Raw genomic sequence first — 121,896 nt, forward strand, 5'->3', positions numbered from 1 at the left:
TCCACGTGTCAGCGTCAGGCACTGTAAATTGCTAGGAAATACCAGCCCAGATGCCCAGCAAAGAGATGCTGTTTCCTTGTGTGATGACAGCCATTCTCAAAGTGGCACCATTGGGACGTGACACCACTGAAGCACACCTGGCTGATGAGCATTTGTGATGAATTAAACTCCCACTGCCCTCCTGTTTTCTCTACAAATGCCCCATTAGGATTTAAGCAACAGTCAGAGTCAAGAATGCAAAGACAATTATGCACTGGAATTTAAACAAACCATTAATTACCAAGATACTCTGGCAGATGATGGCTCCAACAATGCTTATTACAAGAACCTTCATCCAGTTATCTGCTTTTTCATGTAAGCAGAGGTAACGATCTTAACTGAGATGAGAAAAATAATTAAAAACCATATAACAAGATGTTTTATTAATGACACGCACATCTCCATCACTCTAAGAAAATTGGGCAATCTGTTCCTACACCACAGCTCTCCATCAAGGGTTTATATTTACCATCACTTTAATAATGACTTGTTAAAGTGCTATCTCATTCCCTTGGGTTGGCTTGAAGGAGGAGGGGAAAAAGGAAGCATTTATTTATTAATGGCACCCATTGAGGAGCAGTTCTATGGCACAAAGTGGGGCAAAAGAGGAAGAGAAAAAAGCATTGCAAAGAGGATCCCTGCTTAGATCGTAGGTCTGTTCTTACAATGAGGGTGGTGAGACACTGGCCCAGGTTGCCCAGAGAGGTTTTAGATGTTCCATCCCTGGAAACATTTGAGGTCAGGTTGGACGGGGCTCTGAGTAACCTGGTCTAGTTGAAGATGTCCCTACCCGTGGCAGGGGGATTGGACTAGATGACTGTAAAGGTCCCTTCCAACCCAAACTATTCTATGATTCTATTCTGTTTTTAAAGAAAGGCTTCAGCAATGCAATAACAAAATACAAATTACTCGAAAAAAAATCTCTAGGAAAAATACTTCCTCCCCCCAGAAAACCCACCTTGCTTTCTCTTTACTATTCTAGGTTTGTTCTCAGTTGAGCTGGTGTAAAAGGTCTCCAGTGGGAGCAGGAGCAGACCCATCAGGGAATTTGCAAGGTTTGGTGAACCTGAGCTCAGCAATGGGACCACAGAGCAGAGCCCTGGGACGTGAAACTTATTTTCGTTGCCCTTCATAGAAAGCATGAGGTTGGTGTGTTTGAAAATTGAGGTCCTCTCTTGATCTCTCACCAAACTCTCAACAGGACAAGGTTTTCTAGACTGCTCCATCAGGTCGTCTCGGTGCTGCCCCCAAGGACTGCACACAGGAGCATCTCCTCCTCCCGTCCTTGGGCTGGCACTGACAGTGGAGCCACCAGGGAGATGACTCACCAAGGTGCTGAGCACCTTCCTGTTCCTACCGAGCCCTAATTTACTTAATCACCACAGATTAAAGCGTGCCTCATTAAGGTCAGGTGTTAGATCTGACGGGGATCGGGTTCCTGTTCTGTTCACACACTATCTGGCTGGGCAACTCCAATGTCCCTCACCTACTTTCAGGTTTCAAACTGAAATGTTTTCTTCCTTTCCCAACAGAAGTTCCAAGTGTACATTTCACCTAAAAGATGGGGGTATAGAAGAACCCAGTTTTCAGACCCATGAAAATATTTTAGGGGAAACTTTCTCTCTATCCCAGGTATTTACATGAATGTGCTGGGTCCCAGCAGGGATTCAATTATGAGTGCTTATGAGTGGGCTGAAGAAGCAACAAAATATTGTTACGAGTCATACAGAAGGAAGCTGACTCGCCACAGGCTCACGGCCCAGCACGACCATAGCTCTGCATGGAGACCAGGAGGGACTAGGGCCCTTCTCTGTAAGGACTGCTTTGCTCTGCTAACGATCTTTACTGAAGGCGCAGCCTCAAGCGACGTGGCACTGAAATCAGTCCCACCTCTTCCACGCATCCCTGCATAGCCTTGAGTGAGTCACTTAACCTCCCCCAGATGCACATTGAACAGCTAGGGAGGGATGGATACTCCCTTTCTGTCATCGCTTGGCTGATGGGATTGTCAGGTCTTTATGGTGGCATCCATCTACTACTAGGTGTGGACACATTTCTGACATTGGAATAAATAATAATAGCAATATTTGGCTTCCCTAAGGCACTTAGCACAAGCAGATCTTGAAGTGCTTTCTAAAAGGCGCAAAACTTCATTATTCTTGATTGGGAAATGGGTCCTTAACCCTTGCAGGAGTGTCTAGAGACTACCGCAGTGCCTTTCATCCAGTGCTGTCTTTGAAACCCGGTAAGCAACTGAATTGCCTTGTAGGATCACCCAGGGCTGAGGGCCACTGGTGGTTCACGACTCTCATTCATCAGAGCGCTTTCACAGACATGTCTCCCGGACCTCCAGGAGAGCCATGCGCCCGCTTAGTTTACAAACAAGATTCAGAAGGCGTCTGCTGGGCTGGCAAGCTGGGGAAGCTCAAGTTTCACTTCCCAAAACGATGAAGCACTTGTTTAGCCCTCCTTTGGTTGGATGGTACAGTGAAGTTATTTAACCCTGCCAAGGTTTCACTATGAGAAAAGACAAAATAGTTGAGGTCTAGTATGATCAGGGCTTTTTTGGCATTTAAATGTAAATAATTCCAACAGAAGAAGCACTTGCCTAACGCTGAGATGAATCAGGGCATGCACAGGACTGTGCAGCACAGTGAGCATCGCAGCCGCCCACCCTGACACCACCGTTGTGTGGCCGACACAGCCCTGAAGACCTGCAGAGGGTCTCCAGTAATAGGTCACAACATGGATGTGCCAAGGGCTTCCCAAGGGTCTCGCAGGGCTGGGTTTGTAGGATGCAGAGCGACCGGCAGAGTCAACTTTCTAGTTAGAGGAGAAGAGACTGCTGCAAGGTCAGGCTGGGAGGGCAGGGTGCTGCCGGCACCATCTGTGTTGTGAACGCAGCGATGCCGAGGGAGCGAGAAGCGGTCTATCAGCAGGGAAGAACACGAGCCCAAGGCCAGAAGCAGGGATATCTGCCCAAGAAGTGTCAAGAAACCTCTCCCCCAGGAGACCCTGCGGGCTCCCAGCCTCTAACAGCTGGCGATTTGGACCGTGCAGACACCCAGTGCCGGCAGTGCCCTGAGCCACGCACAGAGGTGGCCACCGCGGCAGCAGGGACATTCGTTCCTCCCCGAGCCCAGCAGCCCACACACGCTACGGCGAGGCCCCAGCTCTGCGGGCACCTCATTGGGATGCCAGGCGACGCCGAAACTGCATCCTTTCAAAGCGGAGAAGGAAACAGCAGGGAGTACACGTCTGCCTGTGACCTGGGTGACACAAGCCGGCAGGCCCAAATTACATACTTTACAAGTGACATTTGCTGTCATGGGGGGAGGTTTGAGTGAAGCTGTTTAAAATTCAACTAAACTCTGGCTGGAAAGAGGACGGCACATGGTCTTTTCTTTTTCACTCCCCTGGGTAACACTGTGATGTTTCTGGCACCGAAATCCCTCTCCTGCTCCCAGATTTGGCAGTGGGTTTTGCCCCAGGCATGGGATTCACATGTTGCATGTAAATCTCTGGCTGCTTTGCAAGCTCCAGGCCAGAATCCCTGTCAGAAATCCCCACAGGAACTGATGTACGCCATCAGAGGGTCTGAGTTAGACCAGCTAGAGCTACACAGCTCAGGAGATACACGGTAGATTTGTCCTGCCAGCTCCACTGCGCCGATGGAGAAACTGAGGCACAGCGACTCCATGTGCCTTTCCAGTGCATGCAGTCGTAACAAGGGGTCATAACACAGACCTGCTCACCTTGTTCACGTCATCTGGAATGGCACCCTCTTCTACACTACCTGCAGTGAGAGTGATGAAATAATGGTATCCGTGCCCAGAGGTTCCACCTGCGATCAGAGGCACTAGGTGAGAGCGAGTAGTGGGTGCCTTAGCACTCTTCTGGGTTGTTGTTCAGGTTTTCTCTTGCTTGAAGTACAATACCCGGCATCAAGGGACTTCTCTCTCACTCAGCCTTGAATCCTACTGGTTTCAAGTACCCTATATACCTATCTTCTTAGCATCTCTCCCATGGGATATGAGGCCAAGATCATGAGCAGTGAAGTTAGTCACAGTGCCGGGACCCATTCTGAAGGAGACGAGACCACCTGCTAGCGACGCAATTACATTCAGCCTTCCCTCCTCTGAACTTTTCCCATTGCTTCTTCTAAGCTGTTGTGCAGTTTCGAGGAGGGAGACAGAGAAGACTCAACATCCTGTTCCAAAATCTGGGATAAAAGAAGGCATTCTGAAGAAAATAGTCAGAACGCTTCAGGAAAGGCATCTCTTCTGGGTTATGCTGAAGCAGCTGTCAAAATTCAGAGTTGCTTCCACCAGGAGAAATTATTGTAGGATCAAGGCCTCCGCAGTCCAATCCTGTTCATTGAGAAAGTCCTTTTTTTTCTCTAGAAACGGTGGAAAAGCACTGAAAGGTTTTTTTTCAGTTCACAGCTCCAATCCATTTTCCAGACAACTCAAGACAAGAAAGTCAAATGTATTATCGTTCTCCTTCCCTCCATCTTCTCAGCGTTCCTGTGACTACGTCCGTTGGATATTCTCTCTACAGTTTTCTGGTCTTTCTGACTCTCTTTGGACATAGGCACTTTGATACACAGTTAAACTCTCCCATTCATATGTGACTTGCACATAGCTTTACTCAGATTTGTCGCAGATGGCTGTATCACGATGATGTTATTAAGTCAGCTATCTCGTAACACGGAATTACTTAATAATTTTCTCCATTTGTCCTCACTGACAGAAACAATGTGTTCAGCCATGTGTTATCTCAGTTCTTAGGAATTTTAAGCAAACTTGCAAGGCCTTGAGCAGCTCCAGCTCTTTGTTTTATCAATGGGATGATGAGAACATACAACTCGCTGCAGTGCTAAAGGATCCTTCAATCTACTAAAGAGAAGCAGGACATAAACTGAAGCTAGAAGTTCAAACCAGGCAAATTCAAATGAGACGATTACCAGTCACAGGGAAAATCTATCAAAGGAATTGGTGGACTGCCTATCTCCTGAAGATGCAACTCTTCCGATTAAATAACTGTATCCACAGGGAAAAGCCAACGCTGACTCCTATCTTGCTATGCACTTTTTAGACCCTCTAGAGATCTAGTTTATGTGGTCAGGAGAACCAAAGGGTTATTCTTGTCTTCCTAGAGAAGATATCTAAAATTGGGCAGATGAATCATGCCCTTGGAGTGCACATTTCCTACCACCTATGGTAAAGGGAGCCAGGAGCAGCCATATTAGATATAGCTGTCTATATTATGAACGTCTAGTTAGGAGAGAAGAGCTCCAATTTTGGTGCTCAGTTTAGTTTCCAAACAGGCTTGTCTAGCGCTCTTTGGACAGGTTAGGTATCTGCACATGTATCTGTTGGCAGATACAGAGACCTATGGAGACCTGCACCTCTCTGGAATTTGATGTCATCCAGACTTGTGTCTCCTTTAATCCTTTGTCATGTCTGCCACTGCAGATGCCATAGGTATCCTGGGTATCAGCTGTCTGGGATAATCCAGAGCATCTCACATAGCAAAAGGTGCCAATGCTTAGAAAACTGAGTCCCTCCTCATGCAGCCAACAGAGTTATTCATCTGACCAAATCAATCACTCTCTGGGATCCATTGACTAGATGGACAAGATCTCCACTGGCTGTGACTCAGACGCTCCATGCTCATGTGGACACCATTCTGCAGACACTTGAATTTAGGTGTCTCTGTCTGTCGGCTGAACCCTACCCTTCATATCATGCAGGGACCTCAAGTCTGTTGACAACGTAGATACCTCACACCTCTTGAGGGTCTTGGGGGTATCTTGCCCAACTTCCAGCAGCTGCTCCAAGAGGGAGGGAGCCTGTAGGCCTGCATCGTTTCCTACCAGACCCGTGTGAATGCCTCAGATTCCCACAGCATCTCAAAAAAAATCCCGCACACCTCCATTTAAGCAACTGAACAGTTCCCTGTATGTTTTCCAGGAACAGACGCATTACTCAGGAATGCATTGCTGGACACAGTGCAGAAATACGTGGGTGAATTTTTATGGCGTGTGTGTACAAGTGCTGAGTCTCAAAGTTCAAATAGTGTTTCTGGCCATAAAGTTTCTAAATGCTCCTTACCTATCTTACAGGATGTTTGCTTTGCTCAGTTCATTGGTGTGGGCAAGGCACTTTTACCGTGCTTTATCGCAGGATCTCAAAATGTAAGTGATTTATATGAATACCGATGTTTATTCTATCAATGGGAACGCTCAGTGAAGTTAAAATATAGTCAAACAAGATGCACTGGGACAGAAAACCACAAGTTGCATTTCATGCATGTCCATAAACAAGATAAGCTTATCAGCAAAACAGGTCCAAATGGGTAGGGGGGCCAAAGCAATCTCTTGATTACACAGCTTTGAGTCTGTAGCCAATGTGACTATTAGACTCTTTTCGGACGAGCAAGTTATAATCCATGTTGGCTTGTGTGAAATAAGGAATTGGCAGCACTTGTTAAGAAAGAAAAGAAATAGAAAAACATGAAAAAGAAAGTAGCTTTACAAGTGTTTCCAGTGTTGAATCATTGGCATTTAGGGCTGTGGCCGGGCTAGGGTGAGAAGGCATCTAATTTGGGTACCCAACACTGACGTGTGCTACTAGTGAAAAATGCTAACCCTCTTCCCATGGAAGCAGAGGGTAAAGGAGGGTTACAGCTCCGTCGCTGCAAGGGATTCCCTTTCTCCACCCTCCCCAGAAAGACCATCCCCCTTTCGAGCTCCTCACTCCAGCCTGGCCAGAGCCCAGCACTCTGCTCCCAGCCCCACTGTCTTCAGCCTCATCCATAAAGGCTGCTCTTAAGATGTTCAACCCCTCCTTTCCCAGTAGAGAGGGAAAATCCTGGCTCTTTGGAAACCAATGGCAATATACTCAACAGACTGCAGGGAAAGAAGAGGGCTTTTTCCCCATCTTCTTGTGTCCAAGCCCTTACTGGTGCAGACTGGGAGCAAACTCTGGCCCCTCTCTCCAGCAGCCCTTTCCCTATAAAAATAGGAGTTTCCAACAGAACGAGTTTTCCCTAATCATCCCTGGCAGGCGTTTCACCATCAGCCTCTCCGTGGGCAAACTGGCTACCGGTCCCTCCACTAAAACCACGGCAAACGAGGTCTGGAGAACAAAACTCGAGATGACAGGGAGAGCCTTAATTAAAAAGGAAGGAAGGAAATAAAAAAAAATTTTAAAAAAAGCTGTGTCAGGCGCATAATCAAGCGAACCAAAATGCTTGTCACACTATCGGTTGACAAATCTGCCTGGCTGTGGTGCGAGGGGCAGAGCAAGTGTCTCAGCAAACCATCCAGGGGGTGAAATCCAGCACCCTATGATGAGTCGCTGGGGCCAGGACTTGAGTTTGGGGTGGCCGGGAGTGGAGAGGACAACCTAGTGCTGCCTGAGGCACCGGCTTTCTCCGGGGAGATGCCTGTCACCCGCCTGGTCCAGCACTAGAGGGTAACAGTGAGTCAGCTGCTGGAGCCACATGGCTGGGACAGGTCTTGCTGGTGGAGATGGCGGGGGTGGAAGTGATGAAGAGCAGGCAAGAGCGAATGAAGGGGCAGGTTGGGGCTGGGCTGCACCGAGGAGAGAGCAGCGGGTGTGCTGGGAGGGTGTCCCTGTGCGCTGGTGGGAGAAGAAATGAGGTGGCATCAGAAATGGGTCGCTGAGCTTCGTACAGGGCTGTGGGGCAGGAGTCCAGGGAAGGGGATGAGGAGCCCGGTGGAAGGCACTTTCTGCCCCACGCACAGGGTGATTTTGGGCAAAGAGTCAACTTACTGCTCTGCTTCTACACGTGGAGCAGGAGGTGCATCCACCAAACTCTGCGTGTTATTCTCAAAGCCCAGGTCGCTTGTATTTAGCAGCTCAATTACAGGCTTTTGAGCACATAACGCAACAGAAGCCCAGCGTGAGGTGTAAGAAAACACAGCTTGCTGCTTCTTCAGTTCAGGACCTCATCTTCTGGCCATGCAAAGCCCTGCCAGCCACCTGAGCTGCCCGCGATGGCAGGAGCCAGACCTGCTGCCCGTGTCAGTTGGCATCGAGCCCGAGACCTCATGCGTATGCAGAGCATACAGCCCATCGGCTCTTCTTAAATAGCGCTTGTATTCCCAGAGGGGCTGTGCCCGGTCACGCATCGCTTGGTAAAGTTGTAGTGAATTATTTTTTTCCTTTGAATCTCCAATATTTTTTGAATCTTTAATCAAAATTGTAAAGCCTAAGAGCAGGTTCTCCAGCAATTGGTGTTAGGTATCTGGTGGTTAGAAAGGACCCGCAGTCAGGACTCCTGGGTCCCATTTTCAGATCTCCCACTGACTCTTTGAGTGACCTTGAAGAAGTCAATTAATTCCTGTGTCATTTTCCAGACAGGTAAAAATGAGGAGATAATTCTTCCCCAGCTCGCTGGGGGATTGTGAGACTTAATTGTTTGCAGGGCACTTTGCTCTCCTTGGACGAGAGGTAAAGGACTGTTCCTATACCATAGCTGGAGGAAGGCTGAAGCTCAGCATGGGAAGCCATGAATAGTTCAGGACCGAGCCTGCAGCGCTCGGAGGGCACCTCTGTCTTTGCTGCAAGGAGGCAGAACCTCTCAGCCCTGCATCCCGTGCCCTGCACATGCAGATAGCAATGTGCAGGGCAGAGAAAACCAGCAGTGTTCTGCACCCCAGAAGAAGCTGCCCCCATCAGCTGCCCCAAGGCTGCCTTGCCCCAGGGCAGGAGGTTGATGGCTCCTTGCCGTCGTGTTATGGAGATAGAGGCGATGAGAAGGAACCAGCTGCCTCCATCCAGAGCCACTCGCACACGTGTGTCTCACATCCCCGCAGGCTGCCGGCTTTGGCACGTTGGCTGATCCTCACCGGTAACGTGCTGATACCTCACCAACAGGGATGCGTCACCAGCTGGCAGCCTCTCAGCATCCAGCCACAGCTACGATGTCCCATCTGGGCTATCAGCTGCTTTGTGGAGCCTACCAAAAAAAATCCTTTAGGGCCTCAGCTTTGCTGGAAAATTGACTATTTCCACATATGGAACGAGGTGGTCCTTTTGCTGGGGTGCTCTGTTGAGGTCAGTGGAGCTGTGTCAGGCCACCCCAACCTGCCCTGGGGTGTAAATGACCCCTGTAGGGAAGGACCTCTGAGTTTATACACGTGTACGTTGATTTTTGCCTTGAAGGGAAGGTTGTCACTGCCCTGCCTGCAGAGCTGATCGCTGCACAGGTTTCCCCAGGCAGAAGAGAGGAAGAGGAGCTGCCACCGGGGAACCCCATCCAAATTAACCTACTTACCAGGCGGCTCTCCTATCTGCAGCCTGTTTGTTTGCTTTAGGCCATTTCTGTGCAAGGAGTAACTAGAGATGAGCAAAACGCAGAAAATTTCTGCTCCCACGGGAAATTTCAGCATTTCAGAGGTCGGTTTGCATCCCAAATCAGGCCAGTTCAGCAAAATGAAATTCTGGTTGAACTCACTCGAAACAGTTGGATTCTCCCCAGTGAAAAACTGGAATCTGGGGAAAGAAGAAGGGGGAGCAATGGGGGAAATTTTCTTTTACTTACAGGAAACTTCCCTTTTAGAGAAATTGTATTTTTCACTCGTTCCAATCCCAAACTACTCCAGAGCTAATGCCAGGAATTCCCTCATCTATTTATACGCAGTTTTGCTGTCTGGGTCTTATTGTACCTGGCATTTGCTGTGACATATGACTGTGTTGCAAATAATGCCGAGAACATTTACCTTGTGGAAATATCGTGGAGGGAAGGTTTCCAAGAGCCCTTTGTTAACCTGCTGTCACCAACCTGCAGGGACCGTCCCCGGTCCCTCCCACCCTGCCAGCCAGGGTCCAAACCCCTGTGGATTGTTGAACGCTGCAGCTGCAACAGCGTGGGCGTATTTTTGGGGGGCTAAATGCTCTTTCTGGCAGGGGGAAAAAAAAAGAAAAAAAAAAAAAGCAGCAACACTGTGAACTTCTGTCAGTCTTGCCAAACGAATTCGCTCAGAATTAAAAAACATAAGTTGCTTGAGATGGATTTCACTATGAAATGTCTCTTTGTTCAGAGATTTCCTTTCACTCTGTTTTTCTTCTTAACGCGAAAAATGCTTAAAAGCGAACTGAAATGTTTTCTCTGGGATCGAGTGAAACTTTTTTTTTTATTAGATCAGGAACAATATAGATGTGTGTAATTATCTTTCAGCATTTCCAGCAAACCAAAACATCTCTCACTCACCTCGTTGTAATTGAAAGCATCGTGGGACACCCCGTTAAAATTGAAGCCGTTTGCAATTGGCTTGAAGCCAAACAAATAACTCTTAACTGAAACTCTTGTTTTTACACAAGGAGCCATGAAAACATTACCATAATGAATATCTGTCAGAGCTTACTTTGGGGGACAACTGCCAAATGGTGGTTCTGAATCTAATCTCATCAACGCTGCTGTAATTACAAGTAAAATCAGGTCTGTGGATTGCTGTTTTCTTGGTATTAAGCTAATGCCAACGTGAGACAGACCAGATCTGGGATGAGGTTCACCTGATTGCTTGTAAAATGTCTATATTTGAGTTCCCTTTGCAGTCACAGAAATCTAGTTACGACAGTCTGTGGTGTCTAGGGAACAACTCGCCTCCTCCTGAAACAGGTGTCTAAAACAGTTTGGCCAAACCACACCTCAAAAACACTTATGTCTCTGCGCCAACTGCAAAAACAGCCCAGGGTGACCAGCTCTGACGGAGACACTCAGGGTGTAGATGTTCAGGAAGCAATGCAGGTGCCTAACCACATGCCTTTGAGATGCCCTGGTGTATCTCACCCGGCTTCCAGTTGCCACTCAAGAAGGGCACAGGTCTCACACAGGTCCCGTCTCCTCTCTGCCAGCCTCATGCAGGTGTCTCTGATAATGTGGGGCATCTAAAGCGGTGCTTGATGCCTGATTCATTCCCCTGAAGTTGCATGAGACAAAAATCATTCCCAGAGTCCTCAGGAGGGTAGGACTTGGAAACGGACAATTTGGAAGCACTGCTGATGGGACGGTATTTCCAAAGACGGATCACGTAACGGCAGCCTGCAGCGTGACAGCCCTGCCCGGATCTTCAGGAGGTTCCCCAGCCCAGTAAGTCAGTCTCTCGTTACCTCATGTAAGACACACGGCGAGACGAGGAATTGCCGTGGAGACAGCATGGTGCCTTCTTGGAAGGTCCCTGCATTAACTTCCGACCTTTTGTCACCTTCCGTATAATCGCTTCCGTGATTTTCCTGCTGACAGGTCACACCTCCTGCTCAGGGCGGGCAGCACCATGCCAGACTGCCCTCCCTCTTTGCAGCGGCGGAGCGTGCTTGCGTCAGGTTAGGAAGCAGGAGATTTAACACCAGTGGGATTGCACAATCGCCCCAGATAAGAGGAATGTAACATGTCAGCAGTGTCCATGTCTTTATCTCTGTCGGAAAGACATATAGGAACACGCAGATCTTTGTGGGGTTGATGATAGAAAATAAATGTCCTTCCCCTGCAGCTTGTCTGAATGTGAGTGGTGTAGAGTGGAGAGCACCACTGGACCAACAGCACCGGTGCTGTTTATCTGCTATTAGACCAGAGCTGGCGCTGCTTTAAATCACGCATTTCCCTTTCACTGTCACTTATAATCAATAGAGATATTTTGTGTTTATATAGCTTCTTTCATCCTAAGGATCCCACGGTGTGTTACAAGGCATGATCCGGATGCAGGTCTCCTGTTCTGCAAGTAGGTTGGCTCAGGAGGACGTCACGATGGGCTTTGTCCAGGGGGAGTCCCTCTGGGCTTTCTGCCTTGGCGGCTTTTTCACTCGTGGGTGTTCTGGTCAGTGGTGGTTTCCCAAGTAAGTAATGGAAAGAAGCACAACTATCCCGTTCAGATTCCTCTGTTACAAAATACTTCCTAGAGGAAGGTTTGAAAGAGAGGTGTGCCCCAGGCCAAGAAACTCATGAAAGCACGATTTCTGCAAAGGGACCTATGTGCAGATGGCTTAGGGACCAAATTCACATCGTATCTTGGAAAGAGGGCAAATCCGTCCCCAGAAATGACTGACTGAAGTGAAAATAGACTGAACAGAGGTTTGATTTTAAATCCCTGAGATCCAGTGAAAACTAGGCTGTAAATCTGAGGCTCTCTAACTAGATCTGGATACATCAGCTGTAGAGGTCTGTCTCTGAGCTTATTGCCTAGACCCCATTAAGGTCCATGAAGACAACCAGGGTCTTTTAGGGCATAACCCAGTAGGGCATGTCTTGCAAACATCTCCTTTAGGATGAGGTAAATTGCTGGACTGTAAAGCGGGTCCAGGATGACTACTCAGAAGTAAATGGCCACATTGCAGATGTCGAAAGTTAAGAGAGCTGAATCTTAGCAGTCTGTATCTTGTAGCAGCACCTGTGAGCCCGAAAAAGAGCAAGGGATCTAAACAGAAAACAAGAGTCCTGCTTTCATCTTGACCAACACCTTGGTGTTCTCTGCCCTACACCTTTCAGAGCAGTGGAGGAGATCTGGCAAACACCACTGGGTTCTTTGTTGCTTTGGATCCATACGACAAGGCAGTGAAACAGGACTGGCCAGACAATCCCTCCAAAAGTAGTCAAAAGGGCACTTAGTTTAATTACCCAGGCCAGAAGGTGGTACAGAAATCAGCAAGTGCAGAAGCTCTGATTCACACATACCCAGAAATAACAATCTTGATATTTAGACGACTGAAATAAAGAGAGTGGGCTGAAGATGGGACGAGTTATAGTAGTCTTTAAAACACGACCCATTTTAATGTTTCTTTGGAGATTATAATGCGAATTGTGAAATTACAGGATGAGACGTACGTTTCCTATTTAGCAAATTAAAGAGAGCTTTCTAAGCTTTCTAGGAGCTTCAGCCAGCTTCAAAACAGAGTGGACCAAAACTAAACATCACTCAGAGTAATCACAGTCCTGGTCAGAAGAACAGGTCTAAGAAAACTCTCTCTGAGCGCCTGATTCACAACTGATGGGAGTTTTTCCACTGACTTCTCTGGGTTTTGGACGCACGCGGAGCTTCTTCCCCTTAGACGCAGATGATCTTAGACCCGTGCCTACAGCTGCTAACCGAGGCCGTGTTTGCCTGTCTGCATTCCAGAGCTAATGCACATTCCAGCCCGTGCAGAGGACTTTGCCTCACCTCCGATGCACAAGGTCACCTCACCTTTGATCCTCTGCGTTGGTGTAAGGCTAACCGAGGAGGGCTGTGTGATGACTCAGCAGCTCCCTGCCTGCTGTGTTTCTCCCTTTAACTGGATTTTTTGCTCCAGTGAAGCTGTTCTCAGAATGGCTGAAGCCCACATGCCCGATCTTGAAGCTAGCGAGAGCGCAATTATTCAGCAGGTGTAAAGCCGGCTAATGCCAGCCCGGCGCGGCTCAGGCATGCGTCAGGCAGGATGATGTGTCAAATCATTGTTGTCGTTGCCACGGGAATAACAACAAAGGGGAAGAGCATCACGTAACATCGAGGCAAACTGTCACATGTCAGCCAGGCATCCACCTTCACCTGCTTCCCCTCTGCTGGAGAAGGGGACCGTGATTTGGAGACACTGCGTGCGTTTGGGAGAAGTTTTCATATGAACTCGATGACCCCTATTTGTGCTGCTAAACCCCTGCAGTGACTGATACTCCTGAGCTCATGAGACATGTACCAGAATCTTAAAATGGCCAAAAGCCACAGGACAAGTGACCAATGGAAAGATAAATTGAGGGGAGGGCTTAAGAAGTAGCATGTAGACCAGATATGTCAACTGCTTCTTAGCTTCCCTCTGTCCCTTGTAGGAAGGGGTCTGGCCATCTGTTTTGGTCTCAGGATGGACTCATGATGTCAGCCTGGGCAACCTTGCCACCTCCACTCTTTTCTCAACTGAAAGCCTTAATCACACAGCTGCCTCAACACCAGCGAAGCCTGAGAGGTCTCCACATAACCTAGACCAGAAGGGGAGATGTACACGAGTCAACATGCAGCTCAACAGCTCTAGTTGGGCCGCGCTAGAGATTTCAGTAGAAAACTTGCCTAGAGTCTTGCCTAGTTTTCCTTCACCCCATATCACTGGCGCTCCTACAATCACTACTGCTAGTAAAGTCCCACCAATTGCTGGCCAACATACCACCACATCACACAGCTCCCTTCAAACACCTTTAAAAGGACATGGCGGCTCTGAAGACACCACAAGTACCCCCAACACACTAAATTTCATCCATCTTTAATGTACATTAATTAGTACTTTGAGGAACTCTTGAGAAAAGTATGGACAAATACTGAGAAACTACTTAATGCCAAAAAGCCTAAAATATCCTGGCTTTACCTAGTTTATACTGTGTTGTAGCATCCAACTTACAGCACAGGGTACAAAAATAGCTTCCAACGATATTATCACTTTGTTATAATGGGCTAAATTCAGCCCTGAGGGGCTGTAGAAATTAATGGAGTTTGGCCCAACGTGTGGTTAATGAGGATGGTCTATTTCAAGCCCATAAGGTACCACACTCTTCTGCCACTACAGCTTGTCTGGGAATAACTCACCTCTTCAGAGACACTGTATTCACTTCCAGCCCTGGCTATGTTTGCTCTAAATAGAGGCAGCAAAAATAGACATCAAAACCAAAAACATTTCTTTCAAACTCCAAATGCCTCTGGCTCTGATTTTGATCTCGCATGCAGTAGAAGCTCAAGTGAGTGGAGAAGTTTATTTCTCATTTGTGCCAGTAAAAATGAAATGGGCCCACTATGTTTAACATTGCTTTAGAATGCAGAATATTTTAGACAGTATCTAAACACTTAGTAAATGTTAACCCTGATTAAACAAGGCTAACCTTTACTTCTTCAGATCTCTTCCTATGGCTAATCTCTTTGCATCTTTTGATTTCTGTAACCACCTAGTTACTAACTTCCCTGCCCATACAGCTAAATCCACCTCCCCAGAAGTCCCTTCTCGGAAATTTCAGAATCAAACTCAACCAGCATCAGATTCCTAGTGCTGCACGACACCGTCCTCATCTCTAGAAAGCACGTAAGCCCATGTTCGCCCATTCAGACCAATATGTAAGTGTTTATCTGTATGAAGAGGTGCGTAAGGATGCTTTCTTGGAGTCTGCACATTTGCATCTCAGTCTTAGTCCCCAGTTTGAACTTGGCCTTCTTGTCTTGCTGCTGTTTGTTTGTTTTGAAACAGGGCATGGCCACAGAGGCTCAAAATATACCCTCCATTCTTGTATCCAAATTCTCCATCGTGCCCTCTATTTTCCACAAACACCGAAAACCTCCAAAAAAGCAGAATGCTCCAGAAAGTACCAAACTGCAATTCAAGTGGTGTCAGGTCTTCCGAACAGTCTTGTCATTTTTAATGTGATTTGTGTAAAAGATCTCATATATTCCCTCTTTCTCTTACAACTTGTCTCAGCTATTCTTAGCTGAAGAGGTAACTGAGGAAGGATCTCCCCTGAATATTTTAACATAGCCTAACAAGTTTCAGCTACACCTCTTCCAGTGGACTAAACTGTGCCAGGGAGCATTTTATGGACCAGAGGCCAACTACCACAGTCTGGCTGTGTCCACACCACCACAGGCCTCCAGCCTCCAGAAAAGGGTGACCTCATCCAAACTGCCTATGGGGAAAGGTCCCTCATCCATGTAAACTTCCAAACAGTGTCTGGAGATTGTTTGGCCCAGTGCTAGGTGGCCTGGGCCAAAAAATTATGCCAGGGATCATTCTAATAACCTGAAAGAAACAGAAGGCAAATTCTACAGGGTCAACACTGTTTGTTTCGCTATTGTAGATGTATCCTTTAAAACATTCCTATCATCACCAAAAAAAAAAAAAAAATTTATTAGGTTTTTCTGGACTCCTTGCTTTTAGCTTACAGGTTGTTCTCCTTTTCCCAGAAAGAAAAAAAAAATGTTCACTGCTGACAAAAGCTGGGCTGAAGTGGAGAACATTCATGTCTTTCCTTTTGGGGTAAGATTACGATTTCATTCCTATGGCTCACAACCTTAGTTCCCCAAACTTCTTGGCTTCCAGCAAGCTAGCCAAAGGTGGGACTTGGTAAGTATGGACTCACGTAGACTACAGCTTTGTAGATTTCCTTTCCAAGGAGGCTAAAGAACTAAGTGCCCAGCTCCCTTCGAACCCAAAGGCTCTACCTGGTCTCCACTGATACAGACGGTACCTCCCAACAGGACCACTCTCTGCTCCAGCAGAGATGAAGGGGAGGATAGCTAGGGAACTACGTTTGGTCCTTCACCACCTCCAAGTATACTCCGTTAATTACTTGGATCACAATGAAATAAAGAGCTGATTTGAGACTCCCATCTACTCAGTCATTTATTAACTTCTAATAAAACTGAGCTTTGTCTTCTTATCTCTCCTGGCCAAACAAAGAGGCCAAGGCCAGCAAGTGAACCTCATCTTTCACACTACTCACCTGATTCAATCAGTCACATATTGTAGTTGATCATTACATTTTCTAGATAACTACTTGCCCTCCATTCTGTGATGTAAAAAGTGTTTGGTGCACTAACCAGCATTAAATGGGAAGGAGGAGAGAAGCCAAATCTCCACTGATATCACATTTTTGTCATCAATTTCATTGGTGTGAAACCGGCAATAATTTAGCAATGTGTTTAGTTCATAATCAGCAGCAATAACTCGTCTCTCTAGAATGAAAACATAATCTTTACGCTCAATATACAGCCAATATAACTCATTGTCCATGCAGCATTGTAATGCAAAAGTTTCCCAATGAACAAACTTCATCACCTTATTTTTTATCATTATGATTTCTGAATCATCAAAACATGAGCCTAGTCTCCCTTCAGGGAGCTTTGACCTCATTCACTCCATTATACAATTCAGGTTAGAGGCTTAGCCCTTACTCATGGGTGCTCCATGTTTCTTGGGAACTACCTCTCAAATACAACTGCTATCAGCTTCACTTTTCTGGCTGACATATCTGCTCATAACTATCAGGCCTCTCACTTGGAACGTATCGTGACTTTCTTGGGAACAGGCTGAAGTCTCTAGCCTACAGCCTTGAAAGTCACAATTCCTAATTTGTCACCAAATCTAAGGGAAAACAGAAACTACAAAAACTTTGAAAATCGACTTTTGAAGCTTCACCATCGGTTCTGAAAATCTCAACTTTGGACTGATGCTCTCCTGGTGAAAAGAGATCTGTATTCATTTGGTACTAGTGATATAATTTTGCTCTCCTTTATCACAGCATAATTCTGGAAGAAGATTTAGTTAGTCCCTATGACCATTTCCTTTGGCTAAAGATAGATTTACACATATGTAGCAGATTATGACCTTTCTCCCACCTTCTCCAAAGCTTTGGCACCACACGTGCTTGTAGCATCATGCATACAGTAAGCAATCGCCCTGTAAAATAGGAAAGCAGCTCCAGAGTCGTTGCCAATAGCAAAGAACTGGTTAGTTAAAAGGCTGGTTAATGTTCTGAAATACTGAGTGGTTAACAACACATCAAGTGGCAGTTGAGAGAATGCTCGTATTTACTCAGAGGTCAATTATTCACTCATAAATTTCTTGGTTTAATTTCCTTGTAGTCTATTTCCTCTATTACATATTCATAATCATCTTCTCATAAGTTCTCCTCCTACAGCTACTAATTATTCTCTATGTTCACCACATACCCTTTTGTGCCATATAGATGGCGAATATTAATTTCCGTAGAGCAGATTTTTTTTTTTAATTAAAGCAATGTTCTTTAGAAATAAATGCAATAATCATCAATTAAATTTAACAAATAAGGAAAAGTCATTAAACAAGAATGCCAATCAAGATGCTGAGCTGAAATTCAAACAACATCAGTCATACTTCTGTTGTTCCAAAGGGTTGATTTAATCAACACAAAGTCCCCAGGGTTTCAGTGAGGGAACCATTCACACACATTACTTTTTGTTTCTCGGGAAGATGCAGTCACCAGCTCTGTACCTGGGGCAACCAAACAGCATCTCAGCTACTCTGGAGAAAAGGTGTGCAAAAGGTGTGCTCCATGTAATGTGCTCTGAGAAATCAACAGAGATGACATCTCAGACTTTGCACGGCGTCTTCGCTCCTCCACGTGAACAAGGTCAGGTACAACGAACCGAAGCATTTGAAATACACCACTGAAAAGAGGGGCTCACGTTCTCTGGGGACTCAAAACTACAGGAGACAGGTGTCGTTCCTTTTTCAATGAGGATCTTCCAAAAAAAGCCCAGATGTACGAGCCTTTTAAGGTCTGCAAAGGAGTTTTTCTGCACCAACACTTCCCTATTCTGTTTAGTCAAGGTAGCTGAGAGGGAAGGACACAGTCACCAAGAAACTAGAACCACTTTAAGAAAAGTAGCCTGGTGGGTCTTACAAAATTCAGAGCTTTGGATCTTGGCTTCAAGTGAATAGGACAGGAAACCTGCAGCTCTGGAACTGGATATCATCAAGCATTTATTGCATACAGCTACATGTTACACAGGACTGAGCAGTTACACCCGGTCATTCATGCTGTAGTTACACATAAGAACAAAAAAAAAGCATACCGTAATGTGCATCTTGCCGATTGTGTTTAAAATACCTATTTGGCCCTGAGCAAGACAGAAATAGTAACTTCTGCGGTAGAGCAGTCTCTTGGTCCAGAAGCTGGATTATGTCCTAGAGCTATCTCATAGATCTGCTTTCCAGAATTGCAGGCAGACACACACAACTCCCATTAAAGTAATTGATTGCTCTGTGAGCTTTATACTTCAATATCCCAGGATCTATAGATTACAATGCAATACGCTATATCATAATATATAGCAAATAGCATTGAAGGCAGCTGGCAGCGGCTAAGTTAAGACCGAACAGAAGATGGATATTAGCGTCCAGAAAGAGACACGAGGGATGCGTTAGAAGCCAGGAGCCAGCTGGGCAGAGTTTAACCTGCCCGTGATATTTCTGTGAAGGCTGCAAGCAGAAAATCCCATCCCATTATCTCCAGAGGAGGAAGAAGGATCGCGAAGAGAGACGGGTGAATTATTAAAGGCTAGGCCAAGTATGACTGAGAGCTTATTAAAAAGGGAGGAGGATGGGTAAGCGGAGAAACAGCTTGCTAGGCTGGTTCTATTAAAATCTAAGGCCAGATCCTCCGTGTAAATTAGCATAGCTCCATTGACTCGGGTTGACTGGTTGACTTCTCCAGCTTTATGGCAGTTTACCAGCTGACATTTTAGCCCATTAACTTGAAGCATTGCGTGTTTTCCTGTGAGCTTGGTCTTTGTTTGTTCTGCCCCCCACCCCTTTTTTTTTTTTTTTTTTTTCCTGCCAGAACTGACAAAATTCTTCAGCTGAAACATCTGAGGAACGACATCTCATCAAAGATGGACGTTTCCATGGAAATATCTGTTTCAGATGAAATTTTTTGAGTCTTTCACAGATAAAATATAAATAACTGGTTGGACAAGTTTTCAATAAATCAAAATAGAAACTTTGCTGGAGAAGCTGAAATGTTGTTTGGGTTGCATTTTTCCTTTCTTTTCTCTAATAAAGAACTTACAATGCCTGAAGAAAAGAAATGACCAAAATGAAAATTTGCTGAAAACTTCCAAGAGGAGACAAAACCATTTATCAGGTTATTCTCCCCTCCGGATGCCCACATTTATAGCCCTGAGGGCAGAAAGAGATGATGAAGAGCTGGTAGCAGTGAATGCAAGGCAGAGGAGGGAGAGGGAGAGAAAAGCGCTCCTGGCTTCTCTCTAAATTAGGGTCTTTTCCTTTTTCTCCCTCTTTTCCCTGTTCCTCCCTTCCCACTCATTGCAGCTAGTGCCTCAGCCCGTAATCTGCTGGAAAAAAACCCAGAGCAAGCTGTGCCTCCCCTGCACCAGCCGTTGCCGATAGAGAGATCCTCTGACATGAATCTAGAGGGTTTTTTCTTCCTCTTTTTGAGCACTGATTTACCCATACGAATGTACTGACATTTAATCATATGGGGAAATACATTCCAGGGGTGAAACTGCTGTGACTGTTTCCCAAAATATGATCCCAAAGAAGAAGAACTGGTTGTGGAAGTCAATGCACTGAAAATGATTTTACAAATGAATATGTAAACCAAAATGCCGAGTTCTGTTCAAACACAGAGAGGAGTCTGACCACAATGGAAGTTGGTGACTACATCCCTGAGAGTCTCCACTGGGAGTCTCAGCCCGAGAATACCAGAGGGAGCAGGAATGCACCCAGGATCCTGGACATATCCCACCACCTCCACATCTGCTAGTAGTCCCATGCCCAAACATAGCGCTGGAGAACCACTCTTGGAGATCTTACCCAATATGTGCAATGACAGCCAAGGCTGTGCTTTCCAATGCAAAGATAGTATTAAAGATAAAAGATTCAGCTGAGTATTTCCAGGGCTTTACCTTACCACTGCTACCCAGAAAGCTCTCCGTAAATGAAACGTTCCAACTTAATCAATCCCTGCTTCTGGAAATGCAGTACCAGCTTCCTTGGCACGGTTCAGAATAGCAAAAAATGTAAGAAGCCTCCTACGACTAGGGAAGAGAGCTAGAGCTACCAGCTGCTTTGAACATTTGTAGAGGAATACTTGGGGACTGGGTTGCAAATACAGCAATATATTCCCCTTTCCCGGAGCCTGAAGTATGTTTGGCAACATAGAGGAGAGAAATGCTGTTGGTGCGAAACCTCAGCTGGGAGGCTGACTAGAACAGTGCTCCTACACATGGATGAATGTGGTCGTGCTACTTCATTGCTGTGCATAAGGTCCCATAAAGAATGTGTCACTTGACTTACTTTTCCCACATAAAGAATAAAAAATACGTTTAAATAACTGCTTAGCTCCAGGCAGCGCTTAGCTGCTGACCGGTGTGGATATCACATCTGACGGAGCTAAGGAAAAGACATGCAGATTTGTCATCACTGCCAAAGCAGTTTTGTACAGCAAGTGCTAATGCAGAACAAGACAAGAACTACTTATTTTGGTGGAGGCAAACTCCAGCTTTTCCTGTGAGCTAGTTAGGTGAGGTCAGCCAGATTTAAAAAAGAAAAAAAACAACATAAATTAGTTCGTTAAGCCATAAATGCAATTAAACCCAAAGAGACTGCACTGGGGATAGGTGTTATTCAGCGTGTGTGAGGGGATGCCAGAATCTCGCTCTGAATAGTTTTGATTAACAAACCTGAGTCTGAACTGTTAGAGAACTGTTCATTTCGCTAAGCCATTATTCATGGCCTGTGACTGGTCATAAGTAATGTTCTGCATCCTGATGAGAGGATTGAAGCTTACACCGGAATGATGAATGCCTGACAGCAGATAATGAATAGTGTACTTCCCTCACAATTCACAACTGCTCTAGGGTTTCTGAATTGTAAACTCCCAGGCCAACTCACCGAGCAAGTACATTGAAATAACATTCCCAAAAGCAGCAGGATTTCAGCTCTTTCTCTATGGGGTTGAGTTTAATTTCCCTAAATCAAAGCAGTTCAGGTCAGGCAGGTGTCCTAGAGCTGCTTGTTGGGTTTGTCTGCAGCCCAGGCAGTCTGCAAATACAACCCGACCCATCGGCCACAAATTCCTTCTTCAGGAGAGCGCTGGGGAGTTCCCCGTGAGGTCAAACCCCAACTCTCCCCGAAAGTACTATCCCTCCATGAGCCAGGCACTTCCACTTGTAGTGGGAGCTGCATGAATACTTGCAAGCAATAACGCGCACAGTCACATAAATAGCAGCCAGTGGAAGCCAAGTAATTCATTTATCAAGATATTGGCCAACAGGCTGTCTTAATTATTTAACTATTCTGGTAAAAGCTAATGCATAAAGAACTTAAATGGTGCATGGATCTTGCATAGGGCCTTTGGCCAAGGGGAAATTTCAGGCAAAACACCCAGCAGTTCAAAGTCTTCTCCGCATGCAAATGGAACAGAAAATGCTTCGGCTACATGGAGCTGCAGGATGACCAGCCAGGGGCAAAGCATTGCAAACGATGCGTGGACCAAGAGACTGCGATACTGTTCTCCAGTTTTATTATAGTGTCTAAACACCAGTTTCGCTTGTAGCCACGTAATGCAGGAATGCAAGGAAAATGTTTCATTTACTGGCCCAAGGGGAAATGAAATGTAGAATAGCTGTCAAGTGAAGCTTGGAGAACATCACCTGAGAACATCAAGATGCACGCGTTGCATCTGAACATTCAACAGACAATCACGTGCAGAACGTTTTACCCACGACAGGCCAGAAAAAAATTGTTTGGCTTGAGATATTTATACTTCACAGGTTGGTCTTTCAACCAAACTGAAGAACCAATTAATTGAATTAACATGGCATATCAGTCTCCGGAGCACTCAACACTTTGCAACAGTGTGAAGTCTGTTGCTGTGGCAGGCCTGCCCACACGTCTTCAGCTAATAGCGCGACAATCTATTTGCTTCCATTTACAGCCATCTCTTTGCTAGCTGTAAATGACAGCAATGGCACTCATTACGTTGGTGGCTTCAGACAGGCTTCAAGTTGGGAATGACTTATGTAAGAACCTCAGTTCAGTGATATCCCGCTGGGATGGCAGCTCCAAAAATAAACAAGCAGAAGCTTCCCACTGACCCAGCGTCGGTTCCATTTTTACACTTGGTTCCTCCATCCCAGCGGGCCACTTGGTGCTTCTGTTTCTGATGGGTGGCTGGTAGGACTGGGAATGATGGACTTTGCCTATCTTCCAGGAGTAGTACACAACTTATCACACTATATTCCTTCCTGCGTCTTTTTCAAGATCTTAAAGATTGATTTTCAAGATCTTAAAGGATAGCTTCAATCTCAGCCGGGAGAGGCAGAAGATTAGGTAGTTCCAACCCTGACAGAAATTGCCCACATAATCTCATTCTATGCTTCAGTTTTCCACATGAAATTATATTTCCTTTTACACTTAAACTGTAAGTTTTTAGGCTATGGGTCACTTCCTACTACTTTTTGTACAAAATCCAACAAAATGAGAGTAATTTTGACAAGATTATTGAGTTATTTTGATCACACCAGGAGATATTTTTATTAACCTCAATTTCATCCTGGTCGTTCTACATAAGTGCATCTTCCTGATGCTTAGACCCTTCTGCTACTTGTAGATATTTATCAGAGAATCTGATTCATGGCCCTTTTACTGGAATACAAATTCTACAGTGAAAAGTGTAGGTTGTTACTCCAAACTACTTGGGGATGGCCAGTGCCTCCAGCTTTGGGAGTCGCCAGGAACCAGTCAAGCAGCAGCACCTCCATAGCTTTGCATATTCAGGAGAGCGAAGTTATGTGTCCACTGGGCTCCTTTTCATTACACAGGCAGCAGAACTGGAGAAGAGAACAATACTATTCCAAAGAACAGCCACATAACTGCTTTAAATTATGTCTGCTTTTCCAGTATCGAAAGCTCCTTTCCCCAACAAATGCCACCAGGTTTCTTTGCAGCTCTCCAGCAACCAGGTGCCGAAGGTCACCCCGCGTTTGGAATGCCCTGCCAGGAAATTCTCCAGGGGAAATCCACCAGGATTGAAATGCTGAGAGCTGTTAGGAGCTTATCTTTAAGGATTTCCCATTTCCTACCCTTTCTGTCGTTCATTTTCTTTTCCTCTGCCTCACCATTCCCTCCAGCTACCCTTCCCCCTCGTAGCTTGAGTACAGAATTCAGAAATGCCTAAGGCTCCCTTTCGTTACATCTACAGATACTCTCTCCTCTTTTCCTCACTCCAGCCTTCCCACTCGGACTCCGATTTCTTCACTTCCAGCCACACGGACCACCCTGCCACACGAGAAATGTTCTTGTGCATTCTTGACACTCTCGTGTTCCACTAACAGCCGTGTGAACAAAACTGCAGTCAAACAAATGGTCAGAGTGGCGAGTAAGCACAGCTCCAGAGACTTCAAAGAGAGCTTGTGGTTTCCATGCTAGCATTTCTTGTGGTAGTCACTCACTGCTAGTTAGGTCTAGTATCAGCCGTAACCCATCGAGCCACTTCACTTTCCACGGCCAGCCCATAATTAAAAAAGAAGGCCAATAGACTCTCAATGATGATGCAATGATGTGTTCTCAGGTGCTCTTCCAGGCACAAGGCCAAAAGCTAAGTTACCATTTATGCAATTTGAAATGAATGGCATAAAATTAGGCGCTGACTAGAATTTCTCATTGCAATTCTTAATCGTTTTGCCTTTATTTTTCCAACAGTCAGCAGGTTTTTCTTCTGAGAAGTCCTTTTAAAAAAAAATCAGATGGCTACTTACCATGACTATCAGTTGACTCAAACGACAGGACATTGCACTTACAAGACCTGTCGTGTTCCTTGCTCCTCCTTCTGTTTCTCAATTAGGCCAAACTCTACAGCCTTTATTCATACCATTGCTTTATTTCATAGCTCGCACTGATGATTTCAGTAGCGACTCCTGGAATAAATTACCACTTCAGTGTGCCAAGATGACCTGAAGTCCTTGCTGAGGGCTGCTTCAGGCCTTTCTCATGCCTTTCTTATTCTGTTTCATCATCTGCAAAGCCAGGACTTTCTCACAGCTCGTCAGCTGGTTCCTCCAGAATTGGTAGACAAATACCTTCCCATCTTTACTGTGCTTACTGGGGAAGCAGAACCGCGTCACTAATGTGGCATGCATCTACCGTCGCTCTTGTTAATTTAGCAATCCAATCATGTGTCTATCAGTAAGAATGGTATTTGTCGTCCTGTTTCAAGGAGGCAAGTTTTATATGCGACAATAGTTGTGTTGGCCAATGCCTCACTGAATCAGGTACTACATTAATATTTCCCACATTTGGGGGATAAAATACACATTTTTAAGAATGGGAATCAGCAGTTGAAATGAGAATTCAGAACAATTAGAAGCATTTAAAAGTATGAACCTCTAAGAGGTAGCGAAACATCGTGTACCTATCCTATTTCCCTCCCGTGAAAGTCCAGCCAATTCAGCAGATCACTTTTAAGCGCTGTGAAGATTCCCACCTGAGCTGGTGCGCAAGACAGAGCCCAGTTATGGAGCCTCTTCTTGGAAATCGGTTGGGACATTCGCAAGTACAAATCACGGAGCAAAATCAATTGCTTACCAATCGCGTCTCAGAAAGAATACCGAGAGTGCAAAGTCAAATCCCCAAAAGATAGGGGATGCCAGAGTTAAGATGATCATGACCTAGTCTGGAAAGGACAAGCTGCTACACTGGATGCTACGTAGCCTCAGGGGAATGTGCAGTAACTGGTTACCCCAGTGCCCTATAAAATCTGCTCCCAGGCTTTCCACAGCTACTATTAATAGGAGTTATAAACAGCCACGGAACCATAACACAAGATTAGCTGTTATTATATCTGTTTCACAGATAAACTATCTGACAACCAGTAAAACTGAAATGGAAACCAAGCCTCTACAGCCGTATGGGCAGGAATGCTACAGCAGGATACGGGAGAACAGAGTGCTCACAATGGGTAACCAGATAAGGGCAAAGCCAACTTTTATCTTATTCCACTGCTGTGCTCAAGTGAAACAGAAGTAGAATCAAAAGTGAAGTCCTGCTACTGTTATCATTTCTCCACTGTGGTCCCTTGATGACACAGAATTCCCACCTCTCATCTCTGTCCAACAGCAGAAAGTAATAGCATGGGTACGTTCTGAGGCTGCAGACAGACTAGCAATTATGCTACTTGAAGTTGCTGTTGCCTCCTAAATGGTTGTTTCTGGCCCGGTGGTATTCCTTCTGTACTTTGAAAGATCCAGAGTAAGCCCTGATCTGGTTTAGGCCAAATTATATAGGTTAAAGAATTTTAATCGTTGCCTTGAGTCAGTTTTGACTAAGTGGGAGCTTTCTTCCGAACGTCTCTGCCAGCTGAATTGCGGTGGCAGCTCACCTCCAGCTCCCAGATGTTCATGGGCACCTTAGGGCAGTAGGAGACTGTTTAAACTTGACCATATGAAGCAGCAGATGCAACGAGCACACCCAGTGAATGGGAGACCTCACCAGTCTTTGAAAAGGCTGGAACCGGTCTTGGTTCCTTGCTCCAAAAAGCAGGTTCTCTTGCAAAGGCAGATCATTCGCAATTAAGGCAGACTCGATATGCCACTTGTAGGTCACCAGGTGACAAGCTCTACGGAGCCTTCCACCTGTTGGTCACCAGTTGAATTTAACCCAGCACCAAAATTACCAAGAGGCATTTTAATTATATGTTTGCTTCACACTGGGTTTAGAGCTTTTCAGGAATCGTTTCTCATGTGGGTGTCATCTTAGTTGTGTTCCTTAATCAAAGTTTCTGGATTAGGAGTCCATAGGAATTTGGGGTTGAACATAAACTGTTTATGTCAGCAAAAAACACATTCACCTTATCATCAGCACTAATTTAACCCAAGATAAGGACCCACATTTTCTGCTATCGTATGTTCATTGAAAAGGAGAATAAAAAAAAAACCAAACAAGAACTCAAAATTTGCAGTGTTTGGGGTCTTTTTTTTTTCCCCCAAAAAGCCCCACTTTTATTGGGGAGCAAGAAGGGAGACAATTTATGTTACACTTTCTGAAAGCGGGTTTCATGAATCTTTCTCAGCTTGACAGTAATACTGATTCCTCCCCAACAACTCAGCCTGAAACAGACAACTCATAATGTTAAAGTTAGGTATAGTTACAGTTGACTGAAAAAGGGAGTTAGAATGGAAATTGTTATGCAACTGCTACTTTATGAATTGCTGCCAGATCTGAAGATAATACTAAAAGCAGCCATTTTCTTCTGATTGATTTGGAACTCTCTTATCCTTCTGCGGAATGACAATAGTATCCTCTAAATGATAATATTGCTTGGAGTTTTCTCATTTCTTTGTGCATAGACAAAAAGAAATAAATCCATTCTGTTCAAAGGCACAAAGTCTTTGGAATTCACACCATTTGGTGAAACTGAAAGTGATCAAATACGTACTACTGTAATAAATTCCGATATGCACATATATTCCAACAGGGAATACAGTATTTTTTACTTCGGCGAAAGCAGAGTCCCAGCACACTTAATGCTCTACTGTTTCCTCATCAAAATCTCTTATGCCATATCAAATAGGTCACTGCGCTGAAATCACAGCTATGTTTTAAGTAGATTGCTTTAACTTTATGAATGCATCATAAAATGGGAACTCCATAACTTTGTATTGACACTGTTTTACTGTTGCAATTTACCATTGTAATGGCACTATTTAGGAAACAATGAATGAACTGCAATGAGATAATTAAGGGATAATCTCCATTACTTCGAAGTATACAAAGCAATAAACAGCTGCCAAAACTGATTAATAGCTGAAGTGAAGTTAAGACATTTAATCAATCTAATAAACCATTTATTACAAGAATATAGTGGCTTGCACTAACTACGAGACATTTATCTTATTGATACACACTGCAGTATTTTCCTTTCTTTAGGATGTAATATCATGAGGCCTTGATTGTTCTCCCATTAAAGTCAAGGATAAAACTCCCATTGTGGGCCCAGGGTCAAGCCTTCACTGAGCTGATACCAATAAAAATAAATGCTTCCTTTTAATGCAGAACAGTTCTGCTAAAAAACATTCCCCCCCCCATTATAAAACATCCTATGGCATTGAAAGGGGGACACGTTTTAGAGGCAAGGACAAATGTCAGGAGTCATGATGAAAATCTGGATCTCCCACTGGCTTGTACTGCAATTTCCTGCAAAGTACTGTTTTGTCTGTAACATTCTATCTGTAACATGGAAATGAAACCATTCACTTGTTCCATGGGATTATTTAGGATTTAGTTCATGCGGCATATAAAGGAACATAGATAGAAGACACTGTACGTGCTTCATAGTGCCTCTGAAGTAAAAGCAGAAAAGAAACAACGTGGATTGCTCTTGATTCTGTTACAACCTGTCTCCTAAACGGTGCAGGAATAGGAGTGAGGGGGGTGGGAGAGGCCCAACAGCCCTGTGTAGAGGAAGGGACAAGTTTCCTACGTTACAGCCGTGCTGCCAGTACAAGTCCAGCTGAGCTTCCTAAACTTCCATTCTGCTTCCCACTGCTCTGCCCGTGGACTTTCTCCAGCTCCTCATGTGCTGTCAGTATCTGACTTTTCTGCTCTCCCCCTTAGACTGGAGGGGTGAGCGAGGCTGCAAGACAGTAGCAAAGGGATGAGTACAGGGAGAGATATCCCCTCTGGCATGTTCTCTCACCCTACTTACACTTTACGTATCACCATAAATAGCAGTTCCCCCTCTAAACCAAATTCCTTAATAAGACGAATAAACAGGTAGCTGTTTGACTGGAGTTTTACAACGCAAATTGCAAAAACCATCTTACCGACATTTAAAACATACATAACACAGTGGCTCAAGGTAAATATCATATTTGTCAAGCCTTGCAAAACGTGCTTTTCATCAGACAAAGACGTTGACATCTCCTCATTCCTGCATAGAAAAGAGGCATTACAGCACATGTTCTCCTACCACACGTTATAATTGCCCTTTCCCTGCAAAGCAGTGGAAGATGTTTTTAGTGCTGGATGACTCTCAAAGTTGCTCTGAAGCAACCCCTTTGTCTTAATGCTAGTAGGAAGCTGCTTTGGTTTTATCCAAATAGAAATGTTGATATAGAAACTCATACCCAATAATAACAGAGGTTTGAATTTATTGTTTCAGCAAAAGCTTCTATGCAAATTAACCCTCGGATAATTAAAAATGCCTCCAGTGCCTGGGCGGGTAAAAGATCAAGCACTTGCTGGATTACAACATAGCGAGTGGTGTGATAAAGCTTCATAATAACTTAGGAGCAGCAGCTCTCGACCTTTACAGGTAGCAAGACTAATTCCACCAGCCAACATGTACTAACTCCTATCCATCTGTGCCAGATCTAACCTGTAAGTGACTGTTGGCAACTGCAACACTCTTGTCTCGAGACGCCAAAGCTGAACAGCAGGTTGGAACTTGCACAATTGGATGCAGCACAAGCAGTGGCATTGCACTCATTCCCTGTGCAAGTGTTTGTCATGGGAGTAGGACGGGCAAACCTAAAATTCAAGTCCCAGAAACTTGCCATACTGGTATCTCTGCATGCACTGCTGCTTAGGGAGTGCTAACTTTGTGAGAGAAAACACAGCTAGGTTTTGAATGACTTTTTCTGCATTAAACAAATGCAGCAATTTTGAAGACTCACAACAAAATGTTTAAATGTGTTGACTGTAGGAATACACTCACTGAGAGGGAAACAAGGCCCCAGAGCTTTAAGTAATCTTCCCCAGAAACTACATGTGGTGCTAGCACAGAGTAGAAATTCCTCGAGGCTGGGCCCATGGTCTCCCTTCATGGTAAAGCACTGCAACGAGAACAGCTGCTTGCTGTTGCTGGAATTAAACACTATGGTCATTTCTGCAACCTAGCTTGATAGTTGAAATGCCGTATTTTTGATAATGTTAAGTAAAACTGTTCAGAGCGACTTACATATTTTTATATATATAAAAAGACACACACTGTGTGCTTTTCACTGTGCCGTTCTCTTTTAGGGACAAAAAAAAATTATACTTGTAACCAATATTACTAAAATTCACATTGCCTGGGTCTATGCCAGTTGCAGAAGGATTTTCCCCATTTAGCTAATGGAATTTTAAATGATCTCTGTCCTTTTTGTAGCAAGGTTGCAACAGAGCCTTGTAAATACATTTAGAAGTACTTTTTATTTTCAGGAGAGAAAGAAGGCTGCAATTCCTTATTTACATTACATACACCAACACGCTTTCTCAAAGGTTTTCTCTTGCAACTTTACCCCCTGACAGCCCCATAAAGGAGCCATTATTCCAGGTGGGCTCCCTCACCCACCTTCCCCACCATGCGCCCGAGGCCTTGGCTAACAGCAGATCCCTGCGGAGGGCAGGAGGAGCAGCGCAGTCACATCTCCTGACAAACCCTCCTAGCCACCAGCAAACAGCAGCACTAGGAATTCCTGGAGAGTCAGACATGCATTTTAAGATGCTCTAGGAAGGAAAAAAAAAAAAAAAAAAAAAAAAAAGAGGTTTTCTCTCAGAGAAACTGCCAAGATGGCCTTCGGTACCTTCTAGTTACACAGTTGCTTCCAAATAAGAAACACCTCACAGCCACCCGCAAAAATATCCCACTCCCCCCACCCACATCCCCTTCTCAGGCGATTTATACCCATTCCCGAAGGAAATCAGCCCCTGTCTTAGCCCAGCAAACGTGGGACAACCCCTTTCCCGCCTGCCGAAACCCTCACGACTCCGAGGGCCCCCTCAGGCGAGGCCGGAGGTCCCTCAGGCGAGGCCCCGCCCCCAGACGAGACCCCGCCCCCGGACTAAGCTCCGCCCCTCAAGCGAAGCCACGCCCCTTCATCTGCGAGACAAGCCCTTTGTGCGCAATAGAAACACCCCTCCCCGTAGCCCCGCCCCGGATAAGCCCCGCCCCCTCGGGCGCCGTAGCCCCGCCTCCTTGTTTACCGCGCGGCGGGCGGCGGGCGCTGCCCCGCTCCCCGCCTCCATGTTGGAGCGCCCCGCGGCGCGGGGGCGGGGCGGGGCGGGCTGACGGGCAGCGAGCGCGGCGGGGACGGGGACGACGGCGGCGGGCGGTTGTGGCGCAGCGCGGGGAGCGCAGAGGCGGCTGGGCTCGGCCCCTTTCCCCTCCCTTCCTCCCCTCGCACCGCGCTTCCCTCCGCGCACGGCGGCGGCCCGTGACCCGGGAAAGGGGGGAGGAGGAGGAGGAGGAGGAGGGGGAGGAGGGGGCGGCCCGGCGTCGCTCCGCCGAGCCCGCGGGGAGGGAGGGCCGGGGCGGGGGTGTGAGGAGGAGGAGAAGCGGGGGGGGCGCGGGGATGAGGAGGAGGGCGGCGGTGGCGGCGGCGGTGGCGGGGGGGGGTATGTAGGGCTCCGGGGTGCCGTGCCGGGGGGGGGGACGCGGTCGGGGTAGGCCCGGTGGATGCGGGGGGCGGCCTGAGGCGGGGGCCGGGCCGCGGGGGGAGGCGCGGAGGGGCCGGCGGCACTTCCCCCGCCTCGGGAGGCGGCGGCGGCTCGGGGGGAGCGCGGCGGAAGGGTGAATTGGGAGTAAATATTATTATTATTAATTATTTTTAAGGGGGGGGGGTTGATTCGCCTCCCCCCCCCCCCTTCCCCCCCCCCGCCTCCTTCTCTGTGGAGAATTGGCGCCGGGAGGCGGCAGCGCGGTGCTCCCCCCCCTTCCCTCCCCCCCCCTCCCAGCTTGGCTTCGCTCCTGGAGGAGTTGGGTTTTTTTTGTTGTTGTTGTTTTTCTTTTCTTCTTTTTTTTTTTTTTTGAATACAAATCTGCATATTGATTTTTAAACAAACAAACAACACCCCCCCAAACCCCCCCGTCGCACGCAAGCCTGCCTCTGGGAGGGAAATAGCCAGGTGAAATCTCACTCTGTTTCCATGGACAACCCGTCCATTATCACCCAGGTGACTAACCCCAAAGAGGAGGAGATCCTGTCCTGCGCTCAGGATAAAGGTGAGCTGCCTTCTCTCTTTTCTCCATGGTTTGCTTTTTATTTATTTATTTTATTATATTTTTTTTTTTTCTGGAATTCTCCTCTTAAAAACGCACGTAGTAACAACTCGCATTCTTCAGCAACCCTATAATCCTCTCCAGGCTGCTGGGAATAGAGGAGGGCTTGTTGGGGTTGGGTTTTTTTTTTTTGGTTTTTCTTTTTTTTTAATGTGGGATGAAGATATTTGCATGAAGGTCTCTGAAACTGCGTGCTGGATACGGCTGGGAACTTGTTACAGTGTTTAAATACTGCGTGGAATGAGTTATTTAAATAAAATGGTCTTGTTCTGTGAGGGTCAGCGAGGTAACTTTGGAAGGTGGTCACTTTACGGTTGGTGCCCAGCTTCAGGGGAAAGATACCTGTGCTGCATGTGTTGGAAGGTTTTGAAATCTCAGCTGTAAAGATATTAATTATTACACTACACACCCCACCCCCCCCCCCAATTTCTTGGAAAAAAAGGATTTCCTGATTTCTCTCTGCTTTCCCGTGTTTCTCCCTGCCTGGCATTTAAGAATCCGTGCAGCTTTCAGGTTTGTTGTTGGAGGAGACTTGAGCTTCTCGGGAAGAAACATGGGTTCCTTTTCAAAGCGGGCTCTATTTACTCTGCCGATAAATAGTTGTTGCTTGCGTAAGGCATCGCACTTAGCCTGCGTTTTAATAAGATGAATCCAGCCTGGCCAGAGGTGCTGCTTCTCCTCAAAAGTCTAGACGTTGATGATTGACCTTAACCTCGTTTCCTTTTGGAAGCTGGGAGGGGTTTTTGGGCTGTAAGTGGTTGTGTCCTTGCGGCTATTGATGAAGAAAGTACGGGTAAGTGGCAGGGTTCGAGTTCTGGGGAGTTGTGTGTGATCGCTCCTGGATTTGGGGAGTTATTTGGATGTTGAGTTTATGCCTTGTTACAGGCAACGCTGGTAAAAAGGGGGAGAGAGGACAGAAATTAGAAGTAGAGTGTGTGGAGATGTTGGTGGGGTAATAGATCTCCGAGCGGTCTTCTAAAAATGGTAGATTGATGATGCATCTCCCCCTAAAATTGATGCTTTTAGTATCCAGAAAGCTGCCATTTTTGTGTGGCTCATCTTGGAACGAGTGAGGGGTCCTGTGGCATTGGGGAAGTTGCTCCCTGTTACTTTTGGAATGAAAGGCTGTACGTGGAAATCCCGGTCTGCTCATCTCACCAATGCTGGCTGCAGAAGAAGCATGGAGGTAGATTTAAAAAAAAAACCAAACCACCCTCAGGTTGGGGGTTTGAGTAAAAAATGATATTTTTGTTGGGTACAGGAGTGCTTACATAACTCCCCAATTCCTATCCCTTGTGAAGTGATACTTCCACCATGAGGCCTTGTTTGTCTCGAGAGATTTCTGCTGTTTTGCTCCGTTTTGGCAATGTGGAGCGTGGGGCAGCTACAGTAAACGAGGTGCTGGTGCTCTGCCTACCGTCTCTCCTAAGACCTGGTCTGGAGGAGATTTAACGTGATACTGTGCTCAGACGTTGTTGTGGTCTTAACAGCCCATATTATTGTACGTACTGGAAGTGCTTCGTCAATACTGTTAGCAGCTGGTTGAAATTTCAGTGTAAAAAAAAAAAAAAAAAAGCCAGTTGAGACAAGCAGAGGAGGATTTGACAGCTCAAAACAAGAGCGAGCATCCACATCAAACAAGTGTCTTTAGAGTCCTCAGTACGGGGAGCTACGCTGCGTAGCAAAAATATGCATATAACTTGCATAACTATGCAGTAACTTGCATAATATGCATTGTGTTCCTGCTGTTGGTTTGTCTTCGGCAGAAAATCACGATGGTCTTAATTGGCGTCGCAGGGGCTCTGCGGGCTGCGTGTGAGCGAGGGCGGGCTGGGGGAGAGCGGACGGAGGGTAGTTGGAGTTCGAGACCAGAAGAAACTTCAGCGTGATCTTAATACAGGAGGTGGATTAATGCTTTTTTCTGTATTTTTTTTTTTTTTAATGTGGTTAAAGTGCATGCTTTGGGTTGACTCTGTGGTGAGACTCTCAAATAACGCCAGAGCAACTTTTGCAGAAGGAGGGTTGCAGGTTTGTCCCTCCTGGGCTCCCTTTTTTTTTTACCAAGCTTGCTCCTACCTCTTCCACCACGGCATTGCCCGCTGCTGGAGGTACGGAGCTTGCGAAAACCCATTGCGCTACCTGCCTTCCTTGCGTGTCTGTGTATCACGTCACCCAATTTTCTGTTAGATTTCTTAACAGTTCTAGCAAAACCTTTAGGTCCGGCGAGCCAGGAGAGAGCCCGAAGCTGCAATGGTGAATACAGACAGGTTCCTGGTGGGAGACTGGTGTTTGAGTGAGTCCTCGCTGCTAATGCAGATTGAACTGAACGTGTTGATACAAAATGGCTAACAAACACGTTAAGGCATAGTGAATTAACTCTTTATTTAACAAACACAAGAATCACCCAAGCCTGTCTTCTGAAATCTTGTAACACAGTGAATTACGTGAATTACAACAGCACTGTACTGCGTGAGCGAGGGCTGTCCACTTTCATGAAAACCTGCGTTTTCCTCCGCATTTAGCCTTTGGCTGCAAAAATATGTTCCAGGGTACTAACTGGCATGTAGTGGCTTTGGGAGTTAGGGTTTTTTTAGGGATTTTGGGACCTTCTGTTGGTGTTTCTCGTGGAAAAAATAGATTTCTTTTTCTTGTTGTTAAGCTGGAGAGAAGCAGTTTTACAGTAGCTGAGCAACTGCTAAATAATGCATGCGTATACCTTCAAGTGTTTGATTTTTTTTCCAAGATTTTTTGAAGCTTTTAATCAGCTGTGAGTCCAGCATTTAGCTTGATTTATTTTTTTTTTTAAATGTATTTATATTTTAAAAGGAGCTTGATGTGCTGTATATGCTTATGCCAAATTTCTCTTGTGCAAGGGAGTGCGATTGGCAAGAAACAGAGCTGTTCTCTGGTCGTGGGGCAGTTATGTTTTTAGGTAAATATTGTGCTTTACAAATAAAAATGCCAGAATATTTTTCTTGCTAATCCGGATGTATTAAAAATGAGCTTTTGAGATAAGTGAAGCTGTGACAACTTGTTAAAGAGGAGCTTATTAATACCAAGATGGAATTGTTAACTTTTAACAAATAGTAAAACATTTTGAAGGTGGAAAAAACCAGCTCTTGGTACATGAACCGTTGCCTAATATGTTGCCACATGGTGGTGCACTGTATTTAGTTGTCTGTCAAAATGAAAGCTGAGCATGGAAAGTTGCTACGATCATGTTTTATTGTAATGTTTGCTCTGAAATGCATGTGGTGTTGGTGCTCCTGGAGAATTTTTGTCCCTATCTATGTCATTAAATGAGTTCTGGGAAATAAAACTTAATGTTCTCCCAATTGGAAGTGATATAGAGGTGATTAAAAAATATTTTGAACTCTAAATTCATGGAGAATTTTAATTCCCTGTTATTTTTTTTTTTTTTTAAGTAATGAAAACAGTTCTGCTTTGCAGAAATATTTTATGTTGTGGCCGTTTGGCACTTCTGGAAATTGGAAGCATTAACAAGACTTCAAATTAAAATGGGAGACACAAGTGTGTGAAAAGAGGTTTGTTGTATCAGTGATAAATGTGAGCAACTAAGAAAAAATATAAATAAAAACTACAAAGAAGAACTGAAAATCTGAATCTCCGTAGAATCAGTTCTATGGATAAAATCAACTGTTTATTTTATAAGGAAAGTATTTATGCGTATTAATTAGTTGAACAGTGACCTCTAATGTGAAATCTATACAGTTAAATCTATAGGAGACAGTGCAATGCTGATGGGTCTTTGCGCGGAGTGTAACTTCGAGAGTGTGATCACGGATGGGTAATAGGCAGACAGTCCAAAGATGTGAATTTCCCTTTTTTTTTTTTTTTTTTTTTTACCTACATGTTTTAATTTGATCCTCATAAATGATGCAAATTCTTGGCAGTTTCCATGTGCCAAGTTAAGTAGTAGCATAATAATAGCCCAGTCCTCCTTCAAGTAACAAATCCTTTGGGCAGGGTTGTTGTGTTTTCTCTCTTCATGTACGTCTTTCCTGACTTCTGTAACATCCATTTTCAGTTATTTAGAGTAACTGCATGTTTTAGTGTCCCTACAGAAGTGTATTTTTTTCTGCAATAAATTATTTTAAAAAGGTTCACAGTGGAACCTAAACCTTTGGTTTTTGTTTTAATGAACAGTTTAATTTCCCAAGGATGTCTTCACAAACAGGCAAACTTTTTTGCCTTCCCTTATTTCAAATAAAATTGGATAAAACAGCAATGAGACCAGTATTCATTTTTCATTTAAAACAACAAGTTCTTAAGATCTCGAGTTAAAAGCCAAAGGAGGTATCTTTAATTCTGTCTTCAGTCTAAAGCATTTTGAAAATATGTGGAAATATTTTGAATATTCTTTTTCGCCATTACATCATCAGGTTTCAGAGTACTCAAACACTTGAACATATGTTAATGTTCCTGAGACATTGTCTCAAGAAATGTTTATAATATTAACTACAGATTTTAAGTTTAAAGTAGCATTTAAAAAAAACAAGGCGGGGGGGTTGGGGGGGGCGGGGATGTGGAAACCACTCCAGCACTGCACTGGAATGTGAATTGCTCGCAGAGGGTAAAATTTTAAATCATTAACTAATGACATAGTTGTTATATGAAACCAGAGTAACCATATAGTGGGGTTTGTGTTCCAGGGAGACTGTAGTAACCTGTAGTAACCCAAGATTTGATTTAGGGTAGCAGTTAACAAGCTGCGGTGTACTGGCAGTAACGTGAATGATAATTTGCGTGAATATCTAATATTTAGTCCGTGTCTTGAAGCTGCAGCATTATCATTTCTTCATAGCGCGTGTCATCTTAAAGTCATACATGTTTCAATGCGGCGATTTAACTAAAGTGTTCAGAAGTTTAAAATGCCTTTAAAAAACTGAAGTTGACCTACATTTTGTCAATTCAGTATTCAGAAATGCAAATAGCATTTTCTGACGTAATCAGTGAAATGTGGTGTGATCGATGCTACACTTCATCTTTCAGAATTTAATCTGAACATTACAAATAAGCCTCTGGATAACGAGTCCAGGTTTGTTTCTTTAAAGGGATACCAAACTAAAATGCTGAGAAAGCGAAGAGAAATGGAACTCACTTATTTGGTCAGTGTTGGTGAAAGACGTTCCCGTTTGCCTGGTAGATAGGTTTAAGCTTATTTTCCTGTCATGGAACACATAATTTACAAGGTTTACTATCTTGTAAAAGTCATCATTCAAGCGTGAAAATGGTTGCAAATTAATTCTAGCCCACAATTTTTATATATGTCGAATCTTAAATATTCACTCTATAAGTAAGCACGCCTTTGTTTTCTGCTAAATTTTGAGTTGGAAGAGTTGTTGGCCGTGACCACCGTGGTTGGTGTTCAGTATTACATTTCCTGTTAAAAAGCCATTTTCAGGCAATCCTGGATATGGAAATGTTAACTCAAGGGGTGAATTTGTCCCTTACTCACCCCTACTGGATGGAGAATTTTGGATGGTTTACTTTGAATTATATTTGAAGTGTTTCTGTCTGCAAGATTTAAGATTTTCTATTTTTTTAAAAATAGGAAAAGCAAAGGTAGGTCTAACTCTCTACATTTTTCCTTATTTTTTTACCCACTGTGTGGGTCAGCCAGGGAAGATGTGGCTCATCACTCCTCCTCCTCCTCCCTGCCCAGGGGATATATCTTGCTGCGAGAGAAGCCAGGCGTGTGGATGTATGTAGGACCAGGAAGGAGACGAGACCTGCCCACGTGCTCCAGCCTCTTTGAGGGACAGAGCCCAGGGGATGATGAGATCCTGGCTCTTGAGAGCTGCTGAGCTCATACTGGGACTGAAAGTGGGAGAGGGAATAGGTTTACGTTCTTCTACGGGCAGTGGCTGCTCTCACGATGAGGTTGGTGGGTCTCTGTCCACCCAGTTGGGTCATTGGCACGTGTTGCCTTAGCCCAGTTAAGAAGTGAATCCAGAAAGGGGCAGGGGTCTTCCAAGCTGAAATAAGAGAATGGCTGATAGACCTAATGAGCAGCCTATTCATAGAATAGTCTAGGTTAGAAGGACCTTTCAGATCATCAAGGCCAATCATCAATCTAACACTGCCAAGTCCACCACATCTGCTCTCCTTTTATATACCTCCAGGGATGGTGATTCCACCACTTCCCTGGCCAGCCTGTTCCAATGCTTGATAACGCTTTTGATGAAAAAAATTTTCCTAATATCCACCCGAGACCTCAAAAACCTATTAGATGTTCCAAGACCTCACACGGATTGCTGGTGAGGGTTGTATACCGTTTGATTCCTCTCAGCAGTGGAGACCTGGCTGGAAAATCTCACAAAACTGCTCAGCAGCATCTCTGAAGTCTTCGTGTGTCTCTTCTATTGAAAGATATTGATATAAGCTGTATTTTTAGTGCTTATCTTCCTGGGCAGGAGGCTCAAACGGGATGAGATGGTGTCAGTGGGTTTAAATTCTTTGCTGAACTTCCAGAGCTTTTTGTAAGGAGCTGTAGGGAAGGACAGAGGAAGGGTGCCTTTTGTGCTGAAATGTAGCCAGAGATGTTTTTAAGAGTTTCATGTTGGAAATGTTAATCTTCTATGAATTCTACTTTTGCCAGAGTTTAACAGGAGCTTCCTTTATTTTTACTTGAAGAGGTTAAGGCGTAAAAGGGACGTAGATATGACAAACAGGGAAGGCGTAAGCAGCATCTAAATAGATCAGAGTAAAAATATGTTCTGCGTGGTCTACTGTGGTATAATTTTGGCCTTTTTTGTATTTCTAGAATGCTTGTTATAAGACAAAAAAAACCCAAAGTGAGTCCTGTATAGTCCAGTCCTTTCAGTACCAGCTACTCCTGTGAAGCATAGATATTAGCAGTAAAATACCAGCTTTAGAAAAATTATCAGAGAAAGTTCTGCACATGGTGTTGAGCCTACGTAAAGTTTGTAGGCTTTATTCGGTGTGTTGTCAAAATGATCACTTGCATAAAAGTACCATTCTTGGGGTTTTTTTTCTACAAGATAATAAAGTATGATTTGTAAAAAAAGAAAAAAAAAAAACCCAAAACATTATTAGAAGTGATTGGTTGTACTAGAATTCTATTACCTAGAAAATTTATTGTGAGTTAAATCTGAATATGTATATGGTAGACTTAGCTTCTGAGGATGTCGGGGTTTTTTAAATGAGATTTTTTTTCTCATTTCTTTTTTCAAGGAAGAACTATTACTCCCTTCTGAATGTTTATTAGTGTATTTAAAGCCTGACAGACAGAGGCAAATAAGATACTGCAGGCTGTATTTTGTACAGAAGAGCAACTCCAAATGAAGGACGTCTGGTCCGTCAAAACCTACTGTGTATGTAACTTTTTAAAATGTCTATAAAAATTCGTGACAATTTTGTAGGGAACAAATTCAGGAGGGGGGGAACGTCAATCTAAAGTTACAGTATATATATATAGATGCTTTTGTTTAAAGTCAAGCCATCTCTCGTGAGTAACCGGTCACTCAGTTCTGTCGACCGTTTCTGCTGCTGTTGCAGGGCCTCCCTGTGTTCTTGGTAGAAAGTGATATATTGATTTTTATTCACTGCCATGCTCTTCCCCCACCCCCACGGCTCTCGTGCTTCCCGACTTGTCCTCCAGGATTCCCAGCAGAATTAGCTGTAAAACTAATCCTGCTCTTTCCTTGTCTGCTGTGGTCAGCAGTAAAATTTTAAACTTTCTTGTTTACTTGATGATTTGCAAAGCTTGGTCGTTTCCTGGGTGTACAGCATTCCTTCTGGCTTCTGGGACTTAGTAAAGGATACTTTTTTAAAGGTAGGAATTTTGTACAAAGTTGTTCGAACCATACATCTAACAATTTGTTTGCAGTGCTGCTTTATTTTTCTCCACAAAAGCTGTTTTCTATATACACGCCTGAATATTTACATACTTGCACTGGTTACCCCTGAATGCACATAAATGTGATTACTGGAGATCTAATTATCTGAGAGCTTTGGTGCGGTTCAGCATGGTGGATGTGGGTTTTGAAGTTGTTTTGCAGTCTAAGGTTTGCTTGAACTGTGACACTGGCAATTTTTCCTGGTGATGGTTCAGCTAGAAGCCCTCTGCGAAGGAGTGGTCAATAGTGACACATACTTAGAAGATACTTAATAATTTATACTTGCTTCAGCCAAGCTCATTGAAAGATGTAATATTTACCACCTGGGGAGAAAGGAACTTTTAAGATTATTAAAGATCTCAATAAACGTTCACAAAAGCCTTACAAATTTAAAAGAAATAGGCTTATGGGACTTCTTGTAAACGGAAATTAAATTTGTTACAGGTACACATTAACAATTTGATGAATGTAGAGTAGAGCATAGCATTTCAGGAAAAACAATTTAAGCATGTATTTTACAGGGATATTTGGAGTGAAGCTTTGACCTTTGGTGTTTTTTAAATTCTCTCCCTTGCTGTACTTTGCTTTCTTGCCTGTTTCTCTTGTCATCACGAGGTTCTGGATTGCAACAGCTGCCTCCTCGTGCTCTGGTGATGCTGAATTTTAAGGGGCTGAGAGGTGTTTGGCAGTGGTGACTGTGTCCAGGGGTAGTGATGGTAGCAGAAGCTCTAGTAGATGTTTGGGGAGTGGGACGGTGCAGGGATGACGAACACTGGACCATACTGCATGGACAGACTGGCCACTGGCAAGTTGGCCATAGTGGCATCGAAGCTGTCTTTTTAGGAGAGACGTTCTCTGTTTCTTACCTCCCTGTTAAATTCGAGGCAGATGCCTTGATGCAGGATCACCACTGATGTATGGCAGCTTTGGTTCCTAAACCCAAGACGTTTATTTCTTCTTCATAACAATTGGTTAAAAACCTTGAGTGAATGTTGTGCTGCTTTTAAAGGGAGGAGGAGCATGAAAAATAACCAATAAAATAGAATAAGTATATAGCATGGCTCCTGAATTGAAGGCAGAATATCCCATTTAGGTTAAAGAAAGCGTTTGCTCGTGCATCGTACGGGTGACCTGCGTAATCCTTGAAGATATGGTTGCCAAAATAGTTTATCTGGCAGTTCCTAAACAGGATTAACTGACAGCAGTTTGCATATATTATAATAAAAGTAATTTTATGAAGGTACTGAAAAATAATATTATGAAGGTACTGATGGTATTTCAGCATATGAATTCCGTATCATCGGTCAGTAGGGGAAGGAAGGGGAAAATACCTTTCCATAGTGACCAGCTGAACACGTCAAGTATCTGTACTTAACATTTATCGTCATCTCTCACCGGCAGTTTTCCTGCGTTGGGTCATGTGTGCTGGAGGATGATTCCCTCTGCCCAGTCGTTTGACAGCCAGCTGCCAATTCTCATGACTTTTTATGACACGAAGCTGATTTTTGTTGAGGATCAGTAAGTTGAAAATGATTTGAGAGTTTTGGAAGCGAGGCGGGGAGGGAGGTTATGTTAGTTGGGGAATTAAAAAAAAAAAAAAGAAAAGGAAAAGAGTACTGAATGTAATCTACAGTGCAATTCATTTGCTAATTACACATTGACATAAATTGAAAAGTCCCAGAAGGAAGGGGTTTACAACATAACTGTAAAACAATTTGCATCTGTATAGAGGTCTGTGCTTATCCACAAAGGAATGAGATTTTAAGTGGATTTGTTTAATCGGGTTTATCGTGAGTACATAGTTGTGGGACTCCTTTTTCCTCACGTTTCAAAGTCTTTCTGGAAGATTCCCTCTTGTGTTGAGATTAAAGATGTCAAGGAAGCATCTCGTGAAGTTTAATGGAGAATGAAAGTGAAACCTAAAAAAAACCCCAAAAACGTCCATTTTAATTTTAGAGAGGATTGATGACTTGAATGTTTCAGGCTTCAGATTATCATGATAAAACTGAGAATTTAGTGCAGTCTGTGCCCTGAAATTCAAATGCCTTTTTTTTTTTTTTTTTTCCCTACCCCATAAGAAATTTGGAACGCTCCAGCAAATTCTTCCTGTCTGTATTGGGAAGGATGCTAACAACTTAGGCACACTAACGACTATTACTCCAATTCACTGTTTGTATTATAGTTTAGGGTGTTTTTTTCTATGTCTGTCAGACTTGTTGGTGCCCAACGTGTTACAGTTGCTTCCACTTTTTCTTTTGTAAACATGTCATGACAGGAAAAAGGATGAAAAATTTGAACAAAACTGGAAATCAAACTTGGCAGTTTTGAAACATGAATCTGTTCAGGTCTCATTCCTGTATTTACTTGTACTATTACTGCTGTGCTTTATTATAAATTACCTGTTTAACATCGTTCTGGCAGGCAAGCGAGCTCTGAGAGCAGAGTGTTTTTAAAAATGTCACTTGTCAGTTGTTTTGGTAGTGATGGGTTGTTTTCAATACCTTTAAATCAAACGGTTGTTTATCTTCAACGTAATAACTAAATAGTGTTACTATCTCATGTTATAAAAACACTAGTAGTATTAAAAGGAGAAAAATGGGCTTTCAGACAAAACCCGCCCCAGATTCGAGAAACAAGTGATAGATTCCTAAGGACCGGGTGCCTCTGGATCCATCAGTAGTGTACCAGGTCCACGAGATGCAGAGGAGCACTTGGTAACTGCAACACCACACCTCAAGAGAAGATGAGATCAGAAGGAGGTTTCGCTTTATAATTTCTTTCAAAGTGTCCTTTCCGGAAACGTCCGAAATAGAAAGAATGAAACTATGCCATTTCATTTTGCCCTGTGTGATATGCTAGATTAAGCCCTGAAGTGCAAAACTTAAGGCTGACCTTGTGGTTCTGTTCAAACGCGATTTCCACAGTGGTTGTGAATTTCAGTTGCACCGGATGGTTCTGATTCTTCCCCCCACAAGTATTTCTTTCGCCAAACTCTGTTCAAGTAACACTTGCAATCTTCCTAAGTTGTATAGCTAAAAATGTTTATTGGAGCTTTGCAACGTAAAAAAATAATTCTCCTGTGCTTCTAAAAGCAAGAAAAGCAAAAAACACACACATACACAAAAAAATCAACCAAGCCAAAACCAAGCAAACAAACCAAAGAATCCCAGCAATATTAGCAGGGATATAAGTTCTGAAAAGGAAACTAATAATAAAAAACAAATCTCAGGAGGCAACCATGTGGTGATGACCAGAAGGGCATGGCAGTGTGATTTACTTATTTATTTATTTATTAGCAAGGTCACCTGGCACTCAGTCTGTACAAAACACACTCCCACCCCTTGAGAAAGCGGCACGTTAGTGTACAAGGGTATGCATTTCTTTGAGTAGTGTTTGTACTAAAACATAGAAGTAACACTGGTTTTGTTTTGGAAACGTCTTCAATGAGTACTAAAGCAAGAGGAGTAGAATAGGGCTGGGCTGTCTCATTGCAGAATAGGCTGAGATAGTCCTAAATTCAACGTGGTAAGGGTAATATCTATTTAGTTTTGGCTTTGTTTATCCTCAGTGCTGTGGATGGGGGATGTTGGAATTCACTTTAAATAATTTTAGAAGTCCATAGGTAAAAATTCATTGTATTTTTCAGCAAACGCTAATGCACCTACAACTTAGCACAATGCTTGATTATTGTTTTTTTTTTTTTCCTTTGCTAATGGTGCAAGGTTGAAGTAGAGTGTTTCTGTTGGCGACTTTCAGTTACCACTTGGAGTCAAGGTGGGAAAACAAAACCAAAATATTTACGGTGGTGTTTTTGAACTGTTTTCAAGTAATTGTCAGCCCAATACCCGCTGCTCCTTTGGGGAAAAAAAAAAAAGGCATTTTTTTATTGTGAAGGTGATTTCTTAAGTCGCACTGTAGGTGGTCTTTGTATGATAGCCTTCAAGTAACAAATGGCTTTATCTTCTCTTCGGCTAATAAGGTGAGTAAAGATTTCTGGTTTAGATAATAATGGCACAGTTTTGAATGGTTAAGAATTCTGACTGGAAAACAGGTTCACAATTTTCACCTTTTTAATAGCTGATTAGGTGATAGTCAGCTAGCTAGCTGTTCGGAAGTATTTTACAGGAGTAAACAGGCTTTCTTGTTTTAATTATGACCATATGCATATGGCAGCTGTGATTGTGTGGGAATCTGTATCCTGTATTTTCAGTTAAACAGCTGATAAAATGTTGCAGTTGTGGAAATGATGACCCAGTCCAGCAGGCAGATGTCTTTGAAAGCAGTTTTGGCTTTTCTTTCTGTTTTATCGTACGAAGCAACCAAACATTTCTTGAGGTTTGATGGTCTTGTGCTGTAACAAAAGAAACACTGGATATTTTTCCATACCTGATAAGGTTACTGCTTGGACCCAGCATTCAGAAACGCTTTTTAAAAATAAATCTCAAGTTTACTAAGTGGCAAAACACCTATAAATTCTTGTGGGTTTGCTGGTTAACTTCTCTGAAAACAGTTGTCTTGCATGTTAAATAATAGCAAAGATGTGTTAAGCAAGAGAGTGGAATATGAACGTGTTAAATTCTTGGTTTGTGTCCTAGTGAAAGGCAGCAGCCAGCATTAACTAGAGAAGTCGCTTTTTAATTCTTCCAGAAATAAAACTAAAACATGTCAACTGAGTGGAGGACTCTGATGCTTAACCTGAAGATTCTTCTTTGCCGATGTTTGGGTAAAACTGACCCCTAGCACCCTTCCCTCTGGAAAACATCCCGTCTATTCATATCACTTCCCAGAGGTTAAATGCAGCCCTTGGAACAGTCACAGGAAATAATACCAATGTGCTTCTAAACCATGACCTGCCTTTTTGGCCAAATATACCACTTTCCGTGCTTACTGGGAGGACCACATATAATTATTCTTGCCCTGCGCGGAGTCAGGAGGTGCCAGGAGATGTCCCAGGGCCCCTGCGCTCACTGCCCATCGCTAACTCCCCTCCCCGCTGGCTGATATATTTAATTTTTTTTGCTATGTTTATTCACAAACACCGCCTCTGTGTTGATTTCAGCGTTTCGATCCTTTTTTGAGGAAAAGTTGAGCCAGATGTTCAGTTGTCCCTCAGCTGAGGATGCGAGACTGAGAGAGCTGCTTGCTTGCAGGACTCCTAAATAATGCTGGGAGAACTTTTTCAGTCAAATACTCGAGCTGTTGCTAGCTGTGCTGGAAATGTTTTCGTGTCTGAAAAATGTACGTGTTGCTGCACCTTGCCAGGTGGTCAGAAACAGGGTAATTTTCCCTGCTTTGGTTGATAAAGTTAAGAGGTCAAGGCGTCTCCCATTTTGTTCAATGTGTTTGGATATTTTTTCTTTTTTGTTTTTTAAATAATCTTTGATACTCTGTATCAAAGTGTGGCTTTGTTGTGTGTACATGTAAATAAGGCGTGTTTGTTTTAATAATTGGTGGAGGAAACTCGTCCGCTGGTAACTGATTGCAGTGGTGTAGTTGTCTGCTTTGGGATGATGTGAATCGAGTCCTGGAGGCTCCGTTAACAGTGAGGGAAGCGTGCACAGTTTTCCTCTGACCTTCGTGCTTGGCTGCGTGCAAAAATAGGCGGAATGGAGTTCAGAATCCTAATTTGACAGTTTTGTCATCAGCCCCGCGCGCTGTACGTGCCGCACTGAGCTGTCACCAGGGAGACGGAGTTGCAGAGTCCCACCATTTATCTTTAGCTTCTCTTCAGAGGAGAAGAGGGAAAACTTGGCAAAAAAAAATAATTTTCAGCAGTTGTTGGTGGTGTTCTGCTTCTCTAAGTTTAGCAGCGTTGGGGGTGGTTGTTAAAACGGGCTCTTGGGTTTTGGAGCCCTCTGTTCTGAGCAGCGTTAGGTAACGTGGTGCTCCAGCGCGCTGGAAGTCCCCCTGGGCGGCAGCTGCCGAACTACCTGGCAGAACTTAATCAGTAATTCAGTAAAAATGGAAGAGATTTTTAAAAACTTCCCGTGTTGCAGACCAGGATTGCGTAGCTTGCTCGCCGATAAACTTCAGGCAGCGTATTTAAATTCCGGTTTGTGGAAGCTCTGTGTCACACTGAAGTCCTGTCGCTTTCCTCCATAGAGGCAAACCTGATCTCAGCATCAGCAGGGGCTTGTTGTTCTGCCACTGTAGAGAAACTTCTTCTGTCTGTTACGCAGCCAGGAGAACAATATAGAGGGTTATGGAAAGGCTGCATTATTCCAGGGGCCTTTCTGACAGTTTTCACAGTTCCTATAGGATGTTAACAAATCTCCCACTGCAAAAAGCTGCAACTGAATTTGATAAAATATCACTACTTCTAATTCCTTCTCTGATGGATTCTGTCAGCTGGCTTCCTGAGTGAGTACCACCAGCGTTTTTACATGCTTACCCTTCAGCGTTTCCACAACATCTGTTTTAATTGTCTGTTTCTGAATTAAATAAGTATACTTGCAAGGTCGTGATCCTTTGCATAGTTACTTACTGAAAGTCTTTGTAAGAAACATTTAATTCCCCGCTCTTCTGAAGTCCGCAGCGTTGAACGGAAATCAATACTTGGTTATGGGAAGGCAAGGGGATTCATCTGGGATGATCACTAATGCTGGCTATAGAAGGAAATGGGATACTGTTGTGGAAGGAAGGGGAGAGATCACATGTACATGAGTATTTTGAGTGGGATTCTGGCTGGATTCATCCCATAGACTTATTGATAGTCCAGGGTACTGCCAAGGGAAAGTCCACAGTCTGCATCCCATTAAGAAACTTGATATATATCTCTTTTAACGTTTGTATTCAGGAAAGATCAATTTACTGCACCAATAGCAAAATTAGATGTTCATAGCTTTTTAGAACTGTTTGTATTTTTTAAATAAATTTCCTTTGACTTCCACTTTCCGTGGTTTGGGTATGGGCTGTGGGACACTCTCATCAGCGGAGGGGAGGAGGAGAGTGATGGAGGAGCTTTCCCAGAGCTATGTGGCCGTGCTGGGGATAGGGGATCTGACCAGTGCTCTGCTCGCAGGGCTTCCCTCTTCCCAGTACCCATCTTCCTCCTTTTGTGAACTTTAAAGCTGTAATATTTTGGAATCCTGTGTCATCCCGCAGGTATGTGTGGCTTGGCACCTGTGCAGGACCTTGTTTGTGTGAGCTTAAGCTCTAGGGTGAGGGGAGTCGTTTTGACGCAGGTACTTGCTGTGTGTTTTGGGTTATGGGGGTTGAATTTACAGCCAACTTTAAACTTCTGTTCTGAAATTGTACTTTGGGACCGGTTTAAATCATTCCGTAAGCTCAGCTGTATGCTTAGTAGTATGATTTCAATGGTGCTGGTCCGTGATACTGAGGATAAAATTTAGCTCCCTGCTGGAGCTTGACTTGGTAAGATTAATGATGAAAGTTTGCAATTCAGTAAATATTTACAAGGCAATTAGTGAGATGCTGACGCTTTTCACCCTTTTTCTGTGATGGGTGATTAGCAAGGTGATATTTTATTTCCACTGGCAGGCTCTGGTATTGCTTCCTCTCCCTCTACTTATCATGTCCCAGGAAATAATTTAAGGGAATAAGGATGCCTTAATAGTAAGGATGTGGAAAAAGGAAGATAGAGTGATATTTCTGGGGTAAACAGAAAAAGGAGAATAAGGTAGCTAACATAAAACTGGAGGGATAATGGATGAAAGCTTTTAAAGAATTCAGTGTGATGTAAATGTCAGTTCAAAAAAAGAACTACCTTTCATATGTCACACATACCCTTTTTAGGTTTTCTTATTTGGCAATATAGTTATTCAGGATAAAAATACTAAGCTTTAATTTTCTGCTACATAAAAGAATTTAAAAGAAAAGGCTTATTGTTCATACAAGGCTGGCAAACTAATGTTAGAAAAGGATGTATTTTTTTTAAGTAGTATTTTTTTTTAACCCATTAGTGGTATTTCAGCCATTGTAAATAGTTGTGTATAATTCTCTAAATAACTGAGAGTGAGGTGTTACCTATGTGTAAGTGAGCCTAAGCTATACATAACTACCTGTTCTTCACCTACAGGTACCAGGGTGTGTTGGTGTGGTGGGTGTTTTCCAGGCCCGTAGCACCGCTCAGTAATTCAGGTCAGAAGGGACATCTGCGGGGACATCTACAGGTCCCCGCTCAGAGCGGGGCTGAGGATGCTCTGAGCGTTGTCAGGTTTTGAGTATCTCCAAGGTCAGTGACTTCACAGCCTGTCTGGGGCCCTCTTCTAGTGTTTGACTACTGTAATTCTGAATACGTAGGAGGGATTTATCCTGCTGCAGCTTGGATCCGTTGCCTTTTCTACTGTTCCTGTGTACCTCCCAAGGGTCTCACTCCATCTTCTTTGTCACCTCCCCCTAGGTAGTTGTATCTGCTTAAAGTATTAATCTAAACGTACACAGGAATAAAAGAAGCGCTCGTTTGTCCGATGTTTCCCTCTTCCTCAAGCAGTTCTCTGTTCACTTGCAGATAATTAATCTGCAAAGAGCTTTTTCTTCCATTGTGTTTTAGCGATTCTCAGTTTAAAACCAGTGCTTCATTCTGTTCTCCCACTTGCCTTGGTCATGTTTTTTTCCTGAAGGTGGGAAGGATAGCGTAGCTATAGGTTCCTCACTTCATGGAATAATAGAATTTTTGTCACGCTCTCATATACTCCTCTAAGCCATTTTTTGGACTGGCATAATCACCTGTTGAAAGTACCTACCCTGCTGTGCATGCACAGCTTTTGAAATTTTCTAGAATAACCAAAATCCTACTTTCAGCGAAGTCATACTGTGTGTCAAAAAACCCTCAAAATCGTTAAGTCACTTAGGAAAATGGAAGCTGAGTACATCTGAAAGGGATACTCCTCTTTTCCAGCACTCTCTCGTCAAGGATTTGACATGCTGGTTCTTGAGACACTGCTCCCAAGGTACTGAGTGTTTCAGTAAATACATACTGTTAATCCAGGAAGTCTTTTTTTAATTGCCCAGTGACATATCCAGAAAAATTATTTGGATAAGGGTGAAGACAAAGGCAGACTCAGGCTGGCAAACACTAGTGCTTTTATGCTTGTGTTGAACAGTGTTTGCCTGAACTATAGTTAACACCCCCCTCCCACACACGCGCCTTTTAATTGGGTTAATTTTCTCCCACGAGAGGAGATGGGAAGGGCTGGTCAGCGGCAAAGAGTTGTGCCAGTTGTAGCAGGGTGTAATTGTGGGTTTACATCTTGAACGTGTTATAGGGTAGGGACTGCTGTGTGTTAGGGTGATAGCGACGGCATAGACGTCGATGTGCAGCACGCTTTTACAGTGTTGGAGTGCTTATACCTGTCGTGCTTTTACAGTGTTACAGTGCTTCTAGCTGCTCGTTACAGTAAAAGCCAAAACAGTTAGAAAGCACGGTCTCTCTGGAAAACTAAAACCAGGTAAGCTCAAGAGATGTTGTTAATAAAAATGTTGCATTGGTTCCTGTTTCAAATAGAGCAACAACATCTGCTTTCTTCAAAACCAAGCAAAACTCCCCAAAAATGAAGAAGGGAAAAGGAAAAACCCAAAAACCTTAGTGGCTTTTTAATCCACTTCATTTGAGGCCACCCTAGAGAGGTGTGTAGCCATGGTTGTAGACAAACTATTTTTTCTGGGTATGTATTTATGCAAAGGTGCTGTCAGCTCACCTTTTCAAAGACGGGAATGTAAGTAATGAGTTGTTGTTGTTGTTATTAAATTTTATGTGTTTTTTCACTCCTTGACAGTCATGGTCCTAACTACATAGTGGTCTCGCTCCTGAGCAGTTTGCTGTTGTTACGCACTTGTATATTCATACTCAATCTTGACATCAATTAAGTTTGTCTGGATTTAAAATTCAGATCCTTTGCCTTTAAAATTCAACTTTCTCTGCATTAAAACTGGGTAGTTCATAATGTCCTGCAGCAATTTTGCTGGCAGTTTGATGTATTTTCTGTAGAACGCACAGAACCTGAGCGTGTATAATCTCAGTGAGTAGGAGTTATGATAATGGCTCTTACATACTATAGTGTGAACGTGAGGAAACTTTGGGCACTAGTGTCACTGCTCTGCCGAAAATTAGACTGAGGACTTCAATGGTACCAGGTAGTTACTGTCTCCCTCCAGAAATGGCATGATGGTGCATAAACAGCTCAGTGTTCCTGAACAAGAAGCTTAAATAATTGGATTAATTTTAAATAAATTGCCATCCAACAGCTTTTTACTTTTTTTTTTCTGCGTTAGTTCTTTTTTCCCCAAATGTATAATGATTTAAAATAGATTTTGAGTTTACAGCGTAAGGTGATACGTGCGTTGACTTCACGTAGAGAAGGAGAAGGTTGGGTTTTGACACAACAGCAGTGTTGCAGACCTTGGTGGTTTGAGGTGCTTTTTCAACGTTTCTTTCACTCTGCCTGTTCTCATTTCCTGTGCCAATTACGTCTTGCTCTACCAGGAAGTTCTGTAGATCACAACAGAAACGTGAACGTCAGCCTGGAGTATCTGTCCTTCAAAATATTCATCTTTACTGCAATAAACTGTAGTATTTGCAGCTGACGTAAGTCCTGTCTTTAGTTCCGTGCTTCCCTCATTTTCCTCCCCGTTAGAAACGAGCCTCAGTCGTGTCCGCACGAGGCTGCGGGAGGAGCAGGGGTTAAAGATTGCAACAAGGGAGAACTTGCCCCTTGCAAAATGCTCTCCTGAGGTTACAGCAAACAACTGTTAAGACTAACTAGGGATTTTTTTTGGTGGTATTAGTGCTGGGGGTACATTGTATTTTTTTTTTTTTTAACTGTTGTGGGTAGGATAATCTTTCTCTGCTGCCTGAGTTTAACTTTCCCAGGACATGTGGGACGACAGTAGTTCAGGTACTGCTTTTTGCCCTAACTTCTTGTTTTGGCCCAGAACCTGCAGAGGTGAAATAGTTTAGTGCTTCGTACAACCTGCTGTTCACACAGCCTCAGGAAGAATGCATATATTTTTTTATTATTATTTTAGCATTTCATCAGAATACCATGAACATTAATTTTCTGTACGGAAGATTAAAAAAAAAAAATACAGGGTAGATATTCCTGTAGAAAATCTGTACCTCATTTAAAAAATCCTTCTGAGGCCTGTCTTCAAAGAAAAAAAAAATTGTATTAAATTCCTTTTGTGTCTCCCAGTAAAATTCTGACATATCCTTTCTTTAGCTTCAGCTTTCCCATTTGCGGTGTCGGGTGTTTTATTGCCACAATACCAACTCGTCCATAAGAAGCCAACTCTCTCCCTTTTTAAAAACTGTGTCATGATAGCAGGTCGCTTATATTCTGCTAATTTTCTCAAATAAAACAATTTGTGCTAATTACGGCTTTGGTTTCTCACATTATTTGGGCGTACAAATGTCACACTCAATAGCACATTTTCTCATTGTTTGTTGGTTTGTTTTGGTGACAATACTGATGTTCCACTTCAGTGTTTCGCTTTAAGATTAACATATCATTAAGCAGTGTAATAATGTCTTTATTCTCAGGCAGTGAAATGGCAAGGGAAAGCAGGGCGTAGTTTTGCAGTTTATTGAAAGGAAGTAAAAAAAAAAAAAAAAAAAATCTCTGAAAGTGGATTAGCCAATTCCTTGGCGCTCTCTGCTATGGGATAGCAAGGCCAAAACTGAAGCATTTACAGTAAAACTCATGTTTGCGGAGGTGGATTATTTTTCCATTTTTGCCAAATGTTGCAAAACACTGAATGTTAGTACCAAAATAATCCATGTAGCTAGTTTTTTTTGCATAATTTGGGGACGAGTCTCTGATTTACCAGCAGTATTTGGTCTCCTTTTATAATAGATTGTGCGGTATGTCTCTGGTATGGATGACTAGAGGTCTCTTTAACAACTGGAGTTTGGCAGATTAACAGTTAAAAGAGTGTCTTTGCTTTTGGAGCAAGAAGTTAATCTTTGACAGCATATTTTTGATGTGTTACTGAAAACCATTTTGTATGCGAGCTCTGCTGCTATTTTCGGTGTTTGTTGTGGGGCTCTTTTCAGCAAAACTGCTGTCAGTGATAGCCCCGTGGAATCCAAAATAGCAGCTAATCAATGGGTGTTTTATCCATGGAGTTAAGTGCTTAACTCAAATGGAAAATAGATTTATAAAGTAAAATAAAAAAAAAAATCTCTCCGGCGTGCTGTGACGCCTCGTCTTCTCTGTTTCCTCGTGTGCGTTTGGCTCCCTTTTTGGATATAAGATTAAACAGAGGTTGTGTTGGGTGGAAGGAAGGTTGTGTGGTTTGCCTTTAAAACGTGCTTTCACGTGGAGTAGGTGGTGGTTGTTTCTCTTCTGGCCTTTCATCAGTGGCGTATGCTCTTCAGTTACGATCTTGACTAGTACCCAAAACGTGTAGGACACCAGGTTATCTACTAGCAGAGCTCCACATAAGGCTTAGTGTAAGAGCGTTTGGAAATCCTGTGCTGGGAAATTTTTCAGAAAAGTTGCTTCAGAAGTCCTTGAACCACCCCAGGGTCCCTCTTAGGAGGGAGACGTGGGATGTGGTCCCAGCAGTTGTCCACCCTGGTCTGTCCCTGGGAATCGATTGGCTTCTCCATTCCTAAGACAGATGGGATGTTTGGAATGTGGTTAATGTTTATTTCTTACATTGCTGCCCATAAAATAAAGCTGTGTTCTTAATGTGCACCTACTTTTTAATAAAACAGCCCTATTCCTTAAAAAAAGGGACCACCAGGTCCCTGCTGGAAGGATATGGAGTCTGTCCTCTTGCTGTTGTCTTCATAAACGACCCTGATTTTCCTTAGGATTCATCCTTCCCACTCTCTTTCTGAATTCATGAGCTACCTGGAGAGACAGATGTGCCAAATGGAGTGTTAATTGTTGCGGTTGCTTTTACTGGCGTCTATAATAGGACATCTCATGATGGAAAGGTGGTTGTACATGTTGAAAACCTGATAGATGAACATGTCACCCTTGACATGAAACATGACAAATGTGCCTGGAGTCGTTTCATTCATCGCTACGAATGGGATTCTCATTATCTGCTTGGCATGCATATGTATGCAGGATGGCTGAGCAGATCTAAGCACGCCCGTGTGTCAAACGAGAGTCTAGATTGAGCACGATGGTAGAAACGTGTGTTTTTAAGAGATGGTTGTAAGTCTGGAGACCTCCTCTCTTAGCTCTGCCGCATGGAGATGATGGTTATGGCTGGAAATGTGATGGGAACCTGTTGGTGTCTGAGCTGTGAGCATCCTTGGTCTTGAACGTTCCGTTTCCTCTCTTATTTGAATTCCTTGAGTTCTGCAGTCATTCGTATTTCTTAATGTTTAAGGTTCTTATTACACTGAACATTTGGACATATAACAATGCTGTTCAGAAGTAGCGTGTTTAAAAGAAAAAAAAAAAAATCCAGGACACCGACAGTCTCATTTTTATCTGTTCTTGTGAGGATGCTTAATACTGATTTGAAGTATTGGTGGTCGGTTTATATTGTACCTGTAAGAAAAACTTTAAGGAAATACATCGGTCTTTCACTGACTGCTGAGCCTGTGGACTTGTGTGTGTTACCAACACTCCATACTGTCTTCAAAGATTAATTTAGAAACAGTACAAAATTACACAAAGTTTCTTGGTTTCTTTTGTTGGGTTTTTTGGTGTTTTTTTTTTTTTTTTTTAATCCTCTCTCCCAGGCACTTGAGTTCAGAATTAATTTAGGAAAAAAGCTTCAAACAAACAAACAAACAAAAAGGCACTGAAAAAAACCCCACCAAACAAAAATACTTTTATTTCGTTGTGGTTGGTCACGGAGGGGAAACACTGGTCTTGGTGACAGCTTTCTTAAAGGGAGCCGGGCAGCTTTGCCACTCAGGCAGAAAACGCTGAGGTCAGGTCCTCATTCAGTCAAAAGGGGAAACGTGTCTCTTGAGAGGTGCTTAGATGGGGATTTGAGCAGAAGTACAGATCTCAAGGGTGGTTAGTGCCTCTCTGGCACTTCTTAATCTCTGAATATACAACCTGGAATTGTCTTGGTAAGAAAGTAACACACCTGCCTTAAGGATTAATGTGCACCTCTCTCAAAATAACTTTCATATTTCATCTTGACGGGAAGATTTGTTGTTACAGCAGTTATTTTTTTAAAAAGGTCTTGAGATGGGTTTGTGAAGAAGGGTCGGTGTGATGGACGTGTTGGGGCAGCTGTGGCAAAAGCTGGGGCTGTGAAAGGTGGGGTCTGCAAAGGGCAGGGAAATGTGGGGGCTGTCGCAGGAGGGGATGTCGGCTTGGACAGGGCCCTTCACCTGTGACGGGTGGCACCTCTTTAACCCACATCAGAACTTTGGAGATGCTGGAAGGTGGAGGAAGAGGCAGTCTGTGGTCTGTGTTCACAGACCTAAGATGTATTTGTGTGAACAGGAGTGGTGGAGATGATACAGGACGCATAAATAATGTTTGCATTTGGCGTTTGAAGACTGCTGTGCTGTACGATGGTACGTCCTAACGATGGACCTTTGGCACTGTCCTTGCTCAGTACCTGTATGGATCAACAGAATCGGCTTCAGGAGCGCTGCCTGTTCCGTGGTGAAGCACCCAGCAGTGCTGTGATGGGTCTTTAGCGCATAGTAATTAAATATTTGAACTTCAGTTATGGAGTTATCAAGAAAGACTGAGATGAAATATTAGAAATAATAAAACTCACTGTAGAATGGTAGCACCAGAAAGCTGGTTTCATGAAAACACGTTTCCTCTTAATGTATTAGGTTGTAAAAGTGAGCGCTACTGATGATGTCACTACAGTCATGTTTTGGTAGATGTTTTTTCTTGGAAGTCTTTCTATCCTTTCTGTGCTTTCCCTCAAGTACCTGATAGCATCTTGCAATTAGCATGTGCCGTATATGCCGGAGGAGACTCACGGAGTGAGTCAAACCACAGGTGATGGTGGTGAAGTGATTTTTGCAAGTAGACACTTGAGGAAGGAGAACGGCAGGAGACGTTGTCCAGAACATCCTCCTGGTCTTCAAACAGGCTTTGGTGTAGGAAGGGCAGCTGGGAGAGATCCTTAAAGGTGTGACGCTGGATCATGGGTAAGGGGGTACTGAGAGCACAGAAGTGGAAGGTGGCTTGGAAAGGGTGACTGAAGTGGTGGCGTCCATCAGGGGATTCAAGGAGGGCAGAGAGAGGTAAGAGAGCAAGAACGTTAAAATCGGTGAGCTACAAGATGGCAAACCTCAAAAAGCTCTGAGAAGTGGGAGAGATGACTCAGAGACTTCTTGCAGATGCAAACCTGAAAGAAAAAGAGGACTTAAGATGAGGTGGCAGTTTAACAGAATTTTTTATTATGGAGACAAGCACGGACTGTCCCAGTTTAAATGAAGGATGGAAAATGTAGTAACTCACTCACTTGATGGGCTTCTCCAGCACAAGAAGGAAGGAAGGAAGCTTGCAGAAAGTCTGACCTAGTTTCCAGTAGAGGTGATTTGAGCAGGGATGAGTATAAAAGAATATTTTTGCTTCTCTGATATTTTTTGTTGTTGTTTTTCATTTTTTTTTAAATTATTTTTTTATGGCTTGTGCCTTGTGCTTGCCAGAACACACGCACCTAGCAGCGGCTGTGGGGAATACGCAGAATCAGCGAGTATTGTAGCAATGAAAGGAAAACAAAGGATTCGGTCTGTCGCTCAGCAGGAAGAGGAAGCTACCAACTTCTGACACTAAAATGTTTTATTAAAATGGGGGAAGGGAAGCTCGTATCAGTCTTTGGCTAAGACTTGAATTGAGAGCAGATGGCAAATTATAAATCACTGGATGCTTAGTGGCTGGTGTGAAACTATACAACTTCAGGGCTGGGAGCTGCTACCTTTGACACCTTGGGAAGAGTAAATAAGCTTAAAAAAAAAAAAGAAAAATGAACATAATACTGAAGCTGCCTTATTCATCGTTTCTAATTTCAGTTTTCAGAAAGGAACACAGAAACATAAGAAATGTTGCAAGAAACCAAGGAAACTGGTAATATCCAGCAGATTTTTCTTTTCGAAACCAAACCACGTCAAAGAAACTGAGCTTATTTCTGTAACTTGGTAACAAGGAATGGAAAAACTAGTAGATTACCATGAGTTGAAGTGAAGCTTTTCAGACTTCAAACCAGAAAAATGTGGTTTGCGTATAAACGGCTATCAAATGGGTGCAGAAATCTTTGCCATAGTGTCTGAATAGTTGAGGGCCTTCAGAGGGGTACGGCAGGAGGGACTGTGCAATGGTCTGTTCTGGGTCTGGTCAGTCTTTAACCACCTGGATGATGCAATGGAGAATGTATTGAATCTGCAGGTAGGGAAATAAAAGACAGAGCAGGTGTTTCCACTAAAAATGGAAAGGGTCTGGATGAGCTAAATGTATGTCCTGTGCTTTGTGTGTTACTTCATCAGACTGTTTCAAGATTTTTGTGGAATAACCCACAGAAGAAAGGACAACTAGTTGTGTTGCTAGTCCATAAAAAATATGGAGATATTTGTAGTAGTCAGATTTGACACGCAGCAGTAAGAAAAAAAAATAAAAAATATTTCTGTTTACACATTCCAATGTGACAGCTGATTTGTAAGAACAGTGGAGTCATCCTGCTGTACCCTGTTTTGGAAAGACAACTTCTGAACTGCTGTGTAAAGCGTTGAGCTCTGGATTTGGATTTGAGAGCCTTCCAAGGAGCAAGGAGAGAGAAAACCAGACTAGAAAAGCTGACCTGCAGTGAAAGGCTGAACAAATTAAGAACTTTTTTGTCCTGGGTGCGGGAATCCTGAATTTTATTTATTCCTTTATATATCTGTCCATAGTTTCTGGGACTGATGTGACTGCAGCATTTCGATAGTTTGCGAACAGAAATCACAATAGTGCTGCTATTGGCGTACATTTCTTAGTAAAGAAAAGGTGTGGTTAATTCTGCATGTAGTTAATCCGTGTATAGTCACTTTTCCTTTCTTCCCACCTCTCCTTGCTATTACAGTATTAAACATTACATGCAGATGGCTGTGGGGTCTCTGTAGTTGAATGAGAAATCCAGGATGAGCGTTTAAAAGCATCAGGTTGACTCACGCCACTGGAAGCGCCTTGAATCAGCAAGTCAAACAACCTGAAAGAAATAAATTCATTTGTCACTCAGAGCAGTAGCCCTTTTTGAGAAAGTACCTTTTCTCTCAGCCATATCAAATGCTTTTTGCAGAGTATCCTGAGGGATTGATGGTGGGGAGGGTTCTCTAACGCATCCTCTCGTGTGGCGGTGCCCTTCGCGCATCCTGCGGTACTTTCGGTGAGTAGCTGGAGTTACTCAGCAGACCGCAGGCGTTAGAAGATCCATCAGCTCCTTTTGATGAGCCCCTCGATAAGACAGTCGGTGCTTAAGTTAACAGTCATTTGCTGCTGTGCTGTCTGCATCTTAAATGCTATAAAATTATTTAGATTAAATCCAGTAAAAACTGTAGTGGAGTTGGCTGCTGATCTTAGTCAGCAACTGAAGGGATGGCGAGTCTGGGCAATCCTGCTCGTCTTAAGTGCTATGTATACAATTAAGCAAATTGCAGATGTCATTATGTATAGTATAGTAGTTTTACATAGAGTCAGTAATTGAGGAAGTGCCGAAATAATTGGGAAAGGGGACAGGAAGGGGTTTTTACTCTTATTTTAGGCCATGAAGTTCAGGAAGAAGGAATTGAGGAAGCTTCTGGGAGGGGGACACACACACACAAATAATGTTACAAAACACTGCATTTCAAGATACAGAAAACGGATGCTTGTTTGTTTGGGTTTTTTACCCCTGGAGTAGACTGGGGTGGTCCTGGTGATGTTGTAATGGCCAAGAGAGAGGACAAGGAGCTTCACCCTTTTAGGCTGAGAAGTATGGAGAAGGTTCTGAGGGTGGAAGGGGCTGACGGTAGAGCCCAGAGAGTGGTGTGGAGCGAGCAGGCAGAGCAGTAGAGGAGATAGATGGAGATAGATAGGAGATAGAAGCACCAGTATAGGTTAGGGGTGGACCTGCTGGGAAGTGATTCTGGGGAGAAGGATCTGGGGGTCCTGGTAGACAGTAAATTATCCATGAGCCAACAATGTGCCCTTGTTGCCAAAAAGGCCAATGGAATCCTGGGCTGCATAGGGAAGAGTGTGGCCAGTAGGTCGAAGGAGGTCATTCTCCCCCTCTACTCTGCACTGGTGAGGCCACAACTGGAATACTGCATCCAGTTTTGGGGTCCCCAGTTCAAGAGGGACAGGGAGCTGCTGGAGTATAGCGGGTCCAGCGTAGGGCAACAAAGATGATTGAGGGATTGGAGCATCTCCCTTAGGAGGAAAGGCTGAGAGAGCTGGGACTCTTTAGCCTGGAGAAGAGAAGGCTGGGGGAGACCTTATTATGGCATACAAGTATCTAAAGGGTGGGTTGAAGGAGGATGGTGCCAGACTCTTTTCAATGGTTCCCAGCGACAGGATGAGGGGCAATGGGCACAAGTTGGAACATAGGAAGTTCCGTTCAAATACACGGAAAAACTTCTTTACGGTGAGGGTGACAGGGCACTGGAATGGGCTGCCCAGGGAGGTTGTGGAGTCCCCTCCTCTGGAGATTTTCAAGACCCGCCTGGATGCGGTCCTGAGTAACGTGCTCTGGGCAGTCCTGCTTTAGCAGGGGAGTTGGACTAGATGAGCTCTAGAGGTCCCTTCCAGCTCTGAAGTTCTGTGATTCTGTGATAGATGCCTCAGTGCAGAGAAACTCAGCTGCTTTCAGGCTAAAAGAAGAGAAATCAGAGTTGTGGGCTCCTCCTTCCTCCCGTCACCCCTTTGATCTGCCACAGTGGGTTCCCAGGCTGCTGTAGCCAAGCAATTCTGGCAACCACATCTTCCCCATCTCCCTGCCCATCTCCCGCAAGCCGCTCTCGCTGCCGCTTCCCGCACAGTGACAGTGCTCGGCTGCGGATGGCTCACACGAAAAAGGGGCTGCAGATAAAAGTAGCATAAAATTCACGGTTAGTTGGTCGTAGTGACGTCACGAGGTTGGTTTGTACCTTTGAGATTCGGATCCTTTCCCCACCCTTTCCCCACCCCGGGAGAATACGTTTCGTAGCGGTAGCTGGAAGAGAACTGAATGTGCAGGATTAAGCTCGGGGCCCCAGTTTCCTGTATAAGGGGAGAGGAGCTCACGAGCCCAAGCTGGCGGCCAAAAGGAAAAGGGTGATGGACAAACGGAGACGGTAGGGTTTGCCGTGCTGCGTGCCAGCTTCTGATGGGGCGGGGAGGCTTCCTGAGGTGGGACACAAGTGACGTTTGGGGCAGCCACTGGCTACACAAAGTCTTGCTGAACGCAGGAGCTGGGTAAGGGCAGTCTGGCAGTTTCTCGTGGTTTTAGCAGTTCAGAAAGCAATAGGGTTTTATTTCTGGGAGGGGTTAGGTAAAAGAGCTCCTCATAGGAGTTGTATTATTTAAGGCTTTCTTGAGAAGGAGGAAAATCCAAGTTCTTGGGAAAAATAACAGAAGGAATTCATCGCTCTTTGGTGGAGGTTTGGAGGAGGCAGCTCCCAGCCCGTCTCTTGGACATGGCGAAACTGAGTGACTCAGAAATGCTGTCTTCAAATCCTTGCTGGGACCTCCCAGCCCTTCGAAAGCTCAGTTAGAAATGTGGTTTTGATAGGGTTTACAGCTCACTGCCCCAGTCTCCGATCTGGGAACTGGCGATCGAACGGTGGTTACAAGCCAGTTCAAAGCAAACCAGGCGCTAGAGAGCTGGTGCTTCCTGTGTCTTGCACCTTGGGTTGCCCTTTCTGTAGGGAATGTGAAGAGCCACCTGAAAATCCAACCCGAACTAAAATCTTTGCCAATAGCTTCATAATAATTTTAAAAGGATTTGTAGTAAATTAGGTAAAGGCCAACGCTTTCCATTTCCTGCGCTCTTGCTACGGTAGCGAGCAGAGTATCTGAGCTCGTGTGGAACACAATAGCTTAAAAAAGGGAAATTAAAAGATACCTTTAAAGGATAACGGGACTGAAAGTTGACTTAAACCTGTAGTTGCAGCCATGCAGTTGAGTCCATAACACTTCTTCCAGTCACCTTAAAAATTACGCTTTTGCCCTTGGCATCACTCCTTCACTCTGCTAATCCTTCCAGCAGAGGCAATGCGTAGAGCTGAAGACAAGAAAGTTTGTTTGTTGTGTTTATTCTGCAGATTGCAGTGTGTGTGTGTGTGTGTGCTCCTTTCTCAAAGGACACCTTGTCCAGTTCCTTAAGTGTCGTTAACGTGCTGGTGGCTTCCTGGAAAAGATACTTGAAGACTCCAGGGAATTGAACTCGGCGATACTGCCTTCTAACACAGGCTTGCCAGACGCAAACACTCACAAACACTTCTAAGGTGGCAGAACAACTGGGCTCGTGCTTTCTGATTTCTGAAACATCTGGGTTCATATTCCAGGGTTTGTTTATTTTTATGAAAGCCTAAGGAAGGATAAGAAGCCCGAGGCGGAGCCATCAGACTGCGGAGTCGAGGCTCAAACAAGCAGCACGAGATCGATGGGGCCATTCTTAGAAGGACTCTGCTCTTCCTAGAAGTCTTCATCCTTTTTAACAGGCAGCTATTTTGCTCCCTTACATAATTTTTTGCTTCTGTAAATGGTTTTGCTTGTGGGATTCGGTTTTATTTACATAGTCTATTAGTAACGTGGATTATAGATGCCTACTCGGAATCGGGATTCTTTCGGCTCTTTCATGCAAACAAACCCGTTTTCATGAAAGGCTGAAAAAATCTGTTCTGCTTCAGATTGTAGCACTGAGTTATGATCCAAAATGTATTGTACTCCTTATTGTGGATACCGTAAGTGATTATCTTTTTTGATGGCAGTCATAAAGCTACACAGTACTGTTTTAGAATTGGTCTGATAAACGGTGAAATATGTTGTTACAGCTTAATTATGGAAAACAGGAGCTTATGGTTTACATTTATTCAAATGTGTACATGAATCTTTTCAAAGTAGTAGGGCAAATATACTACTGTTTCTGGAGGCTTAAAAAGAAGATTTGTTCTCTAATATTAAATTTTTAATGTATTATTCATGAGGAAAGCAAAGCTGAAAGCTTTTTTCTCCTGTCAGTAGAAGTGAACTTGAAGAATACATTTTCTGTATAGGGAAAAAAAAAAAATAATGTAAAGGACTCTAACTCTTCCTAATACGGGAGTGGTGCATGCAAGTACTATTCGAATTTCCTCAAGGAAAAGGAACCAGAATTTTGTTGAAAATAAGCTGATAGGATCATTGAATAATTTGTACAATGTCATTGGAATGTGATTCCTAAAAAAAAAAAAAAAAAAAGGGGGGGGGGACGGGGGGGGCAAAAAAAAAAAAAAGCCAGGGTAATTCTAGTTAGAATATGCTTTTTAGAATGACAGAGTGGCTGTTTATTGAAGTTGCTTTAAACTCCACGTATAAGAATTATTACCTCTCTGGTTTGGATACAGGGCTGGGCTGCATATTTTTATTACTTACACCACTTTCAAGCTCGCTTTTCCAGATGTGTGCATATGCATGCGGTGCATTCATGCGTACATGTACATACTGTTGGTTTATTAAGGCGGGCAGAAAGCGCGTGAGGGTTTTCTGTCTCCGGCATGCGAATGGAATTTGGAAAAACATTTAAAGCTATTTGTCATTATGTAATGCAATAGATTCCTTCAATATGGAATGTTTTAAACCTGGTGCAAGCTTATGTTTGTGATTATATCTTCTGCTGTCCTATCGCTATAAACAAGAAGTGTAAGCCAAGTGACATCATCTTTAGTGAACATTTATGTTTGTACTTTTTAATGTACTTTCTCATTCCTAGACGATGCTTGGTTTAATTGCCTGAAATGACTCAAGAAAAAGAAATACCAAGTTGCATGTTCAGACAAGAGCTCTTAAGATACGTTTTTCCATTGCCTTACTCAAATCTTCTGTAACAATTAGTTTATTAATAGGAAAAGTATCTGTAATTAGTAATAACCAAACACCACAATTATATTTTGTGGAAGGCATAACTTAAGTTGTTAATTAAATCTTAAGGACCTCATCTAGCCATATTTCCTACGTACGGTTAATGTTGCTTCTAGAGTGTGTTGGATGAAACAGTGCGTGGTACCACTGCAGGAATTTATGCCACCTGGGAAAAGAGAATAAAGTTGGGATGTTAGAAGCTCAGTACTCCTCTAGACCTTACTATTAAATTATATGAGCACCTCTCAATTTTTAATATATATTCAGCCCCAAGCTCCAAGTGAAAGGCTGTGTGCGTGCCTTACCTAAGAATGAAAACGAAGCAGGAAGTATTTTGTAGGTGTTTTTGTACCTTCGGTGTAAAAAGTTGTTCTGTAGACAAGGAACCATGGCACAAAACATACGAAGCCGCTTTTCCAAAAGAAGTGGAAATTCAGAGTGGAGCAGAAAAGTGAATCCAGTTCTCTTTAGAGTTTAACTGTGGTTGTCTTAATTGGTGGGGTTGAGCTTTTTTCCTCTTTGCTTTGCAGTACGTATCCTGTTCAGTACAATCCAGTATAGTCTTTTGTCACTTGATCCAAAGTTTTAAGGAAACCTCAACTTGATGTCCCCAGTTGTCACTTGGAGCAGTTGGTACCTCCTGGCACTACTTGGATCTTTGTCTTCCCTTTTAATGGCAGCATCCAAAATTTACGGTTGCAAGAGAAACTGTGTATTTCCAGATCTTTTTTTACATACTCACTTCCAGCTGCATTCCTTCATGTTTGCTATGAATTTTCCAGTGACGTAAAACACAAACTGGTGCTGATCCAGATGTTTGTACCACAAGCGGAAGAACAGGAGGAATGTCGCAGATTAGTAGAACTTGCTTTTTTTTTTTTAATGTTATTCATGAAAATACATCTGTCTTTGGGATTGAAAAGACGACTTAAGGTGGTGGTGGGAAACTTGAAACCTGTGGCCAGAAAGCAGGCACAAACATTGCATGAGCGTTGTAATTACCTCGCATTGTTATCGGGTGGTGGTGAAACATGTTTTAACATGTGGCTCGCCGAAGGTATTTGGAAATTGGGCTTAACCTTCATTAAAGGAAGGGATGAAAAAGCCTCTTCAAGGCTTGGGCTCACCTATAAATGTGCACTAGCTGATGAAATAAGATCTTTGAATAATCAGATTTTCTCAAATGAGAGAAGAACCCCCAAGTTTTGTGGGTAACGTGCTTGCTTAAGTACTGCGTAACTCCGTATCCAAGGCATCTTCTGTATGAAAAAACTTTCCACTTTCACCCTTGGCAAAAGGAGGAAGGAAGAGCAGAGGAAAAAACTGCTGTGAAAGCCCATCCAGCAGCTTTGCCCTGTTTGTGTAAGCTCGCTCCCTTGTGAATTGTGTTGAGGTCTCTGAGTACACACAATACTCTGAGCAAATAATCTTCCATGAAATGTTCTGTCATCAGACTTTTCTGTACCGTGGCATTTTTCTTGCGACATAGCATGGAGAATTCACTGGAGACCCCAGGGGACGTTCAGCAGCTCATTGGGGGTGTAGGAGGTAGCGTTTGGTGTCCAGCGTTCCTGATTCAGCCTTCGTGAGGAACCTCAGGTTAAGCCCTAGACTTGTGTTGCGTTTTGTTTTTCATATGAACAAGATTCTCCGTTTGTATTTTGGGTATACGGGTTAATAGTTTGGAGTGGTTAGCAAATAGTTGCATTGATATGGGTAGAGAGTAGCAGAAGGATTAAACGAAGGGGTTATTTTGCAGCATTTTTAGGATGAGCGAGCTGGATGGATTATTTCTGGTCTTGGCCAACTCTGCTGACTTACAGGAAGGACTAAAGCCGGGATGTGGGGGCTGGTGATCTTTCCCCTAACTGTAAATGTTTGCGATATAAACAGCTGAGCTGTATTCATCAGCAGCTCTCAGTGGAGAGAAGGGAAAAAAAATTGACGTTTTTCGCATGGGTTCTAGTGTAGACAAATGAGATGAATTATGCCCTACAAGCACCTTGTCGGCTTGGCTTTGTGAACGCTGCCTGTGGTCACTTGGGCCGATGGCTGAGCCACCAGGAGGTTAAGGAGAATATCCGCAGAAATTACTTCAGAGCTATAATGGTGTCATTAAAACAAAAAAACCAAAAAATAGTTCTTTTCAAGGTGCAGACCCATTACCATCTAGGAGCTTCCCACCAGCAGCTTCCTGGGGCTTGGCAGGAGAACTTTGGCAGCGGGTGGCTTAAACGCAGGGGACCTTGCTGTGTCTGTTGGGTAGGGCTGGAGTTCCTTGTCGGTGCTGGGACGGTGGGAGGGGACCAGTGCCCGCTACTGGGGTGGAGTTGTGCAGCAGAAAGGAGAATGTCTCCCTGGCATTGCAAGAGTTAGCTCCAGATTTGTACTGTGCATCTTTGTTAAGTTTTGAGCTGGGAAAACCATGTTTGGTCACGTTGTCGTTTTCCCGCATCCCCAAGAAAACTATGGCTGTGTAAGCAAGGCGGTAGTGACACCGGTACGCAGCTATTTGTGGGGGGTCTGTAGGAGTGGGAGAGCTGCCAGGTATTGATGGTGTTCTGCAGCAGGCGTGCGATGGCATACAACGCTTCTCTGCCTGAGCTTCGGGATGTTAACTCAATAAAATCTAAACAGACTTCTGCATTTAATTGATTGAAAGTGCTGGGGCTGGGCCGAGGGAGAGGCTTTGCCCAAACTGATAGCGCTCCACCAGCAGCCAGAAGAAAGCTTTTAAAATTGCCTGTGCTGTGTTACACTACGGCACATAATACTTATTATTTGGGGTTTTTAAATCTGTTGGGATAAACAGGGCACACAGGCGTGATGGTCCCAGGCTCGGCTTTTCTCCCTGCAGGTTTTGCTGCCTGCAGACGGGGTCCCAGCAGCACCCGTCCCCATTTCGGTTAGAAATTGGGGTTGCCGTCCCCTTTTTCCGTCCCAGCTGGAGTTCTCACAGGGGTTCGTTGTGTGAACACCCGCTCGCAGAGCTGATGCCGGCATCTTGGGAGTCCGTACCTCCCGCACCGGGAGCAGGAGGTAACTGGGGAGGAGCGATGCCCAGCGTCAGTGCGGATTGGGGCTCGGTAAGGACAGAGCTGCTTATTTTGGGGTAAATCCTAAAGATGGCCTTCTAAGTGCTTGAGTACATATGTAGGTATAGACTTAACGTGATTTAACATTTATGGGTCCATATGCTTGGGATTTTCCATCTAAGCTAAGTGCAGTAAATGTACTGCATCGGTCATCTGGTCTGGGCTCCCGCATGAGATCATCAACTGCTTCTCTCCCCCGAGCCTAATTGGGACTGCCGCTGTTAGAAGCACTGGTAATAAGACAAGGATCCTACCTCCCTACGAGATGACAAGTAAGTGCTCTGCAAGACTTGGCTTTCTTTAGCGCCGAGGACAACAGGACAGTAAGGTCTGTTTAATGTAAATGGTAAAAGTCTGGTGCTTTTATCCCAAGAAAGAAAAGGATGCAGAGCAGTGGGGATAGTATTTTGTCGTTATGTACTAAATAAGCTACTCACCCTCACCACTGCATCCGCGATGAAGGAAAACAGCTTTTTTTTTTTTCTTTTTTTTTTTTTTCCTCCCCTCTCCAGATTGGGCAGAGCCCAGCTGAACGGGCAGTGTCCTGCAGAAACAGCTTGGGCAAGAAATGTAGGCTGGGAGAGGCTGGGACCTGGGCAGGCTGTAAAATTAGAGTCATCTCTGTTGCATTGTGCCTTGGTTATCCCTTAAAATTAGCACAAAGGCACATCCCAAAGAAATAAGCTAGGAAAGAGTTTTAACTTTGTTAATGGGCGCAGGTGCTATTTTTACTGTCTTCTATTCTGCCTTTGATAACACCAGCATATGGCCTTTGTTTGGGATGACAGAAGTGGATTTTGTAGAAGATATCCACAAAATTACAAATGTCATCGTTTTTGCTCCAGCAAACAACAAAAAGTTACTGTACTGTTCTGTGTTTGGGGTTTTTTGATATTTTTTTTTTTCCTGGTAGAATTAAGGAAATAGTTTATTTTTAACTTCTCCAAACTTGTAGTCTTGAAGACACTGGTTATTTAACATGTCAGTTATTATACAGCAGTTAGTTATTCATGCTTTCTCATGACTTATATGTAAAACAGCAAGCGGCCAGCTTTCTGCTTTACGGGATTGTTAGAAGTTAAAGCATGGGTATTAAATTTTGCGCGTTCCTTGTAGAACAAAGCTTAGGATATTTCAAATAGGTCAAAAGTCCTTGATGTTCTGGGTATTTGGAGAAGCAATTAAACGAGTCTGCAGCTGTTCCAGCCTGCAGCTGAACTGCCAGCTTGGTGCAGACATCGAAGTACTTGTTTAAGGCACCAAAATGCTTATTAAAAATCCCCTCCTGTTAAGCTTAATGGAAAAAGAAAAATTAATTTATTTTCATTTTTTATTATCTGACTTTCTAAACAGGCAATAAAACGTGGCATTGTTCTAGAAAGGAATTGCTGGAAGTTGGGCAAGTTTCACTGTTTTTTTTGTCAGAACTGTAGTAACTTTCTCATACAAAGCTTGCAGTTTCCTGTGTCTTGTGTTTCATTCTTAGTCTAGTTTTAGCTTGCTGAATATCATATTTCCAGGTGGGAATGTGCAGCTTTTAATGGTTTGGGAATGCTGAACGGGTAAAATAGTCTTGAGTCCAAAGTACAATGTCAGGAGAGCTAGGGATGAGTATTTTTCCAATTGATTTCTTGGGATCAGTTGAAAATACACTCAATATTTAGCAGTACTTGCAGTCTGTGCTGTCACAGCCATCGCTGGCATTGGCTGAATTACCTTGTAGACCCATGATAATTACCACTTCAGGCTTTTTAATCTTTAATGTGAAATATTACATTTATCTTTTTTTTTTAATATAAATTACGGACTTGCTGAATGAGGTAAGGTGAACGTTTTCTTAAAGGTGATTGTTGATATTTAGTTCAGCTTCGTGTTTTGGTACAACATACATACCCAGCCAGTAAGGAAATAAAAAACCTCAGCATCAGACTCCTAAACGTTTTAAAATAATGTCAGGTGTATATTGGTTTTGCCTGTTCCTTCCTCTGCAGTTCGGTTGGTTTGGTTTTTTTTCCTAGTTGATCAGGATTCAGATAAACATTTAGATATTTTTAAATTTAATATGAGCACGTTACTCTTGGCTTTCAAAAATGACAGCGTGTATCCTACTGTCCTTTTTAAATACACCGCAGGGAAGAGGAGTTTGAAAGCCAAGGAGAGAGGGCTCGTGCTTCACCAATGCTAGGTTTTTTAGCAAATTATTAATGAGAATTTGCTATACACCTTTGTCCGTGTTTTTTTTGTTTTGTTTTGTTTTTTACTTACCTCTTTACTTAGCAGTATAACGATAGATGCTCTGTTACAGGGAGACAAACTACAGCTTACAATTTTTGTCAGAGATACCTGGCAGTGCGGCTGTTCTGCAGGTGATACTTCCACGGGATTGAAAACCCGCGGCAGTCGATGTTGTAATTGCTTTAGATTTAATAATAATTACCGAGTATGTATAGAACCTACTGAAAACAAGTCCATCAGAATTCTTCGTAGCTTGACTGGTGAGGGTGGATGCAATAATTTGAAGAAAAAAAAGTAGCAAATAAGATTGCAAACATTTTCCTTTCTGTAATATGCGCTTGTATTACGTGTCCCTAAATACTTAAGTACTTCGAAAATATGAATTTATGTGGGGTAATCTGAGTTCGGGTGAAATCTACTTCATGGAAGCTAAAGCTGGAGAAGAAATTACTTTGGCAACAATTCCTCTAAGTCAGATTCTGTCCGAGCAGATACACAGAAGTGTCTCTCAGACTGCTTCTGGAGAAATCCCTGCAACTAATGAGGCAGGAATAAAGTTTGTAATCAATATCTGATGTTTTAATTTTGCTCCCAGAAGCACTGGATTCAAGTAACCTGTTAAAGTGCTACTAGCTGTGCGCTAGCTATAACTTGATTTCCAGAGCGTTTTTAGTTGTTAGAAACAGCAGTTACTTATAGATAATGATGATACAGTGATTTAGAGAAAGTTTTGTTTTCCAAAGGAGCGGGGTTCCTCTTTCTTCCTTTGTGTCTGGATTTCACGATACAGAGAAATGGGGGGGACGACAGGGAGGAACAGGGAAAAACAGTAATTGGTCTGGTGAAGTCAAAGTCTTTTTGAAGTCATGTAACTCCTTTTTTGTTTTGTTTTTTTTTTTTTCTTCAAAAGAAAGATGGTAAATATTTCATAAGTAGTCAGGCATGTTCCTTACTCCATTAAGACAGAGTCTTTTCCAGAAATCGTGTGATTAAAATGGCTTTGGTTCTATAAAACATGTTACCAGAAACGTTTTAAATGTGCATTTTCTCACAGAATGGGTGTTTTATGAGAACAGCTTTTAATATCCACAAAACAGCCACAGGTCGGGAAAAAGAAGTGGACATTGGAAATAGGCAGCCAAAGAGCTAAAAAAAAAAAAAAAAACCAACAGCGTCCTGCTTTGATTTTTACTATTAATGATGTATCGTTCAGGGAGCAAACTTGCAAACTTCAGATGAGCAATTTCCCAGCAGGAAGGAGAACTCCGGGGAGTTACGGAAAAATTCATAAGGCGAAATGGAGAAACAAAACTTTTTCCTTGCAATGGAGCACCCTTTAACAGCATTCTTGCAAGGTGAATCTGGTGGAGAAGCGCTGTTCCTAGGAAAAAGATAAGAAAGCTTGCAAAAATAGACTGATAACTTTAGATTTGATGTCTTACCGAAGTATTTGCTGCAAAAAGTACAGTTGGGAATGTCGCTGTCTCTATGGGAACATCTTACGGCTATATTTAGGAAAAGTAAATTAAGCTTATTCTCTTCAAATGAGCAAGGTTTTGGTATGGCTGTGGTTGGAGGTGTGGTAGTGTTTTTGAGGGGAGACAGAGTAGAAGAATTTCTTCTGCGTTTTATTGTGGTGAATCACTTGTCTCATTTTGCAAGTCAAAAAAAGAGTGCCAGAACCTGTCACCTGTCTTTTGAGTCCACCTGTGTTGGAGCCAGACCTCAAGTTGTGAATTTGGTTGGTGGGGAGGGAGGAAAAAAAAAAAAAAAGAAAAAAAAAAAAAAAAATGAAGCCAGCATCTATTTATTGAACTCAACAAACCTGATAAGGAAATGGGCCGCCCATAGCTATGGTGCCCGGCTCTATTCTCTAGGTTTGGGTCACGCTTGGACTGGAAAAAGTAATTGATTGGGTAAAATCTGTGGGGTAGATGGGTAACCTGGTGCATCACTCGCTGCATGGTGCCCGTGGAGCACAGAAAAAGGGACTTGTGAAGGTCCCTTTGGTAACTTCATACCAGTTTCATGGCGCAAGTCCTCAAGGAACAGGTGGCCTGAGGTGTCCGTCTGTCCATCTGTGCAGGCAGACCGTGGGTGATAAGAAGACGTGCTCTGCAAAGTGCTGTTGTTCAGCTTGTTTTTCACACTTTTCCTTTTAATCAGCATTGATACGATGACTCTTTATTTTATTAGCTTTGAATTAAATTCATGTTTGGGGAGAACTGCGCTGCCTCGGCTGCGTGACGGCATCAGATGCCCCTTTTATCTGCTTTTCCCGAGTTTTCGCTGCTCAGCGTTGGGCGAGTCGTTCTTTTCTGCCTTTCCCACCACATTCCGTGTAAGCACAATCCGAGGCGGAGCAGATCGAATGCTGTACATACTTTTGCTCTGTAAACACATGCTTGTTTACATTTGCTTCATTGCCGTTTTGACTCGAACCCTCTTCCGATGCCAGAGGGCACGGGCCGGGAGGAGCACACCCCGAGGTGCTGCTGTTTTGACCCCGTGGGCTGCTCGTGTTTCCATTTGCTTGTTTCTCCTTTGCTTTCCCTCCCAAATATTTAACAAATTCTTATTAAATATCTTCCAAGATTGAAGAGGCCAAACCGGGAGCAATTCAAAAGAGTCGAGATACACGAGTGTATCTTCTAGTTACTAATTTCTATTTGCTGCTTTAGGGTTGAAATGCTGAGTCCTTGTTCTTCAGTGCTGCCCATAAAATGGAAATAAAACAATCCCCTTTTCTGCAAATAGGTCTTCTTTTGCTGTACAAAGGTCAGTTCTGATCAACTGCTGCAGCTTGATTGGAAGTTGCTACTAATATCTGGCGAAACCTTCTTAAAATAAACCCCCGACATACGCGCAGGGACTGCTCGCTGCTCAGCGTCGCACGTTTTTCCATCTTTTGAACTTGCAGGGCTCTGCTGATCCAGCTTCACAAAACCGTGACGTTCCACCGCCACTGCACAAATGCGTTGAATTCTTTTTATCGGCAGAAAAGGCCGGTTTGGATTCGGGGGCTGCATCTGCTGGTGAACTTTGTGCAGTCTGCCTTTTCTATTTTTTTTTTTTTTCCCCTCCTCTCTTTTTACTAGAAGAAAGGGCGGTTTGTTGGGCCAGGAATGCGATGCATGCACAGACCGCGCAGTATTTCCTCTTCCCCTGCTGCTCCAAACCTCGGCACTGGGAAAAACTCCAGATCGAGCAGCTCGGGCCCGGCTCAAACAACAAAGAAATGCTGCAGCTCCTGAAATGCTTCCTTTTTTATTTTTTTATTAATTTTTTTTAAAGTGAATCTTCGTGGTGCATCATATGTATCAGATTCTATGGATAGTGCTTCTGCACGACGTACAGATTACTGTGCCTGACACAAAACGTTAAACTTAATGAAGCCTATAGGTGAGCTATAGGTACAGAGAGATGCCTCCATAATGTCACTGCAAAAAAAGTTATGTTTATTTTGTAGCGTAATACATCTCCATAACGTTGCCTGCGTGGTTCACTTAGTTTCATTTTCCATCCAGTTAAAAACAGTAGTAATCTTTTGGCACTGGAGCTACTTTTACATTATTTGCTCTATTTTATTTGCCCGTAAACTGTTCTGAAGCATCGCTTTTGCACTGCATGAATTTTACTTCGGAAGTAAAATATTTTCTTACAACAAAAGCAGAAAAAAAGAAAAAACTTTTGAGTTTGGTCACTTCTGCCAGCAAACACTGAACGCCAGTGCTGCAACCTTGCCTTGCGTGTGGTATGAAAGTGAGATATGAGGGTTTATTTCTTGTAATTTTTTATCTTTTTTTTCTTTTTTCTGGTGCTTTGTACATGTGGCAGCTCTGTTACTGTTTCGGACCCCCAGGCTACTGATGGAAGAGTGACTGTGGGGTGTGGCTAGTTATTTATTGTATTTACTAATTGTATTTATTTTTTTAAGCAGAGGTATGTTTTGAGAATTTGTATCCATAGGCTCCTCTGGAACACATCAAGTGCTGTGGCTCTTCTCTAAAAAAGCAAATACTAGGAAAAAGTTCTACTGTGAACTGTGTGTATGTGCGTATATGCATATAGGCATTAAAAAAATGTTGTATATCCTTGTAGCACGTTTTCTAGAGTGTTCAGCAGCTACTTAGTCCTAGGTGAGAAGGAAGCGAGCGAGCCCAGGTCAGCCTCTGAAGACGAGGGCACCCCATTTCGCGCCCTCGGTCCTTGATGCTCTCTCGAGGGTGCCACGTGCTGGGCAGGCGGATGGATGCCAGCACAGGACAGGTACCGAGCACAGCTCGGGCTTTCCTCTAGCTCGGAGGAGAACCCAGGGAAGGCTGGATGGGCACGTTCAGCTCCTGTTTAAACACTCTCCAGCTCTGTACACGGAAGGCAAAGGACCAGCAGCTCCTTGCTGGAGGAGTTACTGGAGCGTCACTGGCGGTGGACGTCTCCTAACTTCTGTTTCATATTCTCATCCATCTTCTGTCCCTGGCTGTTCCAGTGGCAAGCAATACAGGCGCAAAAAAGAAAATTCTAAGTGTTAATTAGTTCCTTCCTGGATCACAAGGAGACCTACTTTTCAACCCTTTGGAGATACAGATCTGCGTGTGCTGCTTCTCAGAATTGGAAGTGGTCTCAGTGCAGCCCTCTCGAGCTTGTCGAGCACTGGAGCGGGAAAGGAGCTGGCCAAAATCTGTGCTGTTTAATTTGAACTTGAAGGTATTTCACTCAGAGCATAGTTCAGCAGGCTAATTAGATTGTTAAAACAGTTCTTAACTTTTCAGCTTCATTACGAAATGTGGATGCCCCTGAAGCAGTGGATCTGCCATGAGTCTTTGAGCTGAATAAATGCGAGGAGTTGGATTTTGACAGATTCATGTCCTTTACCGTAGCATTTCCTAGGAACAACCCTTCTAATTTTTTGAATGCTGCAACACTGCAAGACACCATGGGTTTTTAAATCATGGCTTAGACGAGAAACTGATTCGTGTGATATGAAGGTTATACCATCGTGTGTCTGTCTATCCAACAAAACCTCAGTGTGCAGACTGAACTGAACCAGCTCCTTTATGGTTTTGGAATTTCCCTTGGGATCCGTCAGGTTTATACGCTGCTTTGAGCCTTTTCACAGTTTCTTATCCCTCCTTGTCAGTTAAGAGGCTTCCATGTATAGTTGCTGGTTTTAACATTTACTGGCTGTATCTCATGGTGCATCACAGCCTTGTACAGAGACAGCAGTGCCAAGTTCTCAGTCGTGTATTTAAAAAGTGCCTTCAGAATGTCACTATTTTTGATCCTTAAAAAATGAGCATCCAATGACAATGGCAGGTATTTCATTCACTCAGATTTGAGGACTGCAATAAATAACTTACATAGGGCAAAAGAAGTTTTTTGCTGTAAGCTGCCGCCACAAAAATGCTCCCAAAGCTTTGTTTGGTTAGGTAGAGGTCTTTTTTCTTCGTACAGCTTTAGCTGTCTTGAATTAACATTCATCCCAGTGACTTTTCTCCTTTTGTCCTAGGCGCTGTGTGAAAGTGTATTTTTGTAGGACTTTCGCAGGTACGGAAAGCAAACACTAGATAACTTCTCTTTGAATGAGATAAGCTGTTCGTGTGTAACCGTTTGATCTTAGTGTACAGGCGCAACTTCGGAGCTTGTTTTCCAAAACATCATGGAATGGGTGAATAAGAGTAATGTTCAATTTTTCCTAAAACTCCTAAAAGTTCATAAATTATATTGACCTTTTTTTCGGATCCAAGTGCAGTGGCCTACTTTAGATAGATTAAAGTGTAAGATAAAGATTATCTCAAAAGAAAAAATAAATGACTCGGTTATTTTTCCTCCCATGTCCTCACCTGTCTTACGTGTTTAAGCTTTTATTTCTTGGCCCCCAGCCACGCGATCAGCTCCATCCAGAGCAGACTGCCAAGGCAGCGGGTGGGAAAGGCTTTGGCAGGTGGGGGGTAGTTAAATGTTCTGGAAAGTTTTTTTTGGTTTTGTTTTGTTTTTTTTTTTATTTCACTAAACTGATCTGGGATCCCTCCCTTCTAGGAAGTAATTTCAATGGAAAACCCAAAACCTTAAGTTTATTTAATTACGTTTTTTTTGGGAGGAGAGAGGTTTGCCAGCTTCAGCTGAAATGAAGATAATTCTGGGGTATATCATGCCGAATATGAACAGGGCAATTTGCTACATGTTTGAAGGTTAAACCAGTTGTGGGCGGTTGTTTCAGGTATGTGACAGTGCTGTTACTGCTATATTTTCTGCAAAGCTTACGTGGAAGATTAAGCCTTTCAATGATAAACTGGAACTGGCATTTAAAAGCAAAGTTATGTGGGCCTCACATGCGGATTTGGCACCAAGTATTTTGAAAGAATTTCTATCCTGGTCAATACATCACAAAAATAGGAGCTGTATAAGCAAAGTTAATGGTTTTCTGCTACTTAACTGTTTCTGGTTTGAGTCGTGTAGGATGTAAAATTTTGTTTTCCTAATAAGATCAGATACAGCCTCTTAAGAAGACTGAGAAATTACACATCTCTAATCATGTATGAATTTCGAAACTGCTTCCTTTTGAAGAAAGGCTTTGTTTAATATCACTTTATCCTGACTTGCCTCTTTCCATTTTGTATTATAAACAAACTTGTTAGCGGAGAGCTCACAATACACAGATGTTCGTTTTATTGCATTTAGCAAGTTCGTCTGTCGGCGCACAGAAACTCTCTTCATTACCCGGTTTATATTATTTGAGAGGACTGGCTATTGCATTCATTTAATTAGGAAAAATTCAGCAGGAATTAGCTCACTCATGCTCTGCAGAAGGATGGGCTGGATTAGGAGCCCTCCAGTCTGCCCAGCGAGGGGTTTCTTGTGCGATAGCTGTGCAACAGTCTACTTCTGCAATTTCACACAGCTACAGCAAAACTTGATGGGAGAAGCCCTGAATTAAACTCTTTTAGAATACAGTGCTGGAAGGAAAAGCTTTTTCTTTACTGTGTAACTCATGCTGCTGTTGGAACTACCTCGGTGGGAGAACAGCAGCGCCACCCTTCTGCCTCCAGAGGGTGGTTTGAGTGAAAGGAGGTTTGAGAAGATGCCGTAGAGTCTATCAGCGTGCTCTTGTATTACTTTCTACCACAGCGTTTGTCTGCAACGTTTGGGGTTGGGGTTTGGGGATTTTTTCCTTGCTGTTCTCTTTGTATAACCACCCGGTATGGTGTCTTCTGTTTAAAAGTACGTGATTGCAGGGATTTATTTCAAAACTTGCCTTTATCTTTCCTTGAATCCCTCCCCAGGCTTAGTAACGCTGTGGGTTCGTTAGGGCTTGCCAGAAGACGTCGATAAGCACGGTTCTGTGGACCATCCTTGACTTCCATAAACTTGCAGGGAATTCAAGAATTAACTTCCCGGCAGGCAGCGGGTAGCACACAGGTTACGAGCCGTGAGGCTTGTCCTTAGAAACAGTGCAGGATGATTTCCAGCATCTGGAAATTATAGGTGAGACTTTGCACTTTCAAATCGGGGGAAATCTGGATCAGAGGGACTTCCCTTCTGGCAGGGAGAGCTGCGTTCCTGTTTCTGACCCTGTCTGCAAATAATCTTGTAGAAACTCGGGTAATTTGTCAGAGTGCTTTGCTGAAGGCTCTTGCAGACCTCCGTGGGATCCCTGGGGAAGAAGTTACACAGGGAGCTGTGCAGTCTGCTCTTCAGTGTAGTCTTAAGCTGTATGGAAAAGGAAATTCAGCGACAAAAGTTGTAAGGGAAAAGGGTGCGTATTTGTTTGTGCATCTTTATGAACGTGTGCAGATATAAGTGCATCTGTATATAGATTTAAAACAACTGTGAAGAGTTGTAGAAAAGCAACATGATTTTGAATGGCTGGCCTCTAAAAGAGCAGCTGAAATTAAGTGTAGATACATGTGAAATTTTCTTCATGGGAAGAGATAGGAGTTCTTGACTTGCATTTGCAGTGATGCCTGAAATATCTACTAATGAAGAGATCTTGATGTTATAAGATGATCTTCTGAAAAATCGCGTTAGCCCGATGCTCACTTGTTGTAAAACACAAATAAGAGAATTGTTTAGAAAAGTAAGAGAACACAGCATTGTGTGGGTGTGTAAATTCATGGTGCGCTCTCCTTTCATCCCGGATATTGTGGGTGGTTCAATTCCCCCTCCTCTTGCTCAAAAATGGTACAAAGATAAGAACCAAGGAAGGTCAGAGTTACAACATAGCTAAGCTGTTGGCCGAGCTGTGGACCTTCTTACCCCAGGACGCTTTTGGCACTGAAAGCTGGGGTGGCTTCCAAATGGGGGACAAAGTCATGGAAGAGGAATTAATTGAGGACTGTTACATACACAGTTGATGTCTTTAGGTAAGGAAGTCCTTAAACTGCAGCTGCGACACACCTGGGATGGTGTTAAGGGAAGGCATCACTCTGGACTTGGTGTGGTTCCTTTCTGCAGCTTTTCTGCAGGTACCTGCTGGTTGCAATCTTCTCTGCATTCATGGATAACGTGCTTTCGTATTGTGAAGTTAGTTTCCCTGGGCTTTTTTGGTACGCAGTGTTTTAAGATTGTAAAAGGTCGCTTAAAGTTGTCTTCAGCATTCAGTGGTGATAGGGGTAATGAATATAATATTGCTGTGGGTGCCGTAGGAAATCAGTTCCAGAAATCAAGGTTGTAACTCCTAAGAGAAGAAGGGGAGGAAAAAAAAGGCCTCTAAATTCCATATGCTGGATGCTGCTCAGATGTGGAGTTTGGATGATTCAGCTTACCGCTCCAGTATCCTCACTGCCTGGATTTGCCTGTAGGCTTTTAAGGAACACCAGGCTTTGTTCAGAATACTTAAATTTACAGTGGTGATTCAATATTAATGCTTCTTTACATCTTCAGAGTTACAGTTGTTACCTATATGTGCTGGCATCAGCAAATCCAGCAAACAGCACACCTCTTGCGCTTGGTCCAGTGTAACTAAGGAAGGAGAAGCTGGTTTCTGTGATGCACGACGCTGTCGTCGTTGCTCCGAAGGAGACGGGCTGCAAATCTGTTCTGCGTGTGCCGTAACTGCATGTGTTAATGCTGTGTGGCACTTGAGAACTTCTCTTCCTTACTGCATCTGAAATTATAATTTATTAAGTCACAGTAGAGATTCAATAACATATTAAAAAAAAAAAAAAACCCAGATGTCTCTAACATGATAGCTAAATTAGTGGAAAGACCTATTTGAAAGAGCGCTGTATTATGTATGGCAAAATTGCCAAGCTTAAAACAACATGAAGGTGTATTTTTGCCTAGAACAAATATTTCACTAAGCGAAAAGGAGTGGCCATTTGAAATGTATAATTTGATCAAGAATTCTTAAGTGATTTGGACAAGTTGCTAGCTTTTGTCTGAGATTTTTTTTTTAATATTTATTTAGACTGTTTACTCTGTTTACTGCCTCTTTCAGTCCTGTACATAGAAAAGACAGAAGCGTCAGTTCCTGGGTGGTTATGCTGTTCCTGTTGATCTGCTGTGCAGCTGAGGCTCTTGTGAATTTAGGAAGTTAAAAATGCTTCTGTAATTCCTACCTGATTGAGAGGCTTGATCCGAACAGCAGCTCCGAGCGGCGAGATCCAGACTGATTGGAGGGATGGCTGGAGATGAGAAGTCCCAGCATCTCCTGGCCACACACGCGCCTTTATAAAGCCGGAGCGGTGGGAGCCCCTGCAGCGCCCCTGCTCTCGCTCCTCTCCCTTAAGCGCCGTAGATGTTACTGGGCAGAATTCCTCTTGAAAATTTGGGACTTCATCCTCTATAACCTGTTAATACGGCACGTTGTGTGTCCAGACCATCCATGGTCTGACCTGTAGCGTTCCGAGGTTTGGGGACGAACGTGATGTGGTTTAGGTAAATTTTTGCCTTGGGTGCTGTTTGTATTCATTAACCTCCTGAAGACAAAGCTCAGCGGTGTTCCGCAACATTTCTGGTGCAAACATTTCGTTTTTCTTGCTTAACACTCTCCCTTTTCGTTAACTTCAGAGAAATGGATCTTTTTTTGAAGACCTACCTCTGTCCCAGCCTGCAGCGTAGACCAGACCTTATACAAAATGCAGTCTTGGCTTTGGGGGACTGTTCTATACATAAAAATTGTTTGCAGAATGAAGTTTAGTGGTCTTGTGCTTGTACTTGTGAAGTCCAGGAAAAAACCAAAACCTTATGATAAATGCTGTGTAAGAGCATTTCTATTTTAAGCATTCACACTTGATTAATTGCGGTCATGTATTTAACTAGAGGCTGAAAACAAAATACAAATTATTCGCAAGGTTTCTGTTGTGGTAGCTGTAGGGAACAGGACACAGAGTGCTGTGCTTCCTTTCAAATTTCAGCGTGTTTCAGTGTTTCAGGTCAGAAAGGAGTTTGCCTTTGCCTGGGCGATACTGCAACAAACTTGCTCGTGCCTGCGATACAGATTTTCTTGAGCACTGTTTTGAAAATGTCCTTCCTGGCTGCACGGGCATCACTCGGGGGTTTCTAAACGCCTGTTTCTGCAAATCTGTTGCAAACAGAATGTGGTATTTTGAGCCTTTTACTGTAACATGTACCACCAATGGCTAGAGGATTGCATATGTTTTCTGTTTCACTGGAGTATTGAAAAGCAGTGATTAGATGGGTTTCAGTTTACAAGTGTCTTTAAAGTGATGAAACACTTCCTTAAATACACAGATGCCCACAAATCTCTGCACAATTCTGACTTTATTCTCTTACCTGAGCACTTTTTAAATGGTGAAGTTGTATAAAACCCCTTTAGGTTTTGATACCGCTACACTTTCCTCTTTATAGCAATTAATAACTGCACCCAAGCGTTGCTGACTCCCTTAAGGGGGGAAAATATTTTGGCAAATATGGAAATGCATGCTGCATGGAGAACAGAGTATTACAGCTGGATCTGTTGGACACCTTGGAAGTGCTTTGAGAGGAGAAAATGTTGATGTCTAGCTTATGCTGAGTCTAGGAAAATCAGAAGATTTTGTTTATATTTTCAGAGAGTGCCTGAAAATTCACTCAAAATCTGTACCACGAGGCTTTCTTGTCAAAGCACATGTGTGTACCCACGTGCCTTCCGACCTCAGAGCACAATGGTATCCCTTAATTATTCCAGGGGAGTTTTCTTTATCTATTAACAATTGTATTATTTGTATTTCTGTTGCCGGTTGCCTTGATATATTTGTAATATCAGGAGGAAGGCAGAAGTATGTGGCCGTTCCCTAATAATCTGAGAGACAGAAAGATGAGGAATTACGTATTAATGTGTGTAATGGAACTTACTAAGAATTTAACCCGCCCTCTAACTTTGAACTGGGGGACTGTTCTGTTCCTTCTAATGCAGAGTGCAAATAAACTGTCTGGTTTCTAGATCGCTATTAATCTGCTTCGTGCGGCAACTTTCACAGCATCCTTTTTTTTTCTGAGTGTAATCCACCTTTTATCGTTTCCTACTTTAAGATGTGCTGCTGCATCGCTGTGAAAAAAGAATCAAAAAAAATAACTTGCTGGGGCTTGTTTGCATGTATTTTAAATGAAATCACTTGTTGACGCTGAAAAGGAAGCCATGAATCCCTCTAGTCAAAGATACTCCTCTGCTAAACGGAGAGGGGAGGTCGGTGCTGGTGCAGGTGGGGCAGTGGGGGGGCTCCGGGGGCGGGGGGGAGGTTTGCACAGTGTTCACAGGGATAGTGGTGGTGGAGCAGTTATTTACCAGAGGCACGTGGCATGGTTGTGTCTCATCGTGGTACCCTGAGGTGTTAACGAGTTGTGTATCGATGGCGTTCAGTGCCACACGTTGCGGTGCTATAGATGAACATCAGGGAAAAAGCTCTGCTCCAAAGGCACAAGATGAAAAGGGCGCGAGTGCCTGTCCCTGCCCTGGAAGAGTGCTAAGCCCGCAGGTATTGCGTGCCGGAATAGGAAACAAACACTTCTCGCTAACGGTAGATCATTAAAATAATCGGTGATCAAATTGAGTATTACTTAAAATATTCTAAAACATTTTATTTTTTTTTAATTTCGTGTTCAAGATCTAATTTTCAGGAGTTTGAATCTTAGGGAGATGACTAGGCGTCCGGTGTGCATTTCTTTTCTGCAAACTGCTGCTCTTGGCTACAGTTTTTAGTCTCTAAAAACACTACCCTGGCTTTCATTGAGCTGTACGTAATTTTTCACTCGTTTTTTTTGGGGGGGGGATTGTTTTGGTTTTTCTTGTGTTTTTGAATCCTTTTAGACCAATAAGCAGGTTAAACGGGAGTCCTGACCCTTCTTTCCGCTTAATAACACCCTCTCCAGGCTTGTTCCTGCAGCCGGCGTTGCAGCTCCCAGTGCTGCCCCTGCGCTGTGTCTCCTGTCCTCCAGCAGCGCTGCCAGACAGTAGCGGAGGAAACTCAGAAACATCTCCGATATTTTTCTGACCCTTGCAGGAGTTTAAATGTTCTGTCTGGCTAGAAAATATCCCCAGGCACCAGTAGGCATTTATGGCGTCTCTTCTATTTCAGATCAGTACGGAGACGTATTTTAGCAGCAAGTTATTTCATGTAATTCACAGCGTCTACTTTGGATGTTTCTAGGAAAACTCTCAATGCAGTGGTTTAGTCTGGCGAGACCTTTGATAGTGCAGAGATGCAGGTTGGTTAACAACAGGCTAATGTCACCGTGGGAGTTTGACAAGGGAAAAAAATGCGTTGAAACGGAAGGAAAGGGGGTCTCAATATGATGATGAACCTCCATGAGGTTATCTTAAGACTTGAGAAGGGCTTCTGAGCTAATAACCGCCCATCTTAAATTCGGTCATTGTGGTCTGGAAAACTAGGTCTGTACGACATGAATTTATTTTTCTGCTCTGTTTTTTTTTCCCCTAGTGTCCCAATGTAATATCAGCTTGAAGAAGCAGAGGAGTCGAAGTATCTTTAGCACCTTATTCTGCTGCTTTCGTGACTACAATGTCGAACCACCATCTACCAATAGCACCAGTGCTCTTCCTCCTTTGGTGGAGGAGAATGGAGGACTTCAGAAGGTCAGGCTTTTATCTTATTTTGCTGTCATGTGGGTCTTTTGTAACCAAAGTTTAACTGTGCGCTTCTGAAGCTTTGCCTTAATAGGTTTCCCTCATGGGGAACGGGTTTAAGAGTTACAGAAAAAAAATGAACTGTTTTGCTGGTGAATTGCCAATACTATCTGTTCAGCTGCAATTTAAAACTAACTTTTCCATGAAGGGTATTAGCACTATACATTTTATGAGCAAACAACATTTAAAACCTGAGTAAGACACTAAAAAAATACGGACTTGTCATACGACTTCAAACGACGAGTTGTCTTTAGCTTTGGTTGTCTTTCCCAGCTACAGGAAGGTTAAAATGCGCCCACGGGAGCCTAGTGGAACCGTTCTGAATGTCAGTGGAAAGGGTTTTCAGTGACGTAAACGCAGTTCAAAAAGAGGGAGAACTATAATTGTTTGTACCTTTATTCTAACCATTTCACCCGTATTTAATGCACCCTGAGTCCAGAGGTATCAGCTTAATAACCTTTTTCCAGGTTATTTAAGTTTTGTTTACCTAATAAGTCAAATTAATTGATAAAAACCTTTAGCACTGCAAAGCGTTGTATGTAAGAGCAGCGTGTTCCTTTCATTGAGGTCTAGTAATTACACTGGTTTACCATATTCGTAAAATCACAACACACATAATTTCATATGTTCTTTTCAAATCTGACAACACTGAGAGGATTTGCATTATGTTGCTGAAGGATTTCAGTTCAATATAGCAAACGCAGGGATACTACCCCTTCCGTACCGTGTTGTTTTTCAGCACTCTCAAAAACTCCACCAGTGCTACGCTCTTAATTGAAACACCATTCCCATCGTGTTTTTCCAGGACTTTAAAGGATTGCAAGCATAGGTGTATCCGTGATGGAGGAAGAATAGCAGAAATTCTACTCTTCACACTAATTTTTCACATTTGATGCAGCTGATTTCTTACCTGCCACGTTCAGTGCATTTTATTTTGTTTTAAAATGTGCTCGTTACGTCTGAATTATGAACAGCTCAAGAGAAAGAGCAGAGGAGCTGCTCGGTGAGAGAGAGGAAAGGGAAATAAATTGGAGTGACTGAGACGAAGAACACATTGGGGGCGGGTAGAGTCTGAACTGCAGCAGTTGGTGCTGAAACTGCTCACGCAGGGGTGAAGCGCGCTGAAAATTCCTCTGCCAAGAGGAGAAATCGTATGTGTATTTTTAGATGTCTTTTGCTGGCCAAGGTACGTTTTGACTGAAATGAGGGAAACCCAGGCTGGAAGTGCCGAAGGGAAAGCTGAGTAGCGCGTAGTATGTGTGCGCACGTTCCCCTGGGAAACGAAGGGAATGGGAAGCTGGTAAAGGAGGCAGAGGTGAGGCTACCGGCAAAATGGCAGCTGAGAGAAAATGGGAGTTCATTAGAAAGAAAAACAAAAAGAAGGTTTTTTCTTCTTTTTAGAAAGAAAAACAAAAAGGGTTTTTTTTCCTCTAGAAAACGTGAGTTTAAATGGTCTGGAGTCGGTAGTCTTCAGATGGCATTTTGTAAAACCCTTAATTACTTTCTAAATATATGTTCTGCCTGGAGCGAGTGATCGCCTGTAGGTGCACACGAGTTGCCATCCTCGCTCCGTGCTCCCTTAGTGAGCAGTTCTGAAGTTGTATGTGAGCCGAAGACACAAATCCCACAACTCATGGCATTACCAAGACCATAGCTTAATTGAGTAACAGAGTTCAAGGAACATGTTAAATATAACTATTAAAGAGTGCATTTTTTTTAAAAAACGGAACAAAATGCACTCAAGATGTGCAGAGATCTTTGTAGAAGAGATAAAGTATGGCTAAGCTTTTGGGTAGTTCTAGAGTGAGTGCAAATAAGTCTCTAACATTTCTATTTGAAATGCAATATTGAAGACGAATAAGCTTTGTATGTGTTTTGATATGCTGTTTTTATTTTCAGTGCTACTATGGTTAGTGTAAGTAGGAAATTCTTCTAAAGAAAGAAAAACAGCATTGAAGACTTGGATAGATGTGAACATCGTTGCGCTGTCGGGCTACTTGCTTTTTACCAGGAGAGCTGTGTGTTAGAACCGCGCAGGCTGGTTGGATTTGACCGAGTTACGCTGAGCGTCTTGTCTAGATGCAGAAGGGATATGTAAGTTGAGGGAAAGTACATCCAAGAGTGGGCCTCGGTTTCTAAATTGGTGAAATTAAATGGCTAAGAATGACAAAATTACCCATTTTAGGAAAGGAGAGAAAGCCTGACAACACTCTGCTTAAACTCCTCTGCAGTTTAATTAAAGCCAGCTTAAGAATAGCTTAAATTTTGTTGAGCTGCTGTTCAAATGGTCGCTCGCTTATATCTGCTCTCTCTTTTGTATGTTGTATTAATTATTTAGCACAATCACAGGTGACCCCTGACCATGGCCCAGTCAGTTCCTGTGTTGTGGCCCTTTCCTTCAAAAATTGAAAAAGAAAATTGCACAATAACGATAAATAGTTACTATTAGAAACTGGTATGAAATGGCTTGGATGTACTTCCCTTCCGTCTGTACTGTTCAGTAGGGTTGTTACATGAAAACTGGTGATAAAGACTTCAGAGGGAAGGACAGGAACGGAGAAAGCTGCTGCTGGTTTCACAGGAATTCGGTGTGTGTCCTATGTTGCTTCTGGCGTGTTCTTGCAGTTGAGGTGACACGCTGACTTCCTTCTCCTTAGGAGTCTTGATTCTTTCAGTCCTAACCTGCTGTAAGGGAGGGAGAGCAGGAAGAGCATTTGATAAAGTAAATGAAAACACAGTTCTGAAGTTTTGTTCAGAGTAATTGCCTTGTGTGATTTTTAAATTTTCTATCATTATTATTTTGCCGTATTAGAAAAAATGAAATCAGTGCTTCAGATGAAATCGCTGCTTCGTTTACTATTTTACCAAATGACGTGACGTGACTGTTCTTGGCAAGTCAAGTGTCAGGTCACTTCTTCATAGGATTGGAAGAAACACCAAAATGAGCATGGTTTTAAATAAACGGGGTTTTTCAGCGCTGATTTCTATTCCGTTAGGGGGGGGGAAAAAAAAGCCCAAAAACTTCTTTAAAGTATTGAGTTCACTTTTAAACCTTCTACTCACAGAGCAGCTGCTTGTCCAAGTGTGACTCTAATACTGGTAACGACTGTAGTTCTGTCTCTAAAGTTTCAATACAACATTTTTCAATGATAACTTGTATTTACTGAAACTATTGTGTGTTTGCTTTTCTTAAAATGCTACAGCTTGTTAATGCAGCACAAAGATGTATTCTAAGATGTAATATCTATTACAGTGGGTATATGTCAGCCTCTCTGCAGCTTGGACGCCGAGCCAGATGTGTCATTGGGAGCACACAATGTTCAGCCTCCTGAAATCCTTGCTATTTTTTTCCTGCCTCCTCAGCAGCAGGCAGCTCACCGAGGCCTTCCAGCCAATTTTGGGGGGTTTTTATTTAGAGGCCGGAGTGTTGGGAGAGGGAAGAGGTTTTTTTTGTTTTCTTCTAAACAAATTCAAATGTCAGTTTCTGTTCTTCAGTGAGCAACTTAACTCAATTTGTGTATTTTTCTGGGCATGCTTCTGGGTGTAAGGTTTGGGTTTTTTTTTTTCTGGGTAAGTTTGTTACTTGAGCTTTGAAGTGTTTGCAGCTACAGGTTTCATCTGCAGGCTCCAAGGAGGGATCTAGGTAGAGAAAGGTGAGAAAAGCTAGATGCAAACTGGCTTTCTCTTCCTTTCGCCTTTATTCGTGGTGGGTGAGGGAGCTCTGACAAGTCTATCGGCACTTTGCCGTTTCACTTCCAGCCCACTTCCACCAGAGTCATCTCTGCCTGTGCTTCACAGTTAGATACAGATCGGGCAGATGGCTCGTGTTCAACAAGATGAAGCATGAATGAGGAAAGGCTTTTTTTTTTTTTTACACCTCTTGGATTAGAGGAGAAGGTCTTGATCCACGCTCAACAGGGAAGAGGACAGAATTAGAAGGTGGTTTATTCTGGGGGCAGCAGCTGCCCCCACTGCTTTCCCTCTAAGAGGAATGAAGCCGGAAAGGTCAAGTCCTTGAGTTTCCACCTCATCCATCCTAACCACTACAAAAGTGAGGTCTCCTTCTCCTCACTGCTTTTTGCTCCCATGATGCTATCATTTCCAGGGTGAAGCTGGAAAGCTGTTTTGATGACGTATTGTCATGTCTCCAACACCTTTGTCAGCTTCAGGGATCTCTTTCTCACACACTTGAAAGTGCAGGGGATGGGTTAGTCTCTGTCCGACGAGAAGATGGTTCACCGGAGTGACAAAAACAACTTGTAAGGAGCACGTTCTCGAGGTCAAAAGTAGCATCTCCTTCACCCAAGAGACCTGGAGGAGCCACAAGAACGTGGACTTTTGATGGGGAGTCTATTAACAGCATGTTTTCCAAATAGACATGGAAACCAGTCTCGCTCCCCAGTGTGGAGGAAGATAAGGGAGATCAATGTCAATAATAGTACTCCTTCTCCTGCTTAACCTTTACTGATCAGAGCAAGACAGCTTCTGGTGTTTGGTTCTGTTGGTCACCATCAGCATGCGGTATGGTAGGTCTTTTTAGAAAAAAACCCTCTGCGCAGCAGTGCTTGGTTCCTCTGTCTCTGCCTACTCATTCTGACCTGGGCCTCCCCAAAACGGCTTCTATATTAAGAGACAGAGCTTGAGAATCCAAGTCAATGAAAGAGTCAAATAGCTACTGTATTGTTTTTAGAGAACCTATCACAATCTAGTATAAGCTTTCTGTTAAAGAAACAAATGTGATAAATCTGTTCTTTTGATCAGCTGTTTCTTTTAAGGGATTGTTCTTTACAATGAAACGGCTCCTTATCTTTGAATACAGACTGTTCTCAAAAAAGCAAAATAGTGTGGTCTGTCACTTGATGCTCATTGATCCCATACGCGACCGTAGACAGACAGCATTAATGAACGGACACGGCACTGAAAATGTTGTCTCTCTCAGACTAGAATTACGTAGCTAAGGGAAAAGGTAGGATTTATCGTCTCATCTGTATATATTGTGCCGTGGAAAAAAAAACTGATTTCAGTGGCTGGACAAATCGGTTCCTGGGTTATCTTAGTCATACAGTGGGGAAATTTTGGCATTCTAGGAACAGCTTTGTCCTGTTACCAGTATCAGGGGTTTGTGGAATTACTTCAACAAATGCAGTCATCTGTCATCTATTTCAAACGATAGCGTTATGACCTACTTCCCTTCCTGTTCCAAGGCACCAGGAAATGAGGCAGGACGCTTTTAAAAAGTTTCCCATAGCAGCCTTGTTTTTAGAAAGTATTTGCCCGTTCATGAACACATAGGCTTTACCAGCAGACTCTTGCATTTATCTTTCTGCTTCTTCTTCCAGTTGTCATCATTATCATTTTGATTTTTGCATAGGCATTTTCAGGGTTCCTCTTAGGAAATTCGCTTGTTTCCCTTGTTCTTTGATTTAAGGAATTCCACAAGAAGAATAAAGCGAACAGTAAGGCATGTCCTTTAGCAACTTAGATTCTGGATTCCTATGAAAGTCGGGCTTAAGAGTTGCGGCTCTTGCTGCAAGAGATTGCCACAATGGAAAGCAAGTTACGCCGCGGTGGTGCCTCTTGAAGTCTGTGGGAAAACCTGGTGTGATACACGGCTATATTTGTGTCCAGGAGTAAGATAATCTTGTGCCCTAACTGTGGGTATGCCTCTCCCTCTCATATACTGTTTTCACCTGTTGACAGAAGAGAAGCTCCAGTAGTATTTTATTCTCTACCAGTGAATTCAGAAAATGCCTTTCAAAACAAAACAAAACACGGGTTCGCAATCTGCGCTCCGCCCGCGTAACCGTATCCTCGATAACAATTTGATCTCAAGCCAGCAAATCCGACTGGCACCTACTCAAATTCACCCTTTCCTGAAATGGCCCACAAACTCCAGGTGATATTACACTAACAGGACATGGTGAATTACTTTTTTGTTTTGTTTGTTTGTCCTTTTTTTTTTTTCTTTTTGCCATTATCTTGAGGAAAATTTGGATTCTTACCAATTTTTCTGTGTTTTGTTTTTATAGAGATCAGGTACTTTTTACTAAGTCAAACTTCTTGATAGTTCACGGTGGCTGCTGCGTTCTAGTTCCTTCATCAGCTTCTCTGGATTTTGGTCAAACTTCAGTAAAAATTTCTGCTGCCACAGCAATAAAAAAAGAGGACTTTAAAAATAACATTGAGTTACTTTTGTTTGTGAGTGATGTGTCAGCACTATGTTAGACTCCAAAACAAGTGAGCACAGGACTTTTTCAGCTGGAAGAGGATATTCCAATGTTGAAAACAGCTCTTCCAATAGACAGTCAGTCTGCTGGTAGTCAGAGCCTGTGTTGTCCAAGTAATTAAAGAATAAAACCATGTACCTAAGCAACACCTATACTAGAAAGGTCAGCTTCCTTTTTTTTTTTTTTAAGTGCTGTGCCCACCAGAAAACAAATCCTTGTTTTTGACAGATTAGAAAGATAAGAAAATAAGAGTTCCTATTTCCCAAAATGTCTTGCATGGTGAGTTGGTGGCCCTGTGACCAGCCTTCTCCATTTGGAAGCTGCGAATGGAAGTGTCTTTGTCTCCATGTGTCGGGTCCCAGGATGGAGAAGAAGAAAAGGTCAAGTTGGCCAAGACTGTTTTCCCTTCTCCCAAGTACAATACAAAAGGGAGACCATGGGAAGATCACTGATAGCGTTGCCTCTGTCTGAGTGAAGCAAGTGGGATTCCTTGGATTGGTTTATCATCATCGTGTCCTTCTCAGACTTTTTTTGCTGTTGCCAAAGCGAAAATGCTGTGTTTTCTGAGGCAGTTGTCTCAAGTGGAGTTAACTTCAAGGAGTGGTCTTCTGCCCTGCTCCCAAGGTCTGGCTGAGCCTCTTGTTGCTGCAGTGAAAATAGACGAATATACCCATTAGTAGATCTTAAAGCTGAGAAAGTTACAGTAAATACAGGTACTTTCTTATTATCATCTCTTAATTAATCATAGCATGGATTTTACCAGTCCAGTCTTCTAAAAGTCATAAATGCCAATATACTAACAGATCATTTCAGCAACTAAAATGCAAGATCCTGGTTTTGTTTGTTTTGGTTTTTTTTTTTACCCTGGTTTCTTGAATACTTTAAACTTTTGGTTTAAAATGTTTTGAGTGCTACGTTTACTGCTTCAGACCTTTGTTCTACCCTTTAAAAGCCATTACCCTTACAGTGATTTATTTTTTTTTTTCTTTTTCCCCAGGGTGACCAGATGCAGGTCATGCCTATACCAAGTGTATGTATTTTTATCCCTTTTTCTTTTAATAATTTTCATAACTTTTGCTTTGATTCATCTTATGTTGCGGTCTAACAGGTCTGTTTTGTGTTGCATGTTAACAAAAGGATTTTATGTTCTGTCTGCAATGTTGTATACTCAGAGATGAACTGAACTGCACGTGTTGTACAAGGACTAAAAGAAGGGTTTGGGTTTTACATGGTTTTCATCTTGCATCTTACTTAAATTTGTTTCTGAATTTTTACCATTTTGAAAATGCGTGAAGTAGCCTGAAAGTTGAAGTTACTTCCTTTAATAGAGACAAAAGGTGACTCATCATCATGATGGGGGACACAGTTACAAAAACCTAATTTTTCCCTATATTCCAGTACGAAGAGAAGAGTTAGAAACTGCATAATTTGTTTGAAACAAGCCGCTATAGGAAAACAAAGACCATAGTTGCATTTCTGCACTCGTTCAAGATGATGCTCTCAGGATCAGCTGCTGTTTTATGGGCCTTAATATTTCTGCTTATCTGCCCTGGATTAAACTTGGAATGCCATTTGGCATCTGAGTTATTTTGCAAAACTAAATAAAAGGAAGAAAGAAAAACCTAGCTCTTCAAACTGAAGCTTTTAATTTAATCAGGTTTAAAAGCTGCTCTTTTTCTGCTTGTTTTTCATGTGGATGAGGACATAGACTTTTAAAATCTGGAAATACGGTGATTTTCGAGCTCTTTGCTGTTTATAACGATTTATTAGTGCAGAGTTTTCCAGGAAATGGCAGTGCCTGGTGTGTGGAGTTACTGACACAGCCCTCTTTTTCTCGAGAAATTTGGTAGCCCCTAAAGACCAGAATATTCCCCGAAATACCATTTTTTAACTTTTTCCCTTCCTTCTCATGTAGCCCAACATTACAAAGACCTGTAAGAACCCTGTCCCTGCTGCGGTGCAGTGGTGTGAGGAGATCGCTGTAACTGTGCAGATCACTGCCCTCCTTCACCACTTTTTCTTGGATTTAAGAACTGTTAGAAATTACTCTTTATTGCTTACCTATTATTTCTGATAGGAAATGACTTCTAATATGGCTCATGCATGTTTGTGTGCATGTGTGTATGTATACACACACATGTACGTGCATGTAAGTTGTATATATGCAAGTCTGGGCATAGGAAACTTTGAAACATGTGAAAATACTGATTCCTAAATTACTTTTCCTTTCACGTACCTGCCAGATTCGTTTGGTGACTGTAGTTGCTCTACTAGTAGCTGTTTGAACGTAAAACATGTTCTGGCTGTGCTCTGACCTGGAATAAAATTTTGCCTAAGAGTGAGTGTAGGTATTCATGACATAAGAATTCAAACAGAACAAAATTTTGACGTGACAAAAGAGTACAGGTACGAACACGGAATGAGATGCTTTGCTGGAACACCATCTTTCTGCTGTTAAAGCAGTGCTCTGTTAGGTTTGGGTAGTGGTAGGAAAAGGAATCAGGGTTTGAGGATATTTTTTTCAGGATTTTTTTTTTTTTAATGGTACCTCAACTATTAACTTTGACCTGTATTCCCAGCGCTCTGTTAAGGCAGTAAAATTAACTTTGCAGTCATGATGTAGAGTTCTGAATGAGCGGGTGACCTTAAACACGCCCGTTCCTCTTCTCCAGTGCCATCTGATGCCGTCTTCCATGGGGACATGCACGGGGGGTCAGGCAGCCCTGGCCCCCAGGCACTTGTGTGACATTTGCTGCCCCAGTGTCAGTAGAAGCCGGCGAGCATTAGTACGTAATCTTCTAAATAAAGACAGAAGGGAGCTGCGTGTGGAGAAGGCGGTAGGAACAAAGATGCAAAGCCAGCATTAAATTTGAAAAATACCTAAAATTAAAGCGGTCTTTTTTGCCGATCTTATGAGGGCTGTTTGTCCCGGGGGCTGGAGCCCAGAGGTTCACGCTGCAACAACTCTTCACCGTGTGTTTAAGACCCATTAATGCAGAAGTTCTTGAGGCTCTGCTTCATGGGGTCACGGCTGAGGAACAGGCTGTTTGAACTGCGTAGGTTGTACATACCAGGAGAAAAATCTTCTAAACAGAATGAGCTCGGTCACAATCAAGTTGGACACTTATTTTTTATGGGGCTCACTGCAAATGTAGTCACTTCAAGTGTTCAGTGAATTCCTTAGTGACTCTGAGAAGAGCACTGCCCGCTCCCTGCTCGTTAAACTTTCCAGTTGAAGCCTCCGGTTGAAATATGAGGTTTTTCTGGAGCTTTATCACACGTGTATAAAATCTAGCAGCCTGCTGAGGTTTCACCTGTTGGAAAACTTCCATTGCTTTATGCACATATGTTGCCCAGAGGAGCCGTGGGTGCCCCATCCCTGGAGGTGTTCAAGGCCAGGTTGGATGGGGCTTTGAGCAACCTGGTCTAGTGGGAGGTGTCCCCGCCCATGGCAGGGGGTTGGAACTAGGTGATCTTCAAGGTCCCTTCCAACCCAAACCATTCTGTGATTATGTATCAGTGAAGTACATCTTCTGCTGAGTCAAAATTCTCCTGTATTAATTGCACTTAATTCAAAAATGTGAGTTAATATGAATTTTCACTTCGATATTCATAGAGGTAGCTGATCAGCAAAAAACATTCCGCCTTCAAGTTGGGTTCTTCAGAAAATAGAAACAGTGTGACTTTGTTTTTTTGAAGGTGAACTTTATCCTGTTTGTATCTCATATTCTGAAGCTGTTTCCAGATAAGGCATAGATTAAACAGCAGCGTAATTGATTTTTTTTCCTAATACTGCAAAATGATTTGGTTTTAGGGCTGAAATAAACACACGCAAAACTAGAACAAACGATAGCAGCTGATAGTTGAGTAGAATAGTGACGTGAGGAGTTTTGTGATAGATTTGACTTAAAAATACAGTAAGTGTAGCTCAGAATGCCCGTGCTTTCCTGGATTTTTCTCAGGAATATGGAAAGGAATGTGATCTAGAAATCAAAGTAGGCCCATAGTGACTTCAGCACTTGTTTTCATTCCTTTGGGTGAAAGGGTAGGTGGAAGTACAAAGCCATGCTCATGCACCTGCCTAAATGAGTCCATTTCTTCTGTTCCATTTCAAATCCCGGTGCTGAGGCGTGGTACCAAAAGCAGCCCGCAGCATCCCTGCAGAAGTTAAATCTTGGCACTGGGATATGGCGTTTTCACTTGTCCTCACCTACGTTTAGACAATTTCTTGTAATCGCTTTTTCTAGAAGAAATTTTGTGAACTGCCTGTTTCATAACAGGAGCTGGTGTCTTTTGGCAGCTGTGTGCTAAGTGGCAATAATTTATCTTCTATTAGAGCGTTTCTGTGCGTAACTGCTGGGAGAAGCTGTTAGCTACGCGGAGTGCAGCCCAACGTGTGACCTGAAGGGACGATGAAGAGTGAATTAATGTGCCGCACTTACGCTAGACAACATTTCCAGTGTTCAAAGAAAGGGCTTATTAATTCCGATACTTGTCTCTGTGGGAAATACGGGCCTACAGGGAAGAAAGGTTATGGTTGTTTTATGCAGTAAATTTCTGAAAGGTTTGTGTTGACCGGCTGTTTATGCTTCAACTAAAAGTCCTGTTTTCTTGCCACCACCACCCCCTTTTTTTTCTTTTTTTTTTTGTCTTAGGGAATATACTATTTCCACGGGACTGAAGCAGTGCAGCAGTCGTTTCACTACAAGGTCTGTTAAGCTGATCAGCCGTGAGACCTGGCTGGAATGCATAAATCCCAAACAGTGACTAGTTTAAAAGCTTTAACTTGTATACAATTTATTTCTTGTTGGAATTGAAGACCAAGCTAGGACGTACAGTACTGAGATGCCACATGTTACTTTTCTGCTGAGTTCTGTGGACGTCTGCAGTCTTTTGGAGAGTATTACATAGTAAATATGAGTTGCTGTTAGCCGCAATTAAATACTCTTAATCGTCTTCGATATCTTTAAAGCTGCTATGTTTAAAAAAAGGAATTATCGAAGATCCATAACTATTCACTATTAACTCTGATGGAAATCTGGTAATTACAGCTCTTCTTGGGTATGTCTCCATTAGTGAGGAAATTAAAATACAATATTGAGTAATGCTTGTTTCTGCCTAAAAGCTTTGCCACTCTTGGCATGTGGAAATTGCCTTAGATCAGAAAGCTCGAACAGCAAAACAAATGGGCTGATACCTTTCGTATAAATGCTTTAAGTTCTTAAAGCCTCAAAAATGTCATCCTTGCTCCAAAGTCCTACACCAGATGTTCAGCACTCTCACCACTTGTAGTGCCTTCAGCTTCAGAATAATTTCCTTGTCCCTGGTAAATGTGTTTTCAAAGCTGAGAGTAACAGAGATACAAGTTTTTAAATGGAAAAATGGATTTTTTCTAACCTTCAAATGTGCAGACTGTTGACCAGATGTCTTTGAAAACAGGATCAGATTGAATTCAAGAAGCCAAAGCTTGTAGGAAGGTTGGTGTGTCCTACTGGGAGACGTTTCCCAGGAAAAACCTTGAGGTGTAGTCTTGTTAGGTAAAGTTAGGTCAATAATTACAAATTACCTCCTAAGGCAATACTGAAAAGGGAGAGAAACTCCACAGATGTGGTCACCAGCACATCTGTGTAGATAGGGCGGGTAAGCTTGTTCCTCTCCCAGCCGCTGCGTTTGAGAGATCAGAGCTGCGGTGGGCGAGGAGGATGGGAACAGGCTGGCCCTCGCCTGCGGACAAGGAATTTGGGTTCACAGAGTTGAACTCACACTTTGTAGTCCTTGGGTATATATGTTCATCCTTCTCCTGATGACAGGCGTACTAGTTTCCAGGTAAAAACCAAAGATACCCGTGATGTGACAGTGCTCATATTTTTCATATGCATATTTTGATATGAAGGAAGATCCATTTCCATATATTTTCCATACACATAGATATTTTCAGTTTGAAAAAGGATTCATATAGCAGAAGAAATTGCTGGCTTTGAACTGCTTATGCAGATTAACTTAGTCAAAAATTCAAACTAAATACTAAGAGTCTTAAGAATACAAAAATGAACTGAACTGCTCTTTAAAAAATGCAATTAAGGTTTCTTGGGTTGTTCCTACCTTTTCCTCCTCTTCAAAGACAAGAAATCAGTATCAGAACGCGGGTTCTGAAGATTGTCTCTAAATGGATGTGATTTCCTTTCAATAAGCTTTTAGTCTATTTAGGTTGCAAGTCTGGATCGATCTTACTATGAACAATTGAGGTGGGCCGCCTGCATATCTTTTAGGTTGTGAAATAGGAGGGGAAAACCTAAATTCCGTAGATCTGGTCCTAGTTGCAGACAAGCAAAGGCAGAGCTCAAGCAGTTGTGGAAGCAATGCATACATAGGGCTATAACCTAGAAAGGGTGTCCTATACGTTTCAGTCTGCTTAGGCTCCTCTGACAGACGTGTATGTACAGGCATTAAGCAGTTTTTCCTTAAAGGTCATTTAGATTTGTGCTGAGAGACAGTGTATTAAGACAAGTGGCTTATAAGCAAGGCAGCTTCCATTTTGGTAGCTGAGGAAGCTGCTGTTAATGTTAATTGTAAGGAACTAAATCACTCTGAGCGCTCCTGAAACTCCCCAATAACTTATACTTTAGCTCAAGACACTTTTACTTCAGTCCAGAATCTCATTTGTTAGTTACTTCATTTAAACGAGAACTTACTAGGCATCATTGACCGGTATCTATCAACTTAAGACGATGTCCGAAATCAGTCAGCGGTTAATGAAGAATCTGTCCCCGCTGCCGGAGGGTGTGCGGGGGGGGTCCGACTCTTCGTTTGTCACCTCCCCGCTGCAGAGGGGTCTCTGCAGGCGCCTCTGCAAAACGCTATAGAAAAGAACAAAACCCATGATAGATGCATCCGCACCAGAACAACGTTGTCTGAACAGATAAAAAGATAGCGGCAGAATGAAGCTAGAGTGCTGTATCCAATTCTTAATTAACTTAATTTCCTCTCAGTCTCGAGCTTCTCCCTATTGATACTTTTCTACAGAGCTAGTCCATTTCCTTCATCAAAAAATCCCCTTTTTTAAGCGAGAGGCAGCAACGTTTCAGCTCTAAATGGAAACGTTCTCTCCCATTTCTGATATTTTGGGACGTAGCCAGTGCCGAAGTCTGGCATAACATAACTGTATTGAAGGTTGGGATGTTAAAGTGATAAATGAGCAATCAGACGACTATGTGACTGTCTGCATTGCTTCCAGAAAAATTGTCAATTCCTGTAATTGGTACCATTTTTAGGGAGGGCAGCGTAATGTAGAGAGCCTGCTTTGGCAGGGCTTCCTCTACTGCAGTTTTACTGCCTTGATTGGGAACGTAATTCACATGAAAGCTCATGGCCAGCACCCTCAAAAGTGGTAAAAATGAGAGTGGAGACATGTCCTGGAAGATCACATTATTAACGCTGTCTTCCCTCAGAGTCTGTTTCTCCACTTCAGCGTCTTTCGTAGCAAGCAGAAATAACGATTTGTGTAAATGTCCCTCGGTGTGATACGTCTGGAACTGGCGCTGACTGCGAATAGGATAAAAACAGCATCCAGACCTGAGACATTAGGAATAGGCTCGCTGGAAAAGATACCGTTGTATCAAATGTCCTATTTTCCTCTGTTATTTTTTAGCTAGTGGTGGCGGTTTAGCATTTTCATTTCCAATGCTTTAGAGATCGTTCTGAACAAGTCTCTCATTTAGAAAAGGGGGGGGGGGGGAGAAGTCCATATGGGTATTGCATGAGCCATTAATTTCCATACCTGTACTTGCGATGAGCCCAGAAAAATATTCAACTTCGAGTCATGTATTTTAGTTCCCAGTAACTGCTAGAATAGTAATGTTGGCAGAAGAGTTGCCCCTTCAATAGAAGTTTTACTTTTTTTTTTTGTTGTTGTTGTCTTCCTCTTTTCTTCTTGTTTTTAGCCACCAGCTAAATACCTCCTGCCAGAACTGACAGCATCAGACTATGGGAAGAAGTGTGTGGTCATTGATTTAGATGAAACTTTAGTGCACAGTTCATTTAAGGTAAGTAAATTCAAAAGCCATCTCTTGCAGCTTGAACCCGTCAGTGCGTGTTGTAGGAACTGTTAAGCCTCTTAACACATCAACCAGTCTTACAGGCTCTCCCAGGGCCGCCTGCTAGTTCTCAGTGTTACTCCTATGATTATTCATCCGAATTTAGCTGTAAGAGGAGTAACACGGTAACTGCTATGGTTTTTGATTCTGAGAAAGTCACACCGACTGCGACAAGGCCCGGAATGGTGATTGAATTAACCTGTAAATGGTGATTATTCCAACAAGGACCTGTATATCATCAGGAACAAAACTTGTTGCTCTGAAAATATGGTTTTATTTTTAATGTTTAAATGATGCCGTAGTTAGCCTAGGAGTTCAGCATAGCTTTATGCTGGGTAGATGTACCTTAAAACAGTAGATTTGGGGCACCAGTGTTTGCTGTGCTCTGTTGCCGGAGAAGATCACTTTCCGTGTCAGGCTGCTGTCACGATCGCAGTAGGTATTTTTAAGCATTTAGGTTTCACAACAGGAAAGCAAATAGCATTTAGGAGTTGCTGATGAGTCAGTCATCTTGTAGAAGCAACTTTTATAACCCTTCAGAATTCAGCATGTGGTGGAAGTAGTGGTATTTTTCTATTGTTAAGTAGGGCTAAAGTTAGAATAGGAGAATTCAGAAACACAAATAACCTACGTTGGCTCAGAGCACTGGTCGTGTTTCTGCTTAGCAAATGTCAGACGTGATAAAGCATCAGCCAGTTTTGTACTTTTGATAGTGGAGAATTTATAAGTATCAGCGGTGTGTTTCCTTACTAGCAGCAAGCTAGAGATACCACCAACTTTATGGTCTTCCAGTCTTGATAGCGCTCCATTTTTCACTGCTAGCGTAAACTCACCGTTTTAATCCTGCAATATTTAGTTGCCAGCATTTAAATATGCAAACCATAATTCATGTAGTGGTTAGAATTTGGCAAGGGCCTGTCTTTGTTGACTTAAAGAAGACCTTATATGGAGATGCTAGAACAAATATTCCTGTGCCTCAGACTGAAACTAAGATTCTGCTCTGTCTTTATTGTGCCTAACGGTTTATAACAATTCGTGGTGGCGTACGGGAACCTCTTAACCTCAGTGCCAGGTCCTTGTCTTCTCTACCCGTAATGAACTTGAGAATTTTTCAGGGGGACTGGAAACAGCTGGATCGGGAAGGGCGGGACCGTGCCTTCCTAATTAAACAAAAGTCAAAAATAGGAAGGGAAAGCTGAATTTGAAAGTTAAATTTACATAAAAATAACAAACTATCGGACTTAGTGTTATCTGAAAGTTTGTTTTCTGAATGCTGAGGATAACTTTGTACTGTGATTTTTTCTGGGTTTTGAAACAAAATGAGATTCAGTTGAGGTGGTTATTAATTTTTTTTTAGCCATTTTCAAGGAATACACGTTTAATGGTTGACATAGCGTAAATTCTTTCTTGTAGGATTGAGGTTTGCATTTATTGCAGAGTCTTTTCTTAGTGGGCTCGTTTTAATCGTGCCATTTATTGAAATGGCATTTAATGGGTATTTAAATGGTGTTAAATAGAGATTTAAGACAAATCAAAAGGTTATTTTACTTAGTCTTGAACGCTGAATAACGTTTTGTGTTGGGAAAACTGGTCCTTTTTTCTGTGAAGTAAATACTGTGAGGCGAACGTTGGAATTCCTGCAGTATTGGAGTCTTACAGCTACGATGGCGTTATTTAAAGGTGAAGCCTTGTGATGGGAGTATGTAAGAGACAGCCGAGGAAATGGCTGTGGTTTTTAGTGCCTGGCACTGTCCAGTGGTGCCCTTTGGATTTTGTTTCACAAAAGCAGATACTTCAGCTGCCCTAAGGCGGTTGGGGTCATCAAAAATACGATGCGTTTCCAGAAGACCAGGGCTTTTAGCACCTGTATTCACGGTGCTTTGCCCGAATAATCAAGTTACTTTTGCTGTTCCTTTTAAAACATGTGTGCTTTACCAGGCAAGGCACTACTTTAAAAGCTGTAAAAGCATACATAAATTTGTGATTTTTAGTACAAAAGGCTTTATTTAAAACACGTGATGTTTTAGAATTCATAATTCTGTTATGAAATAGGCTTCATATTTCAAATGCAGATAATTTTTTTTTCTTTTAACACAACCAGCGAGGCAGAGTATTTAAAGTGCTCTTTCATGAAAGCAGCAACATCTGAAGGAGGGTAATTCTCGTCTTTTTATGCCCCTGCATATTTGTGAAGCTTTAAGGAGGTACTAGTCTTTCATGTTAAGTGCATATTAAAGGAATAAAGTTTGGGGTGCTTTGGCAAGAGTAAAAAAGGAATAGATAGACATTATAGTTATCATTCCCATCATAAAACAATAATAGAAGCAAAAATCATAAATTATTAAATCAAAGAGAAGTAAACATGGTTTTGTATAAAATGAATTAAACCACATGCGAGTCTGGAATGTAGTCCTATTCAAAACTGGCTGTGAAACTCTTTTTTAGAACATGTAAAACTCTGAAGCATTCTATTAAATAGAAACAGTTCTGACCGAAGTGGAGATTTTCAATGGAAATACACTGTCATCTTTGACCGCTCTCTCTGTGGTTCCCACTCGGGACATGTACGTGCTTCACGTGCGCAGCCCCCGAAGCCTTTATCCAGCAAAGTGCTGCAGGCTTTTCTCCGGCCTTCCCATCATGATGAAGCACAGAACCCCGGTCCACGCTCTCTTCCTTATCGCTTGCACCAACGAGAAAACTACGTAGCGCCTGAAGTACAAGCGGGGGAAGTAAATAAGTGGTTAGGAGCAGCTTGGTTAGTGTTACAGAGTCTAAGGGTGAGTTTTACTTGTTAGCAAAAATTAGGTTGTCTAAACAGAATGTGGTGGTCTCTGACAACCAGAATCCGGTTGGTGTTGCTCCTGTTGAGAAGGTGCAGTAGTAGCTGCGTTTTTATCAGTGGGCTTCAAAACCTTTGCAACTCGCAGTGACCTATTCTTTTTCTGTTGCTACAGGATATTTCCCTTGCTTAAGGGAGTCATGCATATATAAGTTCTTCAAGCGCGTGCGAGTCTCTTCAAAGCATGCACGGCGCTGGCACCCAGTTGAAAACTTTGGTGGCTGAGTCTTATTGACAGTTCATTTGGGTTTCATTTAAGGTGAAGCTTCAGAACATTTTCGTGTACCTGTTCAGTGGCTGTTAGAGATGCTGCAGTGTATCTTCTGTCCGAGGGGCTTCATGCAGGTGACAGATGGGAGCCTCCCTCTGTCTTTTACAGAAGCAGGGGGATATATCTTGGAAAGTGCTTGATATCAGCTAAAAAAAAATAAAATAAATCTAGATTGTATCTGCGGGCATTTGAGGGATTCTTTAGATCGTACTAGCACAGTGGTCATCAACAGGATGGAGTTGATGATGATGAGCCAGCAGTGTGCCCAGGTGGCCAAGAGGGCCAACAGCATTCTGGCTTGTATCAGGAATAGCGTGGCCAGCAGGAGCAGGGAAGGGATGGTGCCCCTGTACTGGGCGCTGGTGAGGCCTCACCTCGAGTGCTGTGTCCAGTTCTGGGCCCCTCTGTACAAGAGGGACGTTGAGGTGCTGGAGCGTGTCCAGAGGAGAGCTACCAGGCTGGTGAGGGGTCTGGAGACCAGGGCATATGAGGAGAGGCTGAGGGAGCTGGGCACGTTTAGCTTGGAGAAGAGGAGGCTGAGGGGAGACCTCATTGCCCTCCACAACTCCCTGAAAGGAGGTTGGAGAGAGGTGGGTGTTGGCCTTTTCTCCCAGGTGAATAATGACAGGACCAGAGGAAATGGTCTGAAGCTGCGGCAGGGGAGGTTTAGATTAGATATTAGGAAGAATTACTTTACTGAAAGAGTGGTCAGGCCCTGGAACAGCCTGCCCAGGGAGGGGGTTGAGTCACCATCCCTAGAGGCGTTTAAGAAACGTCTAGATGTGGCACTTCAGGGCATGCTCTAGTGGCAGAGATTGTAGGTTGTTTGGTTGGACTCGATGATCTTAAGGGTCCTTTCCAACCATGAAGATTCTGTGATTCTGAGTTTTCCAGCACTGGCTGCTCTGGAGGTTTAGTTGCCAGTACTGCTTGGTTTCCGTGGATTCAGTGTAGCTTCCCATTTGCTCTCTGACACAGGACTTGCAGACATCAGACCAAACCATCTCCCTTATTAATTTCTTCGCTACTCAGAGGCTGTTGCCTGTATAAGTTCGTACAGTCACTTTGCTCTCCTTGCAAGAAGGTCGTTTGACAGTGGAATTAGAACCTCATTTTTCCAGGGAATGGGATCAAAGTGGTGCTGTCAGGTTCATCCTGCAGGATTCTTTTTTCCTACTGATTTTCATGGAACACCTGTTTCAGGCATACCAGTTTGTGATCTGCTTCTCAGTCTCTTTACCTTGGCTGCTCCTCTGCTTCCTTGGCACCCCCTCATCCTCCCGAAAGGATTTGAAGACTGTTTCTAGTCTTGCAGATTCTTCAGGGGCACCTGCTTGGTGGTACTTGAGATCAGTCTGTTGGCTGATGCAGAAAACCAGGTGGGAAGGTCTGTGCAAGTCTGACAGGGCTGAGCAAAGATGTTTTCCAGCCTTAGTAACACCATACTGGTTACTGGCCAAACTACTCCCAGCCTTTGTTTTAGGCTGTTGGCCATGAAGCGTGTTGTCTTCTCATCACTCCTGTTAAAACTATATTTGGCAGCTCTGTATCTCAGCCATTTCCAAGCTGCAGATCATTGGGTGAGTTACAGACTTCAGCTGGGCATGTTTACATTATATTTTTTTTCATCTCGGATGTCATGCATGACCGTACCAAAGGATTCTGCCAAGTGTGATGTCCATTTGAACTCGTGAACGCTGCTAGCAGCGTGTTCCCCAGCTACCGCTGCTGCCTGGCCAAGATATAGACTATGTACTCTTCAGCTGCCTCCAAGGACACTTTCCTGCTTGCCAAAATAATTGCACCTGACCAACGGTTTTTCTCGGTGAACTCTTGAGAAACAAGTTGTGTTCAACAGGCTAGAAAAATGGATTCAAGGACCTGGACAGACTGCTCCTGCTCTTCCCTTTTGAATTAAAATGCAGTTTTACATGATTAATTTGATTGGTATAGCATGTTCTTTTGAGGTGTCACATCTTTAACTATATGACTTGTGTCTTGTTGCAGCTCCTGATTAAAATATAAACTTCAGGTATTACTTTTACCACTGTCTCTATTTTTAATTAATTGTTTATTGATGACCCAGAGCAGAATATGCGAAGCGCATAGCTGAATTTCCTTGTCATCATCCACACAGGCTTGATGAGAGAGTTATCGAAACAGATTTTTATCCTGGTAGTGGGGGTTATTCAAGCAGTAAAGCGTTTTGCGTTGTATGAAGATGGAAAAGATGAGGGAACAGGGAAACGCAATACCCGGTGAATAAGGCTGCGTAAGGCTTCTGACGTGTGTGTAAAGGGCACACACACAGAGTGGATTTCTGTAATTAATAATGCTTATTAAGTTGTTCCTGAGAAGTAAGTACTCTTCTCTGTTACGCCTCTGAAACTTTCCCTCTAATGATAGTATTTTTAATGTTGATTTATTTCCTTGTCGTTCTTTCTAGCCAATTAGCAACGCTGATTTCATCGTTCCTGTTGAGATTGATGGAACCATACATCAGGTAAGCGCTGGCGTTCCTTGTTCTAGTAGTGGCACTGTCCTCAGTGTCCCAGAGCGCTGTCTTTCTCCGTTTGCTGCTTTACATTCGATAACTTGTCCTTTTGCAAAATACAAAAGCCGTGTGCTCAGGAATGGATCATCCAGGCAGGCATCCCTGTTTGAGCCGGTTTGTCCTTTCTAACTCCTAAGTCTCCGTTTTAACTTTTTTCAGTTCTCCAGAATCTCTCTCCCACGACTTCAATACTTGACACTCTTGTCAATTTTAAAACGCTTTCAAACGGGACCTAAGCATGGGTTTTCAAAGGTTGCTGGGCCCAGAAAAATCTACTTCAGTATTGCATTTCTCATTGCCTCCACAGACAAACAGGACATAAGTTGGCTTTAGTGTCTGTTGGTAGTTCGTATGCACAAAGCTTTAGAAAAGTATTAAGGAAGTACAGACATTTCTTCAGTTTTTGTGGCAATCTGTGTTTAAGTTCTGTCCTCTCTTCTCTCGGCAAGTAGTTTAAGTTCCTCTGATAGGACTTTCTACACGCTTCAGCATCTTTAAAAGGTCTCGACAAAATTACAAGGAGACTTAATTTTTATCTCTTATTCTTTAAGAGCTTCACTTAAGACTCTGTGAAATGGTTTTCAGTGAATGCCAGCCACCCATAATTTGACAGTCTGTCCCCTTCATGTATCTTAGCGCCGTTAATCAGTGATCGTTTCTGAAAACGTTAAATGAAATAAATTACAGCGCCGTAAATTTTCCTCTTCAGACAGACATTAAAGTTCTTGCTGGAGATGGGTTTAACTGGTTAATGTGAAGTTGAACCTTTCTGATGTATGAATCTTGCAAATTGTTTGAAAGTTTTTTTCATTGGTTGTTGTAAGTTAAAGATAATACAGTTATTGAGTTGCAGATCTTCCCTGGATGTAATTTAATGGGGGTTTTAAATACTTTAATTTTTGAAATGTTGTCTTTTGTATGGATTACTTTTACTTGGAGAAGTAGTTTCATATTTTGATCTTGGAACAATTGATAGATCATAAAGTTAGTTCATAGTTTTGTTTGATTTCCTTTTATGAAAACCGTCCGCGTGATTGTCACTTTTTAACTGATTACTAAATAATGTCAGTGGACTGAAATGTGTTTTAAAGTGATAATTGTTTGACAGTTTCTACACTGTGCCTGTTTTGTGTAGCGAAATTCAATACCTAGGGTACTTAAACCTGTAATGTTCACCAGAGCTGAGTGCTTAAAACACGTGAGAGTTTTGGGGGAGGTTTATGTTGTGATATCGTCTGTCCTCATTTGATGGGGCTTTAGTTGGGTTTGGTGCTGTAACACGGACATTTTCTCTCCTAAAACTTGCTAGAATGCTTTTGAAAGGGAGTAAAATCGGTTGCTTAACAATTTTGAATGGTTTAGGATTGCCATCGCTTAGCTTGTCAAGATTATAGACTTACATTCTGAAACAAAACCCAATAAAGTACTATTTGGGTTTTACAGTCGAGCACTTCAAAAGCCTGTTGCTTTTCCGTTCCCCGCTGCAGACTTTGAGATTCTTCACCAAACGTAATGCAGTTAGGCATGGGGGGAGAAAAAAAAAGGAAAAAAGGAAAAAAAAAAAAAAAAAAAAAAAAACAACACAAAAACAAGTGGTGAAAGGGCGCGGATTTGTCCATACCCTAAACGTGAATGGGAGGAAGGCTGCGCTTGACAGAGAAGGTCAAGTGAAGTCAGAGACTGACTGTGCTTTGCCCGAGACTTCCTGCATAATTTTCAAGGAAATTGCTTAATCTCTTTGTATTTCATGTTCTTAATCTGTAAAATAACTAAAAATCTGAGTCGGATCTGGGTGGTTGAAGTGAAGTTAATTGTCAGGAATTTGTAATCTTTGAAGTAAAGGTAATTTATACGCTGTGCAGAACAGGCACAGTCTTGGGTGCCTGTGTTTGTAATGCTTCTGCAGGCAAAGTAATGTGCTGTCGTCCACCAGTCTTTATAATTTAACTGTGATAATCTGAAGGGCAAAAGCAGACATTCTGGCGTAGTCTGAGTGTTCACACATGCTGTAAAGCTTTGACAACCGCTTCCCTCTTCAGACCTGTAATTTTTTTATTCACTTAGAGCACGAACTTGAGCAGATAACAACTTTTTGTTATCTGTCAGGATTTGTCACGTGCATAATGCCAGTCCATTTTCTTAAGCAGTTTATATACTCAGAGATTAATTATTGGCATTGGGAAACACTTCCACCTGTTTAAAATATTGCAGGACATGTGAAATGTTGGTATCCCTGCCTGCTTTATCCGTAAGCCTGGTGTCTTATCCAGCAGGAGATTGTCTTGACAGAGCATTGTTGTGCTTGAACTCTGCCTTAGACAGAACCCCGCGGAAGACAGATGGAAAACACCATTTCAGAAGTGCCCATTCAGAAAGAAATTTGAAATTACATGAGATGCGTCAGATCTCATATACCACAAATACAAGCTGTGGCAAATTCGGTTGCTGCACGCTTGAAAGAGTTTTGAGACCGACGACTTATCTAACGGGTTTTGTTTGTGGTAAATGTTGCAATTTTTTGTTGTGCAACAGAGGTATTCAGAAAAGGCTGCCTTTGGCTTTGGGAGTTTGTTTTCCCTTATGTTATTTATAATCCAAAGGTCAGAGAAACTCCTGTTCTTCTACAGAGAGGACAATTCGGATCATCATCTTAAAGGGTGCTTGGGTAAACCAGCTTCCCTAGATTAAAAAATAGCTTTTCTGAACACCCCTTGTCCCTCTCCCGTCTTTCTTTCTCTGGTTTAATTTACCTGCTCTTTAGAAAGAATCTGTCATTTTTATTTTACAAGGAAATAACTCATGTGTGGAGGTTCCTCTCTTTTCCTTCTGTTGTGGGTCTTAGATGCCTGCAGAGACTGTGCCCGTCTACAGGGCAGCTGAAGTGACGGGAGATGAATCCCCCGCTTTGTGTTGGCAACGATGGCACGGACACAAAAGGGCAGCTCTAACGCAAGCTGACACTCTCCTGGCCGGTTCTCTCCTTTCCCTCTGCTGCTCTGAATAAAAGGAAACCAGAGCTGGTCCCCTCCTCTACCAAATTGTAAGTGAGAAACTGGGGGAAGTCCCGTGAAATGCGTTGCCGCTGAGAACGCGCTTTGGAGGAAGTTTATTGAGGATGGAAGTAGTGGCTGGAGAAAAGCTGTTCAACCTGTTTGGTACCCTTGGCGTAACTTCTGCGAGAACACATCCTCTCTTTCGGAGCGTGTTTCCCATTTAACAAGCGCAATTGCAACGCCCAGATTAGAAACTGTGCGTTAAATATAGCTTGAATCCCCAAGGGGTAAAGGTTTTTAGGGTATGGTGGTCTTTTGTCTTTTATCCAAATCGACTTGCAGTGCCTTCGTGCCTTGCTGTCGGTGTCAAAGAGTAAAGCGGGCGGCCAGGAAGAGTTTGATTCGGTGTTACTTGGAATTTCATTCTTGGATGTAATTTGTGTGTTGAGGGAAAAAAAGATTTTAAGTGTTTGGTTTTGTTTTTGTTTTGTTTTTAATTAAATTAATAGTTGCTTATTTTTAGTTGTTGAAAGCTAAGGAAGTGTTTGAGATGTATACTTTGAATGTAATGTACAAAATGTTTTTTTTATTGGTGGGGGAAAACGCTGTTCGAATAATGAACTTTCTTTCCACAAAGGACTGAATTCCTTAATTCTCCCGCAGCAGGCCGCGGCCTGGTTCAAGTAATCCAGGATAGGCTGTATCCGTTCTAGCTGGCCTATTCTTGGTTACTTGCACTGGGAGGCGACCACAACTGCAAGAACCAGAGAGACGAGGCTCAAGGACACGTGTTATTTTCTGCTTGCTGTAACGAAGATGCACCCAGCCCACAAAACGGGAGATAACAGGAGCTTGAGTTGTCGTTGACACATTTCTTGGTCATTGCTTGAAGATGTCATTAATGTAAAGCTGATTTTGAAAGGCAATTCTGTGTGTCCTAACTAGTTGATTAAAATTGAGCTGGGTTTCTCTTCTGGTTTACAAATACTGAGTCTTTTTTAGGTTAAGACTGCTTTGAGGTATAGAAAATGTACGTGGAAATACCAGATTCTTGAAAACAATTAAGGTTAATTACTTGTGTTGTGCCATTAGCAGCTGTAAGTACAGAATCTTGTGAAAACATGTCTAGTGCCTGATTTGTGCCTTAACATTTTAAGAGCAAGGTTCATTTTAAATCAAAAAAAAAAATAAAAAATGACTGTATTCCCCTAATTTCTTACAGTGATAAGGAAGAAATTAGTGAGCGTACAATTCAGAAAAACTGGAGGATTGGTGGGTTGTTTTTTTAATGCCCTGAAGACAGTATATAAATCTCAGAAAAATGCCAGGAGCCAGTTAGTCTACAGACTTAAACTGAAGACATCAGGGAAAGGAGGAAAAAGCCAAGCCACAAATAACCATGCGGCATTGAGATGCAAGTCCAGCCGCTAACAAAGTAAAGGGGGAAAAAATTCCAAATGAGGAGAAAGAGGAGAAAAGAGCTGCGCTGTCAGCTGAAGAAAGCTTTCTATGGGAAGTAAACCAAAGAGATTTTGTAGCCCAGGATACCAGTACGCTTGCAGTTGCTTCCAGGATCGAAGTAGGACTTCTCAAAAAAACAACAACTTCAAGGGGAGTAACTGTGCAGAGTACTGAGATATGTTGTTCTGCAAAAAAAAAAAAAAAAAAAAACAACTTTAAAAAAAAAAGGTTGAAGGAATTGTTTAGATATGGAAAGAATTAAGGGAAACATTTGGTGAGACCTCATCCTAAGAGATTGCATTTATTATTAATAAGGCATTTAACATGAGGAGCGAATCTGATGGCCGGGGCCCAGTAGGTAGGATTTGAGGCAAAACAGCAAGAGAAAACTCAAGTAGAGGAGGCTGAGGGTGCTTCGTGGTGGATCAGGAGATCTAAACTGCAGAAGGGAGACAATACAACTTAAAACGCGGTGTATTTACAGCTAATGCTGATTAGTTGCAGTATTAGGAGACCTAGAAATTGCCAAAAGAGCGCATATTGCAAATACTTGCATTTCTGAGCCCATTCCTGTCCACAAGCCTGTGGTTAAGGAGCTCTCGGTCTGTGGCTGCGGGGTTGATTTACTGTATGCTCTCTTTATGGAGGAGGTGGGTTATGTTGCAAGCAGCAAAGTTCATACATCTCCTTGGCTTGGAGTTTGTAATTACATTCCAAGTGGAAATACTTCACCGACACAGGCGTAGATAGGGACGGAGAGTGAAGAGGAGACTTCTTTTGCTGTGGCTGAAAACACTAGGTTTTAAAAGGGAAAATTAATACTAAATTCCAGCACTTACTGTCCGAGAATGACTTTAAGACACTGGGGTGTCCTTTTTGTGCGCTCAAAAATAAGTGTAGGAATATAATTAAAGGTTAAAGAATTAAAAACTTCATAATGAACTGTAGAGGTAAGGAGTAACTTGCTTCCTGCTGTCTTTCCTCTTAAAACTGGCAAGTCAGGCTCTTTCTGGGTACCCAAACACACAGGGAGTGCAACTGTCTTTCTACCTGTGTCTTTATAGAAGATGTACTTTGGAAAGAAAATACTACAGCATAACTTTGTGGAGTAGTATTTAAGTGCAAAATTAATTGCATTGTTGCGGGAGAGGAAATTACTTGGCTTGTGCCTAATGAAATACAGGAAACTTTGCTGTAATTATCTGGAAAGAGAGCGGCGTTGAAGGGCATCTGTTAACTGTCTCTAATTCATAAAATGTCACGTTTATTTGATTGGTTAGGTGCTGCTGCGGTTGTTTAAAAAAAAAATAAAAAAAAAATAATCTGGGTTATAAATTGTTATCTGTATCAGAGTTTGACTGTATTGTTTGAATTTGAGGGGCCAGAAATAGTTTAGGTAAACTTCATAGCGTAACTTAGAGCAGATCAAGTCGTCTTACTATGAGCGATATGCTGCGTAAAGTGGAAAAGTAATTAACATTTCTGCTCTATAGTCATTAAGGTACAGCTCCATCATATATGTTTTTAATAAAAGTTTGCTTTCAGGTTTAGGTTTTCAATTTCAAGTCCCTATTATGCAACTTTTTTGTCTTCTTTTGCTAAAGGCTTTGATTGGTCCACTTCAGTTCAAGCTGGCATTTCCATATTTTTCTCCTTCGGCCTTTTTTTCTCTGGATGCCTTATGTTTTTACCTCTCTATTAATATGAATCTAGTAAAATACATACAGTTAATTTACTTCTCGATGTCAAAGAAAGAAATTCCTGAAATGGCATCGGTCTTGCAATTCTTCCTGAATTCAGTTCTACGCCAGGCTTCTCCTCTTGAAATTTCCAGTATTAAGGATTATTTGCCAAACGAAGGAGATAAAGTGCTGCCAGTGTTTTCTCTCAAACTTGTAATCTAACTGCAAACAAGATGGATAAATATTTTTCAAGCAGACTCCCTTCTCCAGCTTCCCGGTAGATTGTTGAACTACTTGTAAGCTTTCTGAGCAGCCGTTATCTTATCTTGGTGTTCTCTGTGAAGGCAAATCGTCTTGCTTGCTCTGAAAAGAGAGGCAGGGAGGCTCTTGTATCTATTAATCGGGTTGTTGACAGTAGGCAGCCGAGCTGCCTCTAGGGTTGTCGGTGCAAAAAGGCGCGATAGCGATGCTGAAACCAAGCTGCTCGAGAGGAGAGAGATCCTGAGCGTTTACCGTCTTTATGGCGAGGTCACGACAGAAGATGCTGTGGACTTTGCCACCGAGTTTTGAAAGCAGCCATTTGCTAGACATTCTGCATGGTGCTATGAAAATTTTTGGTGAAAGCTCTCTGCGGAGCCAGATGACTGATAACTATCCCTGGTGAGATATGGTACTTAGCGCCTGGAATTTGAAAAATGAAAGAATTAGCCACAGGAAGAAAACAGTTCCCTGTTGTGCAATTCCTGTCATCATAGAGGTTTCATCAGATTTATTCCTTCTGTAAAGCTCTTCAGGACTAAAGACACCAGCACCAAAATCGTTATGGTTGAGAGATCTGAATCCTGGCTTCTCGAGAAGCCCTACTGTCTGTCTTTGCCTCTAATGAGATTTTTCAAGAAGCATCGCTCCAGATGATGCACGGTATTTGCAATTGCATAATCAGCATGAGTCTTGGCAGCACACGCGTTCAAATCTCTCATTACTGGATGTCTACTTTTATCTTGTATACTTTTTCTTTTTCCCTTGCAGCATTTCATTTGAACTGCTTCCATGTTAACTTTTGTTTCTTCAAGTGCTAGGATTACAGGAGTGTTTGGGTTTGGGTTTTGTTGGGTTTTGTTTTTTTTTCCTTTCCTTTTACCTTTAGCACCATTTGACCTAAATAGTCATTGTCGTTCCAGGTTTATGTATTGAAACGACCACACGTGGATGAGTTTCTTCAGAGGATGGGAGAGCTCTTTGAATGTGTACTCTTCACAGCCAGTCTAGCCAAGGTTTGTTCTCTCTTCATCTCGTTATGCCTCACGATGCTGGTCAGTGGACTTTTGGTTGGGTTTTCTATGGATAATTATTTCCACAGTTGGTACTATCTTAATTTTTCCCCTTCTTTTCTGCTTCTTTGTCTGACAGTGTGTACTTTGTCTGCTAGTGTGTGGGTAAGTGTTTCCATGGTAACACCATCACATATGGGCTTGTCTCATAATGTAGCCTCCATGCATTGCTCATAATGCCAATATGAAAGGCTTACAAGTTACCATGGTTATAGCGAGAAATTAGAACAAATAGCGTGCAAGTAAAGCAGTGTATTAAAGCTGGGCATGAAATAAAAGACACTGTATTTAACACTATCTACACGATCAACTGATGATTCAGAAATTTACTGCGTAGGGAAATTCGGAAGACGTTTTTGTTCTGTCAAGGTGCAGTTGCAATCTGGAGTTAGAAAATCGGACGCTCTGTAAAGCTTGAAACATCAACAGGAATATTTTGTGCCCTCTGGTCTCCAGTAGCAGTAGTACCTCGTGGGTAGTTTTGTGGTAGATGTTACAGTAGTAGACATCTTAAGTTCTTCACTTCTTTTGGTGTATTGTAATTGTGGTGTCTTGTTTGTAAAATTTTGTTTATTTCTAAATAGTACTCTAGCATAGTAAGCTTTTACTCCAACCTAATGTAGAGATGGTGGAAGGGGACAGGACCCCCTTTGGTCTGTTGTAGTGCTGCCTTAGCGGAGAATCCTTCCCAGCACTCCGTTTACCGTGTTCAGTTCAGTCACGCTGTGAAAATCCTAAATAATGGACCAATTTCATACTGCAGTTAGACGTCTAGCAGTTTTTGTAGTCAAGAGATGATTGATTTTGACATCAATTTTGTTTCTCAGTTTAAAATATAGGTAATGGTAACTCCTGTCCTGCAAAAATAAGTTGTAACTTAAAAAGCCATTTTCAAGTACGTGCCTATTTCACATTCTGATTTCTCTGGATACTTTTCCTTAGACAGTTTGTATCAATTGTGGGAATCTAAGCTGTTCTTTGCTTAAAGTATCATATATAAAATGAGAATTTCCTAGTATTGCAGATGGGTGCTTTTCCTACTAACAGCTTTGTTTGATCTTTTATGGCCCAATTGTGCAATTTGGTAATTTTAAGATTCCTACTGACCCGGTGGCTCCATGGGCATCATTTGAAAAAGCTTCATCAAGCTCAGATGCCTTCATGGCAGTTTATTTTCTGAGGCACGTGGAAATGAATCAGCTGTGCAAATGGCTTCGTATAGATTTTCTGTTAGCGTTGGTTGGGTTTATGGTAATGTTAGGTGAGATTGCCGGATCCATCAACTTCTAGGGTAACTGTAAGTTGGCCCCAAGAATAAAAGCTAATTGACAAATCACAGAAAACATTAGAGGGCAAGTTAGCCTTCCATAGAAAGATAAGCGTCCTACTTTTGCGTTATCTCTCTATTAATCACTTCAGGTTTGCAGGCATGTAAGTTAATTAACGAGGAGCAGGAAGAAAATGAAGAAAGGGCATTTTATCTGAAGTGATTTTGTGTCCCTTCTTTGTATGGTTCTGTGAATTAGCCTTATTCGCACATTGCTAACTTCATGTTTCTAACTTCTGTTTTTAAGTATGCAGACCCAGTAGCCGACTTACTGGATCGCTGGGGTGTGTTCAGGGCAAGGCTCTTTAGAGAATCCTGTGTTTTCCACCGAGGAAATTATGTGAAGGATCTGAGTCGACTGGGACGTGAGCTGAGTAAAGTTATTATAGTAGATAATTCTCCTGCATCTTACATCTTCCATCCTGAAAATGCAGTAAGTATTCTTAGTATTCAAAGTACTCGAGCGTAACTTTATCTTTCTGGTCCTTGCCCAGACTTTCTGATTCAGGAAGTAGCCTTTCAGCATGCTAACCGTATGAGTTTCTGTATTTTCCTAGACCGCAGGTGGGTAGGTTCTAGTATTCGCTGCCGAATGGCGAAGGACTAGGGCAAACTGATCTTGACAGTGTGTCATAGTCGTGACTGTTCATCTGCGTTCAGTTTTAGCTTTTGGCACGAAGTCCGGTAGTTCTGAGAAATACCGAGCGGTAGAGAACCTGAATAACCTAACTCCAAAAAGTGAAGCTGCCCTCCGGCATGGTTTTTGTTCTTTGGAGCGGGGATTACGGAAAGGATGGTTTACTTGAACTGCTTTTGGTGCTCCAGCTTTTTTCATTGTGTGAACAAAAATATTTATTAGACAAGATAGTTAATGTTTTACTGGTTACAATCTGAGTTCTGTATTTGTGGCTAAGGGGAAGGAAAAAAAAATCAAGATCCTGTTGTGTTCTGCTTTAAGTGTTCTTGTGATAACTGGCTTCATAATTAGAAATGTTAGTTAATCAGTTCAGTGAGCTTTAGGACTAAGGACAAAAGGCAGGCAACAGTACTTCAAGGGAGAATAATTAGGAGCAACGCGCATTTTCACGGCGTGTTCTCATGTCCGCTCCAGGAGCTGTGATGGGATGGTCTGGCACTGGCTCCGTCCGTTGCTGCAGTCAGTACAGATGCTCACATCTGTTCTGTAGCTGCCAGGATAGCAAGCTGGAACTCTCCTCAGATCTACTGACTTTTGAACAACCAGGCTGTGCAATGTGTTCTTTGGTGGTTTTAGGCTGCCTTTTTTTGTGAACTGTTAACATAGGAAATTTTTATTAGGGACGCTGTTTTGCATGGTCCCGCCTCTCTGGAATAGCTTTCTCTTTTTTACGTGAGCTATTTATCTCACAGCAGTCGGCTTTTAAGATCAGATGCTGATCCTGAGATGCCCTAAATGACTGGGTGAAAACATTTTTCTGGTTGGTGCCACACATGGGTTAAAGTTGCTATTTATAATGACCAGGAGCTGTAGCTCTAATTTATGTTCATGGTTAAAATTAAAAACCTGATCCAGATCGTCATTTGGTATCTCGGAATTCGCTGCCAAGAAAATAATGAGCTGTAGATTTGGGAGATGAAATTAAGGGCCTTGTCAGTGTGGTTTAATCATGTATAGAAAAGTGCTGTTAGCTAACTGATATTTGAGTCTCTGCAGAAAGCAGAGCTTGTAACAAGATCCAAAATAGTCTTTAAAAGACCTCAGTGCACTTCCATAGTGAAGATACACAGAACTCCTTCCCCAAATCCAGCCCACATATTTAAGAAGTGTTGTTATATGCATTATTTTTTGAACCCGCTCTCAAGGTCTTACATTTTTATCAGAGAACTGTTCTGTACTCGTTGTTTAAATATTTCCTCCGCAACCTCGTGCCAGCAGGGGCTGTTGCTGCATGCCCATGTTTAGTGACTCACGCTCATAATACTTAGAGGGGAAAAGACGACTTGCCCGTAAATAAAGTGTCAGTACAGCTTCATAACTCGTATCTTCCTTCCAGTCTATTCTGAGTATCAAGGAGGCAGAGCAAATTGAGCTGCCCAGTGGTGGGTCATGTAGGTTACCTGGACGCGTAGGAGAAGATCAGCTGCATGTCAACTCTTCTACAGTTGGATTTGGAAGGTCAACTGTTTTATGGTTGGATTTGGGGTTCATGTTGCATACTAGAGAACGTGGACTTGGAACCTTGTTCTCTGCTAATCATGCTAATGACGAGCACTTGGCCTTACTGTGATGGCAAAGAGTATTACAGGACATCTACATCGGCTCACGCGTTCTTCACATCATGAAGTCATCTTAATATTTATCGGTTGCTTCGTTTCAGGTGCCTGTGCAGTCCTGGTTTGATGACATGACAGACACAGAGCTGCTAGATCTTATTCCTTTCTTTGAAGGACTAAGCAAAGAGGAAGAAGTTTACAGTATGCTTCATAAACTCTGCAACAGGTAGCCCTTAACTTTGACTGACTTCTGCTACTAGATTGCAGTTGCTAGAGGCTGTCTCCATCTTTTTCAGCTCTTTCAAATGTAAGCTTTGGGGAGGTCACCCCTGTCAGAAGTGCTACTCTTGATCTTCCTGTTACATTGGACACGAAGGACAATCACGAGTGATGCTTTTAAGCCTTCAGAAGCCTGACTCCTAAGGTCATGTGTTCAGACTACTTTTTTAAAGGAAAAAAAAAAAAAAAAGAAGCTATTTTAAATGGGACTCTTTTAATGAATTTCATAAATGGACATCTTTTACTGGATCAGCTTTTCTTAAAACATGCCAAAAAAAGAAGCTTGTATTTCAGCAGTTGAATTTCTCTCCCTTTCTTCCCCTCCCACTATGCAGACAATTTTACCCCCCTGCTTAGAGCAGTTGACCTGACTCTGAATTTTTTCTTACAGAATGAAGTGCCTTTTTGAATGTTATTTTAAGATAAAAAATTCATTTTTGTATAAGACGTATTTCCAGACATCTTTTAGTCTTGTATTGTCTAAATGCTTTAAAAGGAAAAAGGAAAAATTTTATAGAGCACTGTAATATATAACAAAGGAAAAAGTTGAAACAAAGATGCTGGGTTCCTGTCTCCACAGTGACATTAAGATGTATTACATTTTGTCATGCTCAGAAGGTTTAAGCGTTTGTGGGAGGGGTGATTTGGGTTAATTACATGGTTGTTTCACTGATATGATTTTGGGCACGGTTTTGAACATATCTGCAGTTGTTGAAGTATTAGGGAATGATGGCGTTGAGAAAATAAGGTGGCTAATAGATCTAAAGCACCTTTTATTCTAGACAGATTAAGTTCTATTGTCTCTGCTTACGCACAACTGCCATGCCTCTCATTTTTTGGAAAACCAGTTATTATCTTGGGAGAATGTGGAGGAGATCTATTTATTAGTTTAAGATTCCTTTCTTAAAAAAAAAAAAAAAAAAAAAACAAAAAAAAACACACAAACAAAAAAAACCACACAAAAAAAAAACCCAAACCCATCTGGGTAAGCTGGATCTGTATTGAGCTGTTTGGAGTACTTTTTTCTTTTAATTGCTGCTACTGTATACTCACCAAATGGAGTTGACCATCGGCTGTTATACTGTTTTTGCCACTGTGCCTGTGCTATGAAACATTTTCTGTAAGCTGCAAACTTGGGCAATAAACAAAAGGCAGGCTTCATAACCCACCCCCATGTATTAATCCTACGGTATCTGATATACCAGAAAACTCAGTTAAAGGTGACCTGCAAAGGAAATTTTATTGGGTTTTTTTTTTGTTTTGTTTTGTTTTTTAAATTGGGATGAAGCTCTTTCCTTTCTTTGGTATATAAAAATGCAAAAACAGTATTTTTCCCACATCTCTGATTTATATTTCTTCCTCCTCAAGGCATAAGGCACAGCTTTATCGAGTCTTGCTGGAAGGGCAGAAGTTGCCAGCCTAGACTAAAAGTGGTCCTCTGGCTTTGGAGTTGAGTAAGTCTCATCTCTGAATCTGAGAACCTCCTTAGCATCTTCTGTAGTGTCACTGGTGCCCTTTTTAAAGAATAACTTTTAAATATTTTAAGCCTTTGAAGAACAAGGCACACCTACTTATTTATTTTGTTTCCTTTCCAGTGTCACCTTTTAATTATTTTCCACACCGGAAATCTACAAACGTTAAAAATTGCAGCTATGTTTGGCTGTCATCAGAGGAAACTAAATGGAGTAGTTGGTGCTTCTAATTAGCCAAGTGCTAAATTCTGAATGGTAAATCCCCCTTGGCCTTCTCTGTTTTTCTTGACAAGTCTTGATGACTTTGGGGGGGGGGGGGGGGGGAGAGTTTTTTTGCGATGGACTGGGATATTGTCATCCTTGTCTATAGCACGGGTGAAGCAGCTTAACAAATTCATTCATAGACGGGCAGGCCAGCCTACGCAGGCAGTGAGTAGGTTGTCGGAGGGGCAGTGTCAAACCGAGAGAGGACGTGCCCCCCCCCCTTGCAGCGCAGCTCGGTCTCGTCGCGAGGGATGGCAGAGGCAGCCCCGTCACGCTCGTGAGTCTGTACGGCATCACCGTTTTGTTTTCCTACCGGTTGGCATTACCCTTAGTACTGTATAATTCTGTGCCACAACAAAAGACAAAACTGTCAAACTTATTAAAAAAAAAAAAAACAAAAAAACAAATACAACCTACATCGTTTTTAAAAAAAAAAAAAAAAAAGACGTATGGATTCTGGTTAGTCCATTAACGTTTACTTTCAGTTTAAGATTGTTTAATTTTTTTGTATCTGACTTCAGAGTAACGAAACTGTAAGCTGCCAAAAAAGTTGTTCTCTGAGCAGTATTTTCAACTGTGTTGGTGGCTGCTGGGCTTCAAACACGGTTTGCAGGGAAGTATTCAGGTTGTAGTTAGTTGTGCAGGTATGATAGGAATGGCTGAAAATATTCAAAGACTTTCTCGCTAGCACTAGACCAAACAATCTTCCAATTAGACAATAAGTAACCCCACCGAGACATTGCCATTTAGCGGTTGTGACCTGTTGTAGGTGAGACGAACCATGTCATTAGTTTGCATTTATGAGAGCAGCGATTTCATGAACCAGTTGCCTTAAGTCTGTGAATGAATGTTGATTATTAAAGTGTCTTGTATTGTTTTAAAATCCACGTATAATGGACAACGGAACTTCTGCACCAGGCTCTGGAAGAACGGTTCTGATGATGTTCTGTACAACTGTACTTGTTCCGTAGTGTTTATTTTGGCTGTTGATATCCACAAATTAAAAAAAAAAAAACACCTTATTTTAAGTTAGTACAGCATTAAAACAATGCTTGCTGACAATACAAACGTGAAAAACTTAGCAGTGGTTTTGATCTCTGTTAGTATCTTAAGAGTATTTTCTGTAACTTCTGATGAATTTTTTTATTTATTTTTTTTTAACTCGTTCCCATTGAAATAGAACTTGGAGTGCTCTGCGGTCAGGTTTGGACTTCCCTGGGTATTCAAATTTGGCCAAAGGGATCAAACTATCCCAGTTGTTTATTTTGACGCTGTCATCGTACTTGAAATTTCAAGTGTCAAGTTCGCGTGGATATACATAGCGCTGTGTATTTAGAGTTTCTAGATTTTAACAAAGCAATATAGTTCTGTCCATAAAGTCAGACAATGAGTGGAATGTTTGTAAAATTTGCAATACGGGTATTTGATTGTATTTTAAATACAAGATTTTAAAAATTACAATAGGAAGAAATACTTGTTTCCTAAATCTCTTGGGTATTTTGAAGTGCAGTTAATGCATGCAGGTCGCCAGGGCTGTTATAAACCCTGGGCTTCAATTCTATTTCTGGGTATTATGGAAGTATTAAAAAGCCTTTTCCAGTCGGTCATTCTGTTCAGCTGAAGAAACGCTGCCTGGCCTGAAGTTCCGTTGTCCTTTTTATGTCGGGTTAAAAAAGGGTTTTTGCCTGTATAGGTATTTTTAAATTAAAGCTGTAAGGCAGAATGCCTTAGATTCTTGAAATTCAACTGAAGTGTTACGATTAAATTGCCATTTGTAAACTAGGGCTGTGCGCAGAATCCTTGTTCACCACCAGGAAGCGTGGCAGGTTTGGGACGGAAGATGGTAGCAAATGTACAATATTGCTGTGTTCATTGAGGTAGCTTTGGAAGGATAATTTGTCTTACTTGTTTTGCCCTTTAATCTTCTTTAAGCAGCAAAGTTATACATGGAAGAAGCTCAACACCTGAAGAGATTTGGCTGTCGGTGTACGCAATCACTTTATCACAGCATGGTTTTGATTAGACTGGTTGGGGACAATAAAGTATCTAAATGACACTGGTGTGTACTGATGTTGCAGCTTTTGAAATTTCAGTGTAAAAAAAAAAAATAATAATAATAATCTGTAGCTATGTAATTTACAAACACGTAATCCTATGTTTTACAGATTCTTTTTAAACTAATAAAACACAGTACCGCACAGCCCTATTTGTAAAACAAAAACAAGTTTGTGCCTCTGATTTCCAAGGTGCTGTGATTTATGCCTTTGTGGGGCCAGGAGGGCAGGTGAGGTTTGCGTGGGGCAATTGCTTTAAAAAAAAAAAAAAAAAAAAAAAAAATCTCTGGGCTAACTATGCAAAACCAGCTGTCAGTTTTCTGTTTCACATATTGTAAGAAATCCAGCTGACTTTTTTTTTTTTTCTTTGTTTCTTGTTAAAGATCTATTGGGAAGCTCTTAATAGAGGAGTAAGCGATGGAAATGTTTCTTTTTCTTTTTTCTTTTTTTTTTTTTTTCTTTTCTAATAATGGAGCTGTTTACACTTTAACGCAATGAACAATCCAGTGATACTTGAGAAACACTACAGATACCATATGAGTGTTTTCAGGAGAGAGAAGTGTTGTCAATCAGGTATTGAATGGTTTCTTTACTGTCACAAATAAAAAAAAAAAAACCAAAAACTTTAACAATATAGTTACTCGTGCATGTAATACTTCTCTGGGGGAAAAGAAAGAATTTCTGCACTTCTCCTTCAGCAACAGTCACTGCCTGAGTTCGACAGGGACTTGATTACTGCTAACGCGCATCCGTGATAGTAAAATCACCCATCTCTGTTCCACCCTCCTCTTCCTCTCCTCTGCGAAGTCGTGCGAAGGGCTCCTCGGGGGCTGCCCTGGCACCTGCTCGTGCAAACAGAGCTGCTGAACTACTGATGAACTCGGCGAAATAAACTGGGGGGGTGGGAGGGTGGGCTCTGGCAGATGTTCCAGCTATTTAGATCTCGTGGATGAGATCATACAACAATTTGTTCGAGGCTCAGAGCTGTGTGACTCCTTTTTGAAGGGCTTTACTGCAGCTACTTGAATAGCTGTTCTTAACATCGCTGCCGTATCCAAATGAATATCTGAATAAAACACTTTATTTGGTTGGAAAGTCTATTTTGGGACTTTTCATCTGACACAGTAAGACTTCGGCAGGGCCTTCCTTTCTAGGAAAAGGCACATATTATTAGCGCTTTACGAGCAGAAAAAAACCTCAGGCCTGATCGAATATGCAGCTGGCGGAAGATAGCACATTAGTTGCAATTAAAAATATTTTTTAGTTATTCCTGTGATCAGTTAGAATGACCCAGACTGCCTCTACTTTGTACTGGTGGGTTCGGGTTTTTCATATTTTATTTTTTTTTCGGGTTTTTGGTGGTTTTCTTTTTAGTTTTACCAATCTCCTTAGCTGCTACTTAGGATAAAGATGCCTTTCTTTCACTCAGTAAAACAAGCATGTCAAAATTCATAAAACGGCTCGTTTATAGTGGTGAGAAGGATACTGTTCCATCCGAGCTGATTGAGAGCAAGTGTTTGCAAAATTGAATCCACCACAGTCTATAAATGTACCTCCCTGCATACGCCTTCCAATATTATTTTATTTTGCCCTTTTTTTTTTTTTGTGCATTCTGACTCAGAAGGAAAATCAACTGCTCCGAAATTCCCTGCAAGATGGGTTAGGGCTCTTCCAGGTGGGAAGAGCAGTTGTCCTGGCAGGCCACCTCCAGCAGTTGTCCTGGCAAGCGACCTTCCCCATACAGACTTCCAACCAACCCAGCTCTGCTGGCAGGAGACCAGGCAACGTTCTCCTGGACTCTCCTTTGTTGGTTCTGCTGGAGCTACTGGAAAAAAAGAAATGATCTTTGGGTAATAAATTGGTTTGGACAGGTTGGCAAACTCAAACTTGAAAAGCTTCCAGCCGCGTTTTGTTTAAAGCCTTCTCAAGTGGTATTTAAAAGGAGCTGCGCTGAGGAGCAGGTTGTCCTCTAATTGCCCCATGCCACCTTAATCAGCATTTCTGAAGCACAGGACATACACGAACATCTTGGACTTAATAGAGATGGATTTGACTCAGTAAAGTAGGTCTGCGTCTGCAGTTACCTTCCCACGCCGCAACTTGAAAAGGTTAGATTTGGTCGTTGCTTAAATCGGCAGCAAAGGGAAATCTTGGGGTGACGGCTGTTTCACCTGGGTGGACCCTGTGCTGCTGTCGTCCCTCCCACCGCTCTTCTCTGTGCGACTGCCATCGTTTAATTTTGCAACCGCCTTTTAATTTACTCAATGTAGACGCGTTCGATCGGGATGTAAATTGCAGGAAAACGCTGGACAAAGAAATGGAATGCAGCTGGTGCCCATCAGCCTCGGCCATCGTCGCGGGCTGGACTCCAGCCAGGAGAAGGCTGTTGCTACTTGAAGGCGAATGGAGGAGTCACCGTTAAGCCAGAAACCTGTCACCCCCTCTGAGATCCACTCTTCTTCTAGAGAATGAGGGCTGACTGCGTTGTTGGTACAAACGCCATATACACCACCTGTGAGTTCCCAGCATTTCAATAAACGTTGCGCTTGAAGAGTCTGAGGGTTGTTGGAGGAGTTACTGGCTTGACAATGGGTTGTTTTCTTTATCAGATTTTAATGAGCTTTTGTGATTAAAACCAAATTTCTTTACAGTGTAACTTTGTGATGATTTTTTTTTTCATGCTTTGATTATGTTTGACAATAAACTATCTCTGTTATTTTTTTCATTCTCTCCATGTCTGATAATGCATATAGTTGAGGTCCGCCTCCAGAAATCCCCTTCTCCCCTCTGCATTCCCTTCTCCTTGGGGGAAATATCGGGGGGAAGGGGAGGGGGAAACAAAGACTTGATAGAATTAGGGCAGAAAGTTCTTGTTTCGTTCCTGTCCCAACTCTTTAGACTTGATGGGCTTTAATAAAGATTAAAGCCTTGAGTGCTAAACATCAAGGGCTTCTTCCTCCAGCAGCGTGTTTGGCAGGCAGGTTCAGTTCCTCTTGTCTTTCGTTAACCTGCTGAGATCTGAATTGAACAATCTCGCTGCTATCAAAGCCTGTACGTAAGCTGGAGATGAGAAAGAAGCAAATCCTGGATTCTGGGCGGGGGGGGAGGGAAGAAGGTGCTAGGAGAAACCAACTGGTGTGGACTGGTGGGGCTTCCTCTACAACTCGTTTGCATTGCGTGCAGCATCCCTCGTATTGCGTTGAAGGGCACCCCGAGAAGCAGAAGGTTGGTCCCTCACCTGCCTGCTCTGGGGTTGCACAGGTCAGGGGCGGCCCGAGTGTGGATCTGGAGCCAAGTCACCCCATTTTCTTCCAGGCTACGGTGGCATCGTCACTCCAGCGCTTGGCAATGCCTCTCGTGAACACATCCATCGGTGGTGCCTTCAAGCAGGCAACCTGGTATTGGGTCTTGAGTTAACCAGTGACGACCAGTCTACAGTCAAACGGCATTTATACCCTAAGCAAACTGGAGGGAACTGGGAGAGCTGCCTTTTGCTTGAGTTGACTTGGTTCAAGGCGACCGTGTGAAGCTGCGTTTCACCTGGCACATGTCCCCGAGTTAAGTCAGATGGTAGCATGTGAGTAAGTATCGTGCTGAAGAAGTTTGGTGTAAATGAAGCATGTGCGGGAAGATTAGCCCACAGCAATATGGAAGTCTGACATATTTTCATGTGTGTTTTTAATAGGGAAATCCTTTTGTGAATGTTTTTAGGATTTTTTTCTAATCTCTACCTAATGATCTGGTCACCAGATGTCATACCATGAGAGGCTGAGAACCAGAGATAAATGTAAAGTCTATGCGTGTTTTTAGGCACCTGAAAGTTTTGGCCATAATACCTGGTGTCTTGGGCCATTTTGTTGAGAGGAAGGTATTTGTCGAGACCCGAGCCCATTTCTACTTTAGTGGGGCCGCGTGCTGCGTAAGAGTAGGGCTAAGACCGAGCGTTCGAGGTCCTGTCTTCGGTTCTGCACCACGGGGGTATGTAGCTCTGTCATCCTTAATCTTCCTTTTGATATTTTCTCTAAATGATACGTAGAGTCTTGATCTCATCTGAATCCTCCATAACGCATCTTAGCCATGCAGTTAAGGCAGGTTCAGATGAATCAATAGCTCACCAGCCCTGGTCCCTACTCGCCTGAATGGATCTCGAAATAATAACTGGAGGGATGTGAGCAAATATTTGGGATGATGATGGTCGCGGTTGGAAAACAGTTGGGCTGTTGCATCCCAGAGAGGAGGATGAGGAGACAGAGAGGATGGGAGCTGGGGGAGGTCCGGGGTGATCTAATCACTCTCTACAACTACTTGAAAGGATACTGTAGAGAGGCTGGTGCTGGTCTCTTCTCACAGGTAATTAGCGATAGAACAAGAGGGAATGGGTTCAAGCTGCAGCAGGGTAGGTTTAGGCCGGACATTAGGAAAAAATTCTTCACAGAAAGAGTGGTCAGACACTGGAATAGGCTGCCCAGGGAGGTGGTGGAGTCACCATCCCTGGGTGTGTTTAAGACTCGTTTAGATGTGGTGTTGGGGGATATGGTGTAGGGGAGAACTTTGTAGAGTGGAGATGATGGTTGGACTCGATGATCCCAAGGGTCTTTTCCAACCTAAATGATTCTATGATTCTATGATTTTGCGGCACTGGACTGGGGTGGGCCGAGCTGCAGCATGGTCTGGCCATGGGTGCACTTGGCTTTTACGCATCCATGGCCAAAGTCTTTAGGAAAACAAAGAGGGTTTTAAAGGCTTGGGCTGTGCAGGGCTTGGTCGCACCACGAGATGGTGCAGCTGTGCAGCGTTGGCTTTTAAAGGCGCCGTAAAGGAAATTTAAAAGACCTTATCTCAAGTAAAAGCATCACCACAGCTTTGGCAGATGAATCTCCTGCCAGGGCTGCACTCCACAGGTCCACCAACAGATAACGTCTTCCTGCAGTTAAAAATCCCTCTTAGTATTTCAGAGGCAATTTCATTCCAGTCTTCATTTGCCCAATGAACGCTCGGTTTCCTTTGCAAAAGGAACTGGTGTCTCCACAACTCAACACAGGAGAGGTGAGTATTGGTGTTAATTTTAGTTACTGATTTATTTCTTCTTCTATTAAAACACGGAAGCGTATGATCAGTGCATGAAAAACAAAGAGGGAAATCACCGTTTCTCCCATAGTTGAGTTCCAAACGATGTTACACCTTCCCTAGTATTGGTAAATCTTTTTTCCTCCCAAAGCTTCGCTGCTAACCTTTTCCTTTTATTTTTAAAGCAACGTCATTTTAAACTGTTTGGCATTTGGCTGAAGTACGTCACTGGGACTGTGGACAAATGTTGTGTCTCCAGGAGGAGGGAGGAAAAAAGAAGAAAGCAACCCAATGCCAAGCTGGCAGGTGTGTAACAAGGCATCGCTCCCTGCGCCTCTTCCGCTTCCCCGCCGGCACCAGTGCGGATGCTCACGGTGTGGCAGAGACCCGAGCCAGCGCGGGGGCGAGGGGGGACAGTGGCCAGGCCAGGGGACGGTTCAAGGCCAGGCCAGAAAGGCAGCATCTGCCCGGGAATGGACCACGCTTGCAGGGCTGTGTCTCCCCGTTGGTGTAGCGTCTGGTTTCACCTGCCAAAGACTCGTGTTTGCTGCAAGAAGGTGGTTTTGCAACCGGTAAGCCCCCCTTGCAGCCCATCTCTCTGGCTTTCTGCTCCCTTTGCATTTTCAGTTGCCTGCTCCTTCCCACCTGGAAGAACCTGGAGAACCTGCCCTATGAGGGAAAGCTGAAGGAGTTGGGTCTTTCCTCCCTGGAGAAGGCAAGGCTCGGAGTGGACCTCATGGTAGTATTCCAGTCCTTAGAAGGTGGCCACAAAGAGGACAGATGCGCTCCCTTCATACGGAATCATGGAGAAGACATGGGGCAACGGGTACAAGTTGCACTGGGAGCAGTTTTACTTTGACATAAGAAAGACATTTTTTACAGTGAGAACCGTCAATCACTGGAACAAGGTCCCCCCCAACAACTCCGTGGTAGGGTCACCATCGCTGGAGGTTTTCGAGATGACATTGAACAGGGCGCTGGATAACCTCATCTAGGTTCCCCTTCCCATGAAAGGTTGGACCAGATGATCTTTTGAGGTCCCTTCCAACCTGGGCTGTTCTGTGATTTTATGATTCCCATGTGTCTTCTTCCACCTCCCGACTGGGCTGTCCCCAGGAACGGGGTGGCCACCTCTGCTGGTGAAGGAGGAGAGCTCTGCGGCTTCAGCAGCAGATGAGGATTCATCTGGTGGGGGGTATCACCCCAGCTCTGCTACAAGCCTTCCAGATAACCTTGGACACGCTGCTCGCTTCTGGCTTGGTTGTTCCTTCTTTTAGAAGAAGGAACAGATTTCCCTGAGTGTTGGTTGTTTTACTTCTCCAAGTGCAAAACATCTGGATTGGAAGTTCACACTAAACCCTTTCCATCCTGCTCCTTGTCAACTCTGGGGAGCAAAGCTGCTCTTCTTAGAATATTATTTTGCATGTATTGTTGTTTGATTTCGAGAAACGGTGTTACTAAAAGGGAAGCTGAGCATCACCGAATAGACAACGTGGCGCCAAGAGGTGCCGATGGGTGTTTCCAGGTGCGTACGGGAGAAGCGAACCCCGTCTGGCTTCACTGGGGAACACGGTGCACCGCAGGGTGAATCGCTTGTGTTTAACGTGAAGGTTCATTCATCCCCGTAGAGCTGTTTGAATATTTCGACAAGACACAGCTCTAGCCTCGAATCGGTGTGTTTGTTAATCGATGCCCCTGCAAAGAGCAGAAAAGGTCATTCTTGTGGATTTAAATAAGCAGGTTTTCCTGCCTTCCCGTGCTGAGGGGGAAGCTGCCTTGAAAAATTAAATCCCAGGGTGGGATACATGCCTGGGCCAAATTCCTGTCTTATCTAGGTGACATCTTTGCCGCCATGG

General features: G+C 42.9%; 2 protein-coding genes across 4 annotated transcripts; one reads left to right on the top strand and one right to left on the bottom strand.

The window, feature by feature from the left end:
- Positions 1-25,742: 25,742 nt before the first annotated feature.
- Positions 25,743-31,376, bottom strand: LOC134512355 (WAS/WASL-interacting protein family member 3-like). Its single transcript, XM_063327795.1, has 6 exons — positions 30,537-31,376; positions 29,914-30,059; positions 28,394-28,500; positions 26,061-26,203; positions 25,951-25,977; positions 25,743-25,832 (listed from the first exon to the last, which is right to left on the bottom strand). Exons 1-6 carry the CDS (start codon positions 31,374-31,376, stop codon positions 25,743-25,745), a joined length of 1,353 nt encoding a protein of 450 aa, XP_063183865.1.
- CTDSPL (CTD small phosphatase like) lies at positions 31,334-117,703 on the top strand. 3 transcript variants are annotated; one of them, XM_063324321.1, is made up of 9 exons: positions 31,334-31,554; positions 79,665-79,819; positions 87,095-87,127; positions 90,753-90,806; positions 94,038-94,139; positions 99,750-99,806; positions 107,175-107,267; positions 108,899-109,084; positions 111,009-117,703. In XM_063324321.1, the coding sequence occupies exons 1-9, from the start codon at positions 31,479-31,481 to the stop codon at positions 111,132-111,134; spliced, it is 882 nt and encodes a 293-aa protein (XP_063180391.1). In that variant the 5' UTR covers positions 31,334-31,478; the 3' UTR covers positions 111,135-117,703. The 3 variants fall into 3 exon arrangements, with proteins under 3 accessions (XP_063180391.1, XP_063180392.1, XP_063180393.1); XM_063324322.1 differs by lacking the exon at positions 90,753-90,806; XM_063324323.1 differs by lacking the exons at positions 87,095-87,127; positions 90,753-90,806.
- Positions 117,704-121,896: the final 4,193 nt, after the last annotated feature.

Source organism: Chroicocephalus ridibundus, chromosome 2 (genome assembly GCF_963924245.1).
Source record: "Chroicocephalus ridibundus chromosome 2, bChrRid1.1, whole genome shotgun sequence".
NCBI lineage: Eukaryota > Metazoa > Chordata > Aves > Charadriiformes > Laridae > Chroicocephalus > Chroicocephalus ridibundus.

Coding starts and splice junctions, on each gene's coding strand:
- CTDSPL (XM_063324321.1), top strand. CDS start 31,479: ATGGACAACCCGTCCATTATCACCCAGGTGACTAACCCCAAAGAGGAG. Junction 90,807..94,037: donor AGCAGTCGTTTCACTACAAG/GTCTGTTAAGCT, acceptor TCTTGTTTTTAG/CCACCAGCTAAATACCTCCT. Junction 99,807..107,174: donor TTGATGGAACCATACATCAG/GTAAGCGCTGGC, acceptor TTGTCGTTCCAG/GTTTATGTATTGAAACGACC.
- LOC134512355 (XM_063327795.1), bottom strand. CDS start 31,376: ATGCAGATTTGTATTCAAAAAAAAAAAAAAAGAAGAAAAGAAAAACAA. Junction 30,060..30,536: donor CGCCCGCCGCCCGCCGCGCG/GTAAACAAGGAG, acceptor TTTCCTTCCTAG/AGCATCTTAAAATGCATGTC. Junction 26,204..28,393: donor TATGTATGTTTTAAATGTCG/GTAAGATGGTTT, acceptor GGTGACCAACAG/GTGGAAGGCTCCGTAGAGCT.